Source organism: Pempheris klunzingeri, chromosome 2 (assembly GCF_042242105.1).
Source record: "Pempheris klunzingeri isolate RE-2024b chromosome 2, fPemKlu1.hap1, whole genome shotgun sequence".
NCBI lineage: Eukaryota > Metazoa > Chordata > Actinopteri > Acropomatiformes > Pempheridae > Pempheris > Pempheris klunzingeri.
Genome location: NC_092013.1, coordinates 28,009,180 through 28,133,748, shown reverse-complemented (window position 1 = coordinate 28,133,748; position 124,569 = coordinate 28,009,180). Strand labels below are relative to the sequence as shown.

General features: G+C 41.1%; 4 protein-coding genes and 20 non-coding genes across 25 annotated transcripts in view; 14 read left to right on the top strand and 10 right to left on the bottom strand.

The window, feature by feature from the left end:
- The window catches only part of LOC139218445 (endothelin-3), a 7,449-nt gene extending 7,100 nt beyond the window's left edge, over positions 1 to 349 (top strand). Inside the window, exon 4 of the mRNA XM_070849997.1 lies at positions 1 to 349. This exon is cut by the window's left edge and continues 232 nt beyond it. The gene's annotated coding sequence lies outside the window, so the exon portion shown is untranslated.
- Positions 350 to 47,366: 47,017 nt separating this feature from the next.
- pdrg1 (p53 and DNA-damage regulated 1) lies at positions 47,367 to 50,722 on the bottom strand. The gene is made up of 5 exons (XM_070849555.1): positions 50,637 to 50,722; positions 49,752 to 49,827; positions 49,521 to 49,595; positions 49,295 to 49,375; positions 47,367 to 47,898 (listed from the first exon to the last, which is right to left on the bottom strand). The coding sequence occupies exons 1-5, from the start codon at positions 50,718 to 50,720 to the stop codon at positions 47,816 to 47,818; spliced, it is 399 nt and encodes a 132-aa protein (XP_070705656.1). The 5' UTR covers positions 50,721 to 50,722; the 3' UTR covers positions 47,367 to 47,815.
- A 1,906-nt stretch (positions 50,723 to 52,628) lies between these two features.
- Positions 52,629 to 54,936, bottom strand: LOC139219534 (uncharacterized). The gene is made up of 4 exons (XM_070851429.1): positions 54,821 to 54,936; positions 54,449 to 54,533; positions 54,057 to 54,124; positions 52,629 to 53,976 (listed from the first exon to the last, which is right to left on the bottom strand). Exons 1-4 carry the CDS (start codon positions 54,934 to 54,936, stop codon positions 52,629 to 52,631), a joined length of 1,617 nt encoding a protein of 538 aa, XP_070707530.1.
- A 623-nt stretch (positions 54,937 to 55,559) lies between these two features.
- Positions 55,560 to 55,631, top strand: trnaa-ugc (transfer RNA alanine (anticodon UGC)). Its single transcript has one exon. It is a non-coding gene; the product is annotated as a tRNA-Ala (tRNA).
- A 538-nt stretch (positions 55,632 to 56,169) lies between these two features.
- Positions 56,170 to 56,241, top strand: trnaa-cgc (transfer RNA alanine (anticodon CGC)). Its single transcript has one exon. It is a non-coding gene; the product is annotated as a tRNA-Ala (tRNA).
- A 1,611-nt stretch (positions 56,242 to 57,852) lies between these two features.
- On the bottom strand, positions 57,853 to 57,924 carry trnaa-ugc (transfer RNA alanine (anticodon UGC)). The gene has a single exon. It is a non-coding gene; the product is annotated as a tRNA-Ala (tRNA).
- A 706-nt stretch (positions 57,925 to 58,630) lies between these two features.
- Positions 58,631 to 58,702, top strand: trnaa-cgc (transfer RNA alanine (anticodon CGC)). Its single transcript has one exon. It is a non-coding gene; the product is annotated as a tRNA-Ala (tRNA).
- A 1,585-nt stretch (positions 58,703 to 60,287) lies between these two features.
- Positions 60,288 to 60,359, bottom strand: trnaa-ugc (transfer RNA alanine (anticodon UGC)). The gene has a single exon. It is a non-coding gene; the product is annotated as a tRNA-Ala (tRNA).
- Positions 60,360 to 61,060: 701 nt separating this feature from the next.
- On the top strand, positions 61,061 to 61,132 carry trnaa-cgc (transfer RNA alanine (anticodon CGC)). The gene has a single exon. It is a non-coding gene; the product is annotated as a tRNA-Ala (tRNA).
- A 1,604-nt stretch (positions 61,133 to 62,736) lies between these two features.
- Positions 62,737 to 62,808, bottom strand: trnaa-ugc (transfer RNA alanine (anticodon UGC)). Its single transcript has one exon. It is a non-coding gene; the product is annotated as a tRNA-Ala (tRNA).
- Positions 62,809 to 63,509: 701 nt separating this feature from the next.
- Positions 63,510 to 63,581, top strand: trnaa-cgc (transfer RNA alanine (anticodon CGC)). The gene has a single exon. It is a non-coding gene; the product is annotated as a tRNA-Ala (tRNA).
- Positions 63,582 to 64,058: 477 nt separating this feature from the next.
- Positions 64,059 to 64,130, top strand: trnaa-cgc (transfer RNA alanine (anticodon CGC)). The gene has a single exon. It is a non-coding gene; the product is annotated as a tRNA-Ala (tRNA).
- Positions 64,131 to 64,985: 855 nt separating this feature from the next.
- On the bottom strand, positions 64,986 to 65,057 carry trnaa-ugc (transfer RNA alanine (anticodon UGC)). Its single transcript has one exon. It is a non-coding gene; the product is annotated as a tRNA-Ala (tRNA).
- A 700-nt stretch (positions 65,058 to 65,757) lies between these two features.
- On the top strand, positions 65,758 to 65,829 carry trnaa-ugc (transfer RNA alanine (anticodon UGC)). The gene has a single exon. It is a non-coding gene; the product is annotated as a tRNA-Ala (tRNA).
- A 488-nt stretch (positions 65,830 to 66,317) lies between these two features.
- trnaa-cgc (transfer RNA alanine (anticodon CGC)) lies at positions 66,318 to 66,389 on the top strand. Its single transcript has one exon. It is a non-coding gene; the product is annotated as a tRNA-Ala (tRNA).
- An 859-nt stretch (positions 66,390 to 67,248) lies between these two features.
- Positions 67,249 to 67,320, bottom strand: trnaa-ugc (transfer RNA alanine (anticodon UGC)). The gene has a single exon. It is a non-coding gene; the product is annotated as a tRNA-Ala (tRNA).
- Positions 67,321 to 68,021: 701 nt separating this feature from the next.
- Positions 68,022 to 68,093, top strand: trnaa-cgc (transfer RNA alanine (anticodon CGC)). The gene has a single exon. It is a non-coding gene; the product is annotated as a tRNA-Ala (tRNA).
- A 1,614-nt stretch (positions 68,094 to 69,707) lies between these two features.
- On the bottom strand, positions 69,708 to 69,779 carry trnaa-ugc (transfer RNA alanine (anticodon UGC)). The gene has a single exon. It is a non-coding gene; the product is annotated as a tRNA-Ala (tRNA).
- A 706-nt stretch (positions 69,780 to 70,485) lies between these two features.
- trnaa-ugc (transfer RNA alanine (anticodon UGC)) lies at positions 70,486 to 70,557 on the top strand. Its single transcript has one exon. It is a non-coding gene; the product is annotated as a tRNA-Ala (tRNA).
- Positions 70,558 to 71,023: 466 nt separating this feature from the next.
- On the top strand, positions 71,024 to 71,095 carry trnaa-cgc (transfer RNA alanine (anticodon CGC)). Its single transcript has one exon. It is a non-coding gene; the product is annotated as a tRNA-Ala (tRNA).
- Positions 71,096 to 71,928: 833 nt separating this feature from the next.
- Positions 71,929 to 72,000, bottom strand: trnaa-ugc (transfer RNA alanine (anticodon UGC)). Its single transcript has one exon. It is a non-coding gene; the product is annotated as a tRNA-Ala (tRNA).
- Positions 72,001 to 72,701: 701 nt separating this feature from the next.
- On the top strand, positions 72,702 to 72,773 carry trnaa-cgc (transfer RNA alanine (anticodon CGC)). Its single transcript has one exon. It is a non-coding gene; the product is annotated as a tRNA-Ala (tRNA).
- A 489-nt stretch (positions 72,774 to 73,262) lies between these two features.
- On the top strand, positions 73,263 to 73,334 carry trnaa-cgc (transfer RNA alanine (anticodon CGC)). Its single transcript has one exon. It is a non-coding gene; the product is annotated as a tRNA-Ala (tRNA).
- A 989-nt stretch (positions 73,335 to 74,323) lies between these two features.
- Positions 74,324 to 100,214, bottom strand: aldh1l1 (aldehyde dehydrogenase 1 family, member L1). Of its 2 annotated transcripts, none has more exons than XM_070839694.1 (23): positions 100,147 to 100,214; positions 98,768 to 98,906; positions 97,793 to 98,027; positions 97,541 to 97,706; positions 96,002 to 96,103; positions 95,418 to 95,507; positions 94,480 to 94,617; positions 81,909 to 82,034; positions 81,732 to 81,823; positions 81,276 to 81,423; positions 81,059 to 81,178; positions 80,575 to 80,702; positions 79,911 to 80,061; positions 79,684 to 79,754; positions 79,235 to 79,340; positions 78,852 to 78,939; positions 78,672 to 78,765; positions 78,479 to 78,578; positions 78,287 to 78,385; positions 77,102 to 77,267; positions 76,872 to 76,977; positions 76,534 to 76,733; positions 74,324 to 74,912 (listed from the first exon to the last, which is right to left on the bottom strand). In XM_070839694.1, exons 2-23 carry the CDS (start codon positions 98,892 to 98,894, stop codon positions 74,857 to 74,859), a joined length of 2,709 nt encoding a protein of 902 aa, XP_070695795.1. In that variant the 5' UTR covers positions 98,895 to 98,906; positions 100,147 to 100,214; the 3' UTR covers positions 74,324 to 74,856. The 2 variants fall into 2 exon arrangements, with proteins under 2 accessions (XP_070695795.1, XP_070695803.1); XM_070839702.1 differs by having other exon boundaries at positions 98,768 to 98,913; positions 100,147 to 100,170.
- Between the last annotated feature and the right edge of the window lie 24,355 nt (positions 100,215 to 124,569).

Sequence of the window (124,569 nt, the reverse complement as noted above, 5' to 3'; positions counted from 1 at the left end):
CAAAAACTGAAAAGCGAGGGGTTATCAGCAGGCATTCTAAGTGAAGCTAACTGTTCGGCAGGTGTGGACAATGTTTTTTATTATCCTGTCATGACTGAGAATGGTTTATGTAGCCTGATTTTGTCCACCTTGAAAAACTTTGGTGGAGCATGTTGCTCACAGATGTCCATCCCACGTGATGTGGAGGCCACTTAAGAGCTGTTGCCATCTGACTCCACCACCTCAACCCATACTGCTGGAACATCACCACAGGAGATGTATCGTGTGACTGTCTCTTCTCCACAGGAACAACATTCACTGCAGCAACATACACTCACAGCCAGTTTTTACGTTTAAAAACTCAGTCTAAAACTCAGTTTAAAAACTCACAATCAAAACTCAATTAGTAAGTTGTTGAGAGCACTCGGATCTCAACACTTCAGTGAATGCTTTTACTTTTGTGTGAGATTTTGGAGATAAAGCAAAACTAATTTTACAGTATTTCTTCTACTAAGCTGAATCCATTCAAAAGTCGTGTGTACATGAAATGTGTTTCAAATTATATATGCTATAAATTATATTTTCGTACCTATACATATATGTACAATTAAGGTATATGATAAGATGTTGTGTATAAAGTTATACATGTGGTCATGTAATCAACATTCCTCTGTGGTAACTAACCCAATCAAATAGGCTAATGCAGTAAGTTTATGGTACAGCTTATTTATCATTTGTTTATTCTATTAATGATTGGGCCAGCAACTAATTCTCCAGTCAACCAGCCGCCTGCGCAGAAAAGATGTGGAGAATAATAGCTCCAACTAGTGCTTGGCTGTAAGTTGGAGATATCTGTCTTCTGAAGGTACTCAGTTTCACTCTGACAAAAGGGAGAAACCAATTCCTTGCCTTATATTGGAAATATTTTGATGCACATCTGGTTGTATTTAGGCATATTTAAAATGAGACTGTTGCCCATCTGATGTGACTGGAAGAATGGTAAAGAATCTCTTCTTTTCAGGCCAGACTCCAGTGGTGGAATGTAACTATCTACATTTACTTAACTACAGATATCACGTACTTGTACTTAACGTGAGTCTTGAGTTAAGAAATCAGAAAGATGTTTTGCTCACAAACGTGACAGTCATATAAAATATGATGTTTTGTTATAAAGTACATTTCCCAACATTTTATGCAAGTACAGCTTAAGCAATTAGTCGACTCATAAATTAGTTGATTGCCAGAAAATGAATGAAAACTATTTTAGTTAAAATAACTGTTAAAGTCATTTCTCATGTGAAAATATTTCATGGTTCCAGCTTCACAAATGTGATGATTTTCTAATTGTCCTTATATAATGAGTTTTGAGGTTTGGACCACTAGTTAGACAAAACAAACACTGTGAAGGAGTCACTTTGGGCTGTGGGTCATTGAGATGGCATTTCTTACAATTTTCATAATTTTTTAAAAGCAAGCAATTGATTAATGGAGAAAATAATTAGCAGATTAGTCCATAATGAAAATAATGATTAGTTGCGGTCCAATTCAAAGTAGTTCAAAATGAGATCCATCACAAACAACTCCAACATTAATGCATGATAGCAATAATAGCCCCTGCACCCCGCCTGTTGTCCAATGTCAGCTGGGATTGGCTCCGGCCCCTAAGGATAGCCAATAAAGACAATGAATGGATGAATGAACAACAGTCACGAGGGACATTTTTCTGCACTACTACTACTAAAAGTACTTTTTCCTGATTATAGTAACATATTTCTAGATTTCCAATGCAGACCTCCTACGTGTAATGGAGTATTTCCAGTCTGGTAATAGTACTTATACTTAAGTAATCATCAACCAGCAGCTTATTGTAAACCAACGTATTAGTTCAAGCCCATAATACAGATTAATACAACTACACAGTGTTTGTCATGTTACCCAAGCTGCCCTGTGTCTCAAGGAATTACGTGGAACACTTTTATAGCACATAATTTTGGGCCAATGATATTGCTCAATATTTGGTTTTTAAATGTACTCGCAAATCTTTCCCTAAGCTAAACCAAGAGCTTAGCTGCCTAACCTTAATCATGGTTTATTTGCTGTAACAACAATCGTAGCCATACTGTGGTTGCCGTGCACAGATGTTGACGAAAGAAAGAATTTTAAGTATGCTGGCAAGTGACATAATAACATAATATATGACTTTGCAGAGTCGCTCAATATCAAGGTTGTGTCTGGCGAAAGGTTTGTTGTGTGTAGCATGTAGAGGATTGTGTCCTGAACACATATCACGAAGTTCATTCGCGTCTTCTGTTTGTGATTGTTCTGGGATTGTTGCCAACAAAACCTATTCAAGAATGTTCCACATAAATTCTCAAATACCCACTTTACCCACAAATGGTTGTAATGACACACCAGGATTGTTGGAGTAACTTTGAATCATTATGTGAATAAAAAAAGGAGAAAAATGTACTATTCTCTGTGGTTGTTCCTGATATTCACTGAGGACCGTCTAAAACCAAATAACATGTTAAGACATCTGGAAAAATGCCAAAGTCAGGCCTGGAAAACACGTAATCAGGTTTAGCCTTTTCATTATCTTCTCAACTTCTAATAACACATGGTATTAGTCATGCTTTTGAAGGTATAATGAAAATGGAATTTCATAATACCTTCCTTATACCTACCTTGTTAGGAATTTGCCGGAAAAAACACAGATGCAGAACCCTTCAGGAAAACTGCACTGACGCTCATGCTGTATTTTACAGTACAGATCACATTGTGTTGTATGCTATGTTGGAAACAATAAAGCAGTGAAAGCTGGTACACCTAAGACATCAAAGAATATGACAAAGAAAAACCAAAGTACAACAAAATGTACATGTATAATAGAAATTAGTCAGTTGAGGAAGAAATAGAACTGTTACAGAATTATCTGAGCTGAGAATAAAAGCTTACAAAGTTTTGAGAGAAGATAAAAATGAATGATGTCATTCATTATCTTGGAAGGTTATTTCCAGAGATTTGCATTTTTGAAGAGTGGGGAGTTTAATCTTGTTTTTTAATCTTTTAATCAATAGATTTTAACCATGTATGTTACAATACATGCTGGCAGCACAGAGAAGTAGCACTGACTGGCAGTTCATTTGTCCTATGAGGTGGATCCATTCAGTGCTGGAGGCCATCTTGGAATGTCGAGTGTAGATAAAACAACTCTGACAGTCTGACGGAAAAGTCAATACCCATGTGTCTAATATTACTGGTGCAAAGTGGAAGTGTTGACTTTTGAGGGCAGAGCCTGTTGAGATCTTTATTGGGTTTCAGTGGAACTGGTATACTGGCTGTATTCATTTGCAAAGGAATTTGTGATGTATTTTGCACTCACAATATTATGGATAGCGTGCATCTAAAGGATGTATATATTTCAGAATGTCATCAGGTCATTTGACATGTGGTGTAGGATTTTGCAGAGCTGATCTGGTGTTATTGGCATGTCTGAGGTGTCTGCTTGCTGCTGGGATAATTTAGGACTGCGTTTCTGATGGATCAGGATGGGTGTCAGAAGAGTACAAATTACTGCAAAATGCCGTGTAGGCTCTGGGAAGCTCTTCCAGCTGAATTCTTTATGTCTAGGATTACTGCTCTCTCTGGGGAGTTGTTCAGTTCCATAGTGGATGCCAGCTCTCTCTGTACGTAGGCAATACGTCTGGATTCTTAAGGCAGTGACATTTTGAAATGGAGGATTCATTGTTCAGGGAGATGGTGACTAGTGCATGCTCACTAATAATGATTGGATTTATTATTGTTTCTGATTCATGGGTCAGGTCAATCGTGACAGACTTCATTTAAAGGTGCAGTGTGTAGGATTTAGGGTGATTTTTTGGCAAGAATGAAATATAATAGTCATAACTATGTCAGCTCAGAATGAGCCCTTTATATCTACTAACACAGTCCATCATGGCTGCAGACAAAAAATGTAAGAAAAGTATAAATGTAACAACATTCAAATATGTTTTTGATGAAAATTGCCATTAGTATTAAATAGGTACATTTGGGAATTTCTACAACATTTATTTAGAACAAGGAATATTTGTATGTGTATCAAAAGCAGAGTCATTTATGTATCTATCTCAAAATACATATATATATATGAATTCTACAAATAGTTTGATGGCTACTGGTAGCAATGATCTCCTGTGCCCCTTGGTGGAACACCTCGGGGGTGTGAGCCTTTGGCTGAATATGCTCAACCAGCCTGTTGTGGTGGGGGTGGGAGACGATGCTGATCGACGTCTCCCACCCCCTTCACAACATGCTGGTTGAGAGGAGGAGCGTCTTCCCATGTTTTGATTCTTCTAATGTAGAGAAAAATGTGTCACAGAAAGAGTCATGAAGACTGCGCTGAAGATGGCAGTCTGAAAGCCCGTGTGTGAAAGCTGGTTCTTGTTGCTCGGTCTGATTCTTAGATGTCATTCTTTGATTAGATATTACCTGACTGTTAATTTTGTACAAAAAATACATATAAATATTTTTATTTTTGTTTTTTCTCATAGACAAAGATAAAATATGATGCATTTGAGAAGTTTAGCTAAGGTGTTGGAAAATATCCAATTGGCACCACTTTGAAGAATTTGCAGGTGCATTAAGTGTATAGTATAAAGGGCCTCTAGCATCAGCTGTCAGTGCTGTTATTTTTTGGCTGGAGACATATTAGTTTTATCAAGACAATAAATGATGGCTGGAAGAGCGACTTCAGCTGTGCACTCAGTCAACATGGAAGAGAAACAATGGCTCACCTGGAAAAACGCTTACATTCACAAACTAATAAACGACTTAAACTATATTTTATAGCTGACAATGTCCTTGATATTAGGCATGCCAAGAAATGGAAAATATTGTTTTTGTCAGAAGGTTTACATTGAATTTTGAACCAGAGCTTCTTCAACAAATGAGCACCATGTGCGAATGAACAACACAAAATGTCCCAGCCGGACTGTCTCCTGCAGAAGACAGGGAAGTCTGCTCTCTGGTCCTGTTTTGCTGTAGGCTGTGTCGTGGCCCTACTCTGCCTTTTCATCAGCTGCTGCAGACAAGACTAAATAAAGTAAAACAAAAGAATAACGATAATGCCCTGACTTGGTGAAATATGGACACGATTAAATCTGGAATGCAAGCCCAGCATGTGCCATGATTATCTCTGCATTTGGGGGTTCCCACATGGCATGGTTACATGTGCATTTATAGCTGTCTCATGCATTTGCTTTTTCTTTCATTACTGTATACAGAAACTAGCCAGCCTTGTGCGAACATGCTGGGGAGATGCTTCAAATTAATGTTGTTGCCTTGGAGAAACTAAAAAAATACACATCTGAGGAAAAGAGGAAGGTATGCGATATTCTGGTTTGTCACAGATTAGTTTGTGATGCAGAGAGAACCTAAAAAGATCCCCACTTTAAAATTGCACACATACCTGATTATTGCGATGCGACCGCAGACTGAACTGTCTATACCAATGATGTAAATAAGCATGTGAGTGGGATATAGTTTGTGATGGCTGCAGGGAAAATGAGAGGCTGGGAACTCTCCCGAGAATTACCCTATTTAATCTAAACAAGGAGCACACACATCTATCCTGAAGGTTCAGAGGAGTGTGTGCAGGGAGGAAAACTTACTTTTGGAACAAATCAAAAATCAGTCAACTGAAACTTCTCTCACAACGTACATTTTTATGATGGATGGATATTGTCAGTGTACGTTTTTATTATTTCAAACATTATTTGCTATCACATCGGAATTTTCTCAAGTTCAGGGTGGGGAGTTCGACTGATTTAATATTCAGAATCATATTTACAGAAATACTCCAACATTTTGAAAATTATGTTTGCTCGCCCTCTTTCTAAGACTTAGATGGAATCTTTACCTGTATTCATTTCATGTGAGTGTGGTAGACAGGTTAGCCCAGGATGTGTTAAGGCTAACTTAAACACTCTACTGGCTCAACCAATAAGGGAGATGCAAGTGAAACAATTACAAACTGAAATTCATTACAATAACTTACAATGAGAATAACAATGGTGGAAAATGTGTGAAAGTCAGGATCACTATTGTTTGAGAGCGTGTGAATGCAGTGGCTATGCTGCATGTTGTCTGTGTAAAACAAAAGGCAACGAAAAACAGAAGTGATCGGAGGTTGGTGAGGGGTTAGATAAATTATCGTTGTTATGACTTAAATTAGAATTATAACTGTCTACTTACTGTACATAGACAGACACACACACATGCTCACACAAGCACATAAAACCATCTATGGATTGGTTTCTCCAGGAGAACAGACTCAAACCATTCTGCCCTCTGGTATCTTAGACCTTCTGGCCCGTATTTGGAGAAACAGGAACATTGTTGATTGTTGATTGAAAATTGATTTGAATTATTGGTGATATTAATATTCACCTGAATAAGGCCTTCGATCCTCTGAGTAAAGGGTTAGGGTTCAGGAACTTCTTCACTTTTGTTGCATTCAGTTTGTGCATGAACCTCCTTGCTGCAGTGGTAAAACCGTTTCCACTCTGACTGTCTCTCCTATCACAGCCATGATGCTAGATCACTTTCTCATTAAAGTAACACTAGCCAGTCCTTGTAAAGTTGGTACTGATGGATTTAACACACACACCACATTGGTCCATGAACTTTAACTGCACTTGGTGAGCATTTGCCTTTCCTCCTGACTGATTTCACTGCAGCAAAAACTCTTTTTGCGTAGCACTGTGACAACTTAACTATAGAGGATGAAATGCATCAAATAAGCGTTTTATTGCCTCAGAAAACCCTCATTCCATGATCAAGGGCTCATACTGATGGGAGAATTAATGGAAAAACTAGGAATATCTCATAAGAAGAGCACTCTTGCTTACAGTTCAACAGTTCCTGGCAGTCAGTAGTCCAGTCCAGGAAACTCTATATACGTTTTTATAAAGCGAAACTGAACTGTATGAAACTCAGGATGCATTATTTATTTGTTTTTTACAGTTATGTTTGATTTAACCCCTTCTTTTGATCAGCACTTAAAAGAAATCACCAATGTAACACAGCTAAAATGAGGGCTTTTCTATTCTTGGCTGATGTAGAGAACGGGTGTCACATGTTTCTCAATATTAAGAAACATGTGACTATGGGGCAAAAGAATCAGGTGTAATCTGCTATCGCGTTCACTTCTCCCATTGGACTGAATAGACTTAGGACCTGCTGAAGGGGGCAGGGCAGTGCCCCAATCCACATGACACAGATACAGGAAAAGGCTCTTCAGTGGGGTGTCTCTGTCCTGTACCATCTCTGGTAGTGCTAAATGTCTACAAAAGGTTCCAAATATTGAGGCTAGAATTTGATCTAAAATGACAGACTTAGACCTTCTTACACCAACATTAGCTTCATTTGAAAGACTCTCTGTCTGTGTCAGGTCAGACTCTCTCAGAAGACAAGTGAATACAATACATCAGCCTACAGTACAGTCAGCCTGTCCTCATGTCTCTCTCACCCTCCGTGTGTTTGATTCCTTTCTCCTTTAATTGCTGGTGTAACGGCCCCTGCTTGTGCGTGTGCTGCAGTAGTTACTGTGTCTTCTCCTGTTTTCTTTGAGCTTATTACAGTTTCCATCCAGACCAGGAACCCGGGCCTAATGTTCTGCAGGATATAAAAGACCCAGATTTTTGTGAGGCTCGCCTGAGGTATCCTGTCGTGTACCTGCTGAGGTTAATAAAAGCTGTGATAAAGTCAATGATTCAGTTTATGTCAGTGTTTGGAATTCCAAAAGTTATCCAGAGCGACCAGGGGTCAGATCTTTCATCAGAAATGATTAGATAAGTATCAAAGCTAAAACATAGTCAGTCATCAGAGTATTATGCACTCCTGTGTGTTACTTTACAGGAGAAGTGCCATCAGACTCAGAAGTCTCTCCTACATGCATATTGTACTGAGTTGGGTAGAGACTGGGAAGGTGGTCTTCCATGGCTGTGTTGGCTACAAGAGAGGCAGTGCAGGAGAGCATAGGTTTCAGTCTGAGTTGGTTTTAGGGCACACAGTGGATAACTGGGTGAATGCCGTGCCACCTAGGGACTTGATGGATTTTGCAAATGTGTTTAGACATTGCTGCAGGGGGGTATGGCAAAGGAGAAGTTGCAGCTGTCTCAAAACAAGATAAAAAAAAAGAAGGCACAGCTTAATATGGGAGACCAAGTCCTTGCTATCATGGCTATTGCGGGCTCGCTGATTCAGACCAAATACACCAGAGGTTACACTGTCACTGAGACGATATCTGATTTGAACTATGTCAAAGCAATACCAGGTTGGAAAACAATTAGCACAGCCCTGCCACGTCAGCCTTTTTAAACCACACTATAAGCCCAAACAAGATACTGATTTAGCTCATGATGTTGGGGATGCCGTGCACCCTGCTCTTGTTGTTAATTCATTCAATGCATGAGGGAGATGGTGTGCCTGATGCCTGATGACAGTTTGTTGTGTGGTGAAAAATTCTTAGACACTTAAGTTGAATCAGTTGTTGTGTCTAAATAGACTGAGCTGTCAGAATTGGTCCAGAGATATCCTTGGCTGTGAGGTGACATTCCCTCACGAACGTACAGCATGATATTGTTGTTGGAGACGAGCAAATAAACAGCGGCTTTATCGCATGTCACCAGAGGAATTCAAACACCTGGACTCTGAAATCTAGCTGGGCCGCCCCTTGTATTTTGGTGCCAAAGCTGGATGCAATGCCAAGGCTCTATACAGACATGAGAGAAGTCTGTGCTGTTATACAACCAGATTCTTTTCCTTTGCCGCAAATGGATGATGGTATAAAGTCGGGTCCACTAAATTATTTAGCAAATTCACTCTGCTCAAGGGATAATGGGATAATAGTCTGTTTGTGTGTGCTGTGTTAGTTACTGTGTCTACTCCTGTTTTCACTGAGGTGCCACAACTGATTACAGTGTCCACCCAGACAAGAAGCACCTGGCCCAGTGCTCGTCCTTTCCCCCTGCTAGTGCCTGCACCCTTTTGCCTTGGTTGCTTTTCACTTTGCAAGAGTGCATTCACATGAACACCACTGATGTTACAGACCAACAGACCTCATCATGGTGGTTTAAAAAAAAAAAAAATTTTTGTGTCTTTTCCCATTCTTCACATGGCCTATGGGCCGTGTCATGACACTACACGTTAGGCTTAAACATATTTTATACACAGGGTCAGAAGTTTTATGTGTAGTTATGTCTTGTGGCATTTACTGCAAGTCCATCGATCAAACTGACATGAAGACTTCCCAGCTGGGTTGCATAGTCTTGGTCTCAGTGTAAGTATTATTTCATTTATCCAATGTTGTGGCCACCAGGTGTCCATCAGGGCTTAGCACAGGGCAAAAGGTAAGGACGTAGTTTAGCAACAGGTGTTTGCAATCACAAAGGATGACTTACAGATGATATGTAACCATGTCCATGCAATTGCCTGGAAATAGCATTGCCTGTTCCAAAACTACATCAAAACCTTAACTATATAAACAGCCATTGGCAGTGTACAATAACAGTAAGGGGACAATAATGAGAAAGAAAATAGGCAATAGAGAAAATACATGCAGTATGAAGGAGCTCACAAATGCAGTGATGACATGCTACAGTTTAGGACCCAGAATTCCACATATCTGGTAGAATAGTTAGTTAGTAAAGACAAGTTGACCTCATGTAGCTGAAAAAATGTCTCACCAAAAACTGTTTACTTGTGTTTTTTTTAGATTTCCATACTAATCAAGAAAACCAATTGAAGCGAGACATTAGAATATTACCACGGCCATATCACAAGAATAAGTTTTAAAAATGTTTCAGCAGACATTTATTCTTTATTTAATGACACCTTTAACTGACTTTGTGCATGGCCTTTTTGTACCGGTTATTAAAAGTGAAACATTCGTTTGAACTGCGTTTGTTATCATTAAATATAAAATATTGAAGTACTTCCAGAAGTATTTAAATTGCAACATGGATTTTCCTTTTTTTTATCATCACTTGAGATGGATTAAGCACTGATTTCTTTCTCTCGGGATGCAGTGAAACATAAGGTCTATGAATCTCATGGTTTGAGATCACAGTGAGATTGGAATACCTTGAGTGAAATGAGGTGAGATAGTGAAAGCATCTCAAAACAAGGGAGAAATTAAATACCTACAAAACCTTTTTTAAAAAGCCTGTGGAGCTACAATGATATAGCGGCCCCTCTCACCTCTCAGATGCCGTCCAAACTGAAATAATGCATACATAATATGCTGGAAGAAAAGTTATAGTCAGCAAGTGATTTATTTCGCTTCATACATCGCCAGAGCGTGACTGAAAACTGGCATCAAGGAGGCGAAGCAGAGTCATCAGAAGAGACTGGAGAGAAGCCTCAATATCAACAACACCAAAGATATGTGGCAGGAGTCACAGTCTATAAAAGCAAAGTGTGCTAGAACCCAATACCGGTTACCAGATGAGCTGAACATTCTCTATGCTTACTTTGATCTCCTCAGCAAGGAATCATCTGTCAAGTCTGCTTCGCATCCAGAGGACTGGCCACTGTTGATATCCACAGCAGATGGAAGGAAAAACCCTGCTGAGAGGGAATATTAGTAAATCTGGTGGGCCTGATACCATACTGTGCACTAAGAACGTATTGAGCAGGTAGTTGATGTCATCGCTGACCTTTTTAGCACACTACTGTCCCAGGTGAGTGTTCTCATGTCTCATGTCTCAAGACAGCCACTAGCGCCCTTGTGCCTACAAAATCTGCAGTTTGTGGACAACGTGAAATGACTGGTAGGTACAACAAGTTGGCTCAACCATGCCTGTAAATGTATGTCCATTAAAAGTGCTTGTTTTTACCACTAACAGGCTCAGATTGTTGTTCAAAGTATCTGACAGCATCATGGAAAGAATCCCTACAGAGATAGACCTGTAAGATCATTTTTGTTTTACCATAAACAGCTGTTATATCGCTCAATTCAAAGCCGCCAGGCTCCATTGACAAAAATGTATTGTAGCATGCAGAACACAGGAGTTGCTGGTCTACCAAAGCCTCGATCGGTTAGTTTGTTTGTGTTATTGTGTGGCCTTGGTGTTTTAGGGATTTAGGTCAGATCCAAAATCATGTGCTAAAACACCAACACCAAACACAGCAGATGTTGCTTGAAGAGGAGAGAGGACACATAGTCGTATCAGTTGTTGTGAACATTTATCTCTATCCCACCTCTATGAGCTTCCGAGGGCCTAAAGTGAATAGTGAAAAAAGGAAGATTCCACAGCTGTAGGAAAAATTTGTGATCATGAGGTTTTAGGAGAAAAGTAACCTCAGAGGACCTCACAGTCTTTCACATTTGGCATGTTTCTGTGTCTGGATCTCGTAACAATAGGATGTCGACCATACCTTACTGAGGACGTACTGTACAAAGCTGAACAAATATAATGTTACTTTTGGTTTATTCTGTATGAACTGTGTCCAGGTATACATGCTGTACCAAGATGTGTGTTATAAAATGATATATGTGTGAGCTGAACGTTTTTATTCTTCTCCTGGTCATCAAAGTGAAGATTAACAAGAAGTAGAGGTTTTTTCACGTCAGCAGTCAGTCAGTCGGTGTTGTTCATATACAGCACCTATGCATTTTCATGACAGAGATATGACATTTGTTTTAAATATCTAATATATTCTCTATTAAGCATGTGGTCTTAAAGGAGAATGACTTGAGCTGTTGTTTAGCATGTGTATTACAAATTTTCATTCTTTTAAATTTGTAAGAAGAGTTTGATTCATTCTGTTTTGATAGATTGGAATGAGGGATACCATGATCTAATGTATATAATAACAACATATGTTGTTATAAGAAAGACTGTTACACTGTGCTCTACTATCAGATCTGCCCCAACTGAGATTTAAAGACCCTAAAGTTACATCTTGTGTTCCTTTACCATGTTCTGAGCTACTGTGATCAAGTTCTATATTGCTTTGATGAGAGTAATAACCACTGGAACCAAACCATCTATAAGTAAAGAGTTGGAATACTAATCTGTTGCAGATATTTTATGGTTTTAGATTTTCTTAATTGAAAATGAATAATTAAGGACTAATGGAATGTTTTTCCTCTACTGGATATGATCAAGTTTAATTAATGTATCACCCTTTTAGTTTGCTTTGAAATTATTTTATGTATGCTTGTAAAAAACTAGATAGGGCAATACAAGCAACATAATCTTCTGCTATTTAGAAGTTTTCCTTTTGCTTGGCATGCTTAGTATCATTTGTCAGACTTTTGACCTTTTGTGTGTAGATGCGTGTGAGTTGTCAGAAAACTTAAAGCACTTCACTGTTCAGTGTTTTTCGAGATCTTTAACCACTTGAGTGTTTTTCAGAGATGCATCTGTTTGGACATATGGGGAGAACTATTGGAGAAAGTTGTGGTCATGAGGGAATATTTGAATATGACATTGACACGTTTAGCTGAGCTCAGAGGGCCTCACAGTCCTTCACGTTTGGCATGTTTCATGTCAAGAGTCTCTGGTTGTCCAAAAGTAACGAGATGTCGACCTTGTTGATGTTACTGTAAAAGTCTTGACCTAGAATAACACACACATCATCTGCCTCCTCTGGTGATATGAAGTTTTTATTATGAACTGTGTTCATGTCAGCTGTGTGTTGTAAAAAAAACATATATATTCAAGTGAGGACAACTTGAGCTGAATGTGTTTTTAATGAGGTACAGGTTTTCCACATCAACAGCTATATCAGAAACAATAAAGTCCACTTTGGATGGAAAGAAAGCATATCCCCTTCAAACAGTGAGTCAGTGTATGGAGAAAAGCAGCCTATGCGTTAAAGGTAGAGTGAAAGGAAAAAGTTTTTCTTTGCCCGGCAAAAAGAAGGAAGGATTGGCCAGTTGTTTCTCCAGTGGGCACAACACCAGATCTATTTGAATCACTGAACAAACTGGAGATGTGGATGGCAACTGGTCTGGAACCAAGGAACGTCAATTTGCTCCATCTGACATGTGAATGTAGCAGGATTTGATTTAGAGCAATGTGGTCAAAGAGAAAATACATATCCAAAACAGATTCCAAATTGTCTCTGTTTTCTGTCAACATGTGTATGACCCTGCTGTTGTGACATAAAAGAATCAATGTTCATACTTTACACTCAATAACTGTGCTTAATACTTACTTAATATCTGTCCACAACCATCCATTAACCACACATGCCCCTCTGGTTAGATTTATCAAAAAGTCTCACTTGTTGTGTGATTAGGATGATAGTCTTAAGGGAGGTTGACTTCAGACTGCGTACTGATGCTTTAAGGGAGCACAGCTCCAAGCTTGACTTGAACCTTATATTGACACCAATCGCCAAACAGAGCTGAGGTACATGTACAAACTGTATGTGTCTGTGTGTGAGCATTGGGAATATTTCATGACAATACAATATATTGTAGCATTTACTTTATAAAGCAATTTTGGGGGAAAAAAACATAGAATTCGTGTTGTTTGAAGTGGGTGTTTGGTAGTAGATGATAAAGCAAAGATAAATACAGAAAAATCTCTTATTATCCATAAATACACTGTGCACTTTCCCCCGCAATGCCTGGCTCATTGTGGTTTTGGGTTCAAAACTGTTCAAAATGTGCTGCTTATTTTGTAGGAGGCTGACCACATTGCGATCAAGTGTCCAGAGCATATTCATCCAAATAAGGCCACAACTGTGCATGATAAAATATCACCACTACTGCAAATGCGGTCGATCTGAACCCTTTAAAAGCCACAGTGTTCAACTTTTTGCCTGGAGGCAGGAAGTCTGTTGTTAATCCTGCACTCCGCCCTTGGAGTTGGATGAATTTCTGACCCAGCACTTGCTACTTGTTGTAGGTGAGCTGCCTAATTTGAAACTGCATCTAGCTACAGGCAAAAGTAAGAAGCGTCCGTACAGTAGATTATTACAGGCGTCGTGGAAGCAGATGTTTACGGTGTTTTAAACAGGTCTGAAGTAGGAAGAGCTGCTGGTTATCCAAGTATTTTTCCCCACAGTAAATGTTCTTTTCATACTATCCATAGGTCCCCAACATAGAAACATAGCAGTCTCCTTCTTAATTTAACAATATTATGGGTGTATGCCATTGCAATAGGTTTTAATTTTCATTATGTGTTTTCCACCAGCTTGACATGACAAATAGTCCTAAATACTGCAATGCATGTGAGCCAGAGAAATCAGAAATGGTGCAAATTTAGTTGAAAGTGTTTTATTGTTGCAGTTGTGAATAAAACACAAGGCCATAGTTGCCAAATACATCCACAACTGACCCCAAAATCTGAAAGGAAACTGACTTGAAATGCTGAAGTTATGATCAGGTTTCTATTCAATTACCACACCACATGCAACAAAATTTGTAACTGACTTACTGGATAATTTGTATAGAATTGCACCTATGCATACACTTTCAGCTGTTTCCTAGTCCTAGTATGTTAGCCATATAAAGGAGATGATATGTGATGTGTTCACAACTTCTTTGTGCTGCACCCAAGTGGCGACCTGAGCTGGGCTTATTAGCCTCAGTCCTGAATGTTTTCAGAACATAGCTGTGAAGGAAGCAGCATGTTTTACATGGAAAGTTTGGAGAGAAGCTCTGACTTGAAACCAGAATGCCTCTGGTATTGGGAGCACCAGTCAGTAGAGTTTCCCGTGGTCAGCTTTTATGCCCTCACAGTCAGAATGAATAAATGAAGCAAATGATATCAGCAATGTGGGTCAGCTACGCTAAGTCAACACTAAGTTGTAAAAGCTTGCAAATTTGTAACTCACAATAGCATTTGGCAACTTAACCACAGTATTTCAGCTGGCAGAGCATCTTGTGTGGGTGCCCATTATATGTCTAAATGGACACTGTAAACTTGTTATAATAAATGCCTGGGATTCACAGTTAAATGGAGACAGTTAAACAAAGAGGCCACAACAGTTAATGTGGGTTAACTGTCCATTTTATGAAGACGTACTAAGACTTGATTAAAAGGAAAAAGTGGAAAAACAGTCCTGGCCAGGGAGCCAACTACACACAGGAAACCATTACACGCTTTTTGGCTTTGAAGAAAGTGTCAGTGCCAATATTTTTGTATTATGAAGTGTTTTTAATGGCAATCTTCTGGTTTTTCATTCTGTGGCATTTAGCAAAACATCCGGCACCAAAGACCTACTACAATGATTTCTCTCTGTTTCTCTCTGCCGTTGTTTTTTTCATAGAAAACCAGGATGGGATTTTAACTGGCATTACGCTGGTTTGATAGAGATCTGCTGGAACAAGCACTGCCATAAGGAAAGACGTGTCAGCTAGCTAACTTTAATTTCTATGTGATATAGAGACTAACGTAAGCGGAAGCTGAAGTTTTGCATTTGTATTTCAGTCTACAAGTACTGATTTAATCCACTGAAGATATGTTGTGGTGTAAACAGAATCTAAATAAAATAATATAATTTTTACGGCCTGTGTAATTTTTTTTCAATTATACATTTTATTTTCAGTGGCGATTTTAAGTCACTGTCCTGACTGCGTATTATTCTACCTGTGAAAAAAAGATACAATTAATCAAATGAAAACTAATAAAATGGGCCACCACAAACTGTATTACCATTGAGAGTGACAGCACTCCCAGCACCCTGACCACACCCAGGGCTGGAAGCAACCACCACTTTGTCATAATGATTAAAAGGTACAACATCTCAGGGTGCCTGTACCCCTGCATTACCCAAATCTGAAATACTAAAATGAATGTCAAACAGAACTGATGATAGAAACCACAGATTTGGCTTACTAGAAACACAAGTGTACAGAGCATCGGTCACGACCCAGTGGAGGGAGCCCACAGATGATCTCATGTATTAGCTTTCATTGGAAATAGACAGTGGTTGGGATATTTAATAAAAACTGAATGAAGCGTTTTGCTATGTTTGCCATTACATTTAGCTGATTCCAGTTTTACTGTTTCTAACATGAGATTTTGAAGTCCATGTAAAGCAATAATAAATACATGTTCCATGTTTGTCAGATAGACGATTAAAACATTTCTAAATCATAACAAAGAAACAGTGGTCTGTGGTCTGAAACACTGGGGGCATGTGCATTGCCAAGACTGTCCTGAAACCCTTCCCTTCCTGATCTCAGCGGCAGCTGTTTACTGTCTCCCTCCACATTTGTCTGTTGTAATCTGTTCAGTCTATGATTTCCTAGTCTTACATTGTTTCACTGGCACTTTAACTGCTGCTCAGTCTAGAGCACTTCGACTTCTTCAGTTTATTCGTATTGATCTTGGTGTTGGACTTACTGTTAACTCGACTACGGTTACCAGTGTAGCCTTTTATTCAAGCGCAGCTTGGCTGCTGCTCATCTAGACGGTTGATAGTGAAAATGATCTTTGATAGTTATATTGACATCATACCAGCAACACTATACACCTTTCATTGTCTGTACCTGTAGAATAGTATACAGACATGAAAAAATATATGTGTCTGTCTATATGTCTGTATATATTCATTTTAAACTCATGCAACAATTCCTGTACAGGTTTAAAATTAAAAGCCCCGTGGAGCCCTGTTCTGTGGACAGAAACCCTTCATTTGTTAGCAAGGCTTTTATTTGATGGCCATTACCAAAGGTAAACTTAATGTTGAAAGAGAGGCAGTCTGGGTGCTCACCATACATCTGCGGCTAGAGGCATAAGTAGGATCCAGTGCACGTCGTCTATCCATTGTCTACAACACTTTTCCTTCAGTGACACAGGTGGGCTGGAGCCCAAATTGGGGCGAAAAGTGGGGCACACCCTGGACTGGTCACCAGTCAATCACAGGGCAAACACATAGAGACAACCATTCACGCTCACACTCACACCTACAGGCATTTATGTATCCACTGGGCATGCAATTTGATGTATTTTGCTGTACTGAAATAAAATGGCAATTCTGTCAGATTATAGGCTAGGCTAGGGCAATCTGGGTTTCTTACACATTGTTTATAATATATCTTTGCTTTGAATAGTGTCATACACTCAGTGGACACTTTATTATAGGTACAGATGTATAGATACAGGTCCAGTACAAAAAGCTAAGCCATAAACTACAAAGACAATAATGTTCACTGCAAAAGAGACATTAATCTAATTACAAGTTTATTGTTGAGGTTGTGGTTTCTAAATGGCGCTGAATGTCTGCGCTCCAGTCTGTGGTTATATTTAGGAAAACAAATGGAATACATGTTTGTCAGTTAGCATTTTGTTGATATGCGATATTGATATCATACATAGCAATATACAGTATATCCATGTGGTGAATGTGGTGGTGACAGCCCATATAACCTCCAGACAAACATGGATGTGTGCTCCTTACTGTAAGAATTTTATAGTATGATTCAAAAACCAATCAGGATGAAACTTCTGACTTGTGTTAACTTTTGGCAGTCATAGGAACAGTTGCCTGACCTTGTCCTTGGTAGCCACAACCAGCTCACTGCGGGCACGGCCTGCGATAAGACATCCTGAGCAGTGGTGAGAGGCCACTTCAGTGTTTAGGGTGAGAAAACGCAGACAGACACACAGTGTATCACAAAGATAGTTAAACATATTGAGAGGGATTCACAGAAACTGGTTTGCACTCACAATGCTCACATTTCTTTGTGCTCCATGCAATATGAGTGCAAACACACATTTGCTGAATATTCTGATGATCAATATGTGTTTATCTGCCAGGAAAATGCTTGGAACCCTCGGCAGCCCTGCCACTATGATTTGACAAGCGCAGCACAATGAAACCGTTGTTTTTCTCCAGCTCTTTAGTGCTGAAAACGTCAGAAAAGACAGTGGTTATTTATTGTGACTGCTGTGGTTCATTTTCATGAACAGTCCAGAGGGACCACGGCCGGGTATCTTGTTACCATCTCATATGACATCTAAACACTTGAGGTTGTGGCTCCATCATCAAGATGTAAAGGCCAGAGAGTAGAGAGAGGTGAACAAAAGGTCTTACAAATCTCTAGGGTTGTCATAAATCTCTGCTCTGCTCTGCTCTTTCAAAACAAGTAGACAGCCAGTTGTATGTTATATTCAATCAACACATTGGTCAAAACACAAATAGTCTTTACTTCAGACTGGTGTTTGATCAACATGATCTCATTATTAGAATTAGAATTTGCTTTATGGGCTAAGTATGTGAACTCATTACAACAAACTCTGATTTGAAGTTTCTCACAAAGTTTCTCTCAAGGACAACAAACCTGGACAAATATAAGTTAAACTAAATGCTTATTAACTGTGATGTAGATACATTTTATTACATTTGGAATCATGATATAGGATAGGAAGACATACTGGACATGTCTATGCATGTGCACAATACAATGCAACCTTATTCAACCCTGGTTAGAGTTAATGTTAACACTGCTGAACTGTGTTTTGGAACAGATCCCCACGTGAACTTTTGACATTAATTTAATTCATTTATTTTACTATTTTGAGACAAAGCAGCAGCCATAGCCTATAAGCCAATGCACATTGTAAAGCTAAAGTAAAGTATATACTATTGTGAAGACTGGATGAATTACCAGGCTTTATGTGTTTTATTTTATTATTTTCTACATTATCTTACAGTTCTATAGAAAATATTCTTTTCAATAAATATGTCACATCCCAGTCAGGGATGTGTGTTTTTGTCGTGTTTTGGTTGTGTCCACAGAGGGTGATGAGGGGGAAGGGTGTGTGCTTGCCTGCAGCCCTGCCCATTAATTGGCATCAGTATCAGTAGCCAGCTGCGGAGGACTTTGGCTGGCTGCTGAGCAGGACAAAGAGAGGAGACACTCTGGCACTCGAGGAGACCAGAGCAGAACAGAGGAGAGCAGAGCACAGGTGGAGTGACCAGAACCAGGACGGTAGCGGAGAGGGACTGGTGCCTCTGGGCCGTGTGTGTTCGTTTGGCTGCCAACATACTGCTTTTCCTTCTTGGTCTCTCCCCCGTTCCCTCTCCACCTTTCTCTCCCTGTCGGTGTTGTGTGTGTCTGTGTGTCACTGTCTAGAACCGGTTCTGACCCAGGAAGACTGGGGGATGCAGGAGAGTGGGAGTTCTGGGCCACGCCGCTGAGGGTCCGGCTGCCCCTTTCACCGCCCCTGGGCGAGGACTCCAAGCGGAGCAATTGGCTGAGTGAGGGGAATAGCCTGAGGGCCCACACTGCTGATACAGGAACCGCTTGCTGTGAGCCAAGGACGTCTGCTGGAATGACGCACATGCAGGGAGGACATTAGGCCTCACCCGGAGCAACCCTGGACGGACTTGGGGTGCCCGAGTAGGGGAAACTGGACTGGTCGGGTTTTGTGTTCTTTTTGTTTGCTTCGCTGGGGGAGTGGGCCTCGTGGGCGGCCAGGGGCGAGCCACCAGTCCCCCCAGACGGAGCTAGTTATTTGATTTGTTTGTCTGTCTGTCTGTCCGTCTGTCCATCTGTGTGTGTGGGTCCCCCCCCCCCCCCCCCCCCCTTCTGGTTACGGGTGTACAGGTGGTTACAGCACACTGCCAGCAGCATAGTGTGGGTTGCGGTGACTTAACTGTGTGGTTATGAATAGTGTATGTGCGGTGCCACTGTAATGCAAATGCTCTGAAACCTTTTTACTCACGTGCGTTTTCTATAGACTGTTAGAACTGTCTGGCTAGTGTGTCTGCTGATTGTGATGGTCTAACGAGTGTACCAAAAGGGGGGGCCAAATAAACTGTTAAACTGCATCCTGTTTGATTCATGTTGCTGGTGGCCGGGGATCCAATAAGGACCTAATCAGGGAGTGGGCCCGGGTCACGACACTAAATTTTTGGCAGGATCCCCTTTACCACAGCAACATGGAACAACAGCAGCAGCCTGCAGAAGCCACAGGTGGCCTGGTAACAGGGGCTTTCCCTTGGTTTTTAGGGGGACCCTGGATCCCTAAGTTTGGCATGGAAGGATCTGAACAGTTTTATGAGTGGCAGAAAAACCTTGAGGTGTGTTTGAGAGCTTTGTCGTTAGACCAAAACCAAAAAATTGACCTTGTGATGGGGGCTTTACAAGGGGAACCTAAAAGAGAAGTTGAACTGCTTGCAGAGAATCAGAAGGACACAGTAGACAAAATTTTTGACTTCCTAGCGAAGCTGTATGGGCGCAAGGCAGGGTTAGCAGAGTTACGGGGGGGTTTTCTTTACTTGCAGGCAGCACTCAGGGGAGGGGGTGGGCTCTTTCATCCTGCGTCTCCGTGAGTGTCACTACAGGTGGAGGCAGAAGGAACCGACCGAAGGCGGTGATGATGAAGCTTTGAGGAGCCAGCTGGTGGCTGGTCTACAAGGAGGTACAGTCAAGCAGGAGCTTCAGCGCATGATCCGACGGACTCCAGCACTCTTGTTCTCTGAGGTCTGTGCAGAGGCTCGGGAAATGGAGCGAGAGGGTGTTCCTGGGGGGAGCTCCGGAGAAGCTGAGACCCGTCGGGCCTACCTTCCGCCCTCACCGAGCCAAGATGGTCATCCAGGTGATCTTCCAACTAGCTTGGAGGCCTTAAAGGTGAGCCTGAAGGAAGATCTACTTAAAGAGCTGCGGGAACAGGTGAGGGAGTTTCGGGAGACCCTGGTGAGTGAGCTGAGGTCAGACACTGGGGGTAACTTGGCCGGCCCGCCAGTTTCCAACTCCTGGTGCAGTCGCCCGATGGGATGAACAAGGACGGCCCATTTGTCTGCACTGCGAGCGACCTGGACACATGCGGAGGGAGTGTCCCAACCTGCGGGCCCCGACCCGAGAATATTCTGCAGCAACCCGGGAAGTCCGATCAAAGGTTGAGGCTGGGGACATTGAGCTGACCCTGCGAGAGGCCCTGGTGGGGGACAGTCCTGAGATTCAGGTCCTGGCTGCAGGGAGACCAGTGCCATGCTTGGTAGACACTGGCTCCCAAGTGACTCTTTTCAGCCGCACGGTATTTGAACGGTATGTGAAGGGGGTGGAGATGCTGGGTGCCGAGGAGGTTCCATGGCTTACCCTCCGTGCTGTGAATGGACTGAATCTGCCATATATAGGCTATGCTGTAATGGACTTTACAGTGGCGGGTGTGGTGGTTCCCCGGCGCGGGGTGGTGATTGTGGAAGACCAGCCCCTGCCAGCTCCACATGGGATCCTAGGAATGAATGTCATCCGACATTGTTGGGAGTTGCTGGAACAAAAAGGGGGGACTCACCGTTCTGTGTTTGTATCCTCTCTCCCTAGGCCAGCCCGGACAGTGTGGAGCCAGGCTTTTGCAGTATGCCGGCGCCTGCAGACAATCATGGAGGTACCAAGAGAGGCACCTTCTGCCCGTCTTCGGACTTCAGGTTCTCGAACACTTCAGCCCCAGTCTGAGGCCTTTGTCTGGGCTGAGGGATGGTGACCAAGTGCTGATTGAAGATTTCTGTGGTGGCCAGCAAGAATGGTGTGTGGGCAGAGATCTGGCAATAGTGCGAGACGGACGAGTGCCACTCCACATCTGCAATCTCCACTCCTTCCCAGTAGAGTTGCCTACACTCAGCCCCCTGGCACGCATTGAGAAAGTTGGGCTCATTGCCATACAACTGCCCAATGAGCTGGTGTTGCGGTCTCAAGGTGAGCAGGTGGTGGAGGTGGAAGTTCGACCGGTTAGCCATGCCCTACCGCAGCATCTGAGTCCCTTGGAGGAGCAGGGTGAGGGCCTGACACCGGAAGAGAGAGGTCAGCTGCACCGAGTATTGGAGAAGTGGCAGCAGGTCTTCGCAAGGGATGAGGATGACCATGGCCGAACAGATGCGGTGTACCATCATATTCCAACTGGTGCGGCAGCCCCTATACGAGAGCGCTATAGGCCTGTCCCCCCTAGTTTGTATGCGGAGATGAGGGAGCTGCTTAGAATGTTAGAGGGGGGAGTAATTAGGGAGAGTTCAAGCCCTTGGGCCGCCCCTGTCGTCCTGGTCAGGAAAAAGGATGGTGGGTGGCGATTCTGTGTGGACTATCGGAAGCTCAATGAGGTGACCCACAAGGATGCATACCCTCTGCCCCGTATTGAGGAGTCCCTCACTGGATTGAAGGAGGCCCTCTGGTACTCTACACTTGACCTGGCAAGTGGGTACTGGCAGGTGGAGGTGCACCCTGACGATCGAGAGAAAACCGCCTTTGCTACACCCATGGGCCTTTATGAGTTTGATATACCTTGACGATATAATCTTGTTTTCCCCTGACTTTCCTTCCCATCTAGACCACTTGGAGCAGGTCTTTCAGAGGCTGGAGACCCATGGACTGAAGTTACAGCCAGGGAAGTGCAGCCTGTTCCAGCGTTCAGTCAGGTATCTGGGCCATGTCGTTAGCCAGTGAGAGAGGTGAGGCTTTTCTCGGGTTCGTAGGATACTACAGGAGGTTCATCCCTAAGTTCTCGAAACGGGCGGCAACGTTGCATGCGTTGTTGAAGGGGGTCGGTGGAGCATCACGGGCAAGTGTGCAGTGGACAGAGGAGTGTCAGGAAGCCTTCGAGGATTTGAAACAAGCCTTGGCGAGTGCCCCAGTGTTGGCCTATGACGATTACGCCCTGCCGTTCCGCCTGTACACCGACGCAGTCCTCGCGCAAGTGCAAGGAGGTAAGGAGAGGGTGGTTGCCTATGCCAGCAGGGGCCTGCATGACACTGAGAAGAATGATAACAACTATAGTGCTTTCAAGTTGGAATTGTTGGCCCTTAAATGTGCGGTGATGGAAAAATTCAAGGATTACTTGTGGGGCATGCCTTGTGTTGTGTTCACAGACCATCGACCTCTCTTGCACTGGAAGACTGCAAAATTGGGTGCCGTCGAGCAGCGGTGGGCTGGGCAGCTGGCGTCCTATGATTTTAACCCTTCTGGTTATGGATGTACAGGTGGTTACAGCACACTGCCAGCAGCATAGTGTGGGTTGCGGTGACTTAACTGTGTGGTTATGAATTGTGTGTGCGGTGCCACTGTAATGCAAATGCTCTGAAATCTTTTTACTCACGTGTGTTTTCTATAGACTGTTAGAACTGCCTGGCTAGTGTGTCTGCTGATTGTGATGGTCTGACGAGTGTACCAAAAGGGGGGGCCAAATAAACTGTTAAACTGCATCCTGTTTGATTCATGTTGCTGGTGGCCGGGGATCCAATAAGGACCTAATAAGGGAGTGGGCCCGGGTCACGACAAATATTGTTAGCTTTTTAAAAAAATCTATGTATTCTCAGACTGACAGATGGAGGAAACAGTTTCAAAGCGGGGAGGATTGCATTGGAAGCACTGGGATGTCAGAGGTGACTGTGTGACTATCATAGGTGGTTTACATGGCTCACAGGTAATGTGGGAGACACCTCAGCAGACCCCTGGGGGAGGTCATGATCGCCTTTATGTTGAGTCAAAGTCTGATCCCTCATCAGATATTGTTTCCTGTCCTCTGCAGTTTGGGTTAGGTTTAGGTTAGGTCATGCTTAAGTGTAGCTGAGATCTTTTCTAGCTGGGGGCAGGGCAGCTGTGCATAGCCCAGTGTTTTTCCTTCTTCTTCTTCTAACGAAATCTGCATCCCCATGAGTTAGGGTTAGCAAACTCTGCACATCCAGTACAGCTTGTTTTTCTAATGTTGCTTATTTCATTTCTTTTCTCTCTATTACTGCTTATCTTGCCCTGCCTCCGTTGCTGCTGTAATATGTAAATTTCCCCCTAGGGGGGACCAATAAAGTCTATCTTGTCTTATCTTATTTTATCTTAACTGTCAAAAGCTTAAAATTGCAACTTTCACCAAAATGTGGGCCTAATAAGAACGCATGTTCAGATATCTGAGATGACAGGAATTATGAAATCCATCATCATCATCCAAATCCATTTTTCTCAAAAGCTGTAAAACTAATTAAATCTCCTCCCACAGTTTTTGCTCAATGCACACCAAACTTGCTCCATTTCATCTTCAGACTGTCCTTCACAAACAATCCAGTCAGATTTTAGAATGATCAAAAATTGAGCCCACAGTGCATCAGAATGTTTCACTGCTGTAAAAAGCTAGTGTTAGTGCAGTTTCTCACTTGACAAATCTTAAATGTTCATTAAAAAATGACAAAATTTTGATGTCAGCATAATGATAGCTGTGCTCATGTCTTTCTCCCCAAAATGCCTGGCCCTAACTGGCAGATATAACAATAGTTATTGCTATTATTAATTTGGCTCAGTCATGTTCTACAGATGCCTGTTTGAACTTTTATATTCAACAGAGTAGAAAAACAAAACAAAAAAACCCAAACACCAAAAGTAATAAATAATTCAAAAGGGTGACATGAAAAATTAAACAACTAGAAAAGTACACTCAGTAGAGCACCGCACAGAGTGCAGATCTCTGCTATGCATAACCATAACCATAACCATAACCTAAACCTATAGCCACTGTAAGCTCTGCAAGATATTTAACTTTATTCATCTTTTGGTTTTTTTGTTTTGATCTTTTTAATTTCAACCCTTGGTCCTCCTGGTGTGTCAGTAATTGTAGACTCAAGCTGTAGCCTATACACTGTATAAAGTTACTGTTTCAATAAAGTTATTAAAAAAACAACTTAGAGTCAGGATGGTGAGAGGACAACAGAGATGGGATTTATTCATGTTGTATCATGTGTAACTTTAATGGATTGTAACATAGCACATAATCCGCAGGCGCTTTCGACCAAACTTCTCCATTGATGTCAGTTTTTGAGCCATGACAAAGGCCAAAATGGGGCCTGCAACAGGTAAGGCTTGCTTTTCCTATGTGATTTCAAAGTGGAGCAGTCATTGATCACTTGTTCACATCACTTGCAGATGCCATTGTCCTCATAAATTGAGAGCTTGTGCCGGTTGTTCCTAATTACCATTGGTGAAAATCCTGCCAATCACCATAAAAAGGACATGAGACTTCACGGCTGTGTGCACACGCAGAAATCACTCACAGAAATTGAAAAGTAAAGTTGAGAAAACAAAATTCTAAGATGGTGGAGCACTTCAGTCCAAATCTAAGAAGTAGAGGTACTGCTGTAGGAGGTGAGCAGAAAACGATTGAAGAGCATGCAACGAACGAGGAGATTATCTAATAGTGCCGGTAGTGGATAGAAAATAACAAAACAAAACAAAAATGCATGGCTGTCCACCACTCAGCCTGTTTGTGCACTCCTTTGCCTAGATCAGGCATGTCCAAAGTCCGGCCCGGAGGCCAATCACGGTCCGCGGTCAGATTTTATACGGTTTCATAATATATTATTTATGGCCCGCTAGGACGCGCTGAAAAAGTGAAGCAACTCCAAGCTGCTTTGGCCTCACGACAGCGACTCTTCATGCGGGCCCGTGAGTCAAATGAAACCATCACCAAGGCAAGCTATGAAGTTGCCATGTTAATCGCCAAACATGGCAAACCTTTCACAGAAGGTACGTTTATCAAAGACTGTGTTATGAAAATGGTGGAGAACATTTGCCCCGAGAAGAAGCAAGAATTTGCTAATGTTTGCCTGGCTCGTAACACTGTGGCACGAAGAATTTAGGACATATCATCAGATATTTAGAGACAGTTGGGGGACAGGGGAATGACTTTTGATTATTTTTCATTAGCCTGCGATGAAAGTACAGATGCATCTGACACTGCACAGCTACTAATTTTTTTGAGAGGAGTTGACGATGACATGAACGTAACAGAGGAGCTGCTTGACCTCCAAAGCCTAAAAGGCCAAACAAGAGGAACGGATTTATTCGTTTCTGTTTGCGCAGCTGTTGATATGAAACTACCATGAAGTAAAGCTAGTGGGATTATTACTGATGGTGCGCCTGCCATGGTTGGTGAACGAAGTGGATTGTCCACATTGATCTGCAACAAAGTCAGCGAAGAAGGAGGCTACGCTATTAAACTCCACTGTATAATTCACCAGCAGGCTCTCTGCGCAAAACATCTCAAATTTGATCATGTTATGGAACCCGTGGTAAAGCCAATAAATTCTATTCGCTCTAAAGCCCTTTACCACCGCCAGTTTAAGCAGTTCCTGCTTGACATCGAGGCTGAATATGGAGATGTGGTATATCACAACGATGTGAGGTGGCTCAGTCGGGGGTCAGCACTGTTGCGATTTTTCTCTCTCAGAGAAGAAATTGGAAATTTTTTGGCTGAAAAGGGACAACCGATGCAAGAACTGTCAGATACTGTATGGCTGGCAGATTTGGCTTTTTTGGTTGACATAACGAAGCATCTGAATGCGCTGAACGTTAGCCTCCAAGGACAAGACGCAGTGGTGAGCCAACTATATGTGCACATTAAGGCCTTTCGAACCAAGCTGCAACTTTTTCAAAGACACTTGTCACAAACAGAACCCTACATCGCACATTTCCCAGCTTTGCAGGAGGTCATGAACAGTTTTCCACAGGACAACATCAGTGCGCAAACGAAGAAGTATGCAGCAGTCATCGCATCTCTTTCTGTGGAGTTTAACGAACGCGTTCAGGATTTTGCTGCTATTGAAAAAGACATGTTGCTTTTGTCTTCTCCCTTCTCCGTGGATCCCAATAATGCTCCGCCACAGGTGCAGCTGGAGCTCATTGAGCTGATGAATGGCGCAGCCGACAGCAGCAGCTTTCTCTTGTTGACTTTTACCGGCAGCTGGATAAAGGCAGGTTTCCAGAAATACGAACATTTGCAAAGAAAATGCTGAGCTTATTCGGCTCCACATATTTGTGTGAGCAGACATTCTCTGTCATGAACTTAAACAAGAACTGCTTGAGGTCCAAACTAAGTGACCTCCACCTGCGTGACATTTTACGCATCTCAACCACTGCCCTTTAACCAGACCTGACCTGTCTACTGAAATCCAGATCTCAGTATCACCCATCTCATTAGTGTCAGTAAGTTACCTGTTTGTCTGAAATTCTGAGTGTTTTGAATGGTAACATCTGTCACTATTAACAGTGAAAAGCCAAAAACACAGTTATAAATATATGCACTTGGACTTAAGACACTTATTGTATTAAACTTTTGAATAAGGTTTGCCTATAACTGCTGTATAACTGCTGCTAAATATTACTTTCTGAATGATCTTGTGAAATACAAGAGCAAGAGTCATATGTTTTAAACTTACATGTGAACAGACTTTGCATTACTCATAAGTCATGTTTTAATTTAAACTTTTATTGTAACTTTTATTGTTAAAATAATGTCAGAAGGGACCATTGGCCCTCGGGAATCTTCACATATTCAAATCTGGCCCTCTTTTAAAAAAGTTTGGACACCCCTGGCCTAGATGCATCCGCATCTTCTCATAGAAAAACCATTTCACTCATTCAGAGCTCAACATATCGAGAGAATGGCCCACAACTGATGAAAAATGTCTCAAATCTGAGGCCAAAAGAATATAAAGGAGTTGCTGACCACTGGAGGACAGGCTTGAGCACACTGGGGCCGGTACTGAGGCTTGTGTCATCATTATTGATGTGACTTGAAGTGTATGGGTTTATTTATCTTAAAAGAATGCTATGTAAAATTATAAAATAATTATTAAAATATTATAAATGAAGTAAATCTATCCATCATCCATCTATTGTCTATACTGCTTATCCGTAAAGGGTCACACTCACACCTACAGGAAATTTAGAGTCACAAATTAACCTGCATGTCCATGTCAGCACTCAAATGTGTCAAAGTGTCCTCTTGAGTGTGTGCATAGATTCTGTTCTTACTTGAGAACAAATCCCAAATAAAACATCGGTCAATGACAGAATCTTTGTGAAAAGTGTGTCAGTGGATTTTAAGAAGAAATTCCTTCTAAAGAACAGTTGGTGAATGAGGCCCAGTGACAGTAGTTTTTTCAAAACTTAGGAATAAATCAGAGGTCATTCAGCATACAGGCATAAAAAAATATTAGGCTGAACAGTTAAGTATTTTTTGAGACAGACAGACAACACACATGAAAATACATCATCAAACGCATGAAAAAGACAAATGTTTCAGTAGCTGTCAGGCATGTCAGCAATCCTTTTTTTTTTTAAAAAAAACTTAAGCCTTGGAATTTTTCAATAGGTAAATAAGAGAGCATCTGGCTGGAAGTTAAGATTTCACAGACAGCAAACATTGTCTTTGAAGTGTCTATCACAATTCATGATCCTGACCTTTGTTCCGTTCGGTTCCACCTTGGTATATCCGTGTCAAACCGGGGTCTGTTTGCTGTTTTGTGCCTGGGATGAAGGATTCCTTTTGTAGATGTCTTACATGAATCCTCTTGGTGTCATCAACCAGTGTGTGTTTATGGAATTAAAGCTGCATTAATCTTTTGTTGGGCCTCACCACACGGTGAAGATCACATGGTGAAGACCGCATGTTCCTTTGTCTGTGGAACTATGGACTCCATTCCCCAGTGTCCCCAAGTTTCACAGATAGGTGTGAAATCACCCCTGGACCCAGCTCCATAGCCACCACTGGCCAGAGTGGGATACATGATTTTACGACCTCAGGGCAACAAAATCAAGTAACCCCCACTGAACTTTCTCTTTTCCGATGTCTGTCCTGGGGAGGACAGACCAGCTCTTCCCACATCTCTCCCCCGAGGAGGAGAGATCTCTTTCCCATCGCCTCTCCTGAAGGAGAGACCAGCTCTCTTCTCCGGACCTCTCTCCTAAAGAGGAGAGAAGCTCTCAACTCAGCTAAGCTCTACCTCAATGTGGCCTGTACAAGAGCAGGCCACCTCTTTCATGGTAGCAACACAAAGTCCTGCCTGAACTAAGCAGATTAACAACAGGTGGTGCAATCCTGCTCATATTACTATCAAGGAGCACATCTGCAGCCCGGACATTGAACTGTTTACTGTTGGTCTTCGTCCACGTTGCCTGCCACGGGAGTTTTCACATGTTGTCATGGTGACTGTTTACATTCCTCCTTCTGCCAACCCAACTTCGGCGTGTGACGTCATCCACTCCGCCATAGCCTGGGTACAGACTCTACACCCGAGTGCACTCACTGCTATCTCTATCTTCAACCATGTCACCATGGCAAAGGCACTGCCCAACTTCACCCAGTACGGGAACTGTTTCACCAGAGAGGAGAGGACCCTGGACTCTGGACTCACCTGATTTACTTTTGTGTTTGAAGTTTATTCTTATTCTTTTGGAGCTGTGTGTAACAAAAAGCAATTTCCTCCTGGGGATTATTAAAGGAATTCTGATTCTGATTCTGATTAACTTTCTTTGTTTCCTCTGCTCCACACCCCAGGGAGTCTGGCCATCACCATTTGGGCTCTCCCCCACCTTTGTGGCCTCCTGTCTCACATCCCTCAGCCTAATCACACACACACACACACACACAGACAGACACACACACACACACACACACATTCTCCCTATGGTTTGTTGCTTAGTCACACTTAGTTAGATTGCTTGATTGATTTTGTTCTGTTTTAATAAATATTTTAATACCTGCTGTCTTCTTTAATGTTGTACAAGGGTGAATACTGCCAACCTCTACACTGTCAAGAACTCGCTATCAATGTGGTAATTTTGGTAGTAATTATTAAATTAATTATAAAACATAATTCCAAATTGATAGTTTACTAAATCAATTAAAACGGCTATCTTTTCCTCGTTTTCCGAGGTGGTGCCCCAATTGAGGTGGACTTTATTCAAAGTTCTATTCATTTTAATAATTATTAATCATCTTTGATAATTATTAATTATTTTGGATAGCCAAATTGAACTTACCACTTGTTAAACCCAACACTTTTTTTAATTTTACTAATGGATCAAATGACTCTTTGAAAGGAGTCACACACTAATACACAGAATAATCACATGAGTTTCTCTCAGCTTAACCATAAAGTTTATCAGCCAATTTTTGTGGTTTTGCTGTTGAAGTATTTTCAGTCACTCTCACCACTGTCATCACCTCTGTTTCCAGGAGCAGCTGGTTTAAGTGAAACAGCTCTGAAAAACAAACCGTACACACAATGGTCAGCTCCAACCAGCCGGCAGACACACTCTGCAGCGGAGCTGGTGGATCATTTGGCAACTAAAGAGGCAGAACTTTGGTGGAGACCAAAACAGAGATAAGAGGAGAGTGAATATTGGACTTCAGATTTATATAGGCTAATGTTAATGTTAATGCTAATGTTAATCTTGCTCTGTTTCTCCTGGATGTGAAAATAAACTGATAAATCAGCTATAAGTAGGTTTATAAGGTATGCCAATGCAGCACTGTGACCAACAAATCAATTAGTTGCAGGTTTTATCTTTTTTGACTGCTTTCTGCATAAACATACTTTCTGCACTGTAAATAATGTGAGGAACTTTTTGTGATTGTGGTGGGGAATTAGAGAAACCTAAAAATCTACAGATAATTACAAGTGATGTCTGACTGAAACAGTTTCTGACATTATTTACAGTAACCAGATTACTTCAGTGCATGTATAAGCATTGTTTATATTGCATTATATTGTTGCCTGATTTCTCCCAGTATTGTGAGCATGTACAACAGGTGGAAGGTTAAGTTTACTGAATTTCTAGATCAGGGTGGGACTGCTACAGCGCCATGTTCAGAAGATCACCACAGAGACTCCTTAGGTTACAGCAGGTTTTTGTTTGCCATGGGCTAGATTATTTTCAATTGATAATTCACCAGAAAGTTTGAGTTTACTGCTGCAGTTATTTGACATGGATGTCAGCAAATTTCATTTAGTCTGTATCCTGTGAGAGTAAGAGAATCACTATTGAATCAATAAACTTTGACCAACAACCAAAAAATACTTAATCAGTTTGCTTTAAGAGAAGATAACCAACTGCCCTCTCCTACCCAGACAGCTCCTGAGGGAGTGAAATGATGCATGGAAGGCGAATTCGATAGACCTCACGCTGTCCTGTGTATTTCTCTCAAATTTGTTCTGGTTATTATCTAGTTGTTTTAACGGCATTTTTCAAAGCAATGTCTTATAGTGGAGGTCAGTCTCGGTAAAGTGTCTGTGTTTTGTTGATTAGCACTATTCAAAAGAGACTGATGGCTAGATTTCATGACCCTTTGCTTTTTTAACATTTTCACAGAACCACCATGCCATTCTTATTCTGCCAGGAGATACACAACCAATTTATTATTCATTCCATGCGATGAATCAGCATTTCTGCTTTGAGTTAAAGAGTTGCAAACCACTGCTGTTGGCACGAGTTGAAGCACTTTATAATGTGATAAAGATTTAAAGCTTCTCTTGTTTTTAGTTTTTGCTTTGAGCCCGGCAAAGTTGTGTCCCAGTCTGTGCATTGAGGAACTCACAGGAGACTGCATCTCTGACTTAACCCTGCATACAGCTTTCCAATTACCTTTGACTTGGAATTCTGACCCAGCTGTTGCTTTTACAACAGAAGCACTGGAGAGATAAGATAGGAGTCCTACTGGAAATGCCCAAAGAGACCCTTGATGTTAGATGCAGTCATGTAAGCTATGTGTCTTCTTCTGACAGTGACACCCCATAATGTGGCTATCAGGAGCAACCTCATGGCTGTGGAGATGCTCAACAGCCTGGTATGTTGGGTTAGACCCCAAAAAAGAAGAGTTAATGTCTGGCTGGAGAGCAATGATAGAGCTCACATTTTTCTCCCAGCCAGTGTAACACACAAGTGTGAGGCTGTGGACTGTTTCATTTAAGATTCTCCTTTAAGATATCGGAGTTGCTGTTTTTAAGTTGCATACACTATGACTTGTTCATTTGTTTTTGCATATATGGTCATGGTGTAGAGCTCACCATGTTTTTTGTCCTTGCATGCATTTAGTTGTTTGTTTGACTTTGTTTTGGACACAGCCTCTAGCATGATGAGCCACAGCTTTAGATTGAGACACACCTGGCAGAGACAACTAATGTTGGCTGAGTATGAGAGTATAACTGGCCAGAGAAGAAGACAAGAGCAGCGAGGAGTGAGCTGCAGTAGGAGTGGTTGGTGTCTGAGGTTGGAGGGGAGCGACTGAGCCAAACAACCATTATGTTTGGCCTTTGGTTCCTTCGTGTGGCTTGTTGGTTGGTAGTGTGTGCAGGTGGGGTGTAAGTCCCCATGGGGGCACCATGCAGGAGGCAAGGGGGAAAGGGGAGATAGAAGAAGGTCCTGCTTGGAAAGCACACCATGCCACCAGGGAGCTGCAGACTTCTGCTGTAGTGGCTTCCACAGTGACTTTCAGAGTCTAGACTTCTGTTTCGTACACTGCTTTAGTGGACACAAACAGTAGCTTCAGCTCGTGGCACAGTACAACTTGCTATTAGCATAACATAAACATTAGCCGCACATGTACACTGTTCCCATATTCCCTTAGTCGGCCATGAGCATCATGGGTAATGAAGTCTCCACACTTCAACTGAGACTCCTGTGAAATACTCAATAAAAGTGCATTCTTATTTAACTTATTAATTACTCACATTAATTATGTTATATGAATGATCAACTCTGTAAATAAACATAACTTTAGCAACTAAAGTCACAACTTCCTCCCCCCCGGTGAACTACAGTTCATCTAAACTTCAAGAGGATATAACAATTGATTACAACTAATTGGTCTCCTGAGTATAGTCCCTGAAGTAGTGCAAACAGCACATGACCATCATGACCTGGAAACAGTTCTTCAATCCTCCCTAGCTTCCAGGACTGTCTTGGAGTGTTGTCCTCCCCGATGAGTGCAACATCCCCCATCTTCAACTGCGAGGGCTGTGGTGTCTCACAGCGATGTGCAGCAAATACTCCTCCATCTGTTCCAGAAGCAGGTCATAAGTCTCTGTCTGTATCTCCATCTCCGGGTCATCTCCTCCTTGTTTGCAGTTCGATGGTGAGTGTCCTCTGGAAATGATTTAGGAGGTAAGCAAGTGAGTCTCTGACCAAGAAGTGTGCTGGTGTCAGTGGCTGCGGTTCATCCACTTCGTTGTGCACATAGGTAATAGGCCTTGAGTACATTGTGGCTTCAGCTTCTGTTAGGATGGTGCACGGTTCCTCAAAATTCAGCTTGGCTCTGCCAAGCACCTTTCTCAGAATGGTTTTAACTTACCGCACAAGTCTCTCCCAAAATCCACTCCACCAGGCTGTTCTCTCAGCGATGAACTGCCAGGTGATGCCCTTGACAGGGAAGAGCTTCTTTAGCTTCTTTTTACATGCTGCAACCTCGTAGTCTGGACAATCTTCAGATTGGTGTTCAGCACTAACACAGAAAACACAACCTTGGGTCTTCTTGCTAGCTGTGTGTAGTGCAGCTGCAGACGACATGCTTGGTTTCCTTAGTTTCATATCACTGAAGGAATATGATTTGGTACCTGGCTTTTGAGCAGACTGACTCTCTCTGTGGTTGTGTGATCTCATCATTTGCAAGGCTCTCTCTCTCGACTCTGAACGTTTGGCACATCAGGCCAAATGTTCAGAGTCGAGAGACAGCCTTGCACGTTTGGCACATCAGGCACCTTCCATTCATCACTGTAATCAAGAGCCATGTTTTCTGGCATCATCTGTAGCAGTATAGGGCATAACATGCTTTCATATGAGTCTGAAAGCACTCCTAATGACTCTAGGCTTCTAATTTGGATTTCACAGTCATCATATAACTGTCTCAGTGCACTCACATCTGATGACTTCTTCACAGGATTCTCCAGGTTTTGGAGAATAGTAACTGCAGCATCATAGTTACTGTCTGTTAGAGTGAGTCCTACCACTGCCTTTGCAGCTGGCCCTGTCAGGTAAGTCTTCGGGTAGGCAAATTTCTCCTTCTTACAAAGTGCATTATGGCCATGAATAGCAGTCTCATCTCCAAAATTCCTGCCACAAATTCACATCTCCGTTGAATTTGTTAATCATTAACTTTGGCAACTTTGGCAGTTACTCACATTAACTGTGTTGTATGAATTATCAACTCTGTAAATAAACAATTTTATCAAATAAAGTCACAACATCTGCCTCTCTCTTTTTTGGGTAAAAGGCTTTTGTATTTTTATGTAGATTTTTTTTATTTTTTTAATTAGTCTCGTGGGTTTATTTTCTATTTTGTCTTGTAATAAATTGATTTAAAAGTTCATGGATCTCATCTTTTGGGCAATTCCCACTACTTAACCACACTAAAAAGAACCTGTGTGCTGAGAGGTGATTTTTCCACCACAGCTGGGCACAACACCTCGGATCCCCTGTAACTCCATTAGAAATAGAACATGAGACAGATCATGTTATGCTTGAAACAAACTTGCTTGAAACAATTTTTAGTTGCTCCAAATGAACAGCTACAAAGACTGGGGGAGAGGCATGATGCAATAATCAATTTAATTAGTTTAATAAGTTTAATAATAAGTTTTCACTAGTAAATAGTTTTAACTTTGATTCCTCATGCACTAAACTGGCTGTTTTTCCTGAAATGTTTTGGTTTTAATGTGTTTAATGTGACCAGAGATGTGTTAACATTGGGCTTTTTGCACAGGTGCACCTTCATTTTGACTTTCGCTTGTATGAATGATAATTAAGAAAATCAATTAATTCAGGCCACTCTACATTACTATACTATACATTGATAAACAGGTCAAATTTGTTTTTTGACCTGCAAGTCATGTCTCAAAGACAGACTTGCTTGAATTTGGTCTACAGCAGGGGAGAACATTTTAACTGTACAAGTTTACTACTCTAAGTAGTAGTACAGTGCATTTCTACTATGCAGTTGAAATGTACTCAATACTCAATTTGACATCATGCTTAGTATGAATAATAATAATAATAATCCTTTATTGATCTCCATGGGGGAAATTCAGGTGCTGCAACAGCCAATGTACAGTATGAATAGTACGTTAGTATGCTGTTCTGATTACAGCCTTGGTCTTATACTCAAACACTTGACACTTGACTAGCTGGCTAGCTAGATCTTACCAGTGTCTGGTTAGCCAGCTAAGATGTAACTATAGCGATTTTTGAGTTATGCGAAGGCGTATTCTTGCCATTCTAAAACTTCAAGCCCCAGAAATGTCAAAGCAACAGATCATTATAGGGATTAGTAACAGTGATGTAATTAAATTTCACCTGTAACTTCAGCTCTAAATTGTAATCCCTCACATTACTAAAAAAAAAACGTACTGTAAAGATTTTTATAATTCAATAATGCTAACACTGTTGAATAGTAGGTCAGGCAACCACGATACCAAATTTATGTGTGTTTTAGGAGCCTCCCAATAAGAGGATGTTTTTCCTCAAAACAAGTTTTGAGAGTCTGCAACTTTCAGTGGAGTCTCAATGCACGCTAGTCCATTAACCCATGGGACCCCTTAACAGTTTTCTGTGACCTTCTATGTCTGAGTAATGAAGACATGCACCAGACTCCACCATATGGTAATAATTATGTCCGCAGTTAGCGGGACTGTGGCTTTGTGCTTACACAAATTATCAGTTTCACATGGACCTCATTCATTTGTCAAAGAGGAAAGCAAGTCAAATGCAGCCTCCTGGGCAAAGTGTTATATTTGTTTTCTGTGCCTTAGATGTCATTGTATTCATTTTTCTTTCATTTCAGGTGTGCAGAGCAGTTCTCCACAGGGTATAGTGAGCATAGTGCACACATGATCAGTGCAGTTATTCTCCCATCAAGGTGCTTAGTACATTAGCTGAACATATTGGGGAAGACTTACATACTGACACACATTCGGTATATTGTTGAAACTAAGCACTGTCTCCAAAATCAGTGTTTCATTAGGTGGACAAATACTGTCAGAACGTGAGAACAGCACTTTGGTCAGAATCAGAAAATATCTCCGCCCAATGAAAATTTGCAGTATTCTTGGTATTGTTCCACTTTCTATCCCCCCTGACACAGAGCTCAGATTTGGCTGTTTTCAACTTCATGTTTGGAGTCTATTTAAATAATGCTTCTATTGCTGGGATTGTAATTTAAAATGAACACCGTGCCCCATCGTCTCAATACTTCAAAGATTTTCTTGCATTTTTTGTACATCTGCATCTTTGATTTTCAATATGTAATCTATTAAACCAGAATATTGAAATGGAATCATGTAAGCATTTCACAACTACTCACAAACACCTCATCACTTTGACATTTGTCAACAGGAAAAACGTTGTCATTCAATTTACAAGAACACTGACCACTAATAACGTGGAGTATTACAGTTAGTGCCGCTGTTTTCTTAAAGTATCTTTTATTTATTTATCATAAACCGAGATTCTATTACAACAAAATTAAGATCACAGAAATGCTGGAATGTTTTTTTTTTTTTTTTCCTGTTCCCATTTTTGCAGAGTTATTGCAAGTGGACAAAATGAGACAAAAGTAATTCCATTAATACAACACAAAGCTTAACATATCTCCAGAAATCCAGCATTCATCACATCCATGTGGGACATCAGGTAATGTGGATGGTGGTTGTAAACTTTCCATTTCCCTGAGGAAGATAATTCCTCTGTAGAGATGAGGAATGGAGAGGAAGGTAAAAGGAAAAGTGACCCCATCCTGGTATAGGCTGTAAAAATTGTTATTATGTAACAGATAAACGTTTGTCACGTGAAAAAGATCTTTTATAGGAAAAAAAAACTTTTATAGAAATAAACCTATATTTAGCATTATTATCAGTACAATTAAAACCATCAGTTTTTGTTAATTTTGGACATATTATCACATCTCATCTGCTGTTGTAATTATTAGTGTTCATTTGTTTGTGCTGGTTAGCACACTCTTTGCCTTTATGTTCTTTACTGATAGTTTTGCTAGTAGTTATCTGATATGTGGCCATTTGAGGAAGATTATTAAGTGCGATGGCAGAAGTTAACGGGGATCCATTAAAATAAATAAACTCTGTATACATTACAATACATTCAATCCAGCCGCTAATTCCCTTGATGGAGTCTAGTGACTGAAAGAGAACAGTGAAACATAATATGGTCCCACACAGTTACAAAACCTACTGGATTCTTCCTCTGGACTCTCAGTCACTGATCTTTCTTCAAAGTCACTGTTGCGCCCCTCATAAGTCTCCTTCTTACTCTGACTTTTGAGCTTCCATTTCAACACTATTGACCCAAACGTGCTCACTGGGACATCTGCAGGCCACTGTAATTGCACAAGTGCTTGAATAAGTCTACTGTTAAAACCACCTCAGCCTGTAACAGCCAAAAGCAGCTGAGCCTGTGATACTTGGTGCACATCTAGACATTTGAAAATTGACCAGTTATCATTCCAGTTACCTACGCTGAACAAAAATATAAACGCAACACTTTAGTTTTTGCTAAAACATTTTCTATATACAAAAAACAACCATTTCTCTCAAATATTGTTCTGTGTTAGTGAGCACTTCTCCTTTGCCGAGATAATCCATCCCACCTCACAGGTGTGGCATATCAAGATGCTGATTAGACAGCATGGTTATTGCACAGGTGAGCCTTAGGCTGGCTACAATAAAAGGCCACTCTGAAATGGTCAGTTTTATCACACAGCAGGTTGTTATTTGTATATAGAAAATGTTTTAGATCTTTGAGTTCAGCTCATGAAAAATGGGAGCAAAAACAAAAAGTGTTATATTTATATTTTTGTTCAGTGTATATGAAGCTTAAGTTCAACCAGGAAGACTGGCTAGTCATGATCACTCAGTATGTTCAGTCTATCTTTCCCTCCCTCATTCACTCCACTTCACATCAGCTGATTGTTGGTGTTTTTCACTCTTGAACTTAAACCAATCAAATACTCGCTGTAATCCTCATAAGCCAATCATCTCATACAGTTCAAAACTGTTCCTCTCGCTCTGCCCTCTCTCAGCTGTCATTTGCTGGCAAATCGATGCGACCCTCCTCCACCCCAAGCGCCTCCTTATTCAGCTGCCATGGGCTTTTCCACTGTGTTCATCAGAGGCCTGTTCATCTTTTCACGTTTTCTGTTAGAATAGAGTAGAATATAAGATGGTATGTTGGTGGCCTTTAACACTTTTAACAAGACACGTTGGCTCATATGTACACATTGTGACATGTTACACACACCGCTTTTTAGCAGGGCTGTGACAAATGGGGGCTCATCTTAGCTTGGTGGTAACATCTTCTCCCTCTGTTAGTGTGGTACCTGAGGAAAGGGCGCAGCTCTTTCCTGGTGTTTTCACAGCTTGTGCGGTTACAGCAACGTGCCGTGGAGAGGCAGAATCTGAATGTGAGCAGAGTAGCACAGATTAGTCAGCTTAAATGTATAGTCTGAGCCTGGAATCAACATTAATAAGCCAGCCATTTTTCCTAAATCAGGAATGTGTCAAATAGTTACAAAATACACACTGTACACACACCTCATCCTCAAAACAGGGAACATTCCCACAAGTGTCTCAGGGAGGAGTCGCATCAGGTCATTGTCAACCATTCAAAATATTGTTTTCACAAGTGGAAACTGAAAGTGATTTCAGATGTCTTGCCCTGTTTACCATGTCTAGTGACGAAGGCCACAGGCAGTGGAGGAAAACGTGTTCAGGTCCTTTAATACTCCATTACAAAAGCATTGAAATTCTGCATTCAAAATGTAACCTAAATAGAAGTATTTACATATCATCATCAAAATGTGCTCAAAGTATGAAAAGTGAAAGTCCTCACTATGCAGTAAATCGTTCTTATCAGTGTTTTACTATAATATATGATGTCACTGGATTAATATTACTGCTATCTTATCTGTGTGTTGCATTTTGCTGCTGCATTTTGCTAGACGTTGTGCTAAAGTTGTGCCAATTCTAACTACTTTATACACTGTTGGTTATTTTAACATACAACAATGCATCACATTCTATAAACCTAAAAGTCAACTGCTCATGAGCTTTCTGAGCTCATGAGCTTTGTGACAATGCATTTCCAGCTAACCCAAGAGGGAGTTTATTTAGCTAAAAAAGTAGGACAATAAACCCATAAAGGACTACATCATCCTAAAGTTCATCATAAAAAAGGAAAAAGTGCACTATTAGATGCAGTGGAGTGGTAGTAGTAGTAAAAGGTTGCATAAAAGTACCTTGAATTTGTACTAAAGCGCAGTACTTTAATAACTTACTCACTTACATTCCACCACTGGCCAGAGGTAAGCAGCAGAGACAGGACTGGCGCCGCTCTCTGAAAGCTGGCTGAAAGCTGATGGAGCAGCTTTATCAGCGAAAACACTTCCTGCCCAACACACAGGAGAGTACGCAGGTCAAGAAGACACAATTATAACGTCACTGACGTGTGGTTAATAAAATGCATTCATTCTGGATGGAAAGTCTTTTTGCGGCAGTGTTAATGTACCTATGTAATGTTCCGCTTAGGTTTTGATAATATGAACACAATGTGTTACCCTCTTGTGTGGCCTTCATGTTGGAGGCGGTCTGTTTCATTAAAACATCACCTGCTGGTTTTAGTTTAACATTAGACAATTGGACTATAATCTATTAATTACATCACAACTTAACATAATGCACTTCGGCTGGAACTGGATTTGACAGCCTTACAAAGTAAGGAGGCTGTTACAGGAGTATTTGGCTGGGGTTGATCCTTGGGCTGCTTTATGTGCCTGTGGGAGGAGGTAAAACCACAAATATTTTTAACTCACCACAAAGGACATAATATCTGCTGGGCTTTATGTGATTTCATTTTTTCCCCATTATGTTTAAAAATGACACATCCCGTATTTAAAGATGAAAAACTAGAGCACAATTCAAAGTGCAGCACAGGTTCATTGCATGAGTAAATGATCACACTTTGACAGTCCAGACTCTGTATTTCATTTTCATTAATTTCAGAGGCGTGTCAGAGGCGCCCAAACATTACACACATTTTTTTCAAGGATAGAAAATGATGCAGCACAACCAGATATGATATGTTCTTTTATTCTATGCTTTCTTGCCAAAACCGGGTGTCCACATTACCCACAAACCAACTTGACTTCAGACCTTCACACCAGTCACCTTGAGGCATGTTATGCTAATTGCGGCTAATGTAGCTCAAGGTTGTAGTTTTCAGTGCTAACTATTACTGACTCAAGTGAGCCCAAGGACGGTGTGCTTTACAAAACCCTTTAATGGACTCCTTTATGGAGTGAAATGCAAAGTAAGGGTGTTGATTTCAGGGTGGTGAATGGATACAGTGTGCAGTGTGTACAGTGTGTCTGACTCTCATGCAGATCAGGCTCATGTCTTCACAGATGTGCAACTAACCGGTGAAACTGAAAAATGAAATGTCCAATTGTGCATAGGTTTGTCATCGGTTTTGCTCTTCATGATGTGTTATGTCCTCCCTTAACATCGGTTATTAAACAATCATTGTATAAACAGAATATCAGTGGGCCCTTTCTGCTGGCATTCTGTTGATAGAAATGGTTCATTGTAGTAGTGTAGTAGTTAGGCCATTTATACATTTCATTTCAACTAATCTGAACACAGAATAAAGGGTTTTATGTTTGTCAAAGAAAACCATACCAGGCTCAAAATCAAAAACTCTCTGAGGTAACTCTGTGGCCTTATTTCTATTTGGACAGTGCATAAATGGTGCATATTAGAAAATACCCTTACTTATTTTATCATCATTATCATATTTCATCAAAAGTTGCTGTTGAACTGTTGAAACCAAGTAACAGCTTTGTCATCATCATCATCATCATCATCATCATCAGAAACTGACATCGTGTCAGATGACTTTCAGAGGAAATGATGGGAGGGTTCATGGTGTGAGGTAAAGGGAAATAAGGGGAAATGTGAGAGGAATTTCATTTGTGCTGCCTTTAAAACAATCAACAATTACATAGAAAACAGCAGCATCTTTGAGTGACATCTGGACTTGACGTATGCCAGTTTATGGTTTTATCTTGCAGAAAATTCCAAGGCCCCTCTCTTGAGTCTTCCTGTCTGTCAGGAAGAATAATATGGTTTCTTTACATGGACTACAAACATAATCAGTGAGCATTAACAGCTCCTACATCAGACATTCCAGTGGAGCTGCAGAGCTGAGGCTTTATACCAAACTAAGCTGAGAGGGGAAAGGAAAAGAATAACAGGATATGATTGGAACATTTAGTCGATGTTATGAAAAGATAAGATATGATCCCTTAGCTTTTCTAGACTGACCACTCCCACCCCCACTCACACACACAAACACACCTCACATCTCTGTCTTTGTCTCTCTCTCACATCACTGTCCCCATTGAAAGATCATGTACTACTTAATACACCTTTGGTCATACTCTCCACTCCGCGCATTGATGAACACCTCATTGTTTTGCTTGTCACATTATGGAACATGTACCGCACATTGCACCACACAAACTGAAAATTGAAATGAAAAAAAACCCCAGATCACCACGAACATGAATACCGCCATAAACTCACTTATTTGAAATTAAACAAAGACCTGACTCTACCAGCCAGCTACCATTCACCATTTCACTCCTCAGCACAGACATTAAAATCAGAGGTGATTCCCACCAGTATCTGCCCAGATAATGGAAGGAATGGATACGTTTCTGTATTAAAGGTATTAAAAGTATTAAAGGTAGGCACTCATCCAGTAATACACTCAGACTGTGCAACTTAATGCAGTTTCATATCTCCAGCAAACGGAAACCACTATTGTCTCCCTTGATGTACTATAAGTTCCACATTGGACAAATTTGGCATTGAAGATTCATTTATTCATTGGGTTAAGATGGTGCACACTTGACCTTCAGCCACTGTCATCACTAATGGGCAAGCATGGATCCTGGTCCTGGTCCCACTGATGTGGTTCTCTGGTTCCTGTAGATCCTGGTCCTGGTTCTGCTGATGTGGTTCCCTGGTTCCTATGGATCCTGGTCCTGGTCCCGCTGATGTGGTCCGTCCGTCCTTGGGAGCTGGATCTCTCCTTCACTGTGGTGCTCCTGGAGGTTTCTCTTTTCCCACTGGGTTTTTTGAGTTTTTCCTTCCCGAAGAAGGAGGGTCATAAAGGGCAGGTGATGCCTCGGACTGATCCATCGGACCGATCCATTGGCCTCATCGACTGCTGGACTCTTTATTAGATTGTTTGTTCGCTTACACTTCTTGTTTATTTCAGTGAACGTTGTAAAGCACTATGAGACACTCTGTTGTGATATTGGGCTATACAAATACATTGAATTGAAAATTGAATTGAATTGAATTGAATTGAATTGAATTAAATTGAATTGCATAACTAGGCAGGGATGGCCACTCTCTCCCCCTCTGTTCACCATCTGTTCACCATCTTCATCTTCATCTTCAACAGCAGCTATTCACCAAAACCAAGACATATCATAATTTCAGTCTCAACTCAGACAACATATTGCTGTATCTAAAAAAAATTCCTCCCTCATCATTACAGCAAACCATCCCGCTAATCGAATCATTCTCCAAAATTTCTATTACTCTGTAAACTAATTCAACTATCCTCCCACCAGCAATCAACAGCAGGGATGTGGCAGCCCACACACCACCTCTCCCACTGTGCACGGGTCATGACATATCAAGGGATTCACATTTCCCAGAGGCTGTCAGAGCTGCTCAATCTAAACTGTTCAAAACAATAAATGATGTTCTCCAACGCTGGATGAACCTGCTATTGCTATGTTGTCATAGCAACCATTAAAATGAAAATACTCCCTAAAAAAATGTATCTGTCTCTCAATGATTCCAATGAACCCACCCTCACCTTGTATAAATCATTAGTCTCCATCATCACACCTAGGATCAAATGTATTTAATTCCATTTGCAACCCTTCAGATTAAGCGGATCCTTCATCTGGTAGTTCCTGAATAGTTTTTCTTATCGTAACTCTGTTTTTTGTCTTTTTTTGCCTGACCGTCACTCACAGTAAACACTCATATGTCCACATGCATACTTACACACTTATCACAGAAACAACCTGTCGTTATAACCACATCCCACCTTCACTCATTACATCTTTCTCTTACTGATATATATCTGTCTTGATTAGTGTACTGTGCCACTGTACCTTGACCTCACCAACAATAGCATTTTTTCTTCTTTTTTTTTTAAAGATTTGCAGTCATTGACTATCTATTCATCTTAATTCATTAGATTAACTGTCTGTTTACTACAACATAAATATCAGTATCATCAAATCATAGCCACACATGTACTGCTCCTCTTCTCCTATTTCTCTGTTGGTTTATGAACTGCAATGCTTCGGTTGCTGATTTTGTAAAAGATAAATTATGCAATTTTATTCTATTATATTTTGTACTATTGAACCAGGCCAGCATGGGAATGCCACGGGTGAGGGACGGGGTTTTCGTAACAGAAACTCAGGACAGAAAATGAACAACAATGTGATAACTCACTCACTCTGGCTCCCTGACAGACGGTCTGGGGGCAGCACAAGATGAGAATGTGGGAATGAGTTGCGGTGGACCAGCTCCCCTCTAGGGGCAGCCCAAAGTAATGACATACGAGACGGAGATAAGCAAGCGGAATACAATGAGAAGAAAAACCAGGATCCCGTTAGCCGTCCTGCGTCGTACCGGACCCCTGTAAATCCCTATATTGCTGTTATTATTAGCAGTATTATTATAATGTATACATACAGGTTTTATGTATGTATTTATGTCATTCTTATTCAAGTCATAACCTCTGTTTGTTGTCTTGTGTTAATGTCTGTCATGTGATTTGTCAGCTCTTTTTTACTGTCACACTGATAAAATCAAAAGAAGGAAAAAATGGAAATGAGAAGTAAAATGTTAAACTTACAAAACAACAGGCGCACATAAACGGATGTACGACGTGAAAAATACACTAAAGTTCGAGTTCGAGTTAAAGTTAGTTCGAATGGTGGCCTGTAGAGAGAAGCTGGTACAGAGCACAGCGCTCTGTACCAGAAAGAAATTTCCTGCCGCCTCACCTGCTGCCTCCTGTGTGTTTGTGATCCACTGAAAGTGGGCAGGACGTTTTGTATTACACAGCCATTCATCATCCTATCTCGGCTGGGTGCAGGACATGTTTGTCCAAATGTTTTTCAAAGGTCAAAGGGTTGATTAGAAACAGATTGTAAAGGGGACAACAGTAAAACAGACTAACATGATAATAGATGGTAGGAATGAGAGGCTTTCCAGGACTGGTTTTGATTTACGCATAATACCAGCACTGTGGTTTTATGACAGCTCTCTAAAGGCTTCTGGGTTGCCAGAGAATGTGAGGCACCTACCGCACACACAGAACAACACTGGCCTGTAGACAAGAAGCTTGTGAGACAGAAGTTCAGCTTCTCATTAGAATGAAATTCAAGTGCATCTGACTAACAAGTCTTACTTCTTTCACATGAATTAGCCTTGTCTGCTAATTTAGCAAACTTATCGGGTCAGTTCAACCACATCTCCATGACCAAAACTGTGGCTGGAAATATGAGCTTGTACTTGCGTACAAAATAGTCCTCAATGAAAACTGTAAACAGTGACATCAGTGAATTATTGAAAGTTACAGCGACACAGATCCTGGAAAGAGACATTGCCGTTGACGTTTTGAACGTAATTTTTATTGCTGAGAGCACCACAAAAAAAAAAATACATTTTACTATGATAGATAGATAGATAGATAGATAGATTGATAGATTGATACTTTAATAATCCTTAACAGGAAATTACAATAGCACGGCAGCTTTCCAAGCAGACATACACCAACAGTGCAAGCAGATAAAATACAAAACAGTCAAAAACCACACGGTTAAAATACAATAAATAAATTAGGTTCAGAAAAATAAAGGTTAAATAAAGGTTCAGAGTTATTTTTTTCCATTAAAAAACCTTATGGCAGCTGGTAAAAAAGACTTCCTGTGTCTCTCCGAATTACACCTTGGTGTAATCAGTCTCTGGCTGAAGGCACTGCTATTGATCACCCTGCTATTGATGGTGGCAGAAGTAGGGTTGTGTATTGTTTTTTGATACGAGTGCTATATACATTTTATTTTTTCGATACCTTGATACAAAACTGCTTTCTCATTTAACAAAAGATGCCAAAGTTGTTGAATGTTAATCCAAAGAGCTGCAAAAGAACCTGAATAAAGACGGTCTAAAGCTGAGCCACTTGAGGGCTATATTCTACAATAAGCTGAAAATCACACGTGAAGTGTTACCTCGCCTTATAAAGTTGATACGGCCAGCGACGTTTACTAATCCAGCAGACACAGACCAACATAAACATTCTTTAGGATATGTTGGTCCAATATTTTATACCGTCTCCTTTTTAGCTTTGTTTTGGTCTCCGCCACCTTCTGAGGGAAATACCTGGTTCTTCAGCTGCTAAATTCTCCAGTATGTTCAACAGCTAGTTGCTAACTTTGTCAGCTGTTTGGTTGCAGGCAGCTTTTTTTTTTTAATAAAAACAACTGGCTGCTTCTGAAAATGACGCTATGAGTGAGCAGTGAGGGTCAACCGAAACAGTAAAGTTTTGGGACGTAAAAACCAAAACTATGAGTCGAAAGACACAATAAAGCTCCATACAGATGAGAGGAATTGAAGAGTTTGTGAGGATTATTTGTAGATTCATCACAACGGGTGACACAGTTGACAATTAGCTGGTAAACATAGTGAAGCGTTTAGCAGCAAAGGAGCCAAGTATTTTCCTCAGGCATTGGTGGAGACCAAACACATAGCTAAAAGCAGAGAGATTGTTGGACTTGCATTCATCAGCTGGTCAGAAACGTGACCCTACATGAATGATACTGTTGCTCAGTGAGTGCTGGGGGTGTAAGCAACTGCCAACAAGTTCACCAGTCAACCTGAGTGATCATAATATGTCAATATTGTGCTTCCAATTTGTTTCTGCTGCAGCCCAAATGTCTTTTCAAAATCAGTTATTGCAGGTTTAAGGAACATCTGATCATGCAGATGCCAGCTTTAGGTACTTGACGGCATGGCACACATTTCTGTCCTGGGGAATCAATACTTGGCCCTAGAGGCGGAAGTCGCAGAAGTGTCAGAAGCAGAGATAATTCCAACTGTCGATGGAAAATATGTCCGTTTGGTTATTTGGTTGTACCACCCTTTACCTGAATTGTTGAGAATTTGGACATTAAAGAAATAAAAACGCCGTAGGACACAATGTGGAAGTAAACCTCTCTTAACACTAAGGTTAACTGACACGACTCCAGTCAAACAGTATCTCTGCCATACACATGAATACAATTGAATACAATTGAATCCTCTATTTATTGCCCCAACATTTGACTTCTCATTTACCTCTATGGCTCTGCTACAGTGCAAATTCTGAGGTTACTGCACCCATAAACAGCCGCTAACTTACAGTAAATCATTACTGCATTTCTGCAGATTGGAGTGACATGGGAATGACAGCAAAATGAGATGAGCCATTAAACAATTCGAGTCTCGCAGCAGGAAGGAGCCATAATCACACACACACGCTACAAACATGCCAAGGAAAACTGGAAACCTCTCCATGCGGGTACAGTTTGTATTTTTGTTATTAATAGCAGATGAATTCAGGTTCTCTCCCAAAGAGTGACAGCTGTTGGATGTGTCTGTTATAGATCTTGTTAATCCACATGTTGCAGCAATGTCACTGCTTTCTTTCACACAGTGGCATCTGGCCTTAAAACAGTGATTAATATGTCAATACAGCTAACGCACAATTAGAGGCATATATTTGGCCTTTGAAACATCTCCACTGTACACTGTCAAACCCACTATGATCACACATATTTTATTGATTTTCGTTCCTCTTGGGCGTGAAGAATATTGCTCTTGTAGTCTAGTGGAGGCAAACATAGCTGTATAATCAGTCATCATTTCAGAATGTCTTGATTTGCAGTTTCACAGGTGAACGACAAATGATGACTGTCAGTGTGTCATCTTCTAAACATACCACTGTTCCATGTCCCGTTTGGTACGATTGTCTAACTTTAAGGCAACCAGCAGGTTCCCATCCTTTGACTCATAAATTCATCACTCAAAGCTGGTTCCAGGTCTGAGAGCTGTGGCACGCAAACCAAAGTTTGAGGAGAGGGCAAACCACCACCTCCACCTCCAGCTCCACCTCCACATCCGCACACAAACAATCACACCTATTATATGACTGTTGTTGTCCCTCCCTTTCTCCCATTGCCTGAGGATATTCATGTCTTCTCATGCTCCGTGGCATGTCAGACCAAGAAATTACACTGCAATACACCTATTTACAGTTTACTCTCCCTTGGGACAGCACACTGGTTGTTTATCGCTCACATTATGTCGAAGGATGTGTGGTGTCTGGTCGAAAGAGAAAATAACAGACAATAAGAACACACATTGGTGAGAAACTGAACTACCACTGTGCAAAAACAATACAAATCACCCAACACAATAAACATATCAAATGTTTTTAGTTATTAACAAAACGGTAAATAAAGGACAAAAAGTTGCCAACAATACAAAAGTATAAACATTTCACATTAAACCCACTGGACACCTGCAAAGTTTAAGGATTGAATTTAACTTCCACCAATTCTGGTGTGTATTACGTAACCTATTACTCTATAAAGCAGTGCTGCACTAACACCAGGGTATTTTAATACTGGCTGTGAGGCTGAGGAGGCTTTCTGTCCCTCTGCTGTATACTTGCACTGCACTGCCACCTTCTGGCAATTCACCAGCTACAGTGCCCTCTAACTATACGGGACACCATTCCAAACAGCCCTCCAGTTTAATCCCTCAGAGCAATGGGCATTTTTACTTCAATCAGATGAATTCAGTGTCATCAGATCATCCAGAGGTTTGCATGTTGCCATCTTGCCACCATGTTCTCTTTGTCCCTCTGTCCTGAGAAATATTTCAGCAGTTCACAGGTCTGACGTCATCTCTTTAAAAGGCTGTTAACAGCTTTGATTTCACCAGAGGACAGAGGCGAGAGATTGTAGCCTCTCAGCTCAGGTTTCCCTGCAAACACACAAAACATCACGGTCACCTTTCAGAAGGTTGCTGGGAGGATGTTCAATGTAGTGACAGACATGCTTTCACTTCAAGAGGTAACACTCACAAAATATGTTTCCACTTACGTTTGGATTTTATTGTGATTGCGGTCTTTTTGCCAAAAATTACAAATTTTTTCCCTTTTCAACTGGTTTACCAGAGGAAACATTATTCAGTTGCAGGCCCTCCCTGTTTATTCCACCAAGTCAACAGCCATCCTACAGAGTTTCCACTCCCTTGTCCAACAACTGAACCACTGGGAGACATTCAGGGTTTAACAACACATCAGCAACGATCACAAATCTATAGGAAAATGGTTCATTGTCTGTATAAACATAAGTTACTGGACACAAATCTTCCAGTGGAAACATATTTCATACATAATGACAGTAGTTATCTTCCTGTTTTCCCTCTAAACGTTCACAGACTCAAAGGCTGAGGGTGAAGGGCCAAATGACTAACAGGCCAAGTGTCAGAAATATTCAAGTGAATACAAAGCAAAGTGCCTGTAGCACATCTCAGACCCTGATTAAATCATTTCCTTCGGGATGAATAAATTTGGTCTTATCTTATCGGATAAATGTGTTTACAGAAACATTAGCTGCTGCCAATTTCCAAACTTCCTCCATCCAGGCCTTATCTCAATATCCTGTCAGCTGAGATACTGATTTGAGCTAGTCAACTTGTCTGCAGAGGTCCCCTTAGCATGATGCTAACTGTACTTCTGACGTACGCTACCTACATTAGGTACAGTTTATCAAGTGGAATCTGCACCACCACTATCAGGGGGAGTCTAATCTCATGTAACAGAGCAATTAGCAACTGGTAGTTTACTGCTATATTGGCAATTAACTAGTAATTGGAAGTGCCATTCTGGGCTGGATAAATGCAACAGGAACGGCTGTTTCTGTTGTGGTCTACAATAACATAACCACTATCTACAGCTTTAAAACTGAAAATTATTATTGCAATGATCGTGTTTACTGTGTCCAGGATCAAATGTAAAGCAGACTCATCGCAACGGCGAACGCATTATAGATTTGCACCCCATTATAGAGCTGAACTCAGAACAGTTTGAAATTTGATTGTTTTTACAGAGTTGATCCATCTAACTGGCTGTTGCTCACCAAAAGTAGTTCCTACATGGCAGTGTTCTTTGTGCACAGAGCTGTAAGTGTTCTTCCTAATGCTGAGCTAACTCCCTCTTTGACCTCAGCTCTTAACACACATGAGACATGAGAGTATTTTTTTCATTTAACTCTCAGCAAGACAGGGAATAAGCGTATTATCCTAAAGGTCAAACTATGCCTGAAATCCAGAGGGTTGCAAGTGGCCAACTGAACAGTCAAAAACCTCTTCATACCTTGTATCTCATTGAGACGGTTGACTTTTGTTTTCAGTGTTGTGCGAAGCTCGTTTATCTCCTTGTCCAGCTGCTCTTGGTCTACAGATTAGGAAAAAAGATCCAAAGTGTATTAGGATGATTTTGTATGTTGCAACAATATGGGTATAATAAATCTATTAATATTAAACTTTATAGTAGAAATCTACCTCATACATTTAGATTTTATGAACTGGAATTTCTTTACCTCTCTGAATCATCTCTCTTGTCTTCAGTTTGGGAAATTTGATAAACATGTTTCCGAAGCAAACCTTCACTTTCTCTGCAAATGACAGCAATTTTTTGTATCAATACAATTGAATCAAAACAATCAATAACCACACAAATGACTCTCGCCAAGACAAAGCACTGCTGTTTCTACTGTAAAACCACCGGGATACTTGTTATTTAAATATGTCCATCGCGAGGGGACACTCACCTGAATCTGACATTTCATTTTTCAGTGCGTTCAATGCCTCTCTGTTCCTGTTTCTCTTTGAGTCCAGGTCCACGATCTGAAACAGCAACAAAGAACAGAGGTTCTCGACATCATACAGGAAGTGACATCATGCTTTTTCATTCTGGAATGAGAAAAGTAAAAACAAGCTAATGCACATTTTCAGCTATTGGCTTGATGGGTAAAACATTATTACAGATCCATTGACAATAGTCATGCTTTGCAGTTATAGAGATATTTCATACAATTAATGTGCAATGTCACATTGTGTACAGGGGTTAAGAATTACAGCACTAAGGCCATGGGGACCTTATCGGGTGGCATTATTTTGGTCATCAGAATAGAAACTCGTCTATTGCACATCATGGTACAATACACCATATATGACATGTCAATATCAACCTACTGAAGCACTGAGTCGCCTTTAAGGGTGAAGCTTTTACTCGCATGGTGCTTCATGAATGTGATGAGCTGGACAAATGATTAGAAACAATTTTCGATCAACATATTTTCACTCTGAACTGAGTTTACTAGGTTTTCTTACACGTGAGCCTCACCAAAGCCAAAAATAACGTTCAATAACGTTTATTTAATTCTTACGTACATTTAGTTTAATCTAATTTAATTTAAGTGTTGGGCTGAGTTAGGCCAAAATGTATCACCAATACAAGCAAAGAGCAGTTTCCCTCAGTAGGTTTGTTCATTTGACGATAAACTGGAAACGTAGCGTTGGCTAAATTAAAGTGGCTAGTTAGCTTAGCTGCTAACATGCTCCATTAGAGTTCAGCTAACGGACACATCGGTCCTCCTACATTGTGCTCTGCAAATCATCAACAGCTTCTTGTTTCCAACTAGGTTTTTAGTCACCTGTTGTTTAGTGGTGAGAACATCTTCAGCTGCCTCCTCAACTTCTGTCAAATACTCTAAGACACGCTGAGATGCGGCGTCCATGGTTGTTGTGTCGCTATGAAAATACGTCCGATCTGAAACAACGACTGAAAGCAGAAAGGGACCTCAGAGGAAGCCGCATAATAAAAGTTCCCCACCAGCACTCCCTCTATAAATCTAGAAGTGCCTTGTGTGTTTTGTTATTTATTCTATTCATGTATCTGTTTTTGTTGTATAAAGCCTTGTAGATTTTCTTTATGATGAACCTGCCTATGTACTGCAAGGAAGAGTGCAAGTACATGTTCCTATCGAGAGATTGTAATAAATAAAATGACAAATAAAAAAATAAAAAACTACCTCGATAACTCTGATTTCAATCTCTTCATGTCGAAATGTTTATGAGCATTTATTAGAACAAACACATAATATCTTTACGCATAACATTGTCGAAGAAAGATACACAGTGAGAGTAGAAGTATACACGTCTGATGTGGAGAGGTTTGTTGAAAATAATAAAACTGGCAATTCGGCACACTTGTCTGAGAATGTTCTCTGTTTTAGCAACTTAGTTTCTGTGCCATTAACATTTTCTAATGTGAACGTCTGTTTTCCTTCTTTTTCAGAGACACTGACATCAATCTGTAATTCAGAAGGGAGCACATAAAGCACAAAGTAGATATTTTCACGGCGTTAAGGAGACAGTAACCCTTTATTGTGTGTATCCCAAAGTGTGGTTTTTCTAATAACACACACACAATTATATTCCTACAATGAATGTAGGAATGTTTCCATCCATTCATCCATTTTCTTCTGATTTCCTTTGCAGAAAATTTAATATCCCCTGAAACCGCTTTTTTTTTTTAAATGCCTTCACATGTAGATAATTGTGGTTTCCAGAAATATATTTCACATATGACAATTTGAATTTCACATGATTTTATGTATTGTGTTCACATCAAGTTTGATTTAACTTGCATGTCAGGCCTTGCCTGACCTCAGTGTGTATAACTGGCGGCTTCGCAAAATCGTCCCCCATTCTTCCTCCCACAACTGTCCGGGCTCTGTTCAGTTGCATGGGGATTGGGGTTGCACTAAATTTGAAGTGGAATGCGGTCCAAACCCTGAGTTGGCCACTGCATTAAATTTGCTTGTTTGTTTTGAAGCCATGCCTGTGTAGCTTTGGCTTCAGGTGGTTTGTGTCTCTCCAGGAAATCTCCATAGTTCAATGGTCTTGCAGAATGCAGCTAGACATCCTCATCTGTCTTTACTGACTCCCCCCCCCCCCCAGTTCCCACAGAGAGACATCACTGTAGCATTCTGCTGCCCCATCAGGCTTATCTGTGGGATGGTGAGTCTCTGCTACTGCGTGGTTTTTGGTATTGTGGGTTTGTGTAGATTGTAATGAGATACGCATTTTGTAATTGTTGCGTTTCTACAAACCTCTGTGATAAATCAGCGAATGAAAAGCAATCAGCCACGAAGACGAGGCCTTCACCACTTCCTGTCCACACTTTAGCCAATGAATCACACTTGTCACTTATAATTTCTGGTTAAATAATAATAAATAACTTTTATTATGCAGTTATTTTGTTGACAAACCAAAACAGAATCACAAGTAAACCTGGTGGTGTGTTAAAAAAACCCTGATACAAATATTTACATCATGTCCTGTGCTAACAGAGGCTTACTCTGAGTTGATAAAAAAGAAAAATACTTTGATAAAAATATCCCCATGCTCATTAAATAGATGTATGATTGTAGCGCATGTAAACATCTTACATTAGCTTATTTGACTGCAATCACAGCATTGGATTAAACATAACAATGCAGGCTAACTACTGGATATATAACTGAGGACTAAAAAGTCTAGCACCCTTAAAAACGACTGAAAATGTACATTCATACTCAAATATCAAATATGATGAGTGCAGGTGTGGCGCACTGATTACACTTACAGCATTCAAGTTGCTGTTATGTAACAAATTCAACCTGTTTCAGTCTGTGTGGTCTGTTTGTAGAGGAGTTTTTGGACCCAGGTAAATTGTCCATTATTGCAGTGACCGCATCTGGTTTTATTTCCCGTTCCTTGAGCCCAGCTGTTCTCCTCCACTCAGCTCCTCCTTTTCTACACTCAGAGCCGCTCCGTCGTTTCTCTGAAGTACTTTGGTGTCTTTCTGCTCCACCTCTTCTCTGCTCTGAGCCACTCCTCTTCCTCAAGCCTCCGGTCCTGTAGTCCAACACGGCCTCTTGTGCTCCAAAACGGTCCCTCCCGACCCCGAAACTAGAAGCTCTGGCGGTGGAATGAGGCTTTATGTTGGCACCTTGAGCGGGGTTACGGATGTTGCCAGAGGCTTGCATCCTCCTCAGGTGGCTGTTGGTCCTCACAGGGCTGCTGAACCTCTGAGCTCGGGATGCTGAGCTCCTGTCTGAGCAGTGCACCCGGCTCTCGCTGTAGCTCCTTTTGGGGAGTGACTCGGGCCCCCTGCGCTCCAGCGTAGGACTCAGTCTGGACTGACGGGTGTGGCCGTGGGTGGAGCGGCAGCACGACATGCTGCAGGTGGAGTAGCGGATACGGCAGAGAGTGCAGGCACAGCCAGAGAGCAGGGCAGAGTGACTGGCCAGAGAGGAAAGGAAGGTGAGGGGGAAGGCACGCTGACACTGCAGGATGCACTTTGGAGTGCTGAGGCGTGACGAGGTAGCAGCAGGTGACCTGTGGCAGTTAGATAGAACATCTGACACCGCCGACCTCCCACTCTCTTCCTGGAGGGTCTGAATCTGTCGCCACTCCAGCTGCAGCAGCCGGTCCAGGTACCTTTCTAAAGGGCCCACAGGTCTGGGCCGAGGAGCCCCACGGCCCTCCATGTTGTAGAAGACAGCCAGCTGACTGAGGCTCCAGGAGTTAAAAGGTGGGGGGAGGAAGTCTGGAAAGTCAAAACCACCATGGTTGCGTCCTCTGGGCCTGTGCCTGGGAGAGGAGCAGTCCTCAGGCTTGATGACCTCTGGTCTCAGCTCAAGCTGTGGAGGAGCCCAACCAGAGGGCGACACAGGAAGTCTCTCTGACTCAGACAGGTCAGTGTCACTGTCGCCTTCTCCACGGCCACTCAGACCTCCTGCCTCTGGCTTCAGCGACAGTCTGTCCAGCAGATCAGGGCTCGAATCAGACAGGCGGTGGCAGAAAAAGGCTGGTGTGTGCCTGCCTCCCCTGGAGCCTGTGTGCTTGTGGTCTCTGCGGCTGCAGGGCTGATCGGCTGGCTGCACCTCTGGCCCCATCCTGCCCTCTGCAGGGGACAGTGGACGGGACTCCGAGCTTCCCTGAGCACTAGAGGGAAAGTAAACGATTTGGTCTCAGTGTCCAGGCAGCAAAGAATGACACATAACATGCACAAACACAAATGTCACCTGTGTTGAGAAGTTGTGCGCTTGCTTGAGGGGGTGCTAGGCTTTTGCTTTCTTCTTTGCTGCAGCCTCTGTGACCACAGAGAGTCATCTGTTACTCATTATTATGCATTATCATTCTTCGCACATCATCACATCACACTAATGGTGCAAACTTTCTATTGACAATCTAGCTGACGTTCATTTTTTACTGCTTGGTCTATGAATTGCTCTTCAAATGATTTTTGTCTGACCAAAAGTTAAAAACTCAAACACGTCCAATTCAGAGGGATATAAAACATTTAAGCTCCACTCATCAGGTGTTTGCTTGAAAAAGGAATAATCAATCCTTACATACCAAAATTAATTTGCTGTGACTGTCTTCTCATTGCTTCAGTTGTACTTTACTCACTCACCTTCTCATTATTATTCTCTTGACTTGGGACTATGGTCTGTGGCTGCAGTGGCTTCCTTTGTGACTGCCGCCGACCCATTTTGTTGCTTGGAAAAGACGAAAAGATGAAATATTAACAACCAGAATTGACCCAAATAACACTGCAGAAGAACGCGCTGATCAAAAACAGAAAGGGTTAACATATGCCGCTGTCTGCAGGGCTGAGATGATGCTGCTCTGTTGTAATCACACACATGAAGCACACAGCGTTTAGTAACACAGACGACGCGGATCTCCGCTGAGGAGACGATGAGACCCTCCGGAGCGTCCCGGAGAGCCCGCAGCACCTCTGCCTCCTCCATCCCGGCCCGGAGAACACATCACATGTCATTACCTGGCCACGTTAGGCCCGCTGCTGCTCCATGACGCCCTCTTCTTCCACTCCCGCTCCCTGGTGGAAACCCTCTCCGGCCATTGTTGTGGCGCTCGCTCCTGCAGAATTGTGCCCATCCCCACTCGGAGAAGGCACCAATGGAGAGATCGAGTGGGCTGTTCACGCGAAACACGGCGGTGTGATCACATCGAGTGGGGGGCTGAAATACTCAAAACGCGCCCCCTTTTTTTTTGTAAACATGTGTCGGTGTGACGAACAGTTCGGCTGCCGGCCAGCAGGGGGCAGTGCAGCATGTTAAAGGAGAAATAACAGTAGAGTGTGGGCACGTCGTGTGTGTGTGTGTGTGTGTGCGTGTGTGTGTGTGTGTGTGTGTGTGTGTGTGTGTGCTCACCCAAGTACACAAGTATAGAACGAGTCAAATGGCAATAAAGTTAATACAAATGTCAGGGAAAACATTCTTTATTTATTCTTGGGCTTGTTAGTTTGTTTTATTACATTGGCACTAAAAGTAACAGTACAGTAGCACATAAATACTACAAAGTACAAAATGATTAGTGTAACCCAGGTTACAAATGAATAGATAATAAAATAGAAAAATAAATGAATCAATAGATAATTCATGGTAATAAATAATCTCTCTAACACATGAAACACACATGATAATCACATGCTGTTTGCAGCTCCCATCACAGAGAAAACAGCTATTTTGACAATGGAATAGAACTGCTGATTTTTACAAGGGGATGTAGCTCAGTGGTGGAGCGTGTGCTTTGCATGTACAAGGTCCTGGGTTCAATCCCCAGCATCTCCAGTGTGATTGATTGCTTCACTCTGAGGTAGAAATGGATCATCCAAAGGCTCATTGGGTGCCTGAAGTTAGTTGGAGGAGCTGGATGGGGTCATCTGTTGGCTCACAGTGTCCCTCTGAGGGTGGGGGAAAGACATCTGTCATGTCCTCATATGATAGAAATACAAATCATTGTCCTTGTAATTAGCAATGCTGAATTCATATGGATATAACAACTTAAGTTATTCATGTATAAAACAAAACAAGAAAGATGCTTTTCATTTCCATATTCAAACTTAGTCACCACAGTCAATGAGTCAGGCAGTTACATCAGCGAAAACTAACAACATGAGTTTAAAGAGTGTAAAACTTACATCTTCCATGAAAAAAGTCCTTTTGTCAGTGACAGTGGCTTCAAATCCACTTTTGTTAAAAGATGGCAGCTTAGAAAAACACACAACAAGCATTATTTTTATTATTAGAATGTCAGTCCATTCTTAATCAGATCTGTTTACTGATAATTAAATAGATTTGCTTTTCAATTAGATCTAGGGAGATATAAGGGGATGTAGCTCAGTGGTAGAGCGTGTGCTTCGCATGTACAAGGTCCTGGGTTCAATCCCCAGCATCTCCAGTGTGATGAATTGCTACACTCTCAGGTAGAAATGGATCATTCATGATGTACTCCTGATTTATGGATGGATTCCTACTGCAGCTGTTTGGGTAAAAGTACGAAACAAATAGAAATAAACGACTCATCTCTCTCACATAAGACACACATGGTAATCACATGCTGTTTCTTTCATGGAGGTTTGAGTTAGAAAAGGGTTTGACAATCCTTTTTATTTTAACTTGACCTTTAATTTGCCTCGTGTCCAACTTTTGGGTCCATCTTCTTGTGTGTGCTCAGTAGTGGGAGGCTTTAGAGTGAAGCTCTATTGTAAATACAGATAAGATCTCTTGAACTTAGCAGAATATACATGATTTCCGTGGGTATTAAACCTATAGGAAATAATGATTTTAAATTGAAGTGCTTACAATTCAATATCTTGTAAACTTTGGGTTCAAACACACTATTTACTGCAAAACGTTCCAGAGGCAGCAGTATCAGGTTAAACTGAGACTGTTTCATAACTAGTGAAATTTTTTTGTCACTGCTTTGATATAATTCAGTTCAATTCAGTTAAAACCAATTTAAATCCATCTAAGTAATTCCAGTTCAAATAAATTCAACTCAGTGAAGCTCAATTCACTGAGAAAGGTTGAAGAATCAAAGTGCTACCTGAAGAGTTCAGGCTCAGCTGCTTTCTTGCACCATGTGCTGTCAAACCTTCTTCAAAAGCCTGATGTTCTTCACACACTTCAGCTCAGGGCTGCTCCATAAGGGCAGAACACTTCCAAAGGCTCACTGGGTGCCTGAAGTTAGTTGGAGGAGCTGGACGATCTTGGTGGGATCATCTGTTGGCTCATAAGTCCAGTGTCCCTCTGATTCTGGGGTGGGGGAGCTTGGGGGGAGAGCTACCATAAACATTAAGTGTAATTAATGATAAATGAATACATGAAGGATTAGGCTGTGGAAACTTCATGATGGACATCTGTTGTGTCGTCATATCATATTGTCAGTCTGATGGAAACATAGATAGAAATACAAATCATTGTCCTTGTAATTAGCAACGCTGAATTCATATGAATATAACACAACTTAAGTTATTCATGTATAAAACAAAACAAGAAAGATGCTTTTCATTTTCATATTCAAACTTAGTCACCACAGTCAATGAGTCAGGCAGTTACATCAGCTAAAACTAACAACATGAGTTTAAAGAGTGTAAAACTTACATCTTCCATGAAAAAAGTCCTTTTGTCAGTGACAGTGGCTTCAAATCCACTTTTGTTAAAAGATGGCAGCTTAGAAAAACACACAACAAGCATTATTTTTATTATTAGCATGTAAATCCATTCTTAATCAGATCTGTTTATTGATAATTAAATAGATTTGCTTTTCAATTAGATATATAAATATATGAAAGCCCTGCAGGAGGTTACTGAGTGGACTGACCCCTTTGTGTTAGTATTAGTCATGTTGGATTGATCCCAGGACCTCGTACATACAAAACTAAACTAGATTTCCCTTAAGTGAGCGACATGTTTGATGCTGGCTGAAGAACGTATTCATCCTTTTACTTTATATGAGGATCCGTGTCAGCCAGGTATATACATCACTAAAGGAAAGGGACGGCCATTTTGGAGATGCTGGGGATTGATCCCAGGACCTTGTACATGCAAAGCACACGCTCTACCACTGAGCTACATCCCCTTGTAATTCTAATCTGTTGTCAGTAATAGTATTCCATTGTCAAAATAGCTGTTTTCTTTGTGGTGGGAGCTGCAGCCTGGTCACATCAAAAGGCATCTAATGATCAGAACTAGCTTCTGTAATTCTATCAGCATAAACAGAATGCGACTAAGACTTGACACATGCCACTAGGAGTGGGTGATAATGGGGGTGATAATGACTGCAGCAAAGGATGAATGTTGCAACTAACAACCAACAGCAAGAAAGCCCACCAAGTGCAGTGGTTTGGGGAACATGCGCATGCAACATAACTGCATCATAATTGCAGTGCAATTACACATTCAAAAGTGACTGGATGAAAAAGATATGAATATTATTTGAATTACGTTTTGTAACAACTAAATCATTTAAAAAGCCATTTATAAAAAAATCAGTTATATCAGTTTCCTGTTAGGATGGTAAAGATGGTCACACTGCATAGCTACTGTTGCTATGGACACTGAGGATATACCTTTTGAGCGGGTAGGAAATGAGAACCATCTGTTCAACAACAACTGTGTAACATTGCCATGCCGTTTAGCATACTTTGAATTTACCGTTTGTCTGACTTCCTGCTGAGCTGATCTGCTTTGTGCCTTTTGATGTGACCAGGCTGCAGCTCCCATCATAAATAAACCAGCTATTTTGACAATGGAATAGAATTACTGACAACAGAAGAGTTTTACAAGGGGATGTAGCTCAGTGGTAGAGCGTGTGCTTCGCATGTACAAGGTCCTGGGTTCAATCCCCAGCATCTCCAGTGTGATTGATTGCTACACTCTCAGGTAGAAATGGATCATTCATGATATGCTCCTAACATATGGATGGATTCCTACTGCAGCTGTTTGGGTAAAAGTACAAAATAAATAAATGATTCATCTCTAACACATAAGACACACATGGTAATCACATGCTGTTTCTTTCATGGAGGTTTGAGTTAGAAAAGGGTTTGACGATCCTTTTTATTTGAACTTGACCTTTAATTTGCCTCGTGTCCAACTTTTGGGTCCATCTTCTTGTGTGTGCTCAGTAGTGGGAGGCTTTAGAGTGAAGCTCTATTGTAAATACAGATAAGATCTCTTGTACTTAGCAGAATATACATGATTTCCGTGGGTATTAAACCTATAGGAAATAATGATTTTAAATTGAAATGCTTACAATTCAATATCTTGTAAACTTTGGGTTCAAACACACTATTTATTGCAAAACGTTCCAGAGGCAGCAGTATCAGGTTAAACTGAGACTGTTTCATAACCAGTGAAATTTTTTTGTCACTGCTTTGATATAATTCAGTTCAATTCAGTTAAAACCAATTTAAATCCATCTAAGTAATTCCAGTTCAAATAAATTCAACTCAGTTAAGCTCAATTCACTGAGAAAGGTTGAAGAATCAAAGTGCTACCTGAAGAGTTCAGGCTCAGCTGCTTTCTTGCACCATGTGCTGTCAAACCTTCTTCAAAAGCCTGATGTTCTTCACACACTTCAGCTCAGGGCTGCTCCATAAGGGCAGAACACTTCCAAAGGCTCACTGGGTGCCTGAAGTTAGTTGGAGAAGCTGGACGATCTTGGTGGGATCATCTGTTGGCTCACAAGTCCAGTGTCCCTCTGACTCTGGGGTGGGAGAGCTACCATAAACATTAAGTGTAATTAATGAATACATGAAGGATTAGGCTGTGGAAACTTCATGATGGACATCTGTCATGTCGTCATATCATATTGTCAGTCAGATGGAAACATAGATAGAAATACAAATCATTGTCCTTGTAATTAGCAACGCTGAATTCATATGAATATAATACAACTTAAGTTATTCATGTATAAAACAAAACAAGAAAGATGCTTTTCATTTCCATATTCAAACTTAGTCACCACAGTCAATGAGTCAGGCAGTTACATCAGCTAAAACTAACAACATGAGTTTAAAGAGTGTAAAACTTACATCTTCCATGAAAAAAGTCCTTTTGTCAGTGACAGTGGCTTCAAATCCACTTTTGTTAAAAGATGGCAGCTTAGAAAAACACACAACAAGCATTATTTTTATTATTAGCATGTAAATCCATTCTTAATCAGATCCGTTCACTGATAATTAAATAGATTTGCTTTTCAATTAGATATATAAATATATGAAAGCCCTGCAGGAGGTTACTGAGTGTACTGACCCCTTTGTGTTAATATTAGTCATGTTGGATTGATCCCAGGACCTCGTACACACAAAACTGAACTAGATTTCCCTTAAGTGAGCGACATGTTTGATGCTGGCTGAAGAACTTATTCATCCTTTTACTTTATATGAGGATCCGTGTCAGCCAGGTATATACATCACTAAAGGAAAGGGACGGCCATTTTGGAGATGCTGGGGATTGATCCCAGGACCTTGTACATGCAAAGCACACGCTCTACCACTGAGCTACATCCCCTTATAAATCTAATCTGTTGTCAGTAATAGTATTCCATTGTCAAAATAGCTGTTTTCTTTGCGATGGGAGCTGCAGCCTGGTCACATCAAAAGGCATCTAATGAACTAGATTCTGTAATTCTATCAGCATAAACAGAATGCGACTAAGACTTGACACATGCCACTAGGAGTGGGTGATAATGGGGGTGATAATGACTGCAGCAAAGGATGAATGTTGCAACTAACAACCAACAGCAACAAAGCCCACCAAGTGCAGTGGTTTGGGGAACATGCGCATCCAACATAACTGCATCATAATTGCAGTGCAATTACACATTCAAAAGTGACTGGATGAAAAAGATATGAATATTATTTGAATTACGTTTTGTAACATATAAATCATTTAAAAAGCCATTTATAAAAAAATCAGTTATATCAGTTTCCTGTTAGGATGGTAAAGATGGTTACACTGCATAGCTACTGTTGCTATGGACACTGAGGATATACCTTTTGAGCGGGTAGGAAATGAGAACCATCTGTTCAACAACTACTGTGTAACATTGCCATGCCGTTTAGCATACTTTGAATTTACCGTTTGTCTGACTTCCTGCTGAGCTGATCTGCTTTGAGCCTTTTGATGTGACCAGGCTGCAGCTCCCATCATAAATAAACCAGCTATTTTGACAATGGAATAGAATTACTGACAACCGAAGAGCTTTACAAGGGGATGTAGCTCAGTGGTAGAGCGTGTGCTTCGCATGTACAAGGTCCTGGGTTCAATCCCCAGCATCTCCAGTGTGATTGATTGCTTCACTCTCAGGTAGAAATGGATCATTCATGATATGCTCTTAACATATGGATGGATTCCTACTGCAGCTGTTTGGGTAAAAGTACAAAACAAATAAATGATTCATCTCTAACACATAAGACACACATGGTAATCACATGCTGTTTCTTTCATTGAGGTTTGAGTTAGAAAAGGGTTTGACGATCCTTTTTATTTTAACTTGACCTTTAATTTGCCTCGTGTCCAACTTTTGGGTCCATCTTCTTGTGTGTGCTCAGTAGTGGGAGGCTTTAGAGTGAAGCTCTATTGTAAATACAGATAAGATCTCTTGAACTTAGCAGAATATACATGATTTCCGTGGGTATTAAACCTATAGGGAATAATGATTTTAAATTGAAGTGCTTCTAATTCAACATCTTGTAAACTTTGGGTTCAAACACATTATTTATTGCAAAACGTTCCAGAGGCAGCAGTATCAGGTTAAACTGAGACTGTTTCATAACCAGTGAAATTTTTTTGTCACTGCTTTGATATAATTCAGTTCAATTCAGTTAAAACCAATTTAAATCCATCTAAGTAATTCCAGTTCAAATAAATTCAACTCAGTTAAGCTCAATTCACTGAGAAAGGTTGAAGAATAAAAGTGCTACCTGAAGAGTTCAGGCTCAGCTGCTTTCTTGCACCATGTGCTGCCAAACCTTCTTCAAAAGCCTGATGTTCTTCACACACTTCAGCTCAGGGCTGCTCCATAAGGGCAGAACACTTCCAAAGGCTCACTGGGTGCCTGAAGTTTGTTGGAGGAGCTGGACGATCTTGGTGGGATCATCTGTTGGCTCACAAGTCCAGTGTCCCTCTGATTCTGGGGTGGGGGAGCTTGGGGGGAGAGCTACCATAAACATTAAGTGTAATTAATGATGAATGAGTACATGAAGGATTAGGCTGTGGAAACTTCATGATGGACATCTGTCGTGTCGTCATATCTTCTTGTCAGTCAGATGGAAACATAGATAGAAATACAAATCATTGTCCTTGTAATTAGCAACGCTGAATTCATATGGATATAATACAACTTAAGTTATTCATGTATAAAACAAAACAAGAAAGATGCTTTTCATTTTCATATTCAAACTTAGTCACCACAGTCAATGTTACATCAGTTACATCAGCTAAAACTAACAACATGAGTTTAAAGAGTGTAAAACTTGCATCTTCCATGAAAAAAGTCCTTTTGTCAGTGACAGTGGCTTCAAATCCACTTTTGTTAAAAGATGGCAGCTTAGAAAAACACACAACAAGCATTATTTTTATTATTAGCATGTAAATCCATTCTTAATCAGATCTGTTTATTGATAATTAAATAGATTTGCTTTTCAATTAGATATATAAATATATGAAAGCCCTGCAGGAGGTTACTGAGTGGACTGACCCCTTTGTGTTAATATTAGTCATGTTGGATTGATCCCAGGACCTCGTACATACAAAACTGAACTAGATTTCCCTTAAGTGAGCGACATGTTTGATGCTGGCTGAAGAACTTATTCATCCTTTTACTTTATATGAGGATCCGTGTCAGCCAGGTATATACATCACTAAAGGAAAGGGACAGCCATTTTGGAGATGCTGGGGATTGATCCCAGGACCTTGTACATGCAAAGCACACGCTCTACCACTGAGCTACATCCCCTTATAATTCTAATCTGTTGTCAGTAATAGTATTCCATTGTCAAAATAGCTGTTTTCTTTGTGGTGGGAGCTGCAGCCTGGTCACATCAAAAGGCATCTAATGAACTAGCTTCTGTAATTCTATCAGCATAAACAAAATGCGACTAAGACTTGACACATGCCACTAGGAGTGGGTGATAATGGGGGTGATAATGACTGCAGCAAAGGATGAATGTTGCAACTAACAACCAACAGCAACAAAGCCCACCAAGTGCAGTGGTTGGGGGAACATGCACATGCAACATAACTGCATCATAATTGCAGTGCAATTACACATTCAAAAGTGACTGGATGAAAAAGATATAAATATTATTTGAATTACGTTTTGTAACATATGAATCATTTAAAAAGCCATTTATAAAAAAATCAGTTATATCAGTTTCCTGTTAGGATGGTAAAGATGGTTACACTGCATAGCTACTGTTGCTATGGACACTGAGGATATACCTTTTGAGCGGGTAGGAAATGAGAACCATCTGTTCAACAACTACTGTGTAACATTGCCATGCCTTTTAGCATACTTTGAATTTACCGTTTGTCTGACTTCCTGCTGAGCTGATCTGCTTTGTGCCTTTTGATGTGACCAGGCTGCAGCTCCCATCATAAATAAACCAGCTATTTTGACAATGGAATAGAATTACTGACAAAAGAAGAGTTTTACAAGGGGATGTAGCTCAGTGGTAGAGCGTGTGCTTCGCATGTACAAGGTCCTGGGTTCAATCCCCAGCATCTCCAGTGTGATTGATTGCTTCACTCTCAGGTAGAAATGGATCATTCATGATATGCTCCTAACATATGGATGGATTCTTACTGCAGCTGTTTGGGTAAAAGTACAAAACAAATAGCAATGAATAAATGATTCATCTCTCTCAAATAAGACACACATGGTAATCACATGCTGTTTCTTTCATTGAGGTTTGAGTTAGAAAAGGGTTTGACGATCCTTTTTATTTTAATTTGCCTCGTGTCCAACTTTTGGGTCCATCTTCTTGTGTGTGCTCAGTAGTGGGAGGCTTTAGAGTGAAGCTCTATTGTAAATACAGATAAGATCTCTTGAACTTAGCAGAATATACATGATTTCCGTGAGTATTAAACCTATAGGAAATAATCTGCTTTGAGCCTTTTGATGTGACCAGGCTGCAGCTCCCATCATAAATAAACCAGCTATTTTGACAATGGAATAGAATTACTGACAACAGAAGAGTTTTACAAGGGGATGTAGCTCAGTGGTAGAGCGTGTGCTTCGCATGTACAAGGTCCTGGGTTCAATCCCCAGCATCTCCAGTGTGATTGATTGCTTCACTCTGAGGTAGAAATGGATCATCCAAAGGCTCACTGGGTGCCTGAAGTTAGTTGGAGGAGCTGGATGATCTTGGTGGGATCATCTGTTGGCTCACAGTGTCCCTCTGAGGGTGGGAGAGCTACCATAAACATTAAGTGTGATAAATGAGTACATGAAGGATTAGGCTGTGGAAACTTCATGATGGACATCTGTCGTGTCGTCATATCATATTGTCAGTCAGATGGAAACATAGATAGAAATGCAAATCATTGTCCTTGTAATTAGCAACGCTGAATTCATATGGATATAATACAACTTAAGTTATTCATGTATAAAACAAACAAGAAAGATGCTTTTCATTTCCATATTCAAACTTAGTCACCACAGTCAATGTTACATCAGTTACATCAGCGAAAACTAACAACATGAGTTTAAAGAGTGTAAAACTTACATCTTCCATGAAAAAAGTCCTTTTGTCAGTGACAGTGGCTTCAAATCCACTTTTGTTAAAAGATGGCAGCTTAGAAAAATACACAACAAGCATTATTTTTATTACTAGCATGTAAATCCATTCTTAATCAGATCCGTTCACTGATAATCAAATAAATTTGCTTTTCAATTAGATATATAAATATATGAAAGCCCTGCAGGAGGTTACTGATTGGACTGACCCCTTTGTGTTAATATTAGTCATGTTGGATTGATCCCAGGACGTCGTACATACAAAACTGAACTAGATTTCCCTTAAGTGAGCGACATGTTTGATGCTGGCTGAAGAACTTATTCATCCTTTTACTTTATATGAGGATCCGTGTCAGCCAGGTATATACATCACTAAAGGAAAGGGACTGCCATTTTGGAGATGCTGGGGATTGATCCCAGGACCTTGTACATGCAAAGCACACGCTCTACCACTGAGCTACATCCCCTTATAATCAAACCTGTTGTCAGTAATAGTATTCCATTGTCAAAATAGCTGTTTTCTTTGTGGTGGGAGCTGCAGCCTGGTCACATCAAAAGGCATCTAATGAACTAGCTTCTGTAATTCTATCAGCATAAACAAAATGCGACTAAGACTTGACACATGCCACTAGGAGTGGGTGATAATGGGGGTGATAATGACTGCAGCAAAGGATGAATGTTGCAACTAACAACCAACAGCAAGAAAGCCCACCAAGTGCAGTGGTTTGGGGAACATGCGCATGCAACATAACTGCATCATAATTGCAGTGCAATTACACATTCAAAAGTGACTGGATGAAAAAGATATAAATATTATTTGAATTACGTTTTGTAACATATGAATCATTTAAAAAGCCATTTATAAAAAAATCAGTTATATCAGTTTCCTGTTAGGATGGTAAAGATGGTTACACTGCATAGCTACTGTTGCTATGGACACTGAGGATATACCTTTTGAGCGGGTAGGTCAATGAGAACCATCTGTTCAACAACTACTGTGTAACATTGCCATGCCGTTTAGCATACTTTGAATTTACCGTTTGTCTGACTTCCTGCTGAGCTGATCTGCTTTGAGCCTTTTGATGTGACCAGGCTGCAGCTCCCATCATAAGTAAACCAGCTATTTGACAATGGAATAGAATTACTGACAAAAGAAGAGTTTTACAAGGGGATGTAGCTCAGTGGTAGAGCGTGTGCTTTGCATGTACAAGGTCCTGGGTTCAATCCCCAGCATCTCCAGTGTGATTGATTGCCACACTCTCAGGTAGAAATGGATCATTCATGATATACTCCTAACATATGGATGGATTCCAACTCCAGCTGTTTGGGTAAAAGTACAAAACAAATAGAAATGAATAAATGATTCATCTCTAACACATAAGACACACATGGTAATCACATGCTGTTTCTTTCATTGAGGTTTGAGTTAGAAAAGGGTTTGACGATCCTTTTTATTTTAACTTGACCTTTAATTTGCCTCGTGTCCAACTTTTGGGTCCATCTTTTTGTGTGTGCTCAGTAGTGGGAGGCTTTAGAGTGAAGCTCTATTGTAAATACAGATAAGATCTCTTGAATTTAGCAGAATATACATGATTTCCGTGAGTATTAAACCTATAGGAAATAATCTGCTTTGAGCCTTTTGATGTGACCAGGCTGCAGCTCCCATCATAAATAAACCAGCTATTTGACAATGGAATAGAATTACTGACAACAGAAGAGTTTTACAAGGGGATGTAGCTCAGTGGTAGAGCGTGTGCTTCGCATGTACAAGGTCCTGGGTTCAATCCCCAGCATCTCCAGTGTGATTGATTGCTTCACTCTCAGGTAGAAATGGATCATCCAAAGGCTCACTGGGTGCCTGAAGTTAGTTGGAGGAGCTGGATGATCTTGGTGGAATCATCTGTTGGCTCACAGTGTCCCTCTGAGGGGGGGAGAGCTACTATAAACATTAAGTGTGATAAATGAATACATGAAGGATTAGGCTGTGGAAACTTCATGATGGACATCTGTCGTGTCCTCATATCATATTGTCAGTCAGATGGAAACATAGATAGAAATGCAAATCATTGTCCTTGTAATTAGCAACGCTGAATTCATATGGATATAATACAACTTAACTTATTCATGTATAAAACAAAACAAGAAAGATGCTTTTCATTTTCATATTCAAACTTAGTCACCACAGTCAATGTTACATCAGTTACATCAGCGAAAACTAGCAACATGAGTTTAAAGAGTGTAAAACTTACATCTTCCAGGAAAAAAGTCCTTTTGTCAGTGACAGTGGCTTCAAATCCACTTTTGTTAAAAGATGGCAGCTTAGAAAAACACACAACAAGCATTATTTTTATTACTAGCATGTAAATCCATTCTTAATCAGATCTGTTTATTGATAATTAAATAGATTTGCTTTTCAATTAGATATATAAATATATGAAAGCCCTGCAGGAGGTTACTGAGTGGACTGACCCCTTTGTGTTAGTATTAGTCATGTTGGATTGATCCCAGGACCTCGTACATACAAAACTGAACTAGATTTCCCTTAAGTGAGCGACATGTTTGATGCTGGCTGAAGAACTTATTCATCCTTTTACTTTATATGAGGATCCGTGTCAGCCAGGTATATACATCACTAAAGGAAAGGAAGGACAGCCATTTTGGAGATGCTGGGGATTGATCCCAGGACCTTGTACATGCAAAGCACACGCTCTACCACTGAGCTACATCCCCTTATAAATCTAATCTGTTGTCAGTAATAGTATTCCATTGTCAAAATAGCTGTTTTCTTTGTGGTGGGAGCTGCAGCCTGGTCACATCAAAAGGCATCTAATGAACTAGCTTCTGTAATTCTATCAGCATAAACAGAATGCGACTAAGACTTGACACATGCCACTAGGAGTGGGTGATAATGGGGGTGATAATGACTGCAGCAAAGGATGAATGTTGCAACTAACAACCAACAGCAAGAAAGCCCACCAAGTGCAGTGGTTTGGGGAACATGCGCATGCAACATAACTGCATCATAATTGCAGTGCAATTACACATTCAAAAGTGACTGGATGAAAAAGATATGAATATTATTTGAATTACGTTTTGTAACAACTAAATCATTTAAAAAGCCATTTATAAAAAAATCAGTTATATCAGTTTCCTGTTAGGATGGTAAAGATGGTCACACTGCATAGCTACTGTTGCTATGGACACTGAGGATATACCTTTTGAGCGGGTAGGAAATGAGAACCATCTGTTCAACAACAACTGTGTAACATTGCCATGCCGTTTAGCATACTTTGAATTTACCGTTTGTCTGACTTCCTGCTGAGCTGATCTGCTTTGTGCCTTTTGATGTGACCAGGCTGCAGCTCCCATCATAAATAAACCAGCTATTTTGACAATGGAATAGAATTACTGACAACAGAAGAGCTTTGCAAGGGGATGTAGCTCAGTGGTAGAGCGTGTGCTTCGCATGTACAAGGTCCTGGGTTCAATCCCCAGCATCTCCAGCATGATTGATTGCTACACTCTCAGGTAGAAATGGATCATTCATGATATGCTCTTAACATATGGATGGATTCCTACTGCAGCTGTTTGGGTAAAAGTACAAAACAAATAGAAATAAATAAATGATTCATCTCTAACACATAAGACACACATGGTAATCACATGCTGTTTCTTTCATTGAGGTTTGAGTTAGAAAAGGGTTTGACGATCCTTTTTATTTGAACTTGACCTTTAATTTGCCTCGTGTCCAACTTTTGGGTCCATCTTCTTGTGTGTGCTCAGTAGTGGGAGGCTTTAGAGTGAAGCTCTATTGTAAATACAGATAAGATCTCTTGAACTTAGCAGAATATACATGATTTTCGTGGGTATTAAACCTATAGGGAATAATGATTTTAAATTGAAATGCTTACAATTCAATATCTTGTAAACTTTGGGTTCAAACACACTATTTACTGCAAAACGTTCCAGAGGCAGCAGTATCAGGTTAAACTGAGACTGTTTCATAACCAGTGAAATTTTTTTGTCACTGCTTTGATATAATTCAGTTCAGTTCAGTTAAAACCAATTTAAATCCATCTAAGTAATTCCAGTTCAAATAAATTCAACTCAGTTAAGCTCAATTCACTGAGAAAGGTTGAAGAATAAAAGTGCTACCTGAAGAGTTCAGGCTCAGCTGCTTTCTTGCACCATGTGCTGTCAAACCTTCTTCAAAAGCCTGATGTTCTTCACACACTTCAGCTCAGGGCTGCTCCATAAGGGCAGAACACTTCCAAAGGCTCACTGGGTGCCTGAAGTTAGTTGGAGGAGCTGGACGATCTTGGTGGGATCATCTGTTGGCTCACAAGTCCAGTGTCCCTCTGACTCTGGGGTGGGGGAGCTTGGGGGGAGAGCTACCATAAACATTAAGTGTAATTAATGATATATGAGTACATGAAGGATTAGGCTGTGGAAACTTCATGATGGACATCTGTTGTGTCCTCATATCATATTGTCAGTCAGATGGAAACATAGATAGAAATACAAATCATTGTCCTTGTAATTAGCAACGCTGAATTCATATGGATATAATACAACTTAAGTTATTCATGTATAAAACAAAACAAGAAAGATGCTTTTCATTTCCATATTCAAACTTAGTCACCACAGTCAATGTTACATCAGTTACATCAGCGAAAACTAGCAACATGAGTTTAAAGAGTGTAAAACTTACATCTTCCAGGAAAAAAGTCCTTTTGTCAGTGACAGTGGCTTCAAATCCACTTTTGTTAAAAGATGGCAGCTTAGAAAAACACACAACAAGCATTATTTTTATTACTAGCATGTAAATCCATTCTTAATCAGATCTGTTTATTGATAATTAAATAGATTTGCTTTTCAATTAGATATATAAATATATGAAAGCCCTGCAGGAGGTTACTGAGTGGACTGACCCCTTTGTGTTAGTATTAGTCATGTTGGATTGATCCCAGGACCTCGTACATACAAAACTGAACTAGATTTCCCTTAAGTGAGCGACATGTTTGATGCTGGCTGAAGAACTTATTCATCCTTTTACTTTATATGAGGATCCGTGTCAGCCAGGTATATACATCACTAAAGGAAAGGGACGGCCATTTTGGAGATGCTGGGGATTGATCCCAGGACCTTGTACATGCAAAGCACACGCTCTACCACTGAGCTACATCCCCTTATAATTCTAATCTGTTGTCAGTAATAGTATTCCATTGTCAAAATAGCTGTTTTCTTTGTGGTGGGAGCTGCAGCCTGGTCACATCAAAAGGCATCTAATGATCAGAACTAGCTTCTGTAATTCTATCAGCATAAACAAAATGCGACTAAGACTTGACACATGCCACTAGGAGTGGGTGATAATGGGGGTGATAATGACTGCAGCAAAGGATGAATGTTGCAACTAACAACCAACAGCAACAAAGCCCACCAAGTGCAGTGGTTTGGGGAACATGCACATGCAACATAACTGCATCATAATTGCAGTGCAATTACACATTCAAAAGTGACTGGATGAAAAAGATATAAATATTATTTGAATTACGTTTTGTAACATATGAATCATTTATAAAACCATTTATAAAAAAATCAGTTATATCAGTTTCCTGTTAGGATGGTAAAGATGGTCACACTGCATAGCTACTGTTGCTATGGACACTGAGGATATACCTTTTGAGCGGGTAGGAAATGAGAACCATCTGTTCAACAACAACTGTGTAACATTGCCATGCCTTTTAGCATACTTTGAATTTACCGTTTGTCTGACTTCCTGCTGAGCTGATCTGCTTTGTGCCTTTTGATGTGACCAGGCTGCAGCTCCCATCATAAATAAACCAGCTATTTTGACAATGGAATAGAATTACTGACAACAGAAGAGCTTTACAAGGGGATGTAGCTCAGTGGTAGAGCGTGTGCTTTGCATGTACAAGGTCCTGGGTTCAATCCCCAGCATCTCCAGTGTGATTGATTGCTTCACTCTCAGGTAGAAATGGATCATTCATGATATGCTCCTAACATATGGATGGATTCTTACTGCAGCTGTTTGGGTAAAAGTACAAAACAAATAGAAATGAATAAATGATTCATCTCTCACACATGGTAATCACATGCTGTTTCTTTCATTGAGGTTTGAGTTAGAAAAGGGTTTGACGATCCTTTTTATTTTAATTTGCCTCGTGTCCAACTTTTGGGTCCATCTTCTTGTGTGTGCTCAGTAGTGGGAGGCTTTAGAGTGAAGCTCTATTGTAAATACAGATAAGATCTCTTGAACTTAGCAGAATATACATGATTTCCGTGAGTATTAAACCTATAGGAAATAATCTGCTTTGAGCCTTTTGATGTGACCAGGCTGCAGCTCCCATCATAAATAAACCAGCTATTTTGACAATGGAATAGAATTACTGACAACAGAAGAGTTTTACAAGGGGATGTAGCTCAGTGGTAGAGCGTGTGCTTCGCATGTACAAGGTCCTGGGTTCAATCCCCAGCATCTCCAGTGTGATTGATTGCTTCACTCTGAGGTAGAAATGGATCATCCAAAGGCTCACTGGGTGCCTGAAGATAGTTGGAGGATCATCTGTTGGCTCACAGTGTCCCTCTGAGGGTGGGAGAGCTACCATAAACATTAAGTGTGATAAATGAATACATGAAGGATTAGGCTGTGGAAACTTCATGATGGACATCTGTCATGTCCTCATATCATATTGTCAGTCAGATGGAAACATAGATAGAAATGCAAATCATTGTCCTTGTAATTAGCAACGCTGAATTCATATGGATATAATACAACTTAACTTATTCATGTATAAAACAAAACAAGAAAGATGCTTTTCATTTCCATATTCAAACTTAGTCACCACAGTCAATGTTACATCAGTTACATCAGCGAAAACTAACAACATGAGTTTAAAGAGTGTAAAACTTACATCTTCCATGAAAAAAGTCCTTTTGTCAGTGACAGTGGCTTCAAATCCACTTTTGTTAAAAGATGGCAGCTTAGAAAAATACACAAGCATTATTTTTATTACTAGCATGTAAATCCATTCTTAATCAGATCCGTTCACTGATAATCAAATAAATTTGCTTTTCAATTAGATATATAAATATATGAAAGCCCTGCAGGAGGTTACTGAGTGGACTGACCCCTTTGTGTTAGTATTAGTCATGTTGGATTGATCCCAGGACGTCGTACATACAAAACTGAACTAGATTTCCCTTAAGTGAGCGACATGTTTGATGCTGGCTGAAGAACGTATTCATCCTTTTACTTTATATGAGGATCCGTGTCAGCCAGGTATATACATCACTAAAGGAAAGGGACGGCCATTTTGGAGATGCTGGGGATTGATCCCAGGACCTTGTACATGCAAAGCACACGCTCTACCACTGAGCTACATCCCCTTATTATTCTAATCTGTTGTCAGTAATAGTATTCCATTGTCAAAATAGCTGTTTTCTTTGTGGTGGGAGCTGCAGCCTGGTCACATCAAAAGGCATCTAATGAACTAGCTTCTGTAATTCTATCAGCATAAACAGAATGCGACTAAGACTTGACACATGCCACTAGGAGTGGGTGATAATGGGGGTGATAATGACTGCAGCAAAGGATGAATTTTGCAACTAACAACCAACAGCAACAAAGCCCACCAAGTGCAGTGGTTTGGGGAACATGCACATGCAACATAACTGCATCATAATTGCAGTGCAATTACACATTCAAAAGTGACTGGATGAAAAAGATATGAATATTATTTGAATTACGTTTTGTAACATATGAATCATTTAAAAAGCCATTTATAAAAAAATCAGTTATATCAGTTTCCTGTTAGGATGGTAAAGATGGTTACACTGCATAGCTACTGTTGCTATGGACACTGAGGATATACCTTTTGAGCGGGTAGGAAATGAGAACCATCTGTTCAACAACAACTGTGTAACATTGCCATGCCGTTTAGCATACTTTGAATTTACCGTTTGTCTGACTTCCTGCTGAGCTGATCTGCTTTGTGCCTTTTGATGTGACCAGGCTGCAGCTCCCATCATAAATAAACCAGCTATTTTGACAATGGAATAGAATTACTGACAACAGAAGAGCTTTACAAGGGGATGTAGCTCAGTGGTAGAGCGTGTGCTTCGCATGTACAAGGTCCTGGGTTCAATCCCCAGCATCTCCAGTGTGATTGATTGCTTCACTCTCAGGTAGAAATGGATCATTCATGATATGCTCCTAACATATGGATGGATTCCTACTGCAGCTGTTTGGGTAAAAGTACAAAACAAGTAGAAATGAATAAATGATTCATCTCTCTCACATAAGACACACATGGTAATCACATGCTGTTTCTTTCATTGAGGTTTGAGTTAGAAAAGGGTTTGACGATCCTTTTTAATTTAACTTGACCTTTAATTTGCCTCGTGTCCAACTTTTGGGTCCATCTTTTTGTGTGTGCTCAGTAGTGGGAGGCTTTAGAGTGAAGCTCTATTGTAAATACAGATAAGATCTCTTGAACTTAGCAGAATATACATGATTTCCGTGAGTATTAAACCTATAGGAAATAATCTGCTTTGAGCCTTTTGATGTGACCAGGCTGCAGCTGCCATCATAAATAAACCAGCTATTTTGACAATTGAATAGAATTACTGACAACAGAAGAGCTTTACAAGGGGATGTAGCTCAGTGGTAGAGCGTGTGCTTCGCATGTACAAGGTCCTGGGTTCAATCCCCAGCATCTCCAGTGTGACTGAACAAGACACTCTGAGGTAGCAACAGGTCATACATGATATGATTCTCCTTCTGCAGCTCTGCCATCTGTCTGGACTTTAGTTTAGAGTGTGTGCTTTGCATGTGTCAGGTACTGGGTTCAGTCTCCACCATCTCCAATAGTACTGACCAGTGTCTTTAAAGCTCAGGGGACTTTTAGGAAATCAAGCTATCAATAAATTAGCCAAATCAAGAAGGGATTTATGAACCAAGTCACTCACCAGTGAGCCACCCCTGCAAAGCTGTACAAAGCGGATGCAGCTCAGAGGTAGACTGATCTTCCTATGTGCTTCGTGGCTTCCACCCCCAGCATCTGAGACAATTCACTCATCTGCTTTATAAATAAAATAAAACCAGAGAATGTGCCATTAAAACTTGTGGATATGATTGTAACTACCATACAATCATAAGGATATTGGGTTATTGGGGAGTTATTTTATTGGAAAAAAAGAAAATACATACTAATCTATTTCATAACTCCTGGTTAAGTGTATTGACTGAAGCGTTAATCAACACGAAGCTTACCCATCACATCAATTAAGTATGGTGTCAAGACTCATCTCTTTTAGCAAGAATCACTTAAGGTAGTTTTTAATCACTAACTAGAATTCAGCAGTCACAGATACTAACTGCATACTTTTTATACATTACTCTTCATTTGAAAGGGGGATAAACTATTAGGAATAAGCCTCACGTTGCGTCATAAAAGAAGAGATTACATTAGTAATTTGTATGAACCAATCATAAGTTAACCTTCATACAGTACCAGTCAGAAGTTTGGACAAACCTTCTCATTCAATGGTTTATTATTTTCTACATTCTAGATTAATATTGAAGAAATCAAAACTATAAAGGAGCACATATGGAATGTGTTACCTGAATGTTTCATATTTTAGATTCTCGCCACCTTTTGCTCCAACAGTCTCGAAGGAGTGTCCAAACTTTTGCTGGTACCGTAAGTACGTACCGTTGATGGGGATGTTACATAACAGTGCTGTGTTCATTCAGGTTAAACTGCATCATGAGATCATCAGAACAGAGAGGTCCACAGCAGTTGGGTGTGCAGCAGTTTTCATTTATAAGTGTTATTAGAAATGTTTAGACAGATTGTTCTGACCTAATGTAAGCAATGTTAGAAAAGAATGGTTACAAAACAGTCTCAGAAGTCACTTGGACCACCTAGAAATATTCTTCATTTGCATAGTTTAGGACAATACTTATTACAACATGGCTCAGATGTGTGTTATTGCAAGGACTGAAATATCATGGGTTAGACAAACATGTTAACGTGATCAATTAGCATGTTAAGGCACATACAGTTTTCTAGTCAGTCAAGAACAACTCTTGTGACGTCTGAGGTGATTTCGCTGAGATGACTTCACTTCACCGTCCACATGACCCTCCACATGTGTCATCTGTTAGTGTCCACACAGGCATCACTTCCTCATCCTGCAGGCAAGCTGATGCCTCTCTGCTTCCTTCTCCTGTGATGCGACTTAATACTCGATGGTCACCGCCTTTGTCTTCAGGTATTCGTTGAGAGCCTCTTGTCCTGTTGGAGTGACAGAGATACACATACTTGTGTACATTCTGCAGCAGGAGAAAAACAGGATTGGCACAGGCTGACGTGTCTTTCAAAACACCAGTAGTGAGATGAGAGGAAATTTGGGGATTTGTCAGTATAACACTGTAGTGTTGCACCACAAATACAATACAAATACACAAATAAAGTATTGTTGTTGTTGTCCCTTGGAAAAGTTCTCATTCAAGGTCAGATGCTTTGTTGGTTTTATTTAATTTAATTAGATGATGAAATAAGTGGTATTGACCAGTATAACAGTTATAAGAGTTATTATCAGTAAAACAAACATTCCCTACTCCCTAGTTTTCTGTCTGATGATTTTTTTTAAATGTAGGATATACAGTATGTCTAAAAAATATGATACTCAAATTTATTTCAATATGTATTGTGATTGTGTGAGCCGATGTGAAGAGCCTTAAACCTGCATTCTTTTTGATGACCAGCAGGGGGCGACTCCACTGGCTCCAAACAGAAGTCTGATTGGATGGGAGTCTATGAGAAAATGAGCCGACTTCTCACTTGCTTTATTAGCTCTGTAAACCTTTTCTAAATGAGTTTATGGTCTCAGTCACTTATTTTAAGTCTTCTTCAATATACCATGATGCTCATTTAGTAATAGGTTATGGTCCCATTTAACCCTTGTATGGTGTTCGGGTCTGTGGGACCTGTTTTCATTTTTTTTTTTTTTTTATCAAGAGCAAAATGATACGATTAATTATTTTTTCAAACTCAGACTCATTGGCCTTGGCTCATATTGATGAGTCTGAGTTTGAAAAAATGATTAATCGTATAGTTTTTCTTTTGATAAAGAACGTGAAAACGGATGAAATCGGGTCCACAAACCTGAACACCATACAAGGGTTTAAGGAAAATAGACGATAAAGCAGGGTATGCTTTAGGGCAGGGCTACGTTATGACTATGGTGATCAATTAGAGGCAGTCTTTTTGGAACAAACATCACCACTGGTTCCAAAAAACCAAGACGGTGATGTCCATGAAACCAAACTGCCGACGTCCATAGAGCGAAACATAATGGTGGTCCACAAACCAATGGGTCAAATCACGGTGGTCATGTCCACTTCTATGGTTTCTCCTTGTTATCTGACTGTAACTGTAATTGTTCTTCATGAGAAAATAAAAGAAAACCACCAAAACCTCTAAGCTTGACTGAGCTACAGGGTGACCTCATTAATCAAAGTTTTCCCAGTGAGCTCTGATAAACCTCTTAACAAGCACCTGGACACTGACGGCGGAAACCAGATCTGTAGGTTCAGGTTTAAGCTTGAACTAACAGGTTCAAGCTCCTCCAAGTGCGCTTTCATTAGTCATTAGTCTAAGTAACTTTCACAGCTTTAAGAGCCTTGTGCACTCACACAGCTGCTTTCACTTATTCTGGTTGATCAGACCTCTGGCTCAACTACAAGATGAGCAAAACCCTTCTGGGACATTAGAGAAGTATCACACTCCTCGTGGAGCAGGCAGCCCTGAACTATATGTATCTTTCTTCCCTTTGTGTTAATCACATTACCTATACTACTAAAATACATGAATAAATGATCTACAGCTACACAGTGACATCAGTTTTTCTTACCCAGGTCTTTGCCAAAGCCAGACTGTTTGAAGCCTCCGAATGGCGAGGCCACATCAGTCTTGTTGTAGGTGTTGACAAAAACTGTGCCGGCGTTGAGCTTTTCGCTGACATACAGAGCTTTGCTGATGTCCCGCGTGAAAACACCTGAAGCCAGGCCGTACTCTGTAGTGTTTGCTCTTCTCAGGACATCGTCCACCTCACTGAGGCAGGAAGGTCGAGAGGAGGCGGAGGAGGAGGCAGAAACAGCAGAAAAGACAGAGGAAGTAAGCCAAATTTCATGAGCTGTGGCAAAATGGGAACATGAGTAATTTCGAGGAATAATCTTGAGTTGTCTTTACCCGCCCTTGAACTTGGAAATTATCATGACAGGGCCGAATGATTCCTCTATAGCAATGTACATGTGGTCTTGCACATCAGTGAACACCGTAGGTTCAAAGAAAAATCCTGGAAACAGATATGTCACAAGTCAAACTGCATCATCCGTCATATCAGAGGAAGACCATGCAGACTGGTTGATATTGGAGACTCACTACACCATCAAGCTGCAGTGCAGACAGTGTGGTCTTACCTGGTCGCTGTACCTGCTTACCACCACAGACCAGAGTGGCCCCCTCCTTGATGCCGGTCTGACAATACTCCACCAGTTTGTCCAGGTGGGCCTTGTGGTTCTGCGGGCCGTGGTCTGTGGAGCGGTCCAGAGGATCGCCGATCTTCATCTTCTTGACCTCCTCAACCTGAGAGAGAAGACGTACAAATAAGACAACCATTTGAGTCTGGACTTGACAATCTATACAACGAATAAATGCTTCATAAGACACTGAGAATGTTCATGTGTGTGATTATACATCCTTACATATTATCACAGCTGTGTTACACTGTTTTATCAACTGTTCATCATTAACTGTTTACTCACCAGTTACAGATGAACTAATAAACATATTAAAATGTCCTTATATTTACTTACTAGTACCAAGTAATGATTGCTTCTATACAGTACAGCATATGAAAGGTAACTAGGAGGAGTAAAAGTGAAATGTCACCCTTGCTGCAAACAAATACACAATACTGTGTGTAGTAGTTGGTGGAACAATGCCAGAGCAGCTGCCATTGCACAGAAGCATTATGCAGAGTTGTAGCTATTTTAAGTCTACATATCAATCTTTCATCAGATGCACCTGTGCCAGTGCTCTCAATCATCATCATCATCATCATCATCATCATCATCATCATCATCATCATCATCATCATCATCATCATCATCATCATCATCATCATCAGGCTTTAGCTTATGGCTCCAAACCGACCTTACAAAGAGCTCCACATTAAAAGCATGAAATGAAAAGATCAGAAACAGAGGAAAAGGGAACAAATGATAAAAAAGGATCAGTAATGTCTTTAAATAAAGTTTGTATATGCGCCTTAGGTGGGCATCATTTCTACACCAGGCCCCTAGCATGTACAAAAGGGTTGTTTGTCTGTACTTTCCTAAGATTGAAGTCTCGTCACAACCAAGTTAAAGCAGCACGCGTTATGGGATGGCTCTGTCTTTCTCCAGTGAAGCTGCTCTGGCTCCAAACTCTTTTTGATTCTACTTATTGAAATGTTCTTATTGTGTCGGTCTAGTAACAAAGCGAAGAAGACACATGCTCTGATATCCACATAAGAAGAAAACTAAAATACTTGCAGGTAGCGTTTTCCTGTTCAGAGAAATAAATCAGAGGATAAAACCTGAATTGAGGATTGAGACACATACCACTTTTTTCACAAACTGGTCATGAATGGTGTCCTCCACAAACAGTCTGCCAGCTGCAATGCAGTTCTCTCCCTTGTTGAAGAACACAGAGCTCATGCCCTGAAATACACAGATGACAGTTGTTGTCATCTCTGCAGCTATTCAAATGTGTGTAAAATGACAAAGATAACGTGCTGCCATGACTGAACATACCATGCGCACAGCCTTGTCCATGTCACAGTCACTGAAGATGATGAGAGGGGATTTTCCTCCGAGCTCCAGAGAAACTTTCTTCACGTTGCTGACCGCACAGCTTCAGGTGGAGGAGAACACAGATACGCAAAGATGAGTGGTCACGTTACATTTCAACTGTTTTTCAGTATTGTAAACGTGCTTTACTTCTCACCTTTTCATGATGTGTTTACCAATTTCAGTGGAGCCCGTGAAGCCCAGTTTCCGGACGTCGGGATGGTCAGACATACGCTGACCGACCAGAGCACCTTGAAGAGAACGAGGGTGAGTTTTAGAATAACTCATATAGCTCATGTGATGCTTAATGAGGAAGTCAGTGTGTGTGTGTTCCCACCTGATCCAGGCAGAATGTTTATCACTCCTTTGGGGAGTCCAGCCCTTGCTGCCAACTCAGCAAACTTCAGCGCTGTTAGTGGAGTCACCTGGGGACAAATAACAAGGTTTAGCGACACTGCAGAGCTGTAGGGACGGCAATGTTGGTCTGCCAGTCGAAATCTCACACTGACATATGTCGAGAATATTATTGGACGGACTGCCACGACAGCACGTAGCTCAAAGCACCGTTGTGTCAACGTACACACTCACAGCCGGGCTGTAGACTTGTTTTGTTTTCATCCACTCTACAGTAGCCTATTACCGGCGACTGCACAGCCACTTTCGGTCTTGTATGGACAGTCTGATGGAGTATGGAGTCTGAGTGCCAGAGTGGAGGCTGACCTGAGCGGGTTTGAGGACGACTGTGTTTCCAGCTGCCAGGCAGGCTGCTGTCTTCCAGGCCAGCATCATCAGAGGGTAGTTCCAGGGAATCACGATGGCACACACTCTGAGAGGAAAGACAGGGAGGACTTTTGGCATGCTAATGACTCAAGCGCCTGTTTGCAACTGTAATTAGTTTATTCATGTAACACTGGAAAAAAAAACTGTGATGACTGTGATTCAAGGTAATACATTCAAGTACTCATATGTTTAAGGTGTTCAATAGATTTTTTTTCCTCTTAGGATATAAAAATTAGGTGATCTGCAGAGAGAAAGCAGACTGATGGTGCTGTCCAGTAGTGTCACAAACAACAAATGCACTGTGATCATTTTCTTCTCAAACCACATGTGTGTGTGTATTTTTAATCACATGGACATGTCCTTGAAAAATCCACTCATCCACCTCTCACCCTATTGGTTCCTTCTTGGTGAAGGTGAGGTTACGATTGGGTCTGGCCTGGTTTATGGGGATGGTGCTGCCCTGTAAAAAGAGGACATCATTTATTTCCACGTATTTATCCATATTCTACTGTTGATTAGCAGTGTTGAATGTGATTGGTTTGTTGGGCATTCATCAAGGTTTTATCTACTTTTGACCATGACACTGGCTTCCAGGCTTAAAAAGTGGCCGTCTTACCTGGATCTTATCACACCAGCCAGCAAAATAGCGGAAGGTCTGGATGGACATGCCCACGTGGGTCTTTAGGGCCAGAGTGTAAACAGCTCCGGAGTCAATGGCTTCGATGGTGGCCATCTCCTCCTGGTGCTGCTCCATCAGGTCAGCCAGCCTGTGGGTGGGCAGCCAGAGGAGACACAGGGCCAATGAATGTTATGGAATGAATAGTTTTTTGATTATCAATCAATCAAGACTTTATTGTCACATGCTCAGCAGTTGCATGAAGTAATCACTGGCAGTGAAATTCTTGTGTCTTTTGTTCCCTCACACAGCAAGAAAGTAATATAATATATAATAAATAAGGTATATAAAAAGGTTATGGGCAGTTTAAAAGTCTTATGGCCTGTTCAAAGTTCAGACTTTCCTCAGGTTGGCGTTGTTAAAGTCCCCGGCCACGATAATCGCAGCCTCCGGCCGTTTCGTTTTTTGATTATGAAACAAAACTAAATATAACATTGCTTCAATAATAGCACCAGGGCACGTATTGAAAGGTTAAAGACCCTTTCATGATAACGTTTAGTTAATCCTACTATGGATTAACTGTCCGTGCCATACACCGCCACCGTGTGCTGCCTGAACACCTTACAGCTGCAGACTTAAATTCGGTAGGACCAAGTGCACTGACTTGTATATGAGTCTGCCTCGGTCTCTGGGGTTCATCTTGCCCCACTCTCCCTCTTCAAAGGCCTCCTTAGCAGCAGCCACAGCCTTGTCCACATCACTTATCTGGGCCAGAGACACATCACAGATGGCCTGCAGGACAGACGGACACAAGACAGTAAATGACAAAGCCAGCAGACAGAAACGCAGTACTCCAACCAGAGGCAGGAGAATTCCCCTGTCGGATCAGGGAGGTATTGTTAGAATAAAAGGGTGGATAAGGATTTTATCCTTTTTTTAAAATGTGGGTACAGGTGATTCAAACTTGTGTCAATTTTAATTAAAATCCTGATGAAGTCAGTCTGAATTATTAAGTTATTTCCACCTAAAATTGTAACAGGTTGAGTATGGTTATCTGATGATTTAGCACCTTTTAATAGCTGTAAAACAATCAACAGCTGCAGCCACCAGCACCAGAGAGAAATATGTGTTTGTGTTTTAGTCCTTACTGCGCCGTCAGTGGGATTGATGGTCTTGTAGGTCTTTCCCCCCTCTGCATCAACAAACTCTCCATTAATGAACAGCTGATGGGGCATCTTTATGGTCATGTTATTGATGTTCTTCTCCACCTGAGTACAAGACAGCAGTCAACATGGGCCGATCATAATAAATACCAGCCTGTCACAGCATTCCTCTGTGAAGTTAAACACACCCAACTGCACTCACATAATCAACGACCAGTTCCTCCTCATCGTCCTCCCCTCTCAGCTTCCTGACACACATCTGGATGAAATCCTGGAAAGTGGTGTTCATGTAGACGTCCTCGTTCTGCAGCTGGCAGCTACTGGCCCGAAGCTTCACCTCCTCCACAAGCCTGAGGGCAGCGAAGGAGAGAGGAAGGACACGGAAGCACATAGAAGATAGAGAAGAAAACGCATTCAATGGAATTTGTGCAGGTTTTCTGTGTTGAAGTGTTCATGGGTGATTTCATACTTATTTTCTGCTGAGAAACTTAATACAATTGAAACAAATGTGCCTTTATAGTTAGGTTAGTTTGGTTTTTATTAAGAACAAGTCATTATTGTACAGTGCAAAGAGATATTATATTAGAAAGGACTCACATGTGAAAGCCATTTGATTAACTTTTAAACTTTCGATTTTGTCAGCATTCACTTTATTTACCTGACCACATCCATGGAAGCAGCACCGGACTTGAAGAAATCGGTGGAGTCTTCAATCTGACTAGCATTAGTCAGGATACTCTGCCACACTGCCTGTGAGGAAACACTGTCAGAAGTCAGCACGGGACAGTCTTAAGTGCACAAACACACATTTTGCCAGCAGGAGAGGAGGCCCTACCCTCATCTGTTCAGCGAAGGTTTTCTCCTCCTCCGTGAGCTCCACGGCAGCACTGCTCCCTGAGCTGAAGTACTGCGCTGCAGAGATCATCTTCCCGTCCTCAAACTGGAGGTTCTTCACCAACAGCTGCAAAGACAGAGAGCACCGAAGGATCATGACGACTGAATAACACGTGGAAGCAGTCTCATCTTTAAAACAGGAGATTAGCAGTGTTGTAGTCTCAGGCTGTGAATAAAATATGCCTACAGAAGAACAGATGTGGTGAAAAAAGAACCACTAACACCGGATGACTTCAATAATAGCACCAGGGCACATATTGAAAGGTTAAAGACCCTTTCACGATAACGTTTAGTTAATCCTACTATGGCAGCGGACAGTACATGTTTCTGATTGGCTGGCAGGTGTCCGTTCCGATTAAATACCCAGTAGATGAGTTTTCTCATAAACGTACAATTATATTCTCACTAAAACAGATTGTTTGTATTATTCAGATCTGATAAACAAACATTAAATGAAATACAGTTCCTTCCTCATTAAACATTTGCACTGCAGATTTATATAAATTTCAGTGTGCTCACATTTGTTCAGGGTCATTTGAATACATTTTAAGGACCTGCAGGAAATAAACATATGACCTAGTGAGTCATCTGTTCTGAAATAAAACCCCAAATCCAGGTCACCTGAGTACGGTAAATAAACAGTTAAGCATTTCTAATAAAAATGGTGAAGTGTCTTTCAACTAAAAGTGATGTCAGGTGAAATGTAGTGAGAGGACTGCTTAGAAAATGTGTGAATACTCAGCCAGGATTTCTGTCAGAACACTGTTATGCACAGCCCAGTACAGTAGGTGGGGGTAGATACTGGTACAAAGTGTAGCCCTGGCAAAGGCTGGCACACACACACACACACACACACACACACAATGCACGCTCTCTCTCACACACACACACACACACACACACACACACACACACACACACACACACACACACACACACACACACACACACACTCTCAGCCCGCACACGGAGAGCTGGCCGCCAGGCTGCAACATGGCTAACGTTACTCTTCAGTCTTTCAACGTCTTCCTGACGGAGAGACTGACCGCAGCCGCCGTAGACATCTATGGCTTCGTGGAGAGGACCGTGCTAGACTACCAGGAGGAGGTGAACCGAGCCAAGCTGGAGAACCAGAGGCTGCAGCGGCTGCTGGACCTGGTCTACAAACCGGAGATAAGGCTCCACAGGACAGGTACGTGTCACCGCCTGCCACATCACACGACCTGAGCCACCACATGACACCGCGGACGGTCACTTAACGTGTCTGTGGTTGCTGCATTTAGCGACGTTAGCAAACCATGTTAGCGACCGTCTCCTAGCTAATGACAGGGGGTCCAATTTCCGGTCAATTTTCAAAATAAAATAAAACCCGTTATTTATACGTTTTAACCACGCCAGTGTTAGCAAGGCAGTACAGCCACATAGTGTCCAAGGCATGTCTTACTGTCAAACTGGGCACCTCCCTCTATAAAAACACGTTTCATGCTGGTTTAGTGAAGGTGATGGGACCTCTCTGGGCTCCTCTATGATGTGATGGTAAGTGTGCACAAACAGCACTTTAATTCTACTAAACCATATCATGTCCAGAATACCACGAATTTACATTGTGTTTGGTATAAAAGCCTTTAAAAGATGTAAAAAGAATGATTCTTTTATTTATATTCAACTCTCCACAACACAAACCATCCCTGACAGCTCACACTCACAACAGAACATGGTGTAACACAGAAATGACAACGTGCAAAACAGTTTTAGTTTGATCTATTAACAGTGGAACATTGTAACATTGTCAGATTGGCATAAAGAACGACTAAGTGCCTCAGCCTAGAGGGCCGGTCCACTGTCTTCTCTCTGTTATCATCTGCCCTGGTTTGGAGAAGATTCTTTCCAAAGGGGCTGGTGCGCAGTCTCCTTGCCATCACCTTGACAAGCCATAGGTAGACTGAAGCCTTGTTCTCCCACCAGCTGACCAGGTCTGCAACTCTTTAGAAAAGTGACTCTTCCAGATAGGATCTCACTCACAGTATAGCATCTGCCGGGGGAATTCCCTCTTGCAGTGTCTCCTATTGCCCCTAAACACGAAAGAGCCTCTAAACAGCTGTTGTTTGTGGCTCCACTTCTAACAGTCCTGCTCCCTCTTCTCCCTCCGGCCTCCTGGCGGTGGACCTGGCTCACTGCTGGGGCTGCATCAAGTCTGTTGTCAGTAAAGGTCAGCTTACTCAGCCTCACGTCCAGTACGATGGTTTCAGTATTATATTCTCTTCTGTGGAACCTTCCTTCCATAGATGCGCAGAGATGCGAACAAAGATGCACATCACCAATGGTTACTCTTCCTCCTATCAGGTGTGAGCTGTTATTTTCTGCACTTAAGCAGCATTTAGAAGGCTGGCATGTAGCAGAAAACAGAAAATAGCAACTCATAAACTTGTGCTTTTGTTTTATTATGTGGTAGTAGGACTTTGTTCAGTTCATTCTTGTCTATAATAACTGTCACTCCTCAAATATGCAATTATATAATGATAAATAATAACTATCCACTGTACCCGTCTGCTCTGATCTCTACAGCGACCTGTTAAATGGGTTCAGGACAGTGCATGTCTCTCACACTACCTCCCATTCTTCTTGGCTCAGAGCATCCACATGTGCACTGAGAATCGATAGTTAGAGATCATTGCATCCTCGGACTCCAGAAGCCGTTTCAGCTCAGGAAATGTGGAATTGACCACATCGTTTTTTGGGCCTGGGCTCAGGCATACCCATCTGGAGTTGAGTGGACACAGCTTCTCTGCGGCTGTTGTGCACATATGGAAGAATTCCACCATGACTCAGGCTTTGTCCATCATCACCTTCAGGACAGCTCTTGCAGACTGTGTGAGCGAGATGTTGATCCTGGATCCATTTCAAGATCTTAATAGCTTTGGTTGTGTTAGCTGCATTGTCGCTAACACAGTTAACCACTTTGTTTTCTTTTCCAATTGTCACTGCTGTGTTATTCTCAGCAGTTCCTCTGCCGAGTTCTTTTAAGTGCGTCTGTCACTTAACTCAAGCGCAGTCCAGAAGACAGGACACAGTTAGAACATTTTCAATGAGGTGACGTGAAATGAAGGAAGTGGTGGCTCTGATGTCCAGCGGTCAGTTGTCAGGCAAACTCCTGCAGCCTTTTCAGTCATTTCTTGCAGTGAAGCACGTTCCCTGTCACACAGTCTGCTAATGGTTGTTTCAGGGTTTCCCTGCTTGTTAGAACATACACTGGACTGAGGTCATGGATGTAGTTTCTAAATCCCTTTTCCTCCACGATTGAGAATGGTTGGAAATAACTTGCAGTCATTTAACTCTCCATCAGCCGTGTTCTGTCTTGCTGGGGTCTTGGCCTTTGGCAGACTTTGGCCTATAGACCTCCAGGTCGCAATAGGTCATGGTGCACCTGATTCCTAAGGGGGGGGGGGCTCCAGTAGACACACTGACTTTTCCAGTTCAGTAGCGAGCACAGTAGTACAAGTGGAAAGTTGGACGTACAATTCTAATATTCTACATTCTGCCATTTTGTTGTCCATGTTATTAAATGCATACAAATGCTATTCTGTCTGCAACTTGCTCATCTTGTGTTCTGCTGCTTGTGGCTTGAGATGCACAATTGCACACTTCAGGGTCACTGGCGCAACATACAAAATTCTCATGTTTGGCTCTTAATGTTATTACCACAGTGATCCATTTCATACTGAAAAGCTCGTGAATTTGTTCAGACACTAGGTCGATGTTATGTCAAATACTGGAACTGCATTTTGAATCTCTTTTGTAATTCCCTGTTTGTAACTCTAAACTGTAACTTGTATCTTTCTGGTGTTATTGTGGTGCAGTCATAGTGAATATGGAGTTAGACCCATCAACTCTGAGGCATTTTCTATGAGAAGCAGCTCACAAAAAGCATGATGGGATTGTGGGAGAAAGTAAAATCATTCACCTGAAGGGGTTAAACATAGCTCCACAGTATGTAATCACACCTGAGATCCATTGTATGTGAAAGAGGGTCAATTAGCCAACCTATTTCACTTATAAAGCCAAACTACAAAAAGCATGGAAGCCACATGAGGCCAATGCCATGCAGATGTCAAATCGGAGTAATTAGAATTTTGAGTTTCTGACTTGTAAATAGCGTTCATGTCAACTTTCAAATCATAATTACGACTGGGAAACTAATTTTTGAAGCCGACATGACCGTTAATGATACAGAACAGACCAGACAACCAGATACCACCATTCAATGTAATTCAACCCAAATTTAATGGGTATGGTGCTATATTGTCAGCCCACAGTATTTTAATCCTCACACAACCAAGTTTGTAATCACACAGCCCTCCTGACTTTCATTACCACGTCATTAACAATCCTTCCCATATGACGGGAACGCAGCATGAGTGTGAACGGTCACCTGAGGATGTTGCCTTATAAGGACTAACTCTACTGTACTGTAGAAGACAAGTTTTTGAAAAATAAATATTTACATAGTTTAAATAACCTCTTAGTTAAGGAGTCATTTCTGTCAAAAATACAAACTCAAGTTCGCCATAGGCTACATAAGGCTAATATGTTAACATTTGAGAAAAATACAGCCTATTAAGTGAAATATGTTCCAAAAATAGTTTTATTTATGACAGGCTACTTTCTAATCTGATAGTTAAAACATGTTAACATGTAGGTATATAGATGTCATGGATGCACCCCCCATGGCTCTACTGTAGGAGTGTAAAGACTGAATTATTCTTGTGTATCTAAGTGCTGCAGTACTAAGATGCAGATGCTCTCTTGTGAGTGATTACTACCTCCTGTGTCGTGGCCACTTCCATTCCTTTCATTAAGGAAATTCACATTTACCATCTGAGAGTAGTTCTGTCTGTCTTTTATCTTTAACCCTGATTATGATATTATGACCAGTAATAACGCACACGTGCCGTCATCATGGGAGCCTTCAAATCACACGTGCATCACATGCACTCTGTTGTGTTTTCTAATGTTTGCTGTGCTCTAAGTGCATTTTTATCTATTGGTTGATGTCACAGCATGACGTCCATTTGATTTCTCTGCTGCTGTTAGGACGAGCATCTCCACTGGGGATCTTTCAGGTTTCCCAACATCTAGTTCATATGTGATCAAAGAAGTGATTTTTCTAGCTGCTACCAAAAACATTTTCCTATCCACTGTTACAGATTCAAGGCAGATCGATTTGCCCGCATCGAAACAGGAGGTTTGTGCTCAGGAGCAGCAGATACAGAAGGAATGTATTCCCACTGAGGCCAGTGAGGAGCCAGTCATCCTGCCCTTGAAAGAGGAACTGACTGAACCCTGGACCAGGTCTGTGGAGACACCTGAGCATCCAGCATCCACTAGTGTTGCAGACACATTAACTCAAACTGGAGAGCATGAAGAAAATGAGACGCCAGGCAACCTAACTGACGTTGTGAAGGTTGGAGAGCACGGAGAAAATGAATCGGAAGACAGCGTTGGAGAGAATACTGAATTTGAGATACCGTCACAAGGTGACCAATCATTTCCATTCGGAGAATCTCCACTAAATGCAAAGAAGAAAAGCATGTTTTTTTGCAATATTTGCCATCGGGCTTTTTTGAAAAGAGTCGAGTTAAAATTGCACCTTGCAGCTCACGCACAAAGAATTTCCACCAACAAAATGTTCACCTGCTTTGTCTGTGGTAGGATAACAGACAGCAGGAGTCACATGATCTACCACATGAGAACACACACTGGCGAGAAGCCGTTTGTCTGTCCCACTTGTGGCAACAGTTACAGACTGAAGGGTCATATTAAAGAACATATGAGGACTCACACTGGGGAAAGGCCTTACAGCTGCTACATCTGTGGGAAAAGCTTCAACAGATCTTCGACCATGAGTAAACACGCCTGGACCAAACACAGGGAGAACATGCCCTTTAAGTGCTTGCAGTGCAGCCAGCGCTTTTCTCTACTCGTTCGCTTCAAACAGCACATGAAGAAGGTCCACGATGTCACCTTCTCTGTATGAAGCACGGTTAATGTGGCAATGCTGACTACTGTTAAAGTACAGAGGTAACACTGAGTGTTAGAGCAGAGCTCGACTGTCAAATCAAACACAGACATGTCTGCTTTCTGTGTCGGTTCATTGGCATGCTTCCCCAAGCAAGTACTTATGATCCACTGCACTAATAGAACTTCTCATGTTCAGATGCTCCTGATGTCATTGCAATCTGCTTCAATTCCAACATGTAACATGCTCTGTAGAAATATACAGACAATCAATGTACCGAGCTAATAGTTATAATTCATTTATAATGATCATTGTATGATTATTACTATTCCTATTCTATTCAAATTCTTAGTGCACAAATTGAAGGAACTGGTGGGGTCACGTCATTGTGATTGAACCTTATATGATTTGATTTATAATCAAAGTTGTTGATAGTTCCTGCCACAAGTGTACAATAGATACACATGCAAATAAAATGCATGTCAAGGGCTTTAATTTTTATACAAAATTGTTTTTTCACACTGTTCTTTTGTTGAACTTTGTGATTGACTGTTGTACTTCCTTAAATTCTGCCTTCAGTTCATATGTGACTTTGTTAATATGGGCTTGCAATATGTTGCCTGTGATGTGCCATTTTAAAAAATGCAATGCAATAAAGTTACAGCACATTTAACATTTTCATTGTGTGCAATACATGTGGAACTCAGTGGAGGTAAAAAATTATTTCAAAAGAAAAAAGTAGAGCTGACACTGGATTTTTGAGGCAGATCCCAATAATACTTCAGTGTACTCTTTGAAACTTAATAATCATCCCTTAAATTAGGCTATTAAAGTGCAAATTAACTTGTTGCCTTGCTGCAGTGATGTAGCAGTGTACTCCAGGGTGTGTTAGTACACTGTGACATCACGGTTGGTTGTAGTTACTCAGCATATCACACCATTCAGGGATGCTGAGTGTAGTCAGACATGCGACAGACTTTCAGAAAAGTTAGTGACCAAATGTTACTAAAGAGATATTTTGTAATGATACAAAACCAGCTGAAAATGGGCAGTGTTGGTAGTATGTGCAAATGTACGCTGTTTAACTTCACTCAGTGTGGCCTGCAGCCAGACCTCCCCGCTCACCATCCCGCTTATTGTTTCATGTCATTTGGTGGACATTTACCAGCTCTGGATCTGTCGCTCGACTGAATAAAAATAACAGTAATCATTTTATTATTAAGTCAGTTTTTCAGTCAAACAACAGCCCTGAAGCTGATTAAATGTTTTCGCATCATCTGGTGGAAAACAAGCTTGATGATGAGAAAGTGAAACATCGTTCACTTGTGTTTATTACACACACTGTAATGGGGGTGGGTCGGGTGTTGAGTTATACAGAACTGAGCTGACCAGACCACTGTAACCAGCTCCACATCTGGAGGCTACCAACATAACACACCCCAATCTACCTACCGAACTGTCGAGTGGTTGAGTAGCGCTGTAGAAAATGTATGTGCCAGGCTGTGTGATGTGTGATTTAAAAGACCATCTCTGGTTCTGCTGCGCCAAACTTTGCGCTTTTTGAAAAAAAAATGGAAACAAATGAACGTTAAAGTTAAAGAATGAAAAATGAGTCTGATAAAGTTGGCCTATGTAGTGAGCTAGACATCTTACAGGTCAGGCGTTCTCTAGTGAACAATCTATGCCACGTTTGTTACTATACTGTTGCTAAATTATGCTTCCTGTTAATTTCTTGGTATTTATGGGCCAACAGACAGTATGTGAAGACCAATATACGCAATAAGCTAAAATTTACTGTTAATATCATAATATCAGTTGTGCTCCACACAGGTCACCTGCAGTGCACCTGTACATTGATATTTCTTAGTCTGAATTGCACTAACCTGTATGAAATGGGCTATACAAGTAAATGTGATTGATTGAACTGACCAAACAAAAAAACACGGGCTCTGAGCAGCTCAAATGTGGGTAGATGTAGATGTAGTTGGCTCTTGCTCTAAAGCTTTATGACTCCACTATAAATCAACATTATGAGCTATCATACAAACAAATGGTTGGTGTGTTGGTTGCTGCTAGCCATCAACAGGAGTTTGGCTGTTTGGAGAGGATGAACACATGCTGCAAAAACACTCCAGCAATCACATTTAAATCAACTTGAGAAAATGACGTGTGGCCATTCTTTACAGGTGTTTTATACTATGCACATTATACACTACTCACAAAAAGTTAGGGATATTCAGCTTTCAGGTGAAATTTCAGGATGAACCTAAAATGCATTCTAACCTTTCCAGGTGAACTTAATGTGACCTTCTCTAAACCTTTGAATGCACATGTCCAACTGTTCAGTGTCTCAGTACTTTCTGCACAAGTTGCTGTTCTCTAACAAGAAGCTTAACAGCAACATTCACAACAGGTTTGATCCGTGAATCCACCAATACATTTCCTGCTTCAGTTAGAATTGGTATTTAAACAGTCCTCCTCATCCTGCTGTTCACATTCTGACATCATGAGACCAAGACGACACCTAACAGTTGATCAGCAGCACCTCAACACTGGAGGCTTCAAACAGGAAGTCCTCAGACGGAGGTGTTCACTGAGCTTAGAGGGTCACAGAGTGTCATCAGGAGGTTGGAACAGTGATACAGAGACTGGAAGAGTCACAGAAAGGAGAGGAGTGGACGTCCTTTGGCCACATCCCAATTTATTGAGACACTGAAAATGTTTTGTTGTGGTATACCTACCACTGTTGGTAGATTTTCTTCAAATACATTGTTTAAGATGAATAAAATTACCAGTGCATGCTTCTACTTAAATGCCCTACTTTCATGATATAATATCACTGTAGCATTCACTTTTTACATTTTCCATATATTTCACCTGAAAGTCGAATATCCCTAACTTTTTGTGAGTAGTGTAAGGTGGGTGCACATGGTAACACCTTTTTATATCCAGATAGAATACAAATTTTCTCCTTAAATGAAATACTAATTGGCTGTAATTGTTAGATTTTAATGCAATGCACATTCAAAAGACAATGGTTCCTAGTTTTAGGCTCTTCGGAGTTGCTTAGACAGTTAGACGTTTTCCACCTTTGACTGGTTTGTCGGGTTGATGTGGCTCTGAGACGACTGATCAAAACTATCTCAAAAGGTAAAATTCCTAAAGGGTGTGGACTGATGGGAGCACTATTTAACCACTGATGAATCTGATGTATACTACAAGTGTAATGCAGTCCTGTTTTCACCCCTGCAGGTGCCAAACAGCAAACTGCACCACCATCCACGGAGGAGATTCCCCCTGAACAGCCGCAGTGGACTGCAGGCGTGTGTCAGGATGAGCCAGGACCCTCCCAAATTAAACTGGAGCATGAGGAGCAGCAGAAGGAGGAACTGTGGATCAACGGAAGTGGGGAGCAACCTTCAGCAGAGGATAGCGATGATGGGGACGCTCTGACCAAAGAGCTCATCAAAACAGTCCAACAGTTAGAAGACTGTAGAGCAGCAGAGGAGAGCAGAGAGCCAAAGCAAAGCACTGCAGAGGATCCGAAGCACTCTGAAGAGAGGACCAGCACCACCTTATACCGCTGCCACATATGCAACTACATTTTCACTAAAAAGACTCTGCTCACATGGCACCTCAAGACGCATGAAAGCAAGGCGCAAGACGGCAAGGGAAACTTTGACTGTCACATATGTGGCAAACACATTCCCTGTCAGAGCAATCTGCAGAACCACATGAGGGTGCACACAGGAGAGAGACCCTACAGCTGCCATTTCTGTGGCAAATGTTTTAAACTGAAAGGGCACATGACAGAACATATAAGGACTCACACAGGAGAGAAGCCCTTCAGCTGTCACATCTGTGACAAATCTTTCAACAGAGGTTCAACCCTGAGGAAACACGTTTTAGCCAAACATAAAGAGGAGAGACCGTACAAATGTGGGGATTGTGAGGAGTTATTTACTGAAAGGCTGCTGATGAAGAGGCACATGCGAAAAGTTCACGGCGTCAAACTGTCCACAAGTCAAAGTCCTGCCTAGACCTTCAGAACACGGTGCATATTATACAGTCTAAAGTGTGAGTGGAGAGCAGGGCTAGGTATCTTTTGAAAATTCTCAATACCTGTGCCAATACTAGAAACATACCAGAATGATACTTTTTTTTAATATGTTGCTTTGAGGACTCAACATACTACAAAATTATTTTTTAAGTATTAAAAAAAAAAAAATGTTGTTTTGCACACAGGGGAGAGTTTGGGGAAAAATGCTTATTAACTTTCTCAAAGATTGTTGATGATGAGGAGATTGATGTGGCTGCCATGTATGGACACGGAGCCAGGAGATGATTAGCTTAGCTTGGCATGGTGGCTGAGAGAAGGGAGAAACTGCTCGCCTGCTTCTCTTCATAGTTCAAAAATTCACCTCCATAAATTAAAAAAAAAAAAAAAAAAAAAAACTTCCACCGCGCCTTGCTTTCAGGCCGTATGCTAAGCTAAGCTAACGATTTGTTTCCTGGCTGTAGAGTGATATCGGTCTTATCATTTATCCGTCATCTCCGGGGCGATTAGTACCATCTTAAGGTTCAGTAGCCAGCCCTTGCAGAGACAAAAACAAATACAAAAACACACAGTGGAGTAATGTGCTGTACAAAAGCCGAGGTCATGTGACTCGTGTTACAGAAACTTGTCACAGCAGCTGCATGCAGGAGGATTTTTAGTGCTGCCTCTATGACCTCTTACTAAACTCCAGATGTGCTGTACGTTTAGGTTCTTTCACTACCATTTTCTCTGTGCTTACAGCATTTATATGAACCTTAGAGTGTGAAAACCATTATTTAAAAAAGATGAAGCTGGTCTATGTTCACTCGGTCAGTCAATCCTTTAAATGCAATCTACTTTAAAAACACTTTAAAAAAAAAAATCGAATTAATGTAAACCATTATAACATACAACTGTGGTACATCGTTGTCAACTAGTAATATTTGCGTTGCACTGTGAAATTGTTTTATATATTTATATGTATTGTACATATCAGTTGTATTTTTTTCTTTTGCCAAAGTTTAATCATATCATCAACTTGTAAACCAGCAGAACGTGAATATAAAGCTCAAAAAACACATTCACGGCTGTCATCTATGATATGAATTTGAACCTACGTATGACACTGACATGTCAATTGGGTACAGATTTACTGAAGCTGTGTTTTAAGACACAGAGAGAGAGGGAGATAAATGTCTGCTCATGTCGGAGTGAAGAACAATAACTTAAAGGACATATACACTACTCACAAAAAGTTAGGGATATTCGACTTTCAGGTGAAATATATGGAAAATGTAAAAAGTGAATGCTACAGTGATATTATATCATGAAAGTAGGGCATTTAAGTAGAAGCATGCACTGGTCATTTCTTCATTTTAAACAATTTATTGAAAGAAAATCTACCAACAGTGGTAGGTATACCACAACAAAACATGTTCAGTGTCTCAATAAATTGGGATGTGGCCAAAGGACGTCCACTCCTCTCCTTTCTGTGACTCTTCCAGTCTCTGTATCACTGTTCCAACCTCCTGATGACACTCTGTGACCCTCTAAGCTCAGTGAACACCTCCGTCTGAGGACTTCCTGTTTGAAGCCTCCAGTGTTGAGGTGCTGCTGATCAACTGTTAGGTGTCGTCTTGGTCTCATGATGTCAGAATGTGAACAGCAGGATGAGGAGGACTGTTTAAATACCAATTCTAACTGAAGCAGGAAATGTATTGGTGGATTCATGGATCAAACCTGTTGTGAATGTTGCTGTTAAGCTTCTTGTTAGAGAACAGCAGCTGGTGCAGAAAGTACTGAGACACTGAACAGTTGGACATGTGCATTCAAGAGTTTAGAGAAGGTCACATTAAGTTCACCTGGAAAGGTTAGAATGCATTTTAGGTTCATCCTGAAATTTCACCTGAAAGCCGAATATCCCTAACTTTTTGTGAGTAGTGTATGTCTGAATGACAAAATTGTTGTGTACTTGATGTGTATAGGAGAGGAAACTCTGACAGCAGTGATACAAAAGCCTTTTGGAAACACAGACTCCATCTATGGCTCCTTGGTTAACTGGAACAGGATGCTCTTCTCTTTATAACCACATCTTGCCATTTAATATGACAAGAAGACTGGATGTTTCAGTAAAGCACTGACCTTCCACTGCTCTAAGGAACCCTGGAAGCTGTGTGCACTATTATGCAGGTTATAAAGTTTATACAAACATGTTTCTATGCATCAGCTGCACAAAATAATGGTGCTATAAAATTCCAAAAATGGTCTCATGTGATACCCTCAGTGGAAGCAGCAGCTGCACAGAAAAGCTTTCATGCCAGGGCACAACACCAAGTAACAACCCATTTTCCCCAAAGGTTTGTGGTGGAACATTTCTGACTCCTGGAGCAGCTTTTTACACAATAATAAACTCACAGAAACATAATTCCATATTGTCCCCAGCTTCCCAAGTTAACTTACCGCCTTGCCGTCGTTGCCAAACAGCACCAGGCCTGTTTTGGTGACGATGCCGGGTCGACTGGCCCCGGGGATCTCCAGGGGCTGACCGTTGGCTGTGGCACCGTTATCCACCAGAGTGGAGCCATAAAAAGTCACTTTCTACAGGAAGAGACACAAAACAGCAAAACGTTGGTGAAGATAATCTGTAGCAGAAGTCAGTAGTGGTTACTATAATAGGAAATACTTGTGTTGTTTAAAAGCAATCATTGAAATGATTCAAATGCTGCTAAACCCTAATTGGTGCATCCCCCCCCCCCACAACTGTCCACTTAAAACAAGCAAAACATCAGAAACATAGAAATACAGACATCCCTCCTGTGAAATAACCAGAATCCTTCCAACTTTAGAAGACATTAGTTCCCATTGCTTACAATGAGATGATGGAAAAAAATATGTTTTCAGGGATTTCAAGTTCTTTATATTAACACCTTGAAATAAGTATGTGCATATAAGCACCAACATATTATGTACACTTATACTGATTTAGATTTTTTTTTTAGGAGACAAATACATTTTTCTGCTGCCCTTGTGCACAACTGGGTGTGCTGACCACCATCTGCTGTAGGTAATTAACACACTACCTAAGGATAAGTATTTCCTATTTCCCCACTTCAATCAATCCAGACTAAGCTTTCTTTGCACTTGGGGTGCAAAAACCCAGGTCATTTTCTGAATCTATAAAGTCAGTTTTCCATATTATCAAGCAGCAGTATAACTGTGTTACCTGCGATCACCACAAGACAATACTGACATTCTTCTAAGATTTAGATTTATAAAAAAACGCAATTCAAAATTAAATTTAAAAGAAGATGTTAATGGCAAATATGATGATCAAAAATGATGGTCCACTGATGGGACAAACAAACAGAGAATGTAGATGAGTGATTTGCTGCTGTTACCTGTCCGTCAACCTCTGCCCAGGCTCCGGGCACTTTGTCGTTTCCTCGGATCCAGTTGTGAAGAGCCTCAGCAGGCTGGTTCCAGTCAATCTGCCAACAGAGAAATCTGTTGTTCTTATGTCTTCAATATACAAAAACACTGAAACTGGTTCCTTTCAGCTTAGATTCTTTTCATCCTCTGTAGTACGGCTGATGAATATAGCTTTTTGGATATCAAATACACATTTTGCAAAGGCACTCCAGCAATTTGTGAGTCTTAACATCCATAAAACCCTTAAAATCATGTTTTTAAACTTTGAATCAAGAGTTCAAACCACATAAACTCAGATTGGTGGTTTTCAAAGTCAACTAGAGAACACGTATGTAACTGAACACATGACATGAGAACAAGTGAGTTTGGAGAAACAGGTGAACTGTGCCAGATTTACTGTGCCTTCTTCACACGGATACTGACATCCAAGGAAAGGTTTAATTCTCCTTAAATAATACTTAACAAATTAAAAGATGACTGATTTTTTTTCCTAACAAACTGGATTATGAAGCAGAAAGAAGTGATCTGTCTGGGTGTCCTTATACTAGATTACCTTAGAATTGTCCTTCTTCTGAATGCACTCGTATGTGGCTCCCTCCTGTGGCTGGGTGATCTTCAGGGCCTTCCCCTCTGCAATCAGCCTCACTGCTTCCACCTGGAGCCAGAGCAATGCAGTTCAGATAAGTGAAGCCAAACGTGCGTCTTATCTTCATGGACTTTGCCGTCACAGTGTTTGTTATGTTGGGAAACTGAGGAGGGGAGCTGACTGCAGGTGGACAAGCACTAGGATCCATGACAGGATTCACTCACATGTCGACATGTTTGCTTTTCTTTACGCACATGCTGTCATCGTGACATTTCATAAGGGATAAAGGCTCTAAATTCATCTATTAGTGTAAATAAAAAGAGAAAAGTTTTGTACTTTTTTGATCATCAAGCCAATACGGTAAAAAAGGACCACGCCACTGGCTTTGTTTCATTTACTACAAATTTTCATTTACAAACCACACTCTAATGTTTTAGATATTTCCAGCTGTTCCAGGCAGTCACTGGTTTAACTGATTTTTGGACGATGTGAAAACCCATGAATATTCTCTTGAGTTGTGTGATCCATCAGGGTGAACATCAAGTCTTATGTGACTGTTGTCACTAGAGTAGGAGTCTGCAAACAAGTCTGCACTGTAATTTCACATAATGATAATTTAACTTATATGATTTAAATCAATAATTCAAGTAATTCAAGTTAGCGCTTGATGTTCTCTGTGATGAATTACACAACTCAAGGGCGTTGTGAGATTTTGCTAATGAATGAATAGAATAGAATAGACTTTACTGTCATTGCGTGTGTATAATGAAATTAGGAGTGCTGCTCCAATTGGTGCAAAATAGTACCAGGAATAAATAGAATGGAATATGAATAAAATAGAATGAAAGGAATGTAACAATACACAGTATATGTAAATATATATGTACAATTCTACATGTCAGTAGAGGTAGGCTTTGACAAAACAGACATTGCACATTAATATTGCACAGGATCTGGAACGGAGACCGATGGCTGCTTGGAAAGGTAGGAAGAACAAATCCAGAACTGTCAGCGTCTTTCAGCTCATTGTTTAGGTTTTATGGCACGCAACTTTTTGAAGGTTTCGATTCACTGTCACTGCTTTCGTACTTTTTTAGCAGCAGGCAGCTGCTTCCAGTCAAAAAGTTCTGACAAACCAACTGTGCACTACCTGGCCAGCATCAATCAGCAGACAGACACAGTTGGAGACTGGCTGCTGAACTTCTGCCCACAGTGGTTAAAAAAAAAAAAAAACTCTGCTGCACAGTGTGTGCTGGATGACCCACGATAACCTCTGAGGCAAAAGAAAAGCAGGTTAAAGTTTAACTACGGCACTACAGACAGTTTGTCAGGTAAAGACACACTCTTTTCTTTCCCATGAGAGCTTGGAATGCTTCTCCATGAATGGAAAAGTAAAGTGTATTTTGTGGTTACGCCACGCATTAGAACTCTGTATTGTAATGAGTATAAGGAATGTCTTTGAGAGGTTTTCTCTGCACACATGCCTTTCTCCATCACTACACTTACTGTGCCTTTGACTCCCTCTGGGAAGAGAAATCTCTTGTAGATTGTGTTGACTGTGTCATTGGGTTCAACGTCACACTCCCTCTGCAGCAGGATTGGTCCGGTGTCCAGACCGTCGTCGGCCCAGAACACCGTGAAGCCGCCCTTTTTGTCACCATGGATAAGGGTCCTGAGTGTCAGAGACATCAGCTAAAGGACGGGGCTCATTATGTTCATCATGCTTCCCCCGACCTGGTGAACATGTGCGTCACTCACCAGTTGATAGCAGAGGCTCCCCTGTGGCGAGGCAGCAGGGAGGGGTGGTAGATGATGGAACCGTGTTTGGGGTGGTCGATGACCTCCATGGGGATGAACTGGGAGCAGAAGGGCAGGACGTTGAGCTCGGCACCGGTGGCCTTGTACTGATCCACCACCTCTGGGATGGCCTGGCCCTTCACACGCCAGCGGGGGAACTTGAAGACGGCAACGCCATCCTTCTCTGCCTCAGTTGCTGTGGGACAAAAGAATGATCGAACTCTTACACTGTGTCATACAAAATCCCAAATATAGACAAAAACTATTATTATTACAGTGATGGAAATATAAAACACAGAGATACTCTGCAAATCCTGCAGCAAATAACATAAAATGACTAAAAAGTTATTAGTTCTGGTACCTTCAAACTCAAAGTTTGTACAAGTGATGAAAACTGAGAGCAGGATTGAACGAACGTATGAAAGGTTGTTGAAGACACCGCTGCACTGACCTTTATGGGTTAAAACTTTACATTTGTGTTTGAAAATTGACATTATGGTTCACTTTGGTCAGAAGTGCAAACTCATGCATTGCTATTTCAGTTCACTTCAGAACCTGGAAGTCTTCCAGAGGCCAACATGAAGAAGAAAAAGTTTGGAAAGCACTGAGCTAAGGCCCGATAAACATTCACTTCTACCCCTCTGTTATTCTTCTACAGTCTATTGTCCCGATATAAAGATTATGGTCTGATAGTGTCAGTGACTATGCTTTGATAGGAGACCTTTATTGATTTTTTGAGTTTAGAGGTCCAAAGTGATAAAAGTGGTGTGAGGAGTCTAAATTTCAGTTGGCATCCTCCTGACAGGTTTGCCCAAACACATTACCTTTTTTGCTCGGAAACTCTTACTCAATAGGGATGTGGTGACAGAGAAGATTAATGTGTCACTTTAACTGCTCCTACAGCCATGGACTAGGCTAAAGCATGGAAGTCCTCACCCAGAGGGTCAGCCTTGCCATCCTTGTCAGGGATGGTGAAGACTCCTACGATGGTGTGGCCGTCCTTCCTCAGCTCCTTGTAGACCTCCTGGCCGAACAGACTCTGACCAATCACTGCAATCTTCATCCTCACTCCTCACTGTGTTCTGGAGAGGCAGCAACCCACACAACAACAACCAGGAAATAATTAAGTAAGTAAATAAGTAATCACAAGCAATGTCCAAGCGACCAAATGTCACACATGAAAAAAAACCAATACATTTTATACAGTGACAAGTGACAGTTGCTGCAGCTAAGGTTTACATTTGCCACATATTCATAGATCAGATGTGAAGCAAGTGAGACACATCAGTATGTTCCACTTAAAGCTCCCAGAGATCGTTAACGTCACTCATTTCCATCAGCACGCTGACTTCAGAACAACATGCTCGGCAAAGTTCAGACGAGACGGAACTCGCCTGTGCTTCTGTCACCCCTGTATGAGTATGAGTGCAGGCAAACCATGATAAAGCTCAGTGGTTTAAGGTTGTTTTGAAAAGACTCAGGAGTCACAATACATGGACTCACTTTCTATGTTAACACGTGATGGTCTTAACTGCATGGCCAGGTCCAAAGAGCAAACTGAGAGCTTAGGGTGATTTCACCATGTGCATGCCTGCAACTATGTTACACAGGCCCAACATACTGTGTGTGTACAGGTAGATGAGTGGCGTTCCAGAAGTATGTGTTTCAAATGTATTTAATGTGGCTGCAGACGCTCCAACAAGAGCACATCCATGTCTTACATGATCTTCATAAATAGATTTTAACAGTTTGGAATATATTTGAAGTAAACTGCATGCAGAGTGACAGACTTTGCTTCTGTTCATATCAACACTAATATGACCAATAGATGAGCTCAGAAGTGCTCTGTAATCATGACTGGTGTCTGTTTGGCCGTTTATTGACCCCGATCGGAAAGGGGCGGGGCCCACTGACCTGCCAACCAATCAAATCCACCAGTGTGGCTCATGCCTCCAGTGTCGACCAATCAAAAGCGCAGAGAAGTTGCAGGAATTTTGACAGACCACTGAAGGGTGCAACGTTCAGATCGACAACTTTTAGATAGATCAAATTAAAGCCCGAACAAACGTTCACATTACTAATGACACGTTACATGATAACCAGATCCTCAGCAGTGGCTGCACACACAAACAGTCTCTTATTGCAAATACAACGTGTGTGTGTGTGAGTGTGTGAGAGTGTGAGAGTGTGTGAGAGTGGCTGAAGACAAATCCGCAGTCTGTACTCTCACTTACCAGCATCACGCTCCATGCAAAGAATGCTGAAACACAAGTGTGAAGAAGTGTGTGTGTGTGTGTGTGTGTGTGTGTCCGTACCCCCTCCTGCAGACCCAGTGCTCCTCTGCTTGACTGGAAAGAGAGATCGGACGGAGAACGTTGCTTTTAATTTCCTCCCCGCAGCCACACTTGCTGGCCGCCCAATTACATAACATGCAAATAGAGCAGAGTGATTGGACAGGACGGGCCGTGAGGCTGCAGGGGCGTTCTGTCAGCTGCTGGTGTCTGTGGACGAGCTCAGCACGGGAACCTCCACAGCATCACTACAAGGTGAGGGTTTTGCCTGCAAATACTGACTTGATTGAACTTTTTTATTGAGCAGAAGTATTCTCACAGAGAGAAGACTCATTCTGTATGTGTCAGTGAATCATTTTTACATCCATCATTTTGATAATGAAAAGTGCTTTAATGAGTTGGTCACATTCCCAAAAACAGCTGTGCTCCCAATATTGTACTCCTACAGTAATGTCCAGAATTATATTGTATTTTTGTATTCTGTCCCTCTGTATACCCACAATAATTTCTATACAATAGGTAAACCAGTTAGTGGTTTAAAAACTAGAAACACAGCTTAACCTCTAAAGACCTGGCGTACACATGCGTGGGCATCACATTTTGGGTTATATTACCATAGTAGTTAATTCTGCTTAGCTGGGGCCGTATGGACATGTATGTGGGCAAAATTGTTGATATTTCATATTGTTTTATGCACCGTGATTTTCAAAACATGTTCAAAATATGTTTTGTATGTGTTCTAAATACATGCAAAAGCAGTCAGGAAAAAAACTGCTATGTTCAGGGTGGAAATAAAGAGTTTTGCACAAAGGTGACTTTATTGTGTTTTTTGGAAATTAAGACCGATTGTCCACATATGTGGACATAATGTTTCTCTAAAACTACACCATGTAAAAAGATGATGCTTAGGTTTTATACTTATCAGGGTCCAATAAGACCAAATAGCAAGGAGAAATAAAAAATGCATATCAAACAAGAGCTCGGGTCTTAAGAGGCTAAAAGCATAAAGGGATTCAAAACTTGACAAATTTACGTAAAACAAAATTAAGTTCAAAGAGAAAAAGTAGCTCACAGAATGATTGAATGATTGAATGATTGAATAACTTTATTATCCTGGAGAGAAACTGGCACCAAGCTGAGCAGACACAGGTGACACATAGCAGACACCCAGTGACAGCACGGTGTCAGACCACACAGGCAGAAGGAAAACAGCACAGCAATAAGCAGCATGTGATATGATACAGCACCAGATTTCAGTGTTTATACCACGACAGCAGTCTGATAGAAGAAACTGATGTTAGCAAATAAATTCCACATTGTTCCATTTTCTTTTATAGTTCTGAGCCATTTTCTGAAACCTTTTTGAAAGTTTGCAGGAAATAATGCGCTATACATACATATATGGTGGATAAGGATAATCCAAGAATATAGATTTTTGTTGCGCTGCTGATATGGAAGTAACCCCAGTGGGAGGGGCTACATGCCGAGGATGTGGAATCTACGGATAATTTAAAATCCAACATCTAAGCTAACCAAGAAACAACTATTATCTCAGTGTTGCAACATCCACAAACTGGAGATTGATGCTACGGCAAGAGGGAGCCAGGGTGATAAGTTAGAGGGGGGATATCATCATTTCCGAGATTGGGTACCAAGCCCCAACAAGATCTTACGAAAGAGATTCCATTAATGTAAGGATGACTGACCTGAGACTGGAGATCATCAATAAGATGGATACCCGGCACCCCCGCTGGGTACCAAGACTGAGTTACAAAGTACCCTCTGAAAGTCTGCAACTACGACCAAAACTGAGACCAATCAGTTGATATACACCACAGCAACAGTGATCCTAGAGGTGCTTTGCTTCAAGATGAACAGTATAAGCCACAAAGAGCAATACCCCTATGGAAAAGGAGGCTGGAGGCAAAAATCAAGGTGGCATGGAGAGAAGTTAGTCAACTCTCAGAGCTACAGAAAGGTGTGGTGAAGAAAGAGGTGCCCTGGAACTGTCCAGACCTGAAGCACGTGACTGAAGAGATACACAGGAGAAACCAGGAGAATAAATAAGATGTTCTCCACCGAACCATCCAAAGAATTCTCTCAGTGGCAAGGTAATACCGCAAGAACAGAGCCACCCATGGCTGAGACTGAACAGCACTGGAGAAACATATGAGGGAAGGAGGCATCACATAACACAGATGCTCAGTATCTAGTGGATTGAAGAGCAGACCACAGCAATCTCCAAAAACAAGAGCCAGTAACCATCACAATGGCAGACATCCAAGAAAGAGTGTCTGGTATGAAGAGCTGGAGAGCACCAGGCCTGGATATGATCCACAGCTACTGGCAGAAGAAACTAACCGCATTCCATGAACGCCTGCAGCACAGTTGGATGAGACCCACCCAGAATGGATGGTCAGTGGGCGGAGGGTCCTGATCATGAACCCGAGAAGGGTGCAATTCCATCTAACTACTGGCCAGTTACCTGCCTCTGCACAACATGGAAGCTCCTGTCAGGTGTCATAGTGGTTCCAATTAGTAGGCACATGGCCCAATGCATGAGCAAGGCCCAGAAAGGAATGGGTAGCAATTGTGTGATGTGGATGCACTGAGCCACAGTCAAATACCTCCACAGAGCAAGGTAGGTCCTGAAAAGTTGGCTGAATAGGAAGAACAAGGTCCGAGCCATCAACACGTAGTCATCAGATACACTGCTGGTATAATAAGCTGGCCAAAGGAGGAGAGTGAGGCTAGTGATATTACGACAAAGAAGCTCTTCACAATGCATGGAGGGTTTCATCCCTAGTCCAGCACCCTGAGGCTGTACACTAAGTGGAGGACAAGGACTGGTGAGTGTGAGAGCCAATGTCCAGGATGAAACAACCAAGATCCAGAAGACCCACCTCTGAGTTGTTCCCACTGTTTTTAAGCATTTTGCGCCCACAGACCAGGCTGATAGAGCACAGTTATCACTTTGCTTTTGACCAAATGTCATTTGTATTCTTCCACCGTAGCCTCTGTGGACATTTTTGAGGCCTTTTGTGACATGACAGGTCAAAGGTCAACCGTGTACTAGAAGAAACTCAATGCTGATTGTTGGACTGAGCCACAGTATTCACTTTACCTGCACTTCTAACAAAGCCAAACCTCAGGCCGCAGAGGATGACTTCATCTCAACCATCCAAAAGTGCTCAAAGACATATTTTTTCATCTGGCCTCTGTCTTCATCTCCACATTACCAGCAATATAAAGAATTTCACTGTGAACAGTCAGCTGTGGTCCTGATATCTGCACTGAGCCGTGACTGAATAGAAAACATTACCTAGTTATTAATAAAAACTGGTAAGACAAGGAACGTTCCATCCACAGAACTACTTTTACTTTAATGCTGTTTTCTCTGTACTTGCGCCATTTGTGTGTGTGTGTGTGTGTGTGTGTGTGTGTGTGTGTGTGTGTGTGTGTGTGTGTGTGTGTGTGTGCGTGTGTGTGTGTGTGTGTACCTTGGTTTCAGATACTTTACTAATCTGAACTGGTTGGTTCTGGTCCCCAGTTATCACATGTTAATGATCCATTCAGCATACAATAAGCTGATCATCATCTGACCACTGCAGGCACTGTGGTTGGACAGCTTGGATACTGTGTGTGTGTGTGTGTGTGTGCGTGCGTGCGTGTGTGTGTGTCTTTGTTTTCTGTGCACAGTGCCCTTATTTAAAAAAAGACTAAAGCCAGAAAATTTATTTTTAATTGGGTTTTTCAATTTTTGGAGAACAGTATTTTAATCTCATGTTATCTGGTAGTTTCCTGGTTTCTGTGGCTGAATCCTGTCAAACTGAAGAGTTAAAAGTTAAAAGTGAGAAGTGAGAAATTTCCACCATTGTCTTTTGTTTTTTATACACAGGAGGGCAGCATTGTGCCATCAAACCACTCAGACTGGAGCTTCTGTATCAAAGACTACAGTGGTAGACACATTCAGGAACTAGTCAATGATTTGGTATTTCCCCAAAAGCATGTTTTTGATATTTTCTGTCCCACCTTGAGTGATATCTAGCCCTGCACATAGTTTTGGTGTGAGTTGCACACATTTTGAGATTTATGACTTTGCATATCTTATCTGCAAACCAAGTTTCCACTTATTGGCCTATGGATGAGCTGGACTTGTGTCACCCTGAAAGGACAAAGATGATGAATATCACACTGATGACTCAGCTGGTCCTGGAATCATACCAGTGGCGGGTCTAAAACTGTTTCGTCTGTCCCGAGGATGGAAGTAGAGGAAAGGGCATGGTGTCTTTAGAAAGAGTTCATTCTCTGAGTTTGGAAATATGTCAGTCAATTATGAAAGTTCATTCTTGACAATGGACAATGGTCCACCCAACGCGGACCCCTACAGAAGCCGCCCACATTGAGCCTGGGTCTGTTCGAGGTTTCTTCCCGTTAAAGGGGAGTTCTTCCTCCACTGTTGCTCAATATAACATCTGATGCTGCTCATGTGGGAATTCTTGAATCCTTAATTTTGAATTCCTGAATTGTTGGGTCTCTCTCTAATTAAAGAATTTAGTCTAGACCTGCTCTTCATGTAAAGCGTCTTGAGATAGCGCTGTTGTGAATTGGTGCTCTATAAATAAAGATTGATTGAGATTGATTGATTGAGATTGATTGAAATAGTAGTTTGCTAAACTGAAGGTGTGAAGTGTGAAAGATCTTAGTGTCTATCAGGGAGGCAGCATGGAACAAAATGTGCTGATTGGTTGCATCATGAGAAATGTAGGATCCAGTGGTTTTGGAGCTTTGACAATACGAAGGACTAGAACTCAAGATATCTCAGTCTATGCTACTGGATCTTTGATCAAGTCTGTTTCTTGTGAGACTCCCAACTTTATGGAAGTCCGATAGTAACTCACCAGAGTCCAACTTAAAGTGGAAAAGCACTGCAAGCCTCCTTCAAAAAGCCATTTCTGAGAAATTATTTTAAATGTCTTCTTCATGCTAATTGTCTGAATAGTGAGATGAATGAATAATGTGTGTTTCACAGCAAATATTTATCTACATAAAAGGAGGTCTACAAATATTAGAGGATCTCATGAAAAAAAAATCATTTCTTTGAGTTTTCACAACTTGAACAAATGTAAAACTTGTAAAAACATGTTGTGGTTACCAAGATCTTGATAATGTTTATATTCCCCCCATCTCTTTATAGTTGAGCATATATATTTAAATGTGTTTGCTGTGTACACAGCGAGTTGGCAGTGAGGAGGATGCTCTGTACTCTGCACTGTGGCCAGGAGCTCCACAGATCCATCATGCAGATTATAATTATAACCTGTGTGTGTGTGTGTGTGTGTGTCTGTTCTGATTGGCTGAGAGCTCTCCAGTGGGGTCGCTGTTGTGTATCCAGGCGTCTGAGTGTATTTTCTCACCAAACTCCACACGACAAGGCTCCACACTGCTGGAGATTTGCTGCCTATAAATACACACTATGCACACCGCGTCCTCCATCAGCTTTCCTGGAATAAACTGAAGCACCTGCCCTTCTACCCAACACACACACACACACACACACACACACACACACACACACACACACACACACACACACACACACAGCCTTGAATGTAATTAACTATTTACAGCTTTAAAACAAAATCTCACTTCAGAAAACTTAAATATAAGCATCACTTTTCAGTGCTTCTCTTCAGTTTAGTCAACTATCTGTCTCATCTGAAACCGAAGAGGAAATTGTGACAATTTACAGTGACAGTAGGATAGGAGCACACTGTGGGCCTAGTGGGTTTACATGCATGAGTGAAAGAAGACATTATTTTAGCACTATGTGTGTGTGTGTCTGTGTGTGTGTGTGTGTGTGTCTGCTTGACAGTGTTTATGCGTTGGCATCCCGTGACTCTCCGCCTAAAGCCTGGTCCAGGCAGCCATTTTCACCTTGGCACGGGACGCTGGGATGGCAGCACTGGCAGTCACTGGCAGCACTGCAAGTTATAAAAATAATATACAGTCCTGTTAATAAAAATCCCAGGATGCTGCCAGGGGTTCAGACCAACGACTTACGTAATCTCATCCAGTTGGAGAGCCAAGGGGAAAGGAGGGTGGGTGGGGGGGACAAGGACTTTGAAAGAGCAAGGCCTGAAAATTCAGCTTTTACTGAAATTAGATGAGGCAGTGAGAAGTTCCTGAAGTGCAACTGCTGAGCAAAACTCTGTGTAAGTTGCAGCTCCACCAGTTTAACACATCAACGTCAGCTATCCCGCCATGAGTCTGTAAGAGCAGCTGTATAACGTCTTAAAGGAGCCTTGTCAAGTCTGACAAAATAACCCAGATGATGTCATTAGGGTTATAAACTAGGGGTGTCAAGTCCAAAAAGTGTGGTTCTTCATCAGACAGGGAGGGACAAACAAAACATGCAAGTGAGCTGCATTATGGGAAGCATACAGTTCATAATTTTGAGGAGCTTAAGCCATACAAGAGCCTAGAATTCATCTTATTTTAGCCTCTGCTTCATCAAGTTTGACCATTCTTTGTTATAGTAAATTCATCAAATCCAACTCTAAAGGAGTTTAATACGGATTTCTTTGAGCATCCCTTTGAAAAAGTATGATCCAAGTTAGTTGTGTGACAAAACCATGGTAACAAGTTACCAGTAAGAATAATTTTCAAAAGACTCGCAGGTCAAAAGATTGGCAAAATGTAGTTAGATTACATACAGTAGTCACGATGATAATTGTTTCAATATGTGTCAAGAAGTGATAAGACTTAAAGGAATAGTTTGAAATTTTAAGAATTAGACTTTACTTTCTTGTCCAGAGTGAGGCTGATACCACTCTCATAGTCATCTCACTCTTTATAAGTTAAATATGAAGATATATCCAGCTGGTGTTTAGCTTAGCTTAGCATAAAGACTGGGGGAACTGCTAGCTTAGCTCTGTCCAAAGGTATAAAAGCCTGCCTAATGTTTTGGCCTGGCCAAGAAATGCATCCAACTCCCTTTTAACATTTTGCTTAATGTACAGTTATGCACAATTATTAATTACTGATCAGACTGACTGTGTTACTACTACTAGACTGTGTTTGACCATAATCATGTAATTGTCAAGCAGCTTTCATTCAGCCCAAGTTACAGTTATTAAGATTATTTCATCAGCAGTTATCATCAAGACAGGAATGCTTGGCTGCTATTTCTTGATGTCCCCGTTCAGATTGTCTTTCTCTGTCTTGTTACTTTCTGCCATGGAGAGCACTGTGGTTTCTCCAAATCTCCCACCCTCTTGTGGTGGCAGAGAGAACTGTAAGCACAGGATTCAGAAAAGGAGGAAGGACTATGCAGATCCAGCTCTGAAAATGTCTGTGTGTCCACATAAATGATGTGCTGCAGTTCCCAGACAGGTTCCACCCTGTCTGGATGCAGATGAATCACAGATGTTATTCACATTGGCAGTGATTTCATCACTGGTATATGTCTTTATACACAGGCACATTGATTTTGAGAATAACATTCCAAATATGCATCTCACCCACCACCTGAAAACAACCTGGTCTTTTTCAAAGCTGATGTAATCTTTAACAAACAACATATTTATGAACAAAATGTTTTTTGTCTGAAATCTTCATTTGAGTGTTTGCATCTGTATTCATGCATTTTCAATTTCCATCATATGCAACTACATTTCCTACATTATATAACATTAACTACATTACAGTGCTTTGAGAAATAAACATACACATTGATAATATTTATGTCTGTCCCTTTGATATCCACTGTAGCAACTACAATATGTCTACAATATATGGTGCACTGTATATAACTTGATGTTATTTCAACCTAAAGATGTGAGTCACCAAGCTGCACATGAATGCGCTGGCAAAAATTGGCTAATTCCCACATCTAGCAGGACAGCAGGACAAATATATTTATCACACATGTAAATATATTTATATTTAGCAATAGCAGTTTATATTTACAGTTTATATTTATATGTTTTATATTCTATTCTATCCTCTCCTTTTCACTCTTTGGCATTCGGTGCGGATGGCAAAGCAAGATTTTCATTGTACAGGGAAACTTGTTTCTACACTGTATACATGACAATAAACACTTTGAATCTTGAATCCAGCAAGACTGATATTAACATTTATTTGGAGTTGCATAATTAAAGTAAGCTCAACATTCACTCTCCTTTTAGCTCTGTTGTTGTCTCCACCAGCTACCGAGAAAAATATCTGGCTTTTAGCAGCTAAAGACTTCACTATGTAGTCACCAGCTTCACCATGTGCCATGTGGTGCTGGTCAGGTAATGTGTGATGGGTTTAACAGAGCGTTTTTCCTGAAAACATTCAAAAAGTAAAGTTTCAAAACTATGAGATTAGAAATGCTGAAAAAAAATCCATAGAGCTGATGGGAACTGAGTTTTTCTGTGCACTTGTTCTATGACAACCTCTTTCACACAAAGTAAACTGATTAAAACATTAACTTAATCAACACCTATGAAGTCCTGTTGAGGGGAACTGCTGGCCAAATTTTCTTTCCAGTGAAATTTACTTTGTCAGATAGAGAAGACTTTCAGTTCAAATGCACTGCAGCCAAACCGTCACAGCTTTTGCTGCAACACTAGCAGCTACTTTATCACAGACAGCAAAACTTGGAACTGTCATATGTAGCGCATGCCATGCCTTATGCAAATTAGTTGCACAAGAGTGTGATTTGAAGGAAATGGGATTGGCTTAGGTGTATAAAAATTAGACTATAGAGTATTGTTATTGGTGGAGTTTTTCAAAATTAAAGCCACATTTCCTTTAAACCTTGTCACTTAATGTTCTGCCACCACTTATTCGCTGCACCATCTGCCATATTGAGAAACTCAGCAGTTTCTTTTGAGAGAGCAGTGCTCACGCTCACTGTTTCACAAGGCAGTTTTAATTTCCCACTAATGTAATATAATGCAGGTGTATGGGCTGATAGAAACTGCTCTTCTTCTTTGTAATGGTCTCATGTCTTTATGATGTTAAACCAGGCTCAGAATTTATGTTATAATGAATGACTGATGTTAAAATGAGAAATATTCTCAGCTCACAAACTCACAACTCATAAACACACACGCATTCCCACATGTAGCCTAAACCAATTACTGAGGGTGAGACGTTGGAACACACTGGCCATGTGCGTCAGCCACCTTTTTGGCAGCCTTGATGTAACTTGACTGATCCAAAGTTTCTCCTCCATTACTGAGCAGGTGTTTCCCTTCCCAGCGCTCCCACTGTGTCACAGTGAAAAGCCTTCCCAGCTGTTTGGTCCTGTTAGTCTCTTGTATGCTATAAATCCCTTTTGTCACACCATGCAGGTGGTTAAAACTAAAGAAATGGGTTATGCATGTGCTGTAGTCAGCCGTTTGCTATCCAGAGGAGATCTTACCTGCATACTGCCTTGTAAAAAGCAGCAGTTACATAATCTAAAGTTAGGCAGAGTCTGTCAAGAGACACTCAGAGAAAGCAAGGTCAACTAAAGTCTCTGGAGCAGCAATACTTATTTTAGAATGTCAAATAAATCAGAAACATCTTGCGCTGGCTGCTCTTTTTGGGGGGTGAGGATAGTCATGCCAGAGACAATTCACTTATTGCTAGAGACCCTAGCCAAGGAAAACCATTAGTCTCTGAATCTGATGAGGAAAAAAGTATTGGACGAACATCTCCTGAATGCAGAACGATACTGCAAGCAGACAAGCAGGCAGGCATAACACCAGACACAGCATTGGGAAAGTGTACTTGTGCAAGTGTTATAAATTATGTTGTCACATTTGGCAAGAAATGTAGAAAGTGGAGTATATTTCATTATCAATTGTAATATTTGAGCAGTTTTTACTGTAATACATTAAAAATTCAAATTTATACAAAAAAAAATCAAAAACATAAAACTCATGAGATAAGTAAGACTGTAAATTTGTAGGATTAGCAGAAACTCATCATCCCGTGTGTATTTTGTGCTTCAATGCTTTTCTGAAACCTTCTAATTAAGCACATTTAAATGACATCTGTATCTGGTTGACAGGAGTTTCTCTGGGATGCAGATTTATTGCTTTATTGCCTTTCAACAGCTCTGTGTCATTGAATGGAAAACAGAGTTTAAATAGTCTGACCTGAGGCCAAAACAGCTCTCATAGCCAAATAGTTAACACAGGAATCATATGTTTATGTTGCAAATATTAAATGGTACATATTATGCGAAATGCACTTTTTAATGTCTTTTCGACATAAATATGTGTCTGTATCTAGAGACCCTCAAACTAGGAGAAAAGACCATCCTCTCTCTTATTCTCCTGCACAATCTTTTAGTAAATATGTGTGAAATGCTTCATTTTAGACTTGATCCCATTCATTTCACATGCAGGGATCTGTTGAACACGTGACCTCCTTCAGCCCCTCAGCAGGCTGGTGGCCCCTCCTCCATCCTACCTGAATCCACCTTGCTGTCGTCCGTTGCTATGTGGTTAACGCTAGCGCTGGTAATAAGATGTTGAAGGTAAAATGGGGGGGCAGCATGGTGGTGCTGTGGTTAGCACCAAGAAGGTCCGGGATTCGAATCCAGGTTTGAACCTGGAATCTTTCTGTGTGGAGTTTGCATGTTCTCCCCATGCTAGTGTGGGTTCTCTCCGGGTACTCCGGCTTCCTCCCACAATCCAAAGACATGCACATTAGGTTAATTGGTAACTCTAAATTGCCCGTAGGTGTGAGTGTGTCTGTCTGTCTGTATGTGGCCCTGCGATTGGCTGGCGACCAGTCCAGGGTGTACCCCGCCTCTCGCCCGAAGTCAGCTGGGATAGGCTCCAGCTCCCCCCGCGACCCTGACGGATAAGCGGTATAGAAAATGGATGGATGGATGGTAAAATGGGGCATTCAAAAAAGAGACTGCAAAGAGCAGTATGCAGTATATACAATGTGAGAGTAATGATGTGCTTTTTGAACATTACGGTGTGCAGATATATTCTACTAGGATGCCTGAATACAAGTATGAACCTGAAAATGAGCACACGATGTCTCCTCTCATATTGTAAGATGTGTTTACATAGCTATTTAAAGTGATCATGATAGGTAATGAATTGGAACTTTAAATTTTTGGTGCATGACTCATTAGTTGTGGATATCAACAAAAAGTAACAGGCTATGAATATGACAAGGTGTTTAACACCCCCCTACACAGAGCAGAGCATCTTATCAGTGAGGAGGAGGATAGAAGGCCATCCCAACCACATGAAGAACATCCAGTCCTCACATACCATGGAGTCAGCACTTGAACCCCTCCTGTTGTCTGGTATACCCGAAAGACAGGATCCTCCCCAAAGAGGGAAACTGTAGTGGTGTACAGAATGACATCATCATGACATCACATACGACACTTGTGGGTACCACTAAAGGAAAAGACAAGGACAAGAGGGTAAACAACGGGAACACTCAACATCATCATTGTCTTCATTTTGCTGGAAATATTTGAAGTGTTAGGAACACAGTGAACATCATGGTGCAGAAGTGGATTAAGCTGAAGTGGTCGATTAAGAGGTTTCTATGGTTGATTTGTGACTCTGGGTCAGCATAGGATTCTACTGCAGCCTGTGTGAATCCAAGGGGACTACATCTGTTGTCCTTCACGAAGGAGAAACTTCAAAACTTTTCACAGTTTTTGGTCGTGTATTCTTTTTAGGCTTCACATTTTTTTTTTGTGACGTGGATTCAATTCCCAGGAAGGACGCACTGGATCCCCTCAATGAGATTGCCACTTAGAAATCTTTTCAGTGTGATTCATGTCTTCCTGAGCGTATCCTCTCTATTCTCTCCTCCTTTCTGCTGAGACTGTGCGGAGGATGTTGAGCTGTCAGCCTCACCCTGAGCCCGGCTCTCAGGAGGCCCTCTGAAGAAACAGCAGCCAAGCATTCCTGGCTTGCATGATAACTGCTGATGAAACAACTCGGTCTTTGCACTGCTTAGGGACACGATAAAAATACTTCCCATCACTCCCTCCTCTGTTATGTCGCAATAAAACCCGCTCTTGCTCTCCGACTGAACGTGAAGGTCTCTGAAGTGAGCTGTCATTGTGTTCCATCAACGTGGTTCATGTCAGGAATCAGACGGCAAGCCTGCTCGGTTGGAGCTAAATTTACTGTACAAATTATTTGTTTCTATTTACGACCTGTGTAAAGCCACAAGGTATCAGTGAGCAAATACACATGTTCACCACTGTGTGCAATCCAAACATGATCAGTCAAGCTGACAGTATAAAAAGCCAATGTGTTTTGGAGGTTGAAAAAAAGATAAATGCAGGGAAAAAAAACATCTCGATGCTTTGTAGAGACGTGTTGATGGTCTGAAATCCAAACCAATCGACTTGTTACTTGTTCTTCCTAAGAGCAACATGATCCACTTCCTTTTATTGTGTAAGGAAATATGTATTTTAATCCTACCTATTGTGCATACTCTGCCATTTTTTAAAAGAAGACCATTGAGAATGATATCAGTTGATTGACAGCTGTGAGCTGCCTTTGTTGTGAAACGGAGCTATAGCCAAGCTTGATACCCTTTACTATAACTGTTATATATATATATACATGTTATTCAGTCACTTTAAAGCAAGACTATGTACTATGACAAATTTCAATTCAGAAGCGACAGGATGCACCGTTGTTCACTTACACACTGCTGTGTAACTAACACTGCACAGTCAGTTTAGGAACTTCTGACTCTTCTCTCCTTGTGCCTTCAGTGAGCCCCTGTTCACTCAGAGCTGTGCCTGGTGAGCGAGGATGTCTTTACGTCTTGGGCCCAGATGTGGTGATGGCAAATGTCTGAACTGTCAGCAGTGAATAACTACCAGCCGCAAGGTGTTCAAACTTTTACAGTGTGTCAAACCAGAAAACTGTAGAAAAATGCACACAAACTGTCCACTGCAGCAGCTAAACCCCAGCACTCCTCCTAGCACTACTCCTGCAGATAGTGTGCTACCTACAGCTCAGGGCTCAGCCTTGGCAAGCTGCTGACTTGTTTCTGTGCTGAACAGTAGTGTAGTGCAGCAGTCTGGACAAAGTGTTCTTGGCTTTTTCTGCTCCTTCTACTAGTCTCACTTTCTGGCAGGAGAACACGGTGGAAAATTAAGCCTCATATATGTTTGCTGTATATTTGTTATGTGTGTGTGTGTTTTATATGTGTTTAGATCTTTGGCTGCAGTGCCACTGACCATCCAGGGGGTCTGTCAGAATCCCCATTGTGCTTGCTCTTGTGTGTGTGTGTGTGTGTGTGTGTGTGTGTGCCTACGTGTCAGTGCTCTGCAAAAAACATCTATTCTAAGGTGAAGAAAAAGTTCTTCCACCAAGGATATTTCCAGCCAAGCTTACATCTTTTTATGCTACGACTTGCCTGCTGTCGCTACAACTATTCTCATCTCTCTATCTCTTTGAATAAGAGCCTTGTATCTGTTTCCTAACTATTCGTGCAGTATATCACATGTTGGTGTGTTGTTTTAATCTGTGAAATGCAATATCATCCATCAAGTTTTCATAAATGCCTGTCCTGTGTTGGTGCTGGGATGCAAGACAGTTTAATAAAAATGTACCACATGCCTGGTTAGAAGCTATGAGTTTACAAAGCTTTAAATAACACCTTTGGACTGCGGTCAGCTGCTGGATGATTTCAGTCCACATGTCTGTGGACACAGGCTTTGCTTAGAGCAGTTTTTGGACTGGACACAGGTTTGAAAAAATGCACTGAATTGAGCATCGCTGCTGTGATGTGTTCTTAACTGTTTATTTGCTTGGCAGAGCCCGTGAAACTGACCTCACTTTTCATCTCCAGATTTGACCAGAGATGTTTCTCCAACCCACCTGGGGCTTGTTCTCAGACCCAGCACTTCACCACACTCTTAGCACGTGTTTATTATTGAGATGAAATGTATCATGATTCCCGTCTGTTTGCAGATCTAAAATGGGTCTTAGCTGATGAAGAATGCAGTTTCAAGTGGGGACGAACACTGTATATTGTCCAAGCCGTGGGCTACCTGTGTGTCTGTTTGAGTGAAGTATGCAGGGCTCGATTGTAACTCAACACCAGAACATTAGTTGCTGGGCAGAGATTCAAACCCTCGACTGCTGGGCCTGTATTAGGAGTGAAACAGGGCCTGTGGGTCCAAACAGGCGTGAGTTCATCTAACATCTCTGCATATAAATATGAGCCTTCAGGATAGAAAGCCATTTGCGGAGTTTCTCTGGAAGCACTTTGTCAGAGCCTCAAGAAAAATGAGGAAAAGAAGGACAACATTTGTTGTCAATTTAGCTCTGCTTTCACATGAAAGCAGCCTGGTGGATTTATGGCACCTCGGCGCAGGCAGCCATGTGCTGGAGGTATGCTGCATCATGTGGATTTGAATACTGAGCAGTCTTACACTGCCACAGATTCCTATTTCACATATCCGTGCTGTGGATCGAGTCTGGCACGGCTTTAACTTACCTGACTGACCCATCTGCCTCACCCAGTCTGATGTGTCATCTGGGAGACTCATTCAGTGCTCGTCTGTGTTTCATCTAAAAGTCTGTGAATCTATTTGAAGACGGCGACAAAGGTGGCTGCAGCGAAACTATGCAGATTACATCATGAAGGATTTATGGTGAAAATGCGTCAAAGAAGCGTGTAGCCAGAAGTAACAGGAGATATTTGGGTTTCTAACATAGAGAAGTAGATCTTCCTCTCCTCATTTCACTTCAGTTTTACTTATGAGAAGGGAAGCAGCATGCTACAGCTGCAACTAAGCTGAAGAATGAGAATGAAGTTGTTTTCCTTTTTCATAGTACATACTAATTGTCTCAGTGTATTATTTTTGAAAATCATACTCTTGGCATCCATGTCCAATCAAGGAATCCACAAGTGTTTGCTTGTAACCATTACTGAGCACTTTCTATAACTAAGCTGCTGAGCTGCTAAGCTCAAGTTAATTGCCAAAAGTTAATTTACCATAAAGTTTTGTTTAATAAACAAATTTCATTATAAAAAAGACTCACATGGCTTTGATATCACAGGATTTTCATTAAAACAGCCTGCAGATGTTCAGGTTAGACAAGGATGCAATCTGCACCATTTCATAACATATATATTAAGTTATATATCTATGAGTTTCGGGTGTCACAGGCAGGACATCATTTCATTTTGATTTGATGTTCATGCTTTATCTACGGGGCAATTTATTTAGGCAAAGGCAAACTGGGTGGTTGTCTAGGGTGCCACCAGCTGGAAGGGCGGCAAAGAGGAAGAGGAAATGACGTACACTCCCCACCCCTGTGTCCGGACTACGAATAAATAAGACTGAAGGACTGTGAGCTGATGCACCACGTACCTGACTCCTCAAACTCTCTATGAATTTTTATAGAGGGTTTATGTCCAGTCCATACTGGTGACAACTGAGCTAAATCCTTCCTTACAGTCAACAACATGAAAAGCTTACCGGATTATGTATGACCAATCCATTTTCATTCTGAGGGTGAATCCTCGGGCATGTGTGTGGAAAAGGCAATGTTGAAACAGACTTAGTTTCTCCCTCAGCTGGTGCAGTAAATAAAGCTGTGGTGTCTCAAACAAGCATTTGACCATCACTTCTTTTGAGGGCATGATACTAGAAGGGAAATGTGGCAGGACAGTGGTTCAAGTCATCCAGCTGCAGATACCTCAATCATCCAGCCTGAGAGGTTTCTGAATCATCTTTCCCAAAGCATATATGAATGTGGCAAAGTGTGAGACAGTTAAAATTGATGCAATTAAAGGATCAGTTGCTAATCAAAAAACAAACCCTTGTTGCTGTGGAACACTCACAAAAATCCACAAAGTGGTTTGAATTGGAAGTATAACTGGAAATCTCTCTGGATTGCATAACCTGATGCAATCCTGTGTGCAGACCATGTTTGTGTGTGTATGTTAGTACCACAGATCCGCTAAATCTGCTGCCATGAGCCTATGTTTAATGTGTTTGCTGCATTTAAGATAATGACTTGTGCATTCTTGGTACATTGGAGGCTTTATGTGAAATGGCCAGTGCTCAGATGTCAGTGGACCTCAAGCTGAGACAGAGCCAGGGGCCCGTGTCCATTTCAATCAGGCCTGTAATCACTTACAAGCAGCAGCGCAGAACAATGAAATCCAAAATTACATTCTGGCCTGTAAGAAGTTCACCAGGATCCAAGATCCTGCACTTTATCACTGACATTTTGTCCTCCGAGTTCTTTCTTACGTATTTTGGGCTCATTCAGGATGCACTCACACACACATGTGCACACATCTGTGGTGTATCAGCATGTATTCCACATGTGTTTGCACTTAAAGCCTCTGTGCTTTCATTTCTCCTGCCTTCTGTACTCACTATCAGCCTTTTTGCCTGATTCCAGCTATTTGTACCCCCACCCCCGTGTGACTTTACCTGTTTGTCACAGTCCCACCTTATCCACCTTTGGCATTTTTCAACCAAAAACAGCAGCTCTATATACTGGGAGTTATGGGAAATGAACTCGGTGATATTCTAAGGTGGCCTGTGGAGAAGCTGGGGTACATGTGTGTGTGGAAAAGAGAAAGAATCCCACTTTTAATAATAATGAAAAATAAAATAAAAATAAAAATAGAAAATGGAAATAAAGCTGTTTAGGAATTTTACTTCAAGTAAAAGTTGTAATACCACCTCTCTTTACTGCAGTTTTTGATGACATTACTGTTTTTTATTTCATCTTATTGATATCAGCCCTACTGTTCACTTTCCACAGCCATATCAGAGCTATGTTACCTTAAAAGCATTCACTAAGCAAACAAAAAATAACTTTTATCATTGAGCAGCGACACTAAACACAATGAGTCACAATGTGTCAGTGAGATCATTTTTTGATATTAATGATGAAGACTGGAAAAATAAGATCCAAGTTGTAATAAATTGGAATTGTCCTTTAGCCTGCACAGAGGGAAATTGGGGAGTGACCTAAAATCCAATTTGAATGCTTTGCAAAAAGCACGATAAGGAGTATGAAGATGTTTGTTGTGAGTAATCAAGCAGCAACAATGACAAAGAAGAAAAACTGACTGCCTGAAGTAGCTCGAAGGCTTTTGACAACACCACAGTAAATAATTATTAATGATAATTATTATTAGCAGGTGCATAAAACTATACAAAAGCAAGTGTAGATTTACATGTCAAATCCAGCCTAAAATGAAGTGGCTGCTGGCTTCAAGCTAACACACCTGGAATAAGACATGACAGTGAGGTTTATGAGGCTGCATGCTTTTGACAGATTTCAGAAGGCTGACAGGAAACGCACCATAATGTAATATAACGTCACTGAACTCAGACACATCAAAATGATGTATGTTCTGCCAAGAAGTATCTGTGGAAGTTACACTGTATGTCAGACAAGGCTTCGCACCTGCACCAAAGTTATAAAGACACAAGAATGAAGAATGGAAAGGAAGGGATGGAAAGAGGGCAGTTGAGCACCATTGGCAGTAATTTAACAAAAATGAAAATAAATAAAATACAGCTGCCACCATTACACTTGTTATTTCCAGCCTTGGAAAAAAACACACAGTTCTGACTGTTATGCTGTCAAAAATCCATTTTGCATGTCTGAATCAGTCAGCTGACACATTTACGTAAATGAGTGCTTACATGTGCATGTATCAAAGTGCATCTATGTTTACCATCTATTACTAAGAGGGCACAAACTCATCTTGGTCCCGTCAATCACACAGTAAAACTAGCCTTTCATTGACAAATGTCGTCGACAAGACATGACATCATGCCTAAGGTTTCCATGGTGAGACATACACGGGGCGACACACTATCCCATAGTACACAGTACAGTACACACACTGTTTTCTACCAAACGGACTCTGACAAGCTGGCCTGTCTGTCTCCCGTGCAGCGTCACCACAGACCAACATAAACTCACTTTAGTTGTAGTTTTTAAAGCGGCGATTCATCATGGTTACAGGTTATGTTGGGTAAGCGGTCCCCAGTCTCAGGGCTGACTGGATGAATAAAGGGGGAACAGGAGAGTGGTTCTCTGCTGGGACAGAGAGCCCAGTCTGGTGGAGGACGGCCCCGCAGGGTTTGATATCAGTGGCAGTGGGGACGATCCCACCGCTCAGGCTCAAACAAACATTGGGTTGATCTTGGAGTTGCATAACAAACCTCCATCTGTTTCCTGACAATCTGTGCATTTAAACCAAATATGTGACTGCAAACCACAAGTCTGTCTATATGCATATGTATCTGTATTGTACATTTACTTTGAGAAGGACTTGACCGGTGTACATTTTTAGCCACACTTGACTGCTAGCTGTGATTGTTGATGGCTGGAAAAACTTTACTTATCCAAAAATGCAAGACGGTCAGTGGTTGGATGTGATTACCCCCCATATGGCTCCATCTTATAGCCCCGGCTTCACACAAACTATGGAAATGAATGACGCTGTATTTTCACAGATCTGACTAAAAGCATAAAAGAAAAATCTTACTCTGTGTTGTTGTACACACTTTAATAGTGTGCAACATGGGGCTGAGTAGTTAATGGACAACCCTGGCATTTGAAGAATTTGCTCACTGGTTACTTGACCCCAGGTTAAGCTTTTGTACATGACTGACTGCACTTTTTATGTTGCAATTATCCAGGACACAGTGTTTTAATTGTAATGTATGAGCTGCAACACTTTGCCTTTATTTTAAGACCCTGCACAGATCTTGGAGATATTTTGAAAACTGGTTATAACTTAACCAAGTTAGCATCTCTAATGCATTGTACCTGGACCCTGCATTATTTACAATGAGGAGATGTCACATTAAAAAAATGCCACTATGCTCTGACAAAAGTTTTGAATATTAACAGAATAGTTTGACATACACTAGTCACTATTTCAAATTGTAATTAGACTTTTTGGAAGATGCACACTCTTTGAGAGTTGGATGAGAAAATTGGAACCAATCACATGTCTGTGAGTTGTGTGTGGAGCTGGTGGAGCTTTGCTTAGCATGTTCACACAGAAATAAGTATGTAACTCCCTGTGAAACCACAAATTGTCATTTTACTATTCTGTTTGTGTACAGATTGAACAAAGAGGTGCAAAATGTTCATTACTGAGCTTTGCAAATGTTTGCAGGCATACTTTTGAAGTTTGGAGAGAGCCAGACTAGCTCTTTCCCTCTGCTTCCAGTCTTTATGCTAAGTACAGGATAATGTCCAGCGTCACGGTTTTGCATCGTCCATTTGCTGTACATTATCCTACTTATTATGCAGATTTGCACCCAAGAAATTAACAATCTTACAAAATACTAACTTAAACACAAATAAATTTAAAATAATTGAAAGAAATGATTTTATTGTTAATGCAGAACATCAGAACTGCATAAATAGCAACGATCTCTTATATAGAAATAACAGACTATATAATGCCGTAACTGACCAATCAGAATGGAGTATTCATGAAAGCTGTGTAATAAGTTAAGAGCTTAGAGTAATAAGCTAAAAAAGTCAAACTATTAACAACTTTATAGTACAAAGACATAGTACAAAGTCTTTGTGTTGTGTGATGATTAAGGTGTACTGTATTTTGAAATAGGACTGTTTAGTTTTAGCTGGCCACTGTGACATATTGACACCTCTGCCACGTCATATCCAGCTCTCTCAATACATTTATGGCTCAATCAGAAACTTTGGAGGCATCCTTTTGCTGTTGCTAGACAACCGCAGATTGGTTTTCTCCATGTTGGTCACCTCAGAGGAAATTTGCACTTGAGACTTGGGACCAGGAGGCTATTTGTAGGTTCAATTCCTAGAAAATAGCAGCCATACTGTGACCCCAGTTTGTGCTTCTCTTGTATTACCATTAGGATTTCATCAGGGATTATTTTAATTATTGTTTTTATTTAAAATTTTCATCTGCAAAGTAACTACAACTACCTTATAAATGTAGTGAAGTACGAAATTTCCTTCAGAAATATTGAGAGAGGTCAAGGTGTTTCACTTCGGACCAAAGCGTTGATGGACTGACTAACACTGACACTCCTACAATACAAATAAAATCTAAAACCCAACGTATGCTAAAGTTCAGTGTATGTCCACCTCTGATGCAGATGATTGACAGATTTACTGAAGATTTTAGTGGTTTTGGTCAAACTCCCGACAATGTGCTGCAGTCATTTAATGACGGAACATTCTGTCTGGGGTAAACAGTGTGTTATAGCCAAACTGATGGGCTTCCCCTGGGACTCATTTGGCTGAGGTGAGCATCATTCATCTAACTTGAAATCCAACCCCAGGACAGTAAAATCAATTGCACGTCATCCATGTAAATCTCAAAAACAGTCAAAGATTTTTGCTCTTTATCAATATGAAACTTATCTTTGGTTGTATTCTGCATTTTCTCAGACAAAAACCACAGAAAACGAAAAAAAGACCTGCGGTTGAACAGCATTTCATCTGCAGGCAGGGCAACGCTGCAATTATCAATGAGACATAAAAGAGAAAACTAACCAGAACTATCATTCAGCCAAAGGTCTGGCTTTCTGTTTGTTTTTCAAGTTGTCTTGGCTGAGTTAGGTCAGTACTCTGCAGTCGACTGACTAACTGGAATGGACTAAACCAGCGAGCTGATTTTTAACCTCCCATCTGAATCAATGATTCATTCATTGTTTAGAGATTTTCCTGTAGCTTTTACCTAAATATGATTTTCCATTGCAAACTATGGACTCTAAGAACAGGAGGGTGATCTCATAATACATCACTTATTATATCCCAACAGAGTCCGGCCAGCATTACGTAAGAGAAGCGAGACCCGCAGACTAATACACTCTGTATGTGAGTGGATATTATGGCTTATTTTACAGTCACCCTTTCATTTAAGAACGTCAGGCTTTTTGAAGAACAAAGTTTTTCTGTTGCACTGAGCTGGGCTCACTCACCTCATCCATCACAAAATGGAAAATTGATACAAACACAGGCGGCTTCATCTTTTGATCCAAGTCCACTTCTAGCAAGCTCTATTACCCAGACCTCTTGTAATTTTCTTTGAATCGATTCAACAAACCTGTGTTAGAAAAGGGTGAGATTTTCCAGACACATAGTTAAGGAATGGATGAGCTGACAAATCCTCACTTTATTTGACCATCTAGTGTGTTTATGTTTGAATCTATGGTTGTGGCCATATGACAAAGCTCAAAGAGGGAATAAAACTGTAGACTTGAATAAAGCTGTATATCATGAACCCTCCAGCTGTTAGCATGATGTACATGCGATCTGATGTTTGCTTCTGGTCTTCATAAGCACAGCTCGACATGGTCTTGCATGGGAACTCATAGCATTATATTTTTTAACCTGACTCCATTTTTACATATTTTGCTTTCAAAATGACAGGGAGGAGCACAATGTGTTGTGTGTCTTTGGTGTTTCAAAGGGCTAGTTTAGGCCCAGCACAATAGATGTGCGACACAAATGAACACAAACAAACTAACCCATCAAACGCAGTGGAGGACCAGCAACGCCTGTGTTCTGCAAAGTAAAATGACTGATTTTGTCTGGTAGCTGTTGAGAGAGTGATGTAACGGCTGTTTCTAATTAAAGAAAAAGGATCTTTCAGGTCTATATCTGTAGAGATCCTTTCCATGATGTTTTCACACACTTAGAATAACAACCCGAGCCTGTCGTGGCAAAAACAAGCACTTTTAGTGGACAAACTTTCTTTGGGTGCAGTTGTCCCAAAGGATTACGTTGGAGTTATTGAATACTGTTTGATGGCTGCCAGTTGAGGTGATCTACTGGATCAATTCCAAAACTTTTTGTACCTTTTAATCATTTTTAAACCAAAATGTTCAGACCAAGATTTAAATTAAAATACGTAAGAAGTTGTTCTAGACAAACTATAGCCCTGAGTGTTTTTACATGTTGAATTTTCATCATGATGGGATGGAGATGGGTGCTAAAAAAACCCGTAAAAACATTCTCATGTCTATGAGATCTACAGACAGCAATAACGGCAATAAATCCAATGACAAGTTAAAGTGGCTCGACTCTTGTTATACTGTTCAGGCTATCATGAGGTCAACACAGCTCATTTATGGAAAGAGGCTATCAAGGTTTGGTCATTTAATGTCTATGAATGATAGGAGGAAATAAACTGCCCACTCAGCATACAACATGCAATGCATACACAAGTTTAGGCTACAGAAATACAGCATTTATTTATAACACTCCCTAATTTCAGGCCTCGTTTGTCAAACCTTGGATGTGAACACCCAGATACTGCCGTTTGTGTCCGCAGAGCTATATACAGTAGGTCTGCTAAAAGAATGTGCATGTTTATTCTCGAAACGGCCACAGCTGCACACACACACGAACACACACACACACGCACACACAGACACACACGAACACACACACACACACAAAATATACTGTGCAGAATTGCTCATTGAACAGGGCCATTTATGTTGGGTTACTAAACTTCTCTGCTACCCAAGAGTCATTTTGAAATGGGCTAAGGACCTTTGTGGTGTGTGTGTGTGTGTGTGTACCTGTGTGTGTGTTTATGTGTGTAAATGTCATATTTAGACACTGGTGTGCATCCCATTGCTGCCTTGAATATTCTTGAAATACCATTCTATTAAAAAGCTTTCCTTTCCAGGACAGTAGCACAAATGGCAAACGCAACATGACAGGACACAACACAACATGGGATGTTTGCCTTATTCTCTCTCCCTGCATCTATTTTCTAGATTTGAATCTGCAACGTGTCTGTCCACTGTGTAACGGGAGATGAAAAACCTCACAGGCCCAGTTTTAATTCACCACTACAAATAACAAGCTGACCAACCCCCCTCCCCTTCTCACAGGATAACACAACAGAATCTAATGGATTATATTGCTGATTCCTTTAGATTTAATTTCCACTGAAAAAAGCATGTCATGTGTTAATATCTGGAGCAGACTCTGATCTTTTATACACACACATACACACACACAGACTGGACATCACTGCTGAAGGAACACACACAAATTAAATCACTCTCATAAATCAGAGTCACATTCCCCAGCACCACTTATGAGGCAGTAAACCAACACATTTTAGCCTTATGTGGCATTTCCCACTCATTCCAGCTATCCATGCAATTTGTTTCCCATTAAAAACTAAGTGTGATCAAGGGACTGTCCTCACATTTGCCTTTACTGGTGCTTTTCTCCTTCGTTTTGACCTGTGGCTTCCTCTGGAGAGTCAGGCTGGGGCCCAGAGAGAAAAACACAAACATCATTACCATGATGGTCCAAGTCCTGGAGTGAACTTTGAGGAAAAAGAGCTCCTTTCTTCTCAGTGATTGATTAATCTGTAGGGACATTTAAAGACGTAGCACCCAGCAACCTGGGAAACGAAAGCTTTGCACTTAAAATACACAAATGTCCTGCTGGCCCTCATGAAGGAGGGAATGTGGTGATGGTAGAGTGAAATGATGATTTCATTACATCTAAAGAGGCTTTAGTTTCCCATCACTCATGCTAGTTTTGTAGCTTATTAGCAGGATGTCTTTTATTTCAGTTAGATTTTTAAAATTACATGCAAACAACATTATAAACAGAACGCCTTGGTTAATAGGACATCTTATATCTTACATACTATTTACTTAACAGATTTCAGTAAATTTAAACAAGTGGCAGGTTTTTGGAGTGGATCCAAAGCAACCACCATGGTGTCAAGTCTTTGACATTAAATGGCAAAATGCGTTGTAGGTCCATAACGACTGAAATGGCACACAGAAGTGAAAAATGGTTAATGGTTAATGGGTAAAGTATGATTAAATTTAGGCACAAAAATGACTCATTAGGTTGAGAGAATTGGTCAAAATGACTACTAGGTTAACATTAGGGGGCCCTTGTTGTCTTGGTCACAATGAAACACATGAGGATAAGGTTATAGAATATGGCCATGCATTAAAAACACACTGTTGATTGACTGATTGTGCCTTTTATATCCAATGTTTTGTTTTTGATGTTTTGACAACATTGTGTATGAGCCACAGGAATTATGCCTTTTGACTGACAGTAGCAAAGAAAGAACAGAGCCATAAACAGAAGGGGGAGGTCGGGGCGGCTGGATGGGTGAGTAAAACATCTGAATTTCATACACTTCCTGGCATGAACATGATGGATCACTGACCTTAACAAAGTGATTCTTTAAACCCAAACCATGATCTTTCCCTAACCCTAACAAAGACATTTCAGTGCCTAAACCTAACCAAAGCGTAGCTATGGTAGTGTCTGATCATAAAACACTCATTTGTGTTCCTGGAAATGTTTTTTCATTTAATCATTAAAATTAAAAACTAAAATTACAATGTTTCAATATAATTAGTATAGTCCATCTCCACCTTAGACATTTTTCACTAGTTTTGAATAA

Coding starts and splice junctions, on each gene's coding strand:
- pdrg1 (XM_070849555.1), bottom strand. CDS start 50,720: ATGGACGCCGCATCTCAGCGTGTCTTAGAGTATTTGACAGAAGTTGAG. Junction 49,596..49,751: donor AAATGAAATGTCAGATTCAG/GTGAGTGTCCCC, acceptor TGTCATTTGCAG/AGAAAGTGAAGGTTTGCTTC. Junction 47,899..49,294: donor CCGTCTCAATGAGATACAAG/GTATGAAGAGGT, acceptor GTGTGTTTGCAG/GGAAACCTGAGCTGAGAGGC.
- LOC139219534 (XM_070851429.1), bottom strand. CDS start 54,936: ATGGGCACAATTCTGCAGGAGCGAGCGCCACAACAATGGCCGGAGAGG. Junction 54,534..54,820: donor AGCGGGCCTAACGTGGCCAG/GTAATGACATGT, acceptor GTCTTTTCCAAG/CAACAAAATGGGTCGGCGGC. Junction 53,977..54,056: donor CGCACAACTTCTCAACACAG/GTGACATTTGTG, acceptor CTTTCCCTCTAG/TGCTCAGGGAAGCTCGGAGT.
- aldh1l1 (XM_070839694.1), bottom strand. CDS start 98,894: ATGAAGATTGCAGTGATTGGTCAGAGTCTGTTCGGCCAGGAGGTCTAC. Junction 81,424..81,731: donor GCTTCCATGGATGTGGTCAG/GTAAATAAAGTG, acceptor CGCTGCCCTCAG/GCTTGTGGAGGAGGTGAAGC. Junction 80,062..80,574: donor CGAGGCAGACTCATATACAA/GTCAGTGCACTT, acceptor GCCCACCCACAG/GCTGGCTGACCTGATGGAGC.